The sequence below is a fragment of the Chiloscyllium plagiosum genome, unplaced genomic scaffold (genome assembly GCF_037043375.1).
Source record: "Chiloscyllium plagiosum isolate Xiang-an unplaced genomic scaffold, Cpla_swu_hap1 HiC_scaffold_38, whole genome shotgun sequence".
In the NCBI taxonomy this organism is placed as follows: Eukaryota; Metazoa; Chordata; class Chondrichthyes; order Orectolobiformes; family Hemiscylliidae; genus Chiloscyllium; species Chiloscyllium plagiosum.
Genome location: NW_028270176.1, coordinates 30,271,968 through 30,416,146, shown reverse-complemented (window position 1 = coordinate 30,416,146; position 144,179 = coordinate 30,271,968). Strand labels below are relative to the sequence as shown.

At 44.6% G+C, this 144,179-nt stretch overlaps 1 protein-coding gene and 5 pseudogenes across 2 annotated transcripts; 4 read left to right on the top strand and 2 right to left on the bottom strand.

The window, feature by feature from the left end:
• The first annotated feature begins 30,821 nt into the window (after positions 1-30,821).
• On the top strand, positions 30,822-49,248 carry LOC148139374 (dehydrogenase/reductase SDR family member 4-like). Of its 2 annotated transcripts, XM_087980901.1 has the most exons (2): positions 30,822-31,617; positions 49,182-49,248. In XM_087980901.1, the coding sequence occupies exons 1-2, from the start codon at positions 30,873-30,875 to the stop codon at positions 49,190-49,192; spliced, it is 756 nt and encodes a 251-aa protein (XP_087837027.1). In that variant the 5' UTR covers positions 30,822-30,872; the 3' UTR covers positions 49,193-49,248. The 2 variants fall into 2 exon arrangements, with proteins under 2 accessions (XP_087837027.1, XP_087837025.1); XM_087980899.1 differs by lacking the exon at positions 49,182-49,248 and having other exon boundaries at positions 30,822-32,555.
• A 1,947-nt stretch (positions 49,249-51,195) lies between these two features.
• On the top strand, positions 51,196-53,009 carry LOC122545310 (dehydrogenase/reductase SDR family member 4 pseudogene; annotated as a pseudogene).
• Positions 53,010-68,501: 15,492 nt separating this feature from the next.
• LOC148139373 (dehydrogenase/reductase SDR family member 4 pseudogene) lies at positions 68,502-70,320 on the top strand (annotated as a pseudogene).
• A 10,227-nt stretch (positions 70,321-80,547) lies between these two features.
• LOC148139372 (dehydrogenase/reductase SDR family member 4-like) lies at positions 80,548-91,549 on the top strand (annotated as a pseudogene).
• Positions 91,550-120,385: 28,836 nt separating this feature from the next.
• LOC122544221 (dehydrogenase/reductase SDR family member 4 pseudogene) lies at positions 120,386-122,187 on the bottom strand (annotated as a pseudogene).
• Positions 122,188-134,301: 12,114 nt separating this feature from the next.
• Positions 134,302-135,211, bottom strand: LOC122544265 (dehydrogenase/reductase SDR family member 4 pseudogene; annotated as a pseudogene).
• Positions 135,212-144,179: the final 8,968 nt, after the last annotated feature.

Genomic DNA, 144,179 nt, shown 5'->3' with positions numbered 1-144,179 from the left:
TTCAACTTCAACCTATAAGCATGTGTTCCATTTATAAAGGTTTTTAAAGGGAGCTTACTTATTGGGACTGTTGTTTTTATTTGGAACAGCATAATTAAGTCTAGTTTGAATAGACTGAGTTCTGTAGGGGTTCTTTATTCTGTTCCTTGTGTTTTGTTGTGTAATTCTGTGAATACATTTGGCACAGTGGTTAGCACTGCTGCCTCACAGCGCCTGAGACCCGGGTTCAATTCCCGCCTCAGGCGACTGACTGTGTGGAGTTTGCACGTTCTCCCCGTGTCTGCGTGGGTTTCCTCCGGGTGCTCCGGTTTCCTCCCACAGTCCAAAAGATGTGCAGGGTCAGGTGAATTGGCCATGCTAAATTGCCCATAGTGTTAGGTAAGGGGTAAATGTAGGGGTATGGGTGGGTTTCGCTTCGGCGGGTCGGTGTGAACTTGTTGGGCCGAAGGGCCTGTTTCTACACTGTAATGTAATCTAATCTAAAATCTGGTAGTCAACCTAGCTAACTTAATCTGGGTAATTTTCACTGTACACTTACCGAAACAAATTGCAAAGTAATGGTCTGAGCTGCCTGCTTAAGGATGTTTTGAGTGGTCTGGCTTAGTCCATAACATAGCACACAGAGGCTGGAGAATTTGCAATGTAACATTTGGTCCAGCAGCTGAGCCCTTCACTCACTCTCTTAAATGTGCAGTACACTTATACACCTTCATAACACCTTCCTCCTTAAGAAAAAAAAACATCATAATGAAAAGATTTTTTATGCTATTGTTGAAACATTACCACAACATACAGATAACTTTAATCTACATTCACCTTAACTTCTTCCTATGTATCTGAAAATATATAACATTAAATAAATACAAGTCTCACCTAAACTTTATTAGTTCAGTCCGCGATAATGCATCTCTGATTACATTCTTATGACCTGCTACATTTTACGATTTTAAATTAAAATCCTGTAACATAAGACTCCAACACAATAGTCTCATATTATTGTCTTTAAAGCATTCTAAGAACGTAGGAGGTTTGTGATCAGTGTACATAACCGTCTCTGACACATTATTCGTGACATACACGTTAAAAGGTTGTCAGGCCAGTGCTAAACTCAGTAATTCTTTTTCGATTGTGGAGTATTTCCTCTGATGGATTTTGAGCTTCAAAAACTAACCAACAGGCAGTGCAATCCCATCCTCATCTTCCGATAGCAGTGCAGCTCCAGCTCATATGTCACTATCTTCAATGGCAACTTTAAAACGTTTTGAAAACGTTGGTGTAGCTAAAACTGGTTTGGTGGTTAATATGGCTTTCAAATGGTTGAATGCCTCCTGGCGTTGTTCTGTCCACCGAAACTTTGGGTTCTTCTTCAGCAAATCGGTTAATGGTGCTACTACACTGCTGAAGTTTGGAACAAATTTCTAATAGAATCCGCTAAGTCCTAAGAATCAAAGCACCTCTTTCTTCGAGGTTAGTCATGGAAATTCTTAGATGGCCTTCGTCTTTGCGTTACCCAGGGTCAACCTTCCAAGGACGTCACCTCTGCTTTTGCGAATTCAGTTTTGTTTAAGTTTATTCACAGGTTTGCTTCTCATAGTCATTCAAAAGAGGTCTGCCAACTGCGCCAAGTCAACTTTCCAGGACTTAAAGATCACTACATCATCCAAATCGACTGCACAGTTTGGTAACCCAGCCACAACTCTGTTCAAGAGTCTTTGGAATGTGGCAGGTGTGTTCTTCATTCCAAAGGGCATCACTTTGAATTGATATAGCCCATTTGGGGTTACAAACACAGACATTTTTTTTGCCGTTTCTGATGAACGTACCTGCCAGTAACCATGCATTAAGTCCAACTTGTTGATGTAACTGGCTTGTCCGAATTTCTCAATACAGTCCTCCAATCTCGGAATTGGATATGAGTCTAATTTTGTAACGGTGTTGACCTTCTGGTAATCCATGCAGAATCGTTGAATCCTGTCCAGTTTGGGAACTAAGACGATTGGCTAACTCCATTCACAAGGCTTGGTTTGATGATGTCCTCATCAAGCATGGCCTCCATCTCCTTCTGGACCTGTCTGGCTTTGAAAGGAGTAAGACAACACCCCAAATGGCTTATCGGAGCAGTATTCCTTTACGCCTACTTCATGATTCTTACATATATCCTTATACTACACTAACAAATCTTTCAACTGCGTTCAGTGCTCCTAAGACAGATAGCTTGCTAACCTATCCCACTCCTCAAGCACTTCTTCATTTTATGTATTTTGAGGCACATCAAAATCCACATCATCTGGATTTGATTCTTCACTCTGCAGGGCAGTAACTAACACCTGTTTCTCCAGTTCTTTCTCTCCATTATAATACAGTTTCAACATGTTCACATGATATACCCAATACCTTTTTTTTCTATCTGGCATCTTTACTAGATAGTTCATCTGACTCAATGTTTTCTTCGTTCGATTGGGACCACGAAACCTGGCTTTGAAGGGATGTCCTTTCACTAATAACAGCACTAACATGTCATCCCCATGGGAAAACGTCTGAGTCTCAGAACTTTTATCTGCCACCTGTTTCGTTCTATACTGTACCCACTTTAGGTGCTGGTTAGCTAACTCACCCACTCAATTTAATCTCTCTCTCACCTCTGATACATAATTTAAGTGTGAGATCTCCGACTTTAGTCCAGTATTTTTCTTTAATTAATTTCAACGGTCCTCTCACTTCATGCCTGAATATTAACTCGAAGGGAGTGAACTGAGTAGATTTATTTGGGTCATCTCTAATGGAAAACAATGCGAATGGGATACCTTTATCTCAATAATTCGGGTAATCCTGAAAGTGTACTCTCAACATGGTCTTCAAGGTCTGATGCCATCTTTCTAAAGCTCCCTGGGATCAGGGTGAATCACACTGGATTTAAACTACTGTAAACTAAGGTGTCCATGACCTCCTGAAACATCCTAGCAGTAGAATTTGACCCTTGGTCTGACTAAATATCTCTGGGTCGTCCATACTGTGTGAAGAAAGCTACTAACTCCTCTACTACCCTTTTTGCCATGATACTCCGTAATGGAATTGCCTCTGGAAATCAGGTAGACACATCCATTATGGTTAACAAGTGCTGGTTCCCACTTTTAGTTCTCGGGAGGGGTCCTACACAATCAATTATAACCTGTGTGAAAGGTTCTTCAAATGCGGGAATTGGCAACAAAGGGGCTGGTTTTATTATCGCCCATTGCTTACCTACCGTTTGGTATGTATGACACATACGGCAAAAGTTAACCACACCCTTGTGCTTTCCAGGCCAATAAAAATGTTTTTGTATCTTAGCCTGAGTCTTTCGTACCCCTAGATGACCTCTACAGGTAGTTCATGCGCTAACCATATCACATCCTGTCTGTATGTTACTGGAAACAGTCTGGTGCACTTCGGCCCATTTCTCCTCTGCACTAACCTGCCGTGGTCTCCATTTCCATCTTAGGAATTTATCTTTCAGATAATAAACCTCAGGAATATTCCCCGTTTTCAGAATTTGCATCCACATATATATATATATATTATCATCCTGTCTTGCTGTTGCAAGTCCCTTAGTCTTTCAGGACTAAACACTTCTGCCTGTTCAAGTTTTGCCTGCACCATTATGTCAAACAGGGTGTCTGCTAACTGAACCTCAACTCCTTCATCTTTTTCTTTACTTTTTACTTCGTGCTGTGACTTATAACAATGGGATCTGGTTACTACACAGACTGAAAAAATGCCAAATCTTCCTTGGGCTCCTCCACAACAATGGTGTCACTCCCACCTTGGATCCTGCCAAATCATTCCCAAGAACAAACTGAATTCCTAGAACTGACATTCTGTCAATCACTCCCACTGTAACTTCCCCAGTCTTGAGGGGAACGCCAAATTTCTGTCCATCTATCCCACAAATTGCCACACTCTTGGGTAACAGATCAGAAAGAGTGCTTATTTGCTCATCCCTATTATTAGAGACTGGTTAGATCCTGCATCTCTGAAAATTATAACTGTGTGTCCTTGTCCCCCTGATGTTTAAGTAAACTTTACCCACAGAGGTGAATGCTTTGAAGATCTCAGGTTCTAACTCCACAGCCAGTCCCTGCCTAGACTGTGCATTCTCCTGCAGCTCCTCGGTTCCTTTTGGGGTCTCCTTTACTACCTTCACTAATGCCACTGTTTTTAAACCACATCTTTTCCCATACTGCCTTTCTTTAACAACCAGTACTGTGGCATTATGTGTCTCACTTTACCACACTGGAAATACCTGAGGCCTTTCACCTCCTGTCAACCCTCTTGGGCTTCTTCGACCTGTGGCAAAATCTTACCTCTGTGCTCGACTCTTGGTTTCGTAATGTAGGATCTTCCTCTCTCCCAACTTCTCTCCCTCATAAGACAATCATCTGGCCAGAATTTCATCCTATGCATCAACATGCATTCATCTGCTAATATTGCTGCTCGCTCACTTCCTGAACTTTCTGTTCCTCCATATGAATTCTTACCAACTCTGGAAATGAGTTTTTAAACTCCTCCAGCAGAATAATCTCTTGTAAAGCCTCAACGGTCTTATATATTTTTAAAGCGTGAACCCACCGATCATAATGACTGTTAATTCTTTCAAATTCAATACCAGTCTGACCTGGTACCTTCTTTATGTTTCTGAAAAGCTGTCTATATGCTTCCGGTACCAATTCACAAGCACTTAAAATAGCCTATTTAACCTCTTCATCATCTCTTGACCACTCATCTGACAGCATGGCAAATACTTCACTAGCTCTGCTTACCAGTTTAATCTGAACTAGCATTACCATAAATCCTCGGACCACTCCATATCCCTAGTCAATTTTTCAAATGAAATAAAGAAGGCTTCAACATCTTTCACATCAAAATGTGGCAAAGTTTTGACGTATTTGTATAAATCACTATCTTCATTTAACCTCCATCCTGTTAACTTCACTTTGCTGACTAATTCGCAACTTCTCAAGTTCAAATTTTCCCTCTGTCTCTCCCTTTCTTCTCTCTCTCTTTGCTCAGCTAAGAGCCTTCTTTCTCTCTTTCTCTCTCCCTTTGTTTATCTTCTCACTCCATTTTCCTCAATTGTAATTTATGTTTTTCTACCTCTACTGCACTTCACTGTTTCTCTGATAACCTAAGTGTTTGAATAACTCCCTTACAATTTCAGCTTTACTTTTGTTCTTGGTTAAACCTAAATCTAACTTATTTGCTAATTCAAAAAGTATGGCCTTTTTCTTGCCTTCTAAACTTCCTTGACAAATTTGAAAATCATCTTCAAATCCCAGAACATCTTTCGCAATTTTACGAGCCATTTCTCTAATTTTTAATTTAATCAAACCACAAGTTACCAAAATTAAACAAACACCTATGTTTTGTTTAAAGATCTAGGACACTAACCTGCAAGTGTTTAAAATCTGTTGTGATTTTTCATACCCCCAAATCTATTCAAATCAGTTCAAATCCTGACAATGAGCCCCCAAGTTGCTATGACATAGGGTAAACAGCTCTCCTAATTTAAACCCGACACACAGAAAAGATTCACACTGTGCTGTAATCTGTGAAAATTCAAGAGGCCAAGAAGTATTTAAAGTAAAAAGTAACAACATTATTTTTTCAAGTACAACAGACAATAATTAACTAACAACTATTTACAACTCATTTATCTAAACCTATCTTTTACCTCCCCCTCTACAATACTGGTCTGATAAAACCCCCGATTAAGATTTACAGAAAACTTCAAATTTCAAAACCAGCCAGCTTTCAAATCTTCTCTTTGTATTTTCCTCTGTCTTCTTTTCTTTTTCCTTGGGGATTTCTGTCTCACAATTCATTGATAGATAAAGGTACCTTTAAGAGAGCTATTCTTTGGGGAGTCTGCCTATGTTGGTGGCATGGCAGTTCTCCTCTCAACTGTTCAATCTTTCATAGTCTTATACCCCAAAGCATTGGATTGTTTCATTGGTTTTTAATAATGTCAATATACTAAATTCAGACTTGATTGGAGGTTGGTATTTGGGCTTTTAATTTAAACTGATTGGCCAAATTTGAATTTGTTTTTTTGTCTCATACTAACTCAGCCAGTACTAACTGCTGGACCAGATGTTACCCTGTAAATTCTTCAGCACTCTGTGTGCTTGGTAAGTCCTTCACTCCGTTAAAAGATACAGTACACTTCTACCCCTTCTTAACACAACCACCAAACCTAAACCAATCATTGTTTTCTTGGAGGCTGGGTAGTTTGCTATGAACAATCGACCACCACACCATACAACCCTGCCACAGCAACCTTTGCAAGACTTGTCAGATCTTTGAAATGGATACTACCATCACACGTGGGAACACCACCCACCATGTACATGGCAGATACCCATGTGACTCAGTCAATGTTGTCTACCTAATAAGTTGCAGGCAAGATGTCCCAAGGCATGGTATATTGACAAGGCCATGCAGATGCTATGACAATGGACAAATAGACACCACACAACAAGCACCAGACAGGAATGTTCTCTCCCAGATAGGGAACACTTCAGCAAACAAGGACATTCAGCCTCTGATCTTATGGAAAGCGACCTTCAAGATACACAACGGCACAGAATCACTGAGCAGAACCCGATAGCCAAGTTGGGTTCATGTCACATGACACCTGACCCCACCATACTGTTTTGTATCTGTAAGATTTTCCTTCCTGTTTTGTTTTGACATTATTACTTTTATAAATTCTCCCTGTGTCTGCGTGGGTTTCCTCCGGGTGCTCCGGTTTCCTCCCACAGTCCAAAAAGATGTGCAGGTCAGGTCAATTGGCCATGCTAAATTGCCCGTAGTGTTAGGTAAGGCGTAAATGTAGGGGAATGGGTCTGGGTGGGTTGCGCTTCGGCGGGGCGGTGTGGACTGGTTGGGCCGAAGGGCCTGTTTCCATACTGTAAACAATCTAATCTAATCTAAAAATTGTTATGATTTCTCTAATTAGTTTGTACAGTTTTGGATTACTTGTTACTTTGGTTAGACCCTTGGCATGTGACTCATATACTGAGGAGGTTGAACAGTTCATCCACTTCACCAACACCTTCCACCCCGACCTCAAATTCACCTGGACAGTCTCAGATTCCTCCCTCCCCTTCCTCGACCTTTCTATTTCTATCTCAGGCGACCGAATCAACACGGACATCTACTACAAACCGACCGACTCCCACAGCTACCTGGACTACACCTCCTCCCACCCTGCCCCCTGTAAAAACGCCATCCCATTCTCCCAATTCCTTCGACTCCGCCGCATCTGCTCCCAGGAGGACCAGTTCCAAAAACGTACAACCCAGATGGCCTCCTTCTTCAAGGACCGCAATTTCCCCCCCGATGTGGTCGACGATGCCCTCCACCGCATCTCTTCCACTTCCCGCTCCTCCGCCCTTGAGCCCCACCCCTCCAACTGCCACCAGGATAGAACCCCATTGGTCCTCACCTACCACCCCACCAATCTCCATGTACAGCGCATCATCCGCCGTCATTTCCGCCACCTCCAAACGGACCCCACCACCAAGGATATATTTCCCTCCCCTCCCCTATCAGCATTCCGTAAAGACCACTCCCTCCGTGACTCTCTCGTCAGATCCACACCCCCCCACCAACCCAACCTCCACTCCCGGCACCTTCCCCTGCAACCGCAGGAGGTGCAAGACTTGCGCCCACACCTCCCCCCTCACCTCCCTCCAAGGCCCCAAAGGAAACTTCCATATCCGCTACAGATTCACCTGCACCTCCACACACATCATCTATTGCATCCTCTGCACCCGATGTGGCCTCCTCTATATTGGGGAGATAGGCCGGCTACTTCCGGAGCGTTGCAGAGAACACCTCTGGGACACCCGGACCAACCAACCCAACCACCCTGTGGCTCAACACTTCAACTCCCCCTCCCACTCCACCAAGGATATGCAGGTCTTTGGACCTATCACCCTCACCTTGACCTCTTTCCACCTATCACATTTCCGACGCCCCTCCCCCAAATCCCTCCTCCCTACCTTTTATCTTAGCCTGCTGGACAAACTTTCCCCATTCCTGAAGAAGGGCTTATGCCCGAAACGTCGATTCTCCTGTTCCCTGGATGCTGCCTGACCTGCTGCGCTTTTCCAGCAACACATTTTCAGCTCTGATATCCAGCATCTGCAGACTTCACTTTCTCCTCATGTGACTCATATATATGAGCGAGTTTTGAGAAGATTTGTAGCTCAGGTTGATGTTTTGGATGTAGGTTTGCTCGAGGAGCTGAAAGGTTCATTTCCAGATGTTTCATTACCTTATGAGGTAACATCTTCAGTTGACTTTATGCAAAGCAATGCTGAAACTTACTGCTTTCTATTTATATGTTGGGTTTCTTTGGGTTGGTGATGTCATTTCCTTTGGCAATGTTATTTCCTGTGGTGAATTCACTTCCTGTTCCTTTTCTCACTGGGTGGTAGATGGGGTCTAACTCGATATGTTTGTTGATAGAGTTCTGGTTGGAATACCATGCTTCTAGGAATTCTCGTGCATGTCTTTGTTTGGCTTGTCCTAGGATTGTCCCAGTCGAAGTGGTGTCCTTCTTCATCCATATGTGAGGGTACTAGTGAGAGAGAGTCATGTCTTTTTGTGGCTAGTTGGTGTTCATGTATGGTGTGACGGGGCTAGGAAAGATGGTCCCAGTGCAGAAAACTCCATTGGTTGTGGTGTTGATGATATCTATGGCTTGTGTGTCAACATTTTGAACTGGGAGCTCCAAGGTGTCAGTACACTGAAATTTCCCTCTGTACAGTTCATGAAGCTCCCTTACTGATCTAACCCATTGCTGGGACTTCACATCATCTATTGCATCCTCTGCACCCGATGTGGCCTCTAGTGCTGGGTTTGTGACCTGGTACTGGTTCTCCTGCTCCTCCCAGTGCAAGTGTGTTCTGATGATAATCTTTCCGGTCCTTGTTGTGTTGCCTCTTCAGCTATCAAGAGCAGTTGTTGCAACTTCTTTGAAAAGTGATGAGTGATTCCTATCCTAAAGCAGTAAAGTGACTGAGACAAAGAGAGGATCCATAAGAATAGGTCAGCGCAATGGTATTCTGGTCCACAGTGGATGTCCTGCTACTGCATTAGTTAATGATGAGGGAAATGATTCCACAAAGTGCTTCGGGCTGTTTAATCTAACAGCTGGAAGTGGAAGTTGGGGAGACTCAAGAATTCAATACCCCATCAGTTATCTTTCCTGGAGGAAAGGTGGGCTCCCAAAACTCCTGTGGACCCTCAAATTGATTTGGATATCCAGATTCAGATACCTGAAAAATGGATAACGAGGAGTAGGAGGAAAATCAGGAAAAATGCAACACAACATGCATCTGCCCAGAATACAATACTGATAAAATATACAGAATAAATTCCCAACGTACTGATCTTTGGGAGATATAAAAACTGCCCTGTTTGGCCCTCCGTCCACTACTAATGGATCATTTTCACAATGCCCAGCCATAACATTTCTCATTGAAATACGCTTCTTCTAGGTACAGAAGATTTTCAAATGACTTCCTCAAAATGGCACATAAAACTACAGGATCTGAGTGATATAAGGGTAACAGTGATACAGGAGAACTTCAAGAGTGCAGGTGAGTAATATACAAAGAGAGGTGGGTGGGTTTGGATTTGCTATCTTGTATTCTGACCTTGGTGTCAGGGTTTGGAATGGGGTTGGGCACTTTGGTTTGTAACTGTCTGATATAATATACGATGTCTATGTTTTCGACACAGGTTGATGTCTTGATGGGTTGATGAATTTACCTGCTATAATCCTATGGGAGCCCCTGTTTTGGTGCCCATCCATACCACTCCCCTCACCTGACACAGACCTGTTCCCCAGTTCTGATCTAGTGATATACTCTATCCATATTTGCTGGGAAGTTAGAATTTGGTGTTTGTAAAATTGTAAAAATTGTAAAATGCTAGGGGTGTGGAGGAAGGGAAGCATTACATGGTCCTTTTGAAAGATGATGATTTTTCTGCGCGTGGAGATTTAAAATGTATGTACGTGAGCAACAGGCTGTGGGTTTGTAGATGTACAGAGAGCACTGAACTGAAACATGTGTATTGAAAAACCATACAGTCAGCAGGCTAAGCAGCAGTTCTTACCAAGACATCAGTCTTTTGAATTTAGCCAATTTGAACCAGGTACTTAGTTACCAAAAACATATTAAATTTAAATCTGATGGTTTTGACAACATAGGACCAATCCTATTGCAAGAAATATTGATATGTCATCACGATATAAAAGAAGGGAGCAGTTGGACAAACGGCCCAGAGCTGACAGCCCTCAGCACGAGAGATAGATGACTGTGCAAACCAGCAACTCTATATCTTAGAAGAAGCACCATCTGAATAACAATGGTACCAATGACAGAGAAGACATTCTTGACAAAAGGATTGACAGAGAAGGCACAGAACATGCTGGAAGATGCAAAACCTAGCTGCAGTTTCAACTAAATTCTATTGTTTTGTTTTGAGAGTGGTTCTTGTATTTGTTAGAATAGCATACTATTAGAATTCTGTTTTATTCAGGAATAATTAGTAGTTAGAACATATTTTTTTAACAGAGGTAGTGTTTTTTATTTGAATTCTGGTTATACTTTTTTTCTTTCAATAATCCCCACACTACCATCAAATAGCAGTTATGCTTATTTTCCCCAGCACCCACTTGTGTGCATGGACAGATGTAGGATACATAGAATAGATTTATTTGGTTTGTTAATAGTTTAATTGATTTGGTCATTCTTAGAATTATATAAATGAATTGTATTTGTTGATTTTAAAGTGAATGTCAGGGATTTATTTTATTCAATCACTAGAAGTTGCTGAAAAGCAGTTTACGTGACTTTTCAAACTCTTTTTACAGATTATAAGGCGAATTACCTCTCTTTGGATGTTTCGGTTTTATTTTTCAGTGGGGGGCGGTTCAACCTCTGCTTTATAACAGTGACCCAGTGAGAAGCCTCCCAAGTCTGGCTGTTTCTCTTTGCCAATCTTTGCAACTTCATTGGAGAGAGGTGGGTGGTTCCATTCTGGCTTCAGCTGTACCAAAGTGGTAAAGAGTCAAGAGAGCAACAGGAAAGGACAGGTTAAAATTATTCTGGTTCATGATCTACATCTCCTCAGGGTGTGGGTTACTGTCGGGGTAAATGTTTCCACACATTCATGGGGCAGATTTAATGTGACAGCTAAAGGTAAATATTTATGAACAGCACAGAACCGTACATCTGGTCAGCTACCATTCAGGAGAAAAGGAGAACCCTGGAAACTCCTTTAAGCTCTCAAAATGATTTTGGTTTTCTTTGTTCATTCATGCTGACACAGGATGTCAGCCTGTGTCACTCATCCTTAAGATAAAGGAGCAGAAATAGGCCATTCAGACCAAGTCTGCTCTGTCACTCAGTGAGATCATGGCTGATCTGATCATCCTCAACTCCACTTTCCTGCCTTTTCCCTATAACCCTAATTCCCATCATTGATTAAAATTTATCTCAGCCAAGTATATGCTTATTTACTTAGCCTTGATTTCCCTCTGCAGTAAAGAATTTACAGATTGACTACCATCTGAGAGAAGGAATGCATCCTCACCTGTATTAAATGTGCAACCCCTGATTCCAACATTATGCCTTCTAGTTCTGGACTCTCCCACGAGGAGAAACCACCCTATCCAATCTACCCTATCAAGTCCCTTAAGAATCTTGTATGTACCAATAAGGTCTCTTCTCATTCTTCCAAACACCAATGAGTACAGAGCCAATCTGTTCAATGTCTCCTCATAAGCTGAATCCTTTATTCCCGATGTCAGCCTTGTCTACAGTACCTCCAATGCCAGTATATCTTTCCTTCAATAATAGGCCAAAACTGTTCTCAGTATTCAAGCTATGGTCTGATTAGTTCTTTGTATATTTTTAGAAAGACATCCCCATTTTTAAACTCCATTCCCATTCCATTCCCTTTGCCTTTCCTATTACCCTCTGAACTTGGATGCTCATATTCAGTGATTCCAAATTCCTATTTGGTCCTCAATCCACTGGCTTGCTAGATGTTTACAGAAGGCACTTAGAGTCATTCACAATACTGTGTGCAGTCAGGAGTTGCATGTCATTCTGAACTGGTAAGGATGACACATTTTTTCCTAATGAATGTAAGTCAGGTTTTTATAATGGCATCAGTTGTCCCAGTCACCAATATTGAGATGTGCTTTTCATTTCAGCTGGCAATATCATAAGTATAAATCACCGGGAAAAATACAACAAAGCAAATGTTTTCTAAGAATCGAGGGCATCTTTAAAATACACAGGATAAGGTTCCCAATACACTGTCATTGGTGAGGCAGAAAAACTGTCCCATTCTCCACAACTGCCAGCTATTGCCACATGTCCCGGCAACAGCTTTCTAATTCGCATCTGGTTCTTCGCTGAAAATCTGACAAATCAGAGTTTGGGCGAAGACTCAACTGATTCAGAGGTCAGCTCAGAAGGCAAGGTGGAACATCTGGATGGACATAAGTGACAGCCTCATTTCTGTTTGATAAAGTTAACAGTAATATTCATATTACCAGTTCAGTTTCTGGTCAATGTTAAGACTCAGTATGACCTCATAATTTCTGTTAAATGATGACCAAATCACTGCTGTGGAGACAATAGCTAAAGTGTTTGCTCATTTGAGTTTTACAACCCAGACAGAAAAAGGCGGACCCTGGCACAGGTTCATCCAGAGAGAAATAGTCAACAACAGTACAGGTGTTTTTAATTTCGCACTCTCCAAAATAGTCAGGGCAGAAGGGAGAAGTCCTGAGTTACTTACAAGAAAACTTCATAAGCAGAAGCTCTGCATGGTGTCAGATTGGAAGAAATCCTATAAGGCTTTTGACGAGATGAGTTGAAGGAAACCTAGCCTGATATGAATAGTGAGCAAAGATGGCAGCTTGTTTAAAAGGAGAGCTTGTTTTAAAGGGACAGGCATTAATTGAAGAGAATTGCATTGAATAAAAACACAGAACCTTGCAAGAATGGAAACTGAACACAGTCATGCCCAATAAATAAGGAATGATTATCATGGAAATACAGATGACCCTTCACTGAGGCTTCAGTGTCTACAAGGTGTTGGTAGGGGGTTAACGTTTCTTTCTATTTTTAAAGAGATTGTTTCAAATACATGTTGGATAGCTTCACATTCTTTGCGTAATTCTTTTGTGTAATAATCTTTGAGGTTCTTTTTCATGGTCAAACTGCATGAAGTTATACAGTGTTGTGATCATTTATACATGGAGGGTTTTTTTTAAAATTACTATCATATATACACATGTATATGTCAACCTCTTACATATGGAAAATACAAGATCTTTTTGGCCAAATATCTTGTGTATAAGTAGACCCTGCTATATCGCATTATAAACCTCTTACAAAGGAAACTGAATTAACGCACTGCAATGAAATCACATTTATTCATTCCGGTAACTCTACCCTTCGCTCTTTGTTTAATATATTGCGTCTCTATTTATTCATTCATTCATTACTCTACTTACCGCACTTTACTCCAGCACGTTTTCATTCATTCATTCAGACCGGTACTTAGTCTATCGATACTTATCACACTTTGTTCACTATACGTCCAAAAGTTAATATCGTTAAAAAGTTAATCATTGTAATTGTGTCATTATATCTGAATAAAAGTGAGATGTATTAGCTACATACTGGTATATTTTAAATTCTTTGACAAATTTGTTAATGTTGTTGAGGATCATAACATGCGAGAGTAAATAGGCAGGGAACGGAAGAAATTGGTGGGAAAGTTCAAGACGCTTACACATTCAGAATTTAATAAATGTTTCATTTTAAGTGTGCCATTACACCAGGCCATGATGATGTTGAACAGCGATTTCGCAGGATTTGACGTTAAATTTTCTCTTGCTTTTATCCAGTAATTACTTTGACTGTAATTCATTGTGTTTTTCTTCTTTATCTGGAATTAGTTGTGCGATCAAATGGACTTTTGCAAATAATATGGTATTTCGAACTACAGCATGAATTTCAGCCCCTCAAAACTTGTGCCTGCGTATTAGTCAACACTCTAAATTGAACCTTTAAAAATAGTCTTTAAAATTTGACCTATACGCGAGTATATACGGTAATTAATTCATTTGCATCATGTTTTACTAGATTTAAAATGTCTTTTTCCCAGTTGATACTAGAACATGCTGTTCTGAGAAGCCGTCCTGAAAATTCATGTTGGAATTGTCCTCGAGACTACATTTGGAGATTAAAATAGCCCATGATTACTCTTGTTCCTTTCTTACAGATTTCCATTATTTCTTGAAATAAGCTTTAAGGCCCAATAAACTGCTCACACCAGGGACTACTTTTCCTTAGTATTTTCCAATTCCACCCAAACTAATTGTACATTGTCAACTTTTGAGTCATTAACATTTCTCACTTCTGTACCACCCTCTTTGTGAACAATGACATTTTTTCCCTTATTCTTCAAAAACATCAAATACTTTTGAATATTCAATTTCTAACTTTGGTCATTTTGCAACCATATCTCTATAATGGCTACCAAATAATAGTGGCCATTTATTTCTATTTGCACTGTCGATTTGATAATCTTGTGATGAATAAAATAATTGTAAAACAATTTACAATTGTTCTCAAACAAGGTCAATTTTCGTAAAATTTGCCAGTCAAAGCACTGGATACTAATTCTATGTGCATGAATAATTATGTCAATCAGTTACCAACACCTCTGAGAAAGCTGCCTGATCTGCACAGGTGCAGATTCTGCCTGTTGGAGGCTATGTGTCTGATAATGTCACCCTTACCACATATACAGGAACCTGTGAAATATGCCTAGACATAAATTGCAGTCCATCGTCATAGTCATTTCTAAAGGGAAAAGTAGTATGTTATGAGACGGGTCTGGAACAGGTAGAACTTCAGACCAGGCCTTCCAGCTCACAGGTAGGGACACGACCACTGCAGCACAAGGGACCAAAGGCAACACTGTAATGTGTGCTTGGCAATATTAGAATGTGATTTCAAAGTGCAAACACCCTCAGCTCTATCAGTTCAATTTTCAGGTTGTAGTCTCAAAAAGAAAGGATCTGAGCTCTCACAGCATGCAGCTTTTGTTTATGGAGGGGACATGGGCATTGTTAGCTCAGCTAATATTTATTGCCCGATCTTCGTTGACTCAAGAAAGGGGAGGCGAACTGCCTTCCGGAAATGCTGCAAGCCATTTTTTAGATTAGATTAGATTAGATTAGATTACAGTGTGGAAACAGGTCCTTCGGCCCAACAAGTCCACACCGACCCGCCGAAGCGAAACCCACCCATACCCCTACATTTACGCCTTATCTAACACTACAGGCAATTTAGCATGGCCAATTCACCTGACCCTGCACATCTTTGGATGGTGGGAGGAAACCGGAGCACCCGGAGGAAACCCACGCAGACACGGGGAGAACGTGCAAACTCCACACAGTCAGTCGCCTGAGACGGGAATTGAACCCGGGTCTCTGGCGCTGTGAGGCAGCAGTGCTAACCACTGTGCCACCGTGCCGCCCATTTTGTTAGGTTTTGGGGAGTTAGGAGGATGTTAATATCATTGAATGTCAAGAGGCAATGTTGTTGGAAATGGTCATTGCCTGGCATTTGCATGGTGTGAATGTTACCTGCCCCTTGTCAGCCCAAGCCTGGATATTGTCCAGATCTTGCTGTCCACTACACCTCCAATTTGGTGTCATCTGCAAACTTACTAACTGTACCTCTTATGCTCACATCCAAATCATTTATGTAAATGACAAAAAGTAGAGGACCCAGCACCGATCCTTGTGGCACTCCACTGGTCACAGGCCTCCAGTCTGAAAAACAACCCTCCACCACCACCCTTTGAGCCAGTTCTGTATCCAAATGGCTATTTCTCCCTGTATTACATGAGATACAGCCTTGCTAATCAGTCTCCCATGGGGAACCTTGTCGAACGCCTTACTGAAGTCTATATAGACCACATCTACTGCTCTGCCCTCATCAATCTTCTTTGTTACGTCTTCAAAAAACTCAATCAAGTTTGTGAGACATGATTTCCCACGCACAAAGCCATATTGACTATTCAAAGTTTGTGAGAAGATTTGTAGCTCGGGTGCTCGTTGTTGTGGTTCTGTTCGCCGAGCTGGGAATTTGTGTTGCAGATGTTTCGTCCCCTGTCTAGCTGACATCCTCAGTGCTTGGGAGCCTCCTGTGAAGTGCTTCTGTGATCTTTCCTCCGGCATTTGTAGTGGTTTGAATCTGCCGCTTCCGGTTGTCAGTTCCAGCTGTCCATTGCAGTGGTCGGTATATTCGGTCCAGGTCGATGTGTTTGTTGATTGAATCTGTGGATGAGTGCCTTGCCTCTAGGAATTCCCTGGCTGTTCTCTGTTTGGCTTGTCCTATAATAGTAGTGTTGTCCCAGTCTAACTCATGTTGCTTGTCATGGGCTTGTGTGGCTACTAAGGATAGCTGGTTGTGTCGTTTCGTGGCTAGTTGGTGTTCATGGATACGAATCATTAGCTGTCTTCCTGTTTGTCCTATGTAGTGTTTTGTGCAGTCCTTGCATGGGATTTTGTACACTACATTGGTTTTGCTCATGCTGGGTATCGGGTCCTTCGTTGTGGTGAGTTGTTGTCTGAGAGTGGCTGTTGGTTTGTGTGCTGTTATGAGTCCTAGTTGTCGCAGTTGTCTGCAACCCAAAGGACTAGCCACACTACCATATATCAAGAGCATTTCCGAACTGACAGCCAGACTACTGCGACCACTAGGATTCAAACAGCACACAAACCAACAGCCACTCTCAGACAACAACTCACCAGAACGAAGGACCCGATACCCAGCATGAGCAAAACCAATGTAGTGTACAAAATCCCATGCAAGGACTGCACAAAACACTACATAGGACAAACAGGAAGACAGCTAACGATCCGTATCCATGAAGACCAACTAGCCACGAAACGACATAACCAGCTATCCTTAGTAGCCACACACGCAGATGACAAGCAACATGAGTTCAACTGGGACAACACTACTATTATAGGACAAGCCAAACAGAGAACAGCCAGGGAATTCCTAGAAGCAGGGCACTCATCCACAGATTCAATCAATAAGCATATCGACCTGGACCCTATATACCGACCACTGCAACGGACAGCTGGAACTGGCAACCAGAAGCGGCAGATTCAAACCACTACAAATGCCGGAGGAAAGATCACAGAAGCGCTTCACAGGAGGCTCCCAAGCACTAAGGATGTCACCTAGACAGGGGACGAAACGTCTGCAACACAAATTCCCAGCTCGGCGAACAAAACCACAACCATGTTGACTATCCCTAATCAGTCCTTGCCTTTCCAAATACATGTACATCCTGACCCTCAGGATTCCCTCCAACAACTTGCCCACCACTGAGGTCAGGCTCACCGATCTATAGTTCCCTGGCTTGTCTTTACCGCCCTTCTTAAACAGTGGCACGACGTTTGCCAAACACCAGTCTTCGGGCACCTCACCTGTGACTATCGATGATACAAATATCTCAGCAAGAGGCCCAGCAATCACTTCTCTAGCTTCCCACAGAGTTCTCGGGTACACCTGATCAGGTCCTGGGGACAGTGAAGAGGGTTACCTCAGATTACAACAGGATCTGGACCAGATGGGCCAATGGGCTGAGAAGTGGCAGATGGAGTTTAATTCAGATAAATGCGAGGTGCTGCATTTTGGGAAAGCAAATCTTAGCAGGATTATACACGGAATGGTAAGGTCCTTGAGAGTGTTGCTGAACAAAGAGACCTTGGAGTGCAGGTTAATAGCTCCTTGAAAGTGGAGTCACAGGTAGATAGGATAGTGAAGAAGGTGTTTGGTATGCTTTCCTTTATTGGTCAGAGTATTGAGTACAGGAGTTGGGAGGTCATGTTGCGGCTGTACAGGACATTGGTTAGGCCACTGTTGGAATATTGTGTGCAATTCTGGTCTCCTTCCTATCGGAAAGATGTTGTGAAACTTGAAAGGGTTCAGAAAAGATTTACAAGGATGTTGCCAGGGTTGGAAGATTTGAGCTACAGGGAGAGACTGAACAGGTTGGAGCTGTTTTCCCTGGAGCGTCGGAGGCTGAGGGGTGACCCTATAGAGATTTACAAAATTATGAGGAGCATGGATAGGGTAAATAGACAAAGTCTTTTCCCTGGGGTGGGGGAGTCCAGAACTAGAGGGCGTAGGTTTAGGGTGAGAGGAGAAAGATGTAAAAGAGACATTAAGGACAACTTTTTCACTCAGAGGGTGGTACGTGTATGGAATAAGCTGCCAGAGGAAGTGGTGGAGGCTGGTACAATTGCAACATTTAAAAGAATGGGTTTATGAATAGTAAGGATTTGGAGGGATATGGGCCGGGTGCTGGCAGGTGGGGCTAGATTGGGTTGGGATATCTGGTTGGCATGGACAGGTTGGACCGAAGGGTCTGTTTACATGCTGTACATCTTATGACTCTATGACTCTATAAGTCGATTTGAAGTTTTTCAAAATCTGGACACAAGTCAATTAATCTTTTGCATGTTATGGATTTTGTAATTGTAACTGTGAACACTGACATGGGAGATTGTAAGCGTGTTAATTCTGCATCCCACTGATATTTTAAGAAGTAGAATTTAATGTAATAAATTTTAATTTCAGACTTTTCAAAGCAGAAACATCCACATACTTTGGATCCAAGGTATCATGTTGTTTGCTGTTTAACTAGTAACCATAGGTAAGTTGCCTTGATCAGAAACCAGATACAAGAAGAATAATGTTATTTTATTTGAAGAAATTTACTTCCTTTACTTCCTGTTCTTTGACAGTACCTTGGAAGCTCTGAGACATCATCTGTGTACATATAACCCTCCCACAAAATACAGACACTGTATAAATATCTTACTTTTGGCATGGTGGAACCTGGTAAATCAGCCACCATTAATACATTTCTCTCAGCTCTGGATCCAAGTAGAAGAACGATAAGTTGTGTCCCAACTGGAGTCCATCCTGATTCTTTCAATCAAGGTACCCTCTCCCACCTATTTTTGAAATTAAAACCTTAGAATGTGGGCATTGTAGGCAAGGCTGGTACTTAGTTCCCACCCTTTCTCACCCAGATACAACCAAATGACAACTAGGTCTCCATATTAAGAATCAACCCATTTCCTTGCACTTGGGCCATAATCTTCTAAACCTTTCCTATCCATGTCTAAATGCTTTATAAGTGTTGTCACATAGAGACCCGGCTTGGAAAGAATGACAGCTGCCCTTTCCTTCAGGCAGATTAATGACACAGATATTTAAAACAATCTAATAGCATCAGTAACTGAGACTGGCACTTAAAAGATTTTTAAAGCTGATGTTCCACTATTAAATTGGGTGTTTTTTACCCTTCGAAATTTCACATTCTTGTGATTAGTCCTGATCAGTACAAGGTGAAAAGTTTGAAATGACCAAGCAAATATTTTGTTCAATTTGTAAAGTGTGATTTGAACTCACAGATTCTGCATTATTAGACAGCCACAGAGTCCTACGACATGGAGGCACGCCCTTTAGCCCAAACTAGTCTATGCTAGTCCATCAACACTGATACCATTTCCCTGCACTTGGCCCACATTCTTCTCAACCTTTCCTATCCATGTATTTGTCTGAATACCTTTTTAAATGTTGTTCATGTACCCGCCTCAACAAGTTCCACTGGTTGTTGATTCCACATGCGTATCACTGTGTGTAAAAAGGTTGCCCATCAGGTTCCCTTTTATTCCTTCCCCTTGAATCTTAAACTCTAGTCCTTGATTCCCCGTCCCTGGGAAAAAGGACTGAGTGCATTCACCCTATCCATGCCTCAAATGTCCTAGTTTGTCCAACCTCTCCCTATAACTCAGACCCTTGAGTCCTAGCAACATCCTTGTAATTTTCTTCTGCATTCTTTCCAGTTTAATAACATCCTTCCTATAGCAATGTGACCAAAACTAAACACAATCCTCCAAGTGTGGCCTCACCAATATCCTGGACAACTGCAACATAACTTCCCAACTTCAGTGCCCTGACTGATGAAGGCCAGTGTGCCAACAGTCTTCTTCATTGCCCTACGTACCTGTGAGTCCACTTTCAGAGAATCATGCATCTGAACCCCAAGATCCCTCTGTTCCACTACACTCCTTAAGGTCATGTTATGTAGCTTGTACGTGATCTTATCCATAAATTTGACTTTTATGTGGACAATTAATTTTATTGCAGCAACACATTAAGCCAGATCGCAGAAAGTGAGGACTGCAGATGCTGGAGAACAGAGGCGTGAGTGTGGTGCTGGAAAAGCACAGCAGGTCAAACAGCACACAAGGAGCAGGAGAATCGATGTTTCAGGCATAAGCCCTTCATCAGGATTCTTGAGAGTTGAATTCTATTCTGGCAGTTTGTTGGGAGTGTCTGAATTAATATTCAAAGTTTCATTTTTAGGATGTTAAAGCAAACACTACATAAGCCTTCACTGATCCCACAGCCATTATCTTAAATAGCAGAGGAAGTCTTCCTAATGACTCGGAACAATATTTATCTTCTGACCATGTTGAAAACAAATGATTTGCTATTTAACTCATTGCTCTTTGTGGGTCCCTGCTGTTCAGAAATTGATTCCCATATTTTCTGAGTTACAGCAGTGAGCAGATTTCAGAATGTTGTTTCACTTACAGTAAAGCGCTTTTGTCAGAGAAACTGTATAATTGCATATCTTTTTAAAAGTTATTTGACAGCTCAAGTCCTACAAGTCAAACTCATTGCAGTTTTGGGATAGTGCTGGTTGGAATTCATTTAAACATGCGGACAAGAGAAAGAAGCCATTAACAATGGTCCTGGAAGGAAGGGTGCCACCAGGAACCAATGTGAGTTTAAATAACTACTTCATACTAAATTCAAACACTTCCAATGAGGAATGAGGAAGGGCAATGTTTACATAACAAAGCTTTGTATATGTCAGCAGCAGCTAAACTGGTAGCACTTCCATTTCACAGCAAGTTAGTTGTGTGCTCAGTTTAACTTCAGAGACCAAGGCACATTGTGCCAGAACTGAAAAAGTGCTAGATTTCTCAAAATATTAAAGTGATACTTCAGTCTGCCTTTTCCACTTTATGAATTTTGCACATTGTTAGCCTGTGGCATGTAGCACCATGCATAATTGCAGAGTTACATAGGATCTCTCACTTTGTCACTCAATGATTTCTGCCCATTAATCATTTTCACCAGCAGCTGTGTTCTATCCCACACTCTTGGATACAGTTTAGAGCAACAATGCGCAGATCTACATGTACTCTCTCCCTTTAGTAATTTTCATCCTGAAGGCATACCTTTCCAGAGTTTGTTCATAATCGACTAAGCAACATGCCTAAGTCACTGTTTTATCATCTGATCCAAGCATTCAGCTCTACAGCATGCCTACAGACTATTTGCAAGTCTGAACTAATCACGCCCCTTTTAAGGGGAAAGTGAGCACTGCTGATGAAGATCTGGACCCTGAGGTGGTGGTGGGGTCTCTCTGGTCCATGATCGGTCAATAAGCACTCACAGTCAGTCTGGTTCTTTAAGACTTCACTCTTTATTTCTTCATACGGCAGGTTACAGAGCGTCCAGGAACACAAAAGTTGAGCACTTCTGTATTCCTCGGAGGAGCTGCACACATGGCTTAAAACAAAGACATTTTTATGTTTTTCTTAAAGAAGGGTACAGGCTGTGATCGCACTGTATATTTCAAACAATTACCAATCAATACACGATATTGCATTATTTGACAATTGCTTGGTCCAATGATATTTCCTGGGAGCCAACCTTATTTTCCAATGCTTAGGCCACTCTTATCTCACGAACCGAGCGACTGCACTGCACCCAAAGGTCAGTCAGGATGGCTAGTAATGTCTTATCTAGTTGAGTTATTTCTATGCTTTAAAAGGGTGCATTGTCTACTAATCTCTATTGAAGCAGACTGTGGCTAGTCACTTATGCAGCTTTAGCAGAATTGTCAGTTTGCATCGAGAAGCCATCTTGTTGTCACCTAAGTCATTAAGAGCATCTTGTTAGGCAGTTGCCCCTGACTACGAGTCACCTCAGCCTGTATTCAGGTTTCAGATCCTCAGAGGCTGGATATCAGAGACGAAGAGTGTGGTGCTGTAATCTTCTGCTCCTCGGATGCTGCCTGACCGGCTGTACTTTTCCAGCAGCACACTCTTCGACAGCCCTTTTAGGACTCTGCCCTTTTTAATCCATGATGTGGAGATGCCGGTGTTGGACTGGCGTAGACAAGTTCAGAAGTCACATGACACTAGGTTATAATTTAACATGCTTTTTGAGCACTGCTTCTTCATCAGGTAAAATGTGATGAAGGGTATCACTTAGTAAGTGTCACCTGATGAAGGAGCAACACCTTTGAAAGTTTGTGATTTCAAATAAACCTTAGATGATAACTTGATGTCATGTGACTTCTGATCTTTTTCATCACTCATACCAAAGCCTTTGAGGAACATCTCTCAACACAAAGCATGTGCTCAGTACCCAAAACACAGGGGTTATCATAAAGTCAAGAGTTAATGCTGAATTGAAACGCAACATTAGGTTCTCAAGTTATTCTGTGTAATAATGTGGAAACACAGCAAATTCCCACAAACAGGAAAGTGATAAATCAATAAATTGTTGGCTCAAACCAACAATTTATCGATTTATCACTTTTCTGTTTGTGGGAATTTGTTGATGGGAGTCTTGATCTAATATTTCATGCAAATGATGAAACTAAGCCAAGCCTGAAAGTAAGAAAATTTTGCATAATTCTACTGTTCCAATAAACTGCTTCAATATACAATAATGAAATCAGTTAAAGGGGTTTGTAACTGGGTATATGCAGAAACATCTGAAGAAAATATGGAGAAGCAATGCAGTATATTAAAAATGTACTTGTTCTGAGACTACAGAAAATTCAAAATACCTTTTCAGACTCCATGTTAAAAATGAATCATTTGAATTAAGCAGCTTCATTCCAAGATAGATCCATATCTTTCACAGAGTGTGTTTGCTGAGTGGTAAAGTGGCTGTGGACATTGCTTTGACCCACAGGATCACGCTGGCAATCACCTTTTGCATGGCCTGGGACAGTGCACAGGTCGGCATCAGCGGCAGCAAGGAGACTAATGTGATTGGGCTTTGGAACAGTTGCAGGCTGAGGGTCTCAGTGTTTTGGGCACCATCTGCCACTGAGCAAAAAGGACTGTGAGGAGCATTACTTATAATGTGTTCAAACCGGCATCAACAATAACTTTTATAAAGGAAAGGAGACAAATAATTATTTGTACAACTATGGGTAAGAGCTGGGGCTTTGGAACTGATTGTAAGTTTACCAAAAAGCCAGCACAAGTACAATGGCATCCAGTAGTGGATAAATCTATGATTATATTTCAAAGGATCAGGAAGATGCCATGTAGCTGTTGCATCCTATTCTGTTATTTTATGACATTCATTTCAACTCCTTGCAAAGGTCACCTTACAACTATGTCACAGCAATTCTATAGTATTGTATCTATTTGTATTTGTCCTACTTATTCATCCATCTTGCTATGAACAACATCTGCATTCAAAGAGCATTTAACTCTGTATTTTCAACATTTTTCCTGTTTGTCTTGTTGGTTGATGCTTAGTTATGTTTGTATGCTCTGTTGCTTTCACATTCTAAAAGGTAAAAACAATGACTGCAGATGCTGGAAACCAGATTCTGGATCAATGGTGCTGGAAGAGCACAGCAATTCAGGCAGCATTGAGGAACTTCAGCAAAATCGACGTTTCGGACAAAAGCCCTTCATCAGGAATAAAGGCAGACAGCCTGAAGCGTGGAGAGATAAGCTAGGGGAGGGTGTGGGTGGGGAGAGAGTAGCATAGAGTTCAATGGGTGAGTGGGGGAGGAGATGAAGGTGATAGGTCATGGAGGAGAGGGTGGAGTGGATAGGTGGAAAAGGAGCTAGGCAGGTCGGACAAGTCCGGACAAGTCAAGGGGACTGGAAGTTCGAAACTAGGATGAGGTGGGGGAAGGGGAAATGAGGAAGCTGTTGAAGTCCACATTGATGCCCTGGGGTTGAAGTGTTCCGAGGCGGAAGATGAGGCATTCTTCCTCCAAGCGTCTGGTGGTGAGGGAGCGGCGGTGAAGGAGACCCAGGACCTCCATGTCCTCGGCAGAGTGGGAGGGGGAGTTGAAATGTTGGGCCACGGAGCGGTTTGGTTGATTGGTGCGGGTGTCTCGGAGATGTTCCCTAAAGCGCTCTGCTAGGAGGCGCCCAGTCTCCCCAATGTAGAGGAGACCGCATCGGGAGCAACGGACACAATAAATGATATTAGTGGATGTGCAGGTAAAATTTTGATGGATATGGAAGGCTCCTTTAGGGCCTTGGATAGAGGTGAGGGAGTGCTTTCACATTCTGTCATTATGCATATTGAAACACTGCACTAATGCCTTGGTCTTTCTTCAGAAAAGAAATCTTCTTTCACATGAACACCCTTGCCAACCTTCCAGTGAAAAATACTCTGTTATTCTAGTTACACGTTCTGTTAAGAGATTCTTCCCACTGTGATTCAAGTTAAGCCTGTCTCAGTGTAACAGCTCCTTCTTTCCTCAGTGCTAGCACCAATATCACACAGGAAACCATTTCTTCCACACCAATCTTTGAACTCTTATCTTATTTGCTCTATGCTCATTTGTTTGCAGCAATCTGCAGATTACAATAAAAACAGACCAGAAAAGTGGTAAATTAAAATTATTAGCCTTATCAAAGTTGTCGGTATCCACGTGGATCATTCCCCAACCACTTCCAATTGCTTTCCAACCCTGCAATGTTCTCAGCCTTGGCAATGGGCAAGTAATCTATCCTTCAGGACTGAAATTCCTAGCTGGAGAATTGAGAATAGAGAACTGGCTCTAATACATACACTAGTATTACAGTGGTGGAAAGGATGAGGACTTGCCATCTGAGGTAGTTTGGGCTGAGGTTAGGAATAGGAAAGGTGAGGTCACCCTGTTAGGAGTCTTTTACAGGCCTCCTAATAGTCCTAGAATCATTGAAGAAAGGATAGGAAAGGTGATTCAGGAGATGAGTGACAATAATAGGGTGGTTGTTATGGGGGACTTTAACTTTCCTGATATTGATTGGGAAAGCTATAGCTCAAGTTCGTTAGATGGGTCAGTGTTTGTTCAATGTGTGCAGGAGAGTTTCCTGACACAATATGTAGACAGGCCAACAAGAGGTGAGGCCATACTGGATTTGGTTCTGGGTAACGAACCAGGCCAGGTGTTAGAATTAGAGGTAGGTGAGCACTTTGGGGATAGTGACCATAATTCGGTGATTTTTACTCTCGTGATGGAGAGGGATAAGTGTGTACTACAGGGCAAGAGTTATAGCTGGGGTCAGGGAAATTATGATGCGGTGAGGCATGACTTAGGATGTGTGGCTTGGAAAAGTAGACTCCAAGGCAAGAGTGTAAATGATATGTGGAGCTTGTTCAAGGAGCAACTATTGAGTGTCCTTGATAATTATGTACCTGTCAGGCAGGGAGGAAAGGGTCGTGCGAGGGAGCTGTGGTTTAATAAGGAATTGGAATCCCTTGTTAAATGGAAGAGGGCGGCCTATCTCAAGATGAGACGTGAAGGTTCAATTGGGGCGATTGAGAGTTATAGGGTAGCCAGGAAGGACCTGAAGAGAGAGCTAAGAGCAGCAAGGAGAGGATATGAAAGGTCCTTAGTCGGTAGGATTAGGGAAAACCCTAAGGCTTTCTATAGGTATGTTAGGAATAAAAGAATGACTAGGGTAGGAATAGGTCCAGTCAAGGATAGTAGTGGGAAGTTGCGTGTGGAGGCGGAAGAGATTGGGGAGACACTGAATGAATACTTTTCTTCAGTATTTACTCAGGAACAGGGCATTGTCGTCGATGTGAATACTGAGTCACAAATAAGTAGAATGGATGGCTTTGAGGTATGTAGAGAAGAGGTGTTGGAAATCCTGGAAAAGGTGAAAATAGATAAGTCCCCTGGGCCCGATAGCATTTATCCTAGGATTCTCTGGGAAGCAAGGGAGGAGATTGCAGAGCCATTGGCCTTGATTTTTATGTCCTCTTTGTCTACAGGAGTAGTGCCAGAAGACTGGAGGATAGCAAATGTGGTTCCCTTGTTCAAAAAGGGGAGTAGGGATAACCCTAGTAACTATAGGCCGGTGAGTCTCACTTCTGTTGTGGGCAAAGTCTTAGAGAGAATTGTAAGGGATAGGATTTATGCACATCTGGATAGGAATAATGTGATCAAGGATAGTCAGCATGGTTTTGTGAAGGGCAGGTCGTGCCTCACAAACCTTATTGAATTCTTTGAAAAGGTGACGAAGGAGGTTGATGAGGGGAAAGCGGTAGATGTGGTATATATGGATTTTAGTAAGGCATTTGATAAGGTTCCCCATGGTAGGCTACTTCAAAAAATACGGAGGTATGGCATTGAGGGTGAGTTGGAGGTTTGGATTAGGAATTGGCTGGATGGAAGAAGACAGAGGGTAGTAGTTGATGGTAAAGGTTCATCTTGGAGTGCAGTTACTAGCGGTGTTCCGCAAGGATCTGTTTTGGGACCATTGCTGTTTGTCATTTTTATAAATGACCTGGAAGAGGGGTTAGAAGGTTGGGTGAGCAAGTTTGCGGATGATACCAAAGTCGGAGGAGTTGTTGACAGTGAGGAAGGATGTGGCAGGTTACAGCAGGATATAGAGAAGCTGCAGAGCTGGGCAGAAAGGTGGCAAATGGAATTCAATGTAGCTAAGTGTGAGGTGATTCACTTTGGGAAGAATAACAAAAAGATGGGGTACTGGGCTAATGGTCGGATACTTGGTAGTGTGGATGAGCAGAGGGATCTTGGTGTCCATGTACACAGATCTCTGAAAGTTGCCACCCAGGTAAATAGTGCGGTGAGGAAGGCATATGGCGTACTGGCTTTTATTGGTAGAGGAATTGAGTTCCGGAGTCCTGAGGTCATGATGCAGTTGTATAAGACTCTGGTGCGGCCGCATCTGGAATATTGTGTGCAGTTTTGGTCGCCATACTATAGGAAGGATGTGGAGGCACTGGAACGGGTGCAGAGGAGGTTTACCAGGATGTTGCCTGGTATGGAAGGAAGATCGTATGAGGAAAGACTGAGACACTTGGGGCTGTTTTCATTAGAGAAAAGAAGGTTTAGGGGTGACTTGATTGAGGTGTACAAGATGATTAGGGGGTTAGATAGGGTTGACAGTGTGAACCTTTTCCCGCGTATGGAGTCGGGTATTACAAGGGGGCATAGCTTTAAATTAAGGGGGGGTAGATATAGGACTGAAGTTAGGGGTAGGTTCTTCACTCAGCGAGTCGTAAGTTCATGGAATGCCCTGCCAGTAGCAGTGGTGGACTCTCCCTCTTTATGGGCATCTCAAATCAATTGGACAAATGCTACTTTCCAGATTCCCATTACTTGTTGTCAACCTGCCTGCCTTAATCACAGACTAAACTTGAAATGTTTAACCAAAGTGGTGTGACACTCTCAAAATGTGTTCAGGTAACTTGCTCCTTCCCCAATGTGACAGTGTTCTGAACCTCAGACTCTTGAGCAGACTACTTTGGTACTGCAGTGCGCATGATGTTGTTTTCTGCATGGTGATCAGTGGGTGGTTGACAGCAGTTAAAAACAAAACAAAACAAAATCCTCAAATTCCACATGACTGTAAGCATCCTGAATAGTGAAGAATCTTCTGATGACTTGTTAATCACAGATGGAGTGAAGCAAGGCTGTCTGTTTCGTCCTGTCCTATATAGGATGATATTCTTTGTTGTGTTTTCTGGAAGCTGCCTAAATCATTTCTTAGCACTTGTCAGGAGTAGGTTATTTAGCTCCACCATTCAATGTAATCAGCCTGATCACCTGTTTTGTGTCTTTTTCATCACCATCTACTAATTCCAGCACATTTACAGGTATTTAGAAATCGACAGCTAACTTCTACCTCATTATCAACATGAAAATTATTAAAACATTTACCACTGTATCACAAAAGTAATACATAAATTCAACTCGTACAGATATTAGTCCAAGACCAGGAGCTATTGACAAATTAACCAACCTCAGCAGTACTCTTCTTTCTCTCCAGAGTTGTTCACAATCATCTAGACATCAACATCAAAGTTCGTGTGTGGATGCCAGCATTGCTTCAGAGGCAACAAAACACTGAAGGATAATGAGGATTTTTTTTTTCCCAGAAAGACAGAAGATACACTAAATGGTTTTTCTTCCTATGCTCTTGTAGATATTTATAAATCACCTCTTTAGACATGTTATGACACATTCTGGCTTCTGGCACAAAAGATATGGACAGTAGGAAAAAGAAGAACTTTTTTCCTATGATCTTGCAGGCTTGTGAGGATGGCATGCAAGAAAAGTAACCTTTTGAGAATACAGAAGTGGAGGAGGCTAGTACAATACCAACATTTTAAAGGCAAATGGATGGGTATAGGAAGGGTTCAGAGAAATATGGGTCAATTGCTTGCAAATGGGATGACATTAATTTCAGATGGCTGGTTGGCATGGACGAATTGTACTGAAGGGTCAGTTTCCATGCTATACATGTCTATGACTACCCCAGATGAAATGGCAATACACCACCCCAAATCTCCCCAACCCCCACCTTATACTAGATTTAACCCTTGAACTCCACACCGTCGTCTTGACCCGACCTATCTGTCCAACGTCCTTCCCATCTATCCGCTCCACCCTCCCCATCAACCTACCACAATCAACTAATTGCATCCGCCTAATGCCATCACAGCTATCTTTACCCCAGCCCCACCCTACTATTTATCTCTTAGCTCCCCCCCACTTTACAGACTTGATGAAGGGCTCATGTCTGAAATGTTGATTCTCTTGCTCCTCAGATGCTGCCTGACCTGCAGTGCTATTTCCAATGCCATACTTTTGAATTCTGACTCTCCAGCAATCTGCAGTCCTCATTTTCCCCTAAAATTGAACCTCTGACCCTGCTGGACATCCCCAACCTCCACAAACTACTAAAGAGAAATCAAAGAATTGGGACAGGATGTTTTGTCAGATGAGGGCTTATCAGAAAAAGCTCTTCTGCAGCAATTAAATGAAGGATGTTGACACAGAGAGACCAAAGTTCATATTTCAAGGATATTTGAAGGCCTCAGGAAAGAAGGGTCACTGGAATGGAAACGTTAACTTATTTTTTTCTCTCCACTGTTGGTGCCAGATGTGCCAGGCTTCCTCCATCCCCGCCGGAATTAGTGTTTTTGTTTGTTGGCGCTCATTCTCGTTTGGTAAAAACCAGTGCCCACCCCCGACAACGGTAACACATCGCCTGGTGCACCATTCATTCCTGTCTTTCTGGTTTGAGTCACTCCAAGTGCAGAAACAGCATCTAAGAAGGAATTGTCATCTCATTAAGTGATCGAAACAGCTTATCCATGAACTGAAGGTGGTTCTTAAATCGCCGAGGTTCATGTTCAAGAGATTCTCCCAACTTAGAGCGAGAAAGAAATAAAACATGTATAAAGCCAAAAATGGAGATGTTAGTCCAGCTTGTCTTGCGTTTTTTCTCAATTCCTTTCGGTGCTTTCTCGCGTCAATAGAAACATCTCCCTCAGACTCAAACCTCACCTGGACCCGCGACCGCTATGCAAATCAGCGACTATTATGCTAATCGGGTGACCGTTATGTTAACGAGATGACGGTTATGCTAATTAGACCGATACGCTGCGAGCCTTTCGAATTGTAGTCATGTTTGGAGATGCCGGTGTTGGACTGGGGTGTACAAAGTTAAAAATCACACACCAGGTTATAGTCCAACAGGTTTAATTGGAAGCACACTAACTTTCGGAAATTTGCAGTGTGATGTCACTGAAATTATACATTGAAAAATTGATTGTCTGTTAAGCCTTTCATCTGTTAGAATACAGTGATAGTTTCACTTCTTTCATGTGTAAATCACAAAACCCTTTTTTTAAAGTTGCATTCTCGGGTTAGCAATTAACAATGGTGATAGCGAGACAATATGTTGAAGGTGTCAGCCCCCTGTGTTCTCTGTCTATGACCTGTTGTTTTGATTGATTCTAATCTAAAAAGTGAGATAACCGAGTTTTACATAAATTCATGTAGTTTTTGAGCTCAGAGTTCTACAATAATGTACTCGTCTACATCACACTGCAAATTTTTGCAATAAATTCTGTTACGATCGAGCCCTCCACAATCACCTGATGAAGGAGCGTCGCTCCGAAAGCTAGTGTGCTTCCAATTAAACCTGTTGGACTATAACCTGGTGTTGTGTGATTTTTAGCCTTTCCAATAAACTACCATTGGGTCAGAGTAACCTGTACCCCCACCATCCAGCTCTCCGCTTCCTTTTCCAACCGCCGCTGACTCCGTGATGTCTCTTGTTCTCTCCCCACCTGCTCTGTCCCTGGACCAATCGTTGAACCGAAATCCAGTCTTGTGACCGTGGACCAGCCCGACTCACGTGCTGATTGGCCGCGCGCTTTAATCAGGGCTCCGATTGGCTGGACTGTGGCCTCACACCCACTATCTCTTCTCACGTGGGCCCTATGCGCGGGATCCTACTTCCTGACCATTGTCGAGGGAGAGAAATTGGATTGGATAGTTTAATTCTCGCGTCTGTTTCTTCTCCCATAGGTCTGGCCAGACTTGCTGAACGTTTGGAGCACTTCCTACTTTCCTTCCCAAAGCCTCAAACCATGCAGCTCGGGGTGTTGAGTGGCAAGGTGGCAATGGTCACCGCCTCTACCCAAGGGATTGGACTAGCTATTGCCCGGCGCCTAGCCCGGGACGGAGCCCAGGTTGTGATTAGCAGTCGCAAGAAGGAAAGTGTTTGCAATGCGGTGGGACAGTTGCAGGCGGAGGGTCTTTCTGTTTCAGGCATTGTCTGCCATGTGGGCAAGAGGGAGGATCGCGAGGCCCTGGTCAGCGAGACGCTGAAGCGCCACGGAGCCATCGACATCCTGGTGTCCAACGCCGCAGTTAATCCCTTTGTCGGGAAGGCCCTTGACTGCTCTGAGGAAGCCTGGGACAAAATTTTCGAGATAAACGTGAAAGCAGCTTTCCTCCTGGCCAAGCTGGTTGTGCCACACATGGAGCAACGAGGCGGTGGCTCCATTGTGCTGGTGAGCTCTGCTGCTGGCTACCAGCCCTTCGCTAACATTGGGCCCTATAGTGTCAGTAAGACAGCTCTCCTGGGCCTAACTAAAATATTAGCCACTGAACTGGCCCCTGCCAACATCCGCGTTAACTGCCTTGCCCCAGGCATCATCAAGACCAAGTTCAGCTCTGTACTATGGTCGGACGACAGCTACATGCAGAAGTTTGACGGAACCATCGCTATGCGCCGGATCGGGGAGCCAGAGGAGTGTGCTGGCACCGTCTCCTTTCTCTGTTCACAGGACGCAGTGTATATCACTGGGGAGACAATCGTAGTAGCCGGAGGTGCATACTGCCGTCTTTAGCCTAATGTTTGGGCTATGAGAATGCTTTCCTCAACTTTCGTTCCAGTTGCCTTCCAGGAATATCTTCAGGCTTCTCTCATCTTTATAACCTTCTGCTTGTCTTATAACGGACCGACACAAATGCATTTGTGTTCTTTTACACCATTCCTTCAGTCTCAACCCCTGCAATCATGGCCCCGACAATCTTCTGAGATTCCCCATTCTTCTTGTTCTGAACATTTGAATTCCCTTCACCACCTCCATTGCTGCTTGTGTCCAATTGTCTAGTTTCTGCAACTCCCTCCCAAAAGCCCTTACCTCTTGCTCTTCCATTAAGGTGCTCATCAATGCCTACCTCTGAATGGCTTCTCCTGACATCAACTTGTAGTGGGGAGTGGTTCATTAATTTTGTCTGATATTTTTCTACTGTGAAATATTGCCTGTGGTTTTACTATGTTAATGATGATATAAATATGATATTGTCACTTCAGTCTTAAAAATGTATAGTTAGCACTTAATTGCTGTCTGAAATGGCCAGACAAATCATTTGTTTCAAATTTCTAATCCTTTAGGAATATTCTAAAATGTGGGGCATTTTGGAAAATCATAACAGTTGCATGTTTCTCACAGACGCTACTTTTTGAACCTGAGGATCTTTCAGCTCTAACATAAACATAAACCATAGTTGGCTGAAGGCTTTCTACTACTATGTATTAAAATTTTGCTGCCGTTCAGTAGGGATTTGAGAAGGAATTGAATGAGCTGTTTTATCTAATAAGGCAATTTCATTTTAAGTGTGTTGTACAAAGTACATTGCCTATAAAACTATATTGTTTATGACCATTCAAACAAATGTTTGATGTAAGAATTAACCAAGAGTTATTTTTAGATTTAAACAATTAATTTGTTACAAGTTGAAGGAACAATAAATCACTTACTTTAATAGCCTGATCATTCTCCCTTCAATTCTCATACATCAATTCTCTTACATCATCCTTATACAAGGTGTTGTTTATACAATCCCAAATATTAACCCACCAAACTCTGATGCTACATACACTAAACATAAGTTTAGTGTAAGACATTGCTTTATCCTTCTTACCTTCTAAACAAGAATGATTCTGTCCTACCAGCTGCTCTCTCTCTTATGGATGTTTCCCTGGGTTACTTAGTTGCTGTCCGAATCACAGTCAAATGTTTGATCACCCAGGAGTAACTTTCTGCACTGAGGCAGTAACAACACTTGGGAAAAGTAGTTTATTGTCTATAAAGCAGTTTAAGATGTCCTGAGACATACTATATTAACAGAAGCCTTTTAACACGAGAACATAATTTGTTTGCCATTACAATGGAGTATCTTTCGAAATACAAACATCTCTATGCTTCTCCATTTGGTAACACAATGGCTTCTGTTGGGTAATGAAGGAATTGCTTTTTTTTTGTTTCTTTTCTGAGAAATAGTATCCATAAAACCAACACTGGAAGAACTGTTTTTGATGAAGGATCATCAGTCAAAAATGTTTACTCAGTCTTTTCCTCTGTGCGGATGCAATCTACTTTCCAATTTATTTCCAGCTTTAATCCCCAGATTTTATTGAAGAACTTTGTTAATGTTGCATTCGTTTCTCTCCTTTTCAGGTGCTGACTTGAAATATCTTTTTTTTTGTTGCAGCCCTACCACATCCCCAGGCTTGTTGTCATTTCTGCTGAGTGACCATGTTGTGTCTGAGAGCTTTACTCACAGAGCCATTGGAATGAGCAGGGTCTTCAGTGCCCTGGTGCTGATTGACATTGCAGTCAGCCAGTTTAAAGACAGTGGTTGATATCAAGCCAAGGATGAGTTGCCGTTGCTTGATCCACTGGGGAGCAGTGCTGAGGTGATGGGAAGGAAAATACTGTGGCTGGGAAAATTGGGGGATTACGCTGGTTAGTTTTTTCTCAACTGACTTAAACACAATGGGATGAGAGGCTGCTTTCTGTGCCATAAATGTTCTAAGAAATCCAAGGACCAATTAATGAGTGCAAGCTTCTCGAAGATTTCATTTTGCTTTATGCTCTGTCCATTCAGTGGCTTGGCTTCTCTGGACCAAGTGGTTCACTGCAATCCACCTTTTATTTCTGCCTTCTGTAGACGGTGGTGATCCCAACATGGTCCACCCACTTTTAATCAATCACACAAGGTCACTAGTGGCACCATCGCTGACTTCTGATTGTCTAGTAGGTCACTAGAGAGGATTATTTCCCCTGTGTGCACAGTACTCAATTTGCGGAACAGTTATCCCATCCATTGCATCATCTTGTCTATGTCCTTTCAGCTGGCACCATTCAAGCACATGGTAGGGACACTACCTCTGTGCTCAGATGGCCCTATCCTCTGTCTTCTCCCATCAAAGTTGAAAATCCCATGACACTAGGTCATAGTCCAACAGGGTTGTTTGAAAGTACAAGCTTTTAGAGTGCTGCTCCTTTGTCAGATGGCTCGTGGGACAGGATAAATAGGACACAATTTATAGTAAAAGACCAAAGTGTGACACAAGTCTTGGAATGTATTAAACAAACCTAAGTTTTTAATCACTTAGAATGGGGATGCAGGTTTCAATTGGTTAACAGCTAAATCCCAGAATTTCGTTCATACCACTGCCCTGAGATAACTTAAGTATATTTGGAAAAAAAGTTTATAATTCAGATAATGCGTTAAAGATGTGAGGTTGGAGTCTGACTGTCCCACTGCACAGTCAGTTTTATTTCCAAAGTAGATATTTATAAAATGTTACATTGACTGACTGCCTCCAGATTATGTGCTATTTCAACAAAATACAATCAAGCCAATTTTGTATCCAATTGGCTATTCCTGGATTCCATGTGACAAATGTACTAACCAGATGTTGTTAAACCAGAAAGGATATAGAAAAAAATTACAATTACTGGGACTGGAGGGATTGAGCTATCAGGAGAGGTTGTCTGGGCTGTGGCAATGGAGCATCAGAGACTGAGAGGTGACCTTATTGAGGTTTATAAAATCATGAGATGTATAGATAAGGTGATTAGCCACGGTCATATTCCAATGGTTGGGGAGTTCAAAACCAGAAGGCACGGGTTTAAGGTGAGAGGAAAAATACTGAAAGAGACCCAAAGAGGAACATTTTCATGCAGAGGGTGTTGCATGTATGGAATGAGCTGATGGAGGAAGTAGTGGTGGTTGATACAGTTGCAACATTTAAAAGATATTTGGACGGGTACGTGGACAGGAAAGGTTTAGAGAGATATGGGCCAAATGGATGCAAATGGGACTCATCCAGTTTGGGAAATTGGTAGGCATGGATGAGTTCGACTGGAGTGTGTGTTCCCATGCTGTTTGACTCCATGAGTCTCACTTTGGCAGACTGAATGTCAGGTGTTATTGTTCCACCAAATCTTCTGCAGTGTCCTGCTTTCTCCAACACCATCAAGCTTTTAATCAAATCTATTTTTGGCTTTATATAAATATTCTAATCAATCTCCGGTTTTGACTTTGTTCATTCAAACTGACTGGAGAAGGAGATGTAGCACTCTGTTCACACACTTCCAAAACACTCTGCAGAAAATTCCATTTGGGCCTCTGAACTGTCAGTAATGTGCCATTTTAAAAACACAATGGACAATGTTTGGGTAATTGCAAGTTCAATAAAAAGTTTGCCACTTGCAGGATAATGCAAACCATTCTTTGTTCAGCATTTTCCATTCAATTTTCCATTTTCCTGGCAGGATTTTCCATCCTGAGATAAGAACCACAGAAATGATACAACAGAGGAGGAGATCATTTGGTCCAACTCGTCCATGCCGAACCTTATACACCCATAGAACATAGAATACAGTGCAGAAAACACCCTTCATCACTCGATGTTGTGCTGACCTGTGGTATAATCTAAACTCATTCCCCTACACGTCTGCAACACAAATTCCCAGGAGAAAGTGAGGTCTGCAGATGCTGGAGATCAGAGCTGGAAATGTGTTGCTGGAAAAGCGCAGCAGGTCAGGCAGCATCCAGGGAACAGGAGAATCGACGTTTCGGGCATAAGCCCTTCTTCAGGAATGGGGAAAGTTTGTCCAGCAGGCTAAGATAAAAGGTAGGGAGGAGGGACTTGGGAGAGGGGCGTCGGAAATGTGATAGGTGGAAAGAGGTCAAGGTGAGGGTGATAGGTCAGACTGGGGTGGGGGCGGAGAGGTCGGGAAGACTCCGCCCCCACCCCAGTCTGACCTATCACCCTCACCTTGACCTCTTTCCACCTATCACATTTCCGACGCCCCTCTCCCATGTCCCTCCTCCCTACCTTTTATCTTAGCCTGCTGGACAAACTTTCCCCAATCCTGAAAAGGGCTTATGCCCGAAACGTCGATTCTCCTGTTCCCTGGATGCTGCCTGACCTGCTGCGCTTTTCCAGCAACACATTTCCAACACAAATTCCCAGCTCGGCGAACAAAACCACAACCATGTTGACTATCCCTAATCAGTCCTTGCCTTTCCAAATACATCCTGACCCTCAGGATTCCCTCCAACAACTTGCCCACCACTGAGGTCAGGCTCACCGATCTATAGTTCCCTGGCTTGTCTTTACCGCCCTTCTTAAACAGTGGCACGACGTTTGCCAAACACCAGTCTTCGGGCACCTCACCTGTGACTATCGATGATACAAATATCTCAGCAAGAGGCCCAGCAATCACTTCTCTAGCTTCCCACAGAGTTCTCGGGTACACCTGATCAGGTCCTGGGGACAGTGAAGAGGGTTACCTCAGATTACAACAGGATCTGGACCAGATGGGCCAATGGGCTGAGAAGTGGCAGATGGAGTTTAATTCAGATAAATGCGAGGTGCTGCATTTTGGGAAAGCAAATCTTAGCAGGATTATACACAGAATGGTAAGGTCCTAGAGAGTGTTGCTGAACAAAGAGACCTTGGAGTGCAGGTTCATAGCTCCTTGAAAGTGGAGTCATAGGTAGATAGGATAGTGAAGAAGGTATTGGTATGCTTTCCTTTATTGGTCAGAGTATTGAGTACAGGAGTTGGGAGGTCATGTTGCGGCTGTACAGGACATTGGTTAGGCCACTGTTGGAATATTGTGTGCAATTCTGGTCTTCCTATCGGAAAGATGTTGTGAAACTTGAAAGGGTTCAGAAAAGATTTACAAGGATGTTGCCAGGGTTGGAAGATTTGAGCTACAGGGAGAGGCTGAACAAGTTGGGGCTGTTTTCCCTGGAGCGTCGAAGGCTGAGGGGTGACCCTATAGAGATTTACAAAATTATGAGGAGCATGGATAGGGTAAATAGACAAAGTCTTTTCCCTGGGGTGGGGGAACCCAGAACTAGAGGGCGTAGGTTTAGGGTGAGAGGAGAAAGATGTAAAAGAGACATTAAGGACAACTTTTTCACTCAGAGGGTGGTACGTGTATGGAATAAGCTGCCAGAGGAAGTGGTGGAGGCTAGTACAATTGCAACATTTAAAAGGATGGGTTTATGAATAGTAAGGGTTTGGAGGGATATGGGCCGGGTGCTGGCAGGTGGGGCTAGATTGGGTTGGGATATCTGGTTGGCATGGACAGGTTGGACCGAAGGGTCTGTTTACATGCTGTACATCTTATGACTCTATGACTGTATAAGTCGATTTGAATTTTTCAAAATCTGGACACAAGTCAATTAATCTTTTGCATGTTATGGATTTTGTAATTATAACTGTGAACACTGACATGGGAGATTGTAAGCGTGTTAATTCTGCATCCCACTGATATTTTAAGAAGTAGAATTTAATGTAATAAATTTTAATTTCAGACTTTTCAAAGCAGAAACATCCACATACTTTGGATCCAAGGTATCATGTTGTTTGCTGTTTAACTAGTAACCATAGGTAAGTTGCCTTGATCAGAAACCAGATACAAGAAGAATAATGTTATTTTATTTGAAGAAATTTACTTCCTTTACTTCCTGTTCTTTGACAGTACCTTGGAAGCTCTGAGACATCATCTGTGTACATATAACCCTCCCACAAAATACAGACACTATATAAATATCTTACTTTTGGCATGGTGGAACCTGGTAAATCAGCCACCATTAATACATTTCTCTCAGCTCTGGATCCAAGTAGAAGAACGATAAGTTGTGTCCCAACTGGAGTCCATCCTGATTCTTTCAATCAAGGTACCCTCTCCCACCTATTTTTGAAATTAAAACCTTAGAATGTGGGCATTGTAGGCAAGGCTGGTACTTAGTGCCCACCCTTTCTCACCCAGATACAACCAAATGACAACTAGGTCTCCATATTAAGAATCAACCCATTTCCTTGCACTTGGGCCATAATCTTCTAAACCTTTCCTATCCATGTCTAAATGCCTTATAAGTGTTGTCACATAGAGACCCGGCTTGGAAAGAATGACAGCTGCCCTTTCCTTCAGGCAGATTAATGACACAGATATTTAAAACAATCTAATAGCATCAGTAACTGAGACTGGCACTTAAAAGAGTTTTAAAGCTGATGTTCCACTATTAAATTGGGTGTTTTTTACCCTTTGAAATTTCACATTCTTGTGATTAGTCCAGATCAGTACAAGATGAAAAGTTTTAATGACATATTTGTTCTCTTTCAACAATATACAAGTTTGAAATGACCAAGCAAATATTTTGTTCAATTTGTAAAGTGTGATTTGAACTCACAGATTCTGCATTATTGGAGAGTCACAGAGTCCTACGCATGGAGGCACGCCCTTTAGCCCAAACTAGTCTATGCTGAACGAAATGTCCATCAACACTGATACCATTTCCCTGCACTTGGCCCACATTCTTCTCAACCTTTCCTATCCATGTATTTGTCTGAATACCTTTTTAAATGTTGTTCATGTACCCGCCTCAACCAGTTCCACTGGTTGTTGATGCCACATGCGTATCACTGTGTGTAAAAAGGTTGCCCATCAGGTTCCCTTTTATTCCTTCCCCTCGAATCTTAAACTCTAGTCCTTGATTCCCCGTCCCTGGGAAAAAGGACTGAGTGCATTCACCCTATCCATGCCTCAAATGTCCTAGTTTGTCCAACCTCTCTCTATAACTCACAGTCAGTCTGGTTCTTTAAGACTTCACTCTTTATTTCTTCATACGGCGGGTTACAGAGCATCCAGGAACACAAAAGTTGAGCACTTCTGTATTCCTCGGAGGAGCTGCACACATGGCTTAAAACAAAGACATTTTTATGTTTTTCTTAAAGAAGGGTACAGGCTGTGATCGCACTGTATATTTCAAACAATTACCAATCAATACACGATATTGCATTATTTGACAATTGCTTGGTCCAATGATATTTCCTGGGAGCCAACTTTATTTTCCAATGCTTAGGCCACTCTTATCTCACGAACCGAGCAACTGCACTGCACCCAAAGGTCAGTCAGGATGGCTAGTAATGTCTTATCTAGTCGAGTTATTTCTATGCTTTAAAAGGGTGCATTGTCTACTAATCTCTATTGAAGCAGACTGTGGCCAGTCACTTATGCAGCTTTAGCAGAATTGTCAGTTTGCATCGAGAAGCCATCTTGTTGTCACCCAAGTCATTAAGAGCATCTTGTTAGGCAGTTGCCCCTGACTACGAGTCACCTCAGCCTGTATTCAGGTTTCAGATCCTCAGAGGCTGGATATCAGAGACGAAGAGTGTGGTGCTGTAATCTTCTGCTCCTCGGATGCTGCCTGACCGGCTGTACTTTCCCAGCAGCACACTCTTCGACAGCCCTTTTAGGACTCTGCCCTTTTTAATCCATGATGTGGAGATGCCGGTGTTGGACTGGCGTAGACAAGTTCAGAAGTCACATGACACTAGGTTATAATTTAACATGCTTTTTGAGCACCGCTTCTTCATCAGGTGAAATGTGATGAAGGGTATCACTTAGTAAGTGTCACCTGATGAAGGAGCAACACCTTTGAAAGTTTGTGATTTCAAATAAACCTTAGATGATAACTTGATGTCATGTGACTTCTGATCTTTTTCACCCACTCATACCAAAGCCTTTGAGGAACATCTCTCAACACAAAGCATGTGCTCAGTACCCAAAACACAGGGGTTATCATAAAGTCAAGAGTTAATGCTAAATTGATACGCAACGTTAGGTTCTCAAGTTATTCTGTGTCATAATGTGGAAACACAGCAAATTCCCACAAACAGGAAAGTGATAAATCAATAAATTGTTGGCTCAAACCAACAATTTATCGATTTATCACTTTTCTGTTTGTGGGAATTTGTTGATGGGAGTCTTGATCTAATATTTCATGCAAAAGATGAAACTAAGCCAAGCCTGAAAGTAAGAAAATTTTGCATAATTCTACTGTTCCAATAAACTGCTTCAATATACAGTAATGAAATCAGTTAAAGGGGTTTGTAACTGGGTATATGCAGAAACATCTGAAGAAAATATGGAGAAGCAATGCAATATATTAAAAATGTACTTGTTCTGAGACTACAGAAAATTCAAAATACCTTTTCAGACTCCATGTTAAAAATGAATCATTTGAATTAAGCAGCTTCATTCCAAGATAGATCCGTATGTCAAAATATATTGTAGAAAATGTGTAATTAATGGAAAGATATAAAATCAAGAGTAACACACAACATCTCAGATGCTGGAGATCAGAGTTGAGAGCATGGTGCTGGAAAAGCACAGCAGGCCAGGCAGCATCTAAGGAGCAGGAGAATCAATGTTTTGGGCAGCCTCATTCCTGATGAAGGGCTCTTGCCCGAAAGATCGATTCCTCTGCTCCTCAGATGCTGCCTGGCCTGTTGTGCTTTTCTAGCACCACACTGTCGCTATCCCAATACAAAGACGAGTACATAGAAATCTATAGATAACTTCTATTTCGTTTTCAGCACAAACATTACTGAAAAATATTTACCACTGTGTCTTGTAAAAGAAACACATAAAGTCAACTACTACAGAAATCAGTTCGACCAGAAGCCATTGATACATTTACCAACCTCAGCAGCACACTCTTTCTCTCCAGAGTTATTCACAATGATCTGGAAATTAAAGTCAGAATTACTGTTTAAAGACAGCATTGTTTCAGAGGCAACAAAACACTGTCATTCATAACTAGGAATTGACCTCTCCAGAAAGGTAGAAGGTATACAGAATGGTTGTTCTTCCTCTGTTCTTGTACATATTTTTAAATTACCTTTTCAGACATGCTATGATGAATTCTGGCTTCTGACACAAAAGGTAGATGATTGAGGGAGGATCTCGTTGAGGTTTTTAAATTTCTAACAGGACTGCTCAGCCAATTTCAAACAGGTCAACCCTATACATGGCAGTTGATGTCATGATCATCGTGGACCTTGAAAAGCAAATGGCCAGACTTATGGTAGGCCAAACCAATAGTAATCCCCAGCATCTGCAGTCCTCACTTTCTTTTCGTCCTGATGAAGGACTTATGCCCGAAACGTCGATTCTCCTGCCCCTCGGATGCTGCCCGACCTGCTGTGCTTTTCCAGCACCACATTCTCAAAACTAATGGTAGGCCACTCTAGAGAGTTCTGGAGAAGGGTCATTGAAATGGAAATGTTCACTTTTTTCTCTGTCCACAGATGCTGCCAGAACTACTGTGCCTACCCACCCCGAATTTCTCTTTTTTGTTTGTTGCAGTTCATTCTAGTTTGGTTTAAGCTAGCACCCATCAGCTACAATGGTAACACATCACCTGATGCATCATTCATTCCTGTCGGATCTCGTTTCTTTACTTGAAATTCGTCAAACAACATTTAATAATTATTTGCATTGAATAATTATTTGTTGTCTCATTAAGTAGCCTAAATAGCTGAGCCATCAATTAATAGTACTTCTAACGCCCAAGTTCGGGTTAAAAAAATGTTGTAGCTTTGAATGAGAGCAAGATATTTTTAATGGAGAAGTTTATCCGGCTGGTCATGTTTTTCTCTCAATTCCTATCGGTGCTTTCGAGCGTCAATCAAGCGATCTCCCTCAGACTTAGACCTCACGTGGACACAGTGACCATTATGTTAATCAGCGGCCGTTATGTTAATGACACAACGGTTATGCTAATTAGACCATTGGGACACGAGTTGTTGGAATTGAGTTAAAAATCACACAACACCAGGTTATAGTCCAACAGGTTTAATTGGAAGCACTAGCTTTTGGAGCATTGCTCCTTTATCAGTTGGTAGTCACCAGAAGACACCCCGGTCCTTGTCCCCAGCTTCATTTACCAAGCACCTGTTCTTCCAGGGACTTCACTTATTGAGCGCCAGTTCACCCAGGCATTCTGAATCTACCGCCCACAACCCTATCTCCTCTCGGTTTTTGGACCAGTCAGTGGACCGAAATCCAGCCTCATGATCCATGTCACGTGGGGTTAGCCGCAACGTTCAGTCAGGGCCCCGATTAGCTGACCCGTGGACCCACGCATTAGAGTCACATAAAGCAAGCAGAAGACAGTGAAGTCTGCAGATGCTGGAGATGAGAGTTGAGACTGTGTTACAGAGTCATAGTCATAGAGATGTACAGCATGGAAACAGACCCCTCAGTCCAACCTGTCCATGCCGACCAGATATCCCAATCCAATCTAGTCCCAACTGCCAGCACCCGGCCCATATCCCTCTAAGCCCTTCCTATTCATATACCCAGGAGAAAGTGAGGTCTGCAGATGCTGGAGATCAGAGCTGGAAATGTGTTGCTGGAAAAGCGCAGCAGGTCAGGCAGCATCCAGGGAACAGGAGAATCGACGTTTCGGCATAAGCCCTTCTTCAGGAATGGGGAAAGTTTGTCCAGCAGGCTAAGATAAAAGGTAGGGAGGAGGGACTTGGGGGAGGGGCGTCAGAAATGTGATAGGTGGAAAGAGGTCAAGGTGAGGGTGATAGGTCAGACTGGGGTGGGGGCGGAGAGGTCGGAAAGAAGATCTCAGGTTAGGAAGGCGGTGCTGAATTTGATGGATTTGACTGAGACAGGGTGGGGGGAGGGGAAATGAGGAAACTGGTGAAATCCGAGTTCATCCCTTGTGGTTGGAGGGTTCCTAGCCGGAAGATGAGGCGTTCTTCCTCCAACCGTCGTTTTGTTGTGGTCTGACGATGGAGGAGTCCAAAGACCTGCATATCCTTGGTGGAGTGGAAGGGGGAATTGAAATGTTGAGCTACAGGGTGGTTGGGTTGGTTGGTCCGGGTGTCCCAGAGGTGTTCTCTGCAACGCTCCGCAAGTAGCCGGCCTGTCTCCCCAATATAGAGGAGGCCACATTGGGTGCAGAGGATGCAATAGATGATATGTGTGGAGGTGCAGGTGAATCTGTGGCGGATATGGAAGTTTCCTTTGGGGCCTTGGAGGGAGGTGAGGGGGGAGGTGTGGGCGCAAGCCTTGCACCTCCTGCGGTTGCAGGGGAAGGTGCCGGGAGTGGAGGTTGGGCTGGTGGGGGGTGTGGATCTGACGAGGGAGTCACGGAGGGAGTGGTCTTTACGGAATGCTGATAGGGGAGGGGAGGGAAATATATCCTTGGTGGTGGGGTCCGTTTGGAGGTAGCGGAAATGACGGCGGATGATGCGCTGTACATGGAGATTGGTGGGGTGGTAGGTGAGGACCAGTGGGGTTCTGTCCTGGTGGCGGTCCCCACTCACCCACTCCAACCTCTCACCCTCGGAACGCGCAGCCCTCCACTCACTCCGTTGCAACCCCAACCTCACTATCAAACCAGCAGACAAGGGAGGTGCGGTAGTAGTTTGGCGCACCGACCTCTACACCGCTAAGGCCAAACGCCAGCTTGCAGATACCTCCTCCTACTGCCCCCTTGACCATGACCCCACCCCCCACCACCAAACCATCATCTCCCAGACCGTCCATAACCTCATCACCTCGGGTGATCTCCCATCCACATCCTCCAACCTCATAGTCCCACAACCCCGCACCTCCCGTTTCTACCTCCTGCCCAAAATCCACAAACCTGACTGCCCCGGCCGACCCATTGTCTCCGCCTGCTCCTGCCCCACCGAACTCATCTCTGCGTACCTTGACACCGTCCTGTCCCCCTTAGTCCAAGAACTCCCCACCTACGTTCGGGACACCACCCATGCCCTCCACCTGCTCCATGATTTTCGCTTCCCTGGTCCCCAACGCCTTATTTTCACCATGGACATCCAGTCCCTGTACACATCCATCCCCCATCACGAAGGACTCAAAGCCCTCCGCTTCTTTCTTTCCCGCCGTACCGACCAGTACCCTTCCACTGACACCCTCCTTCGACTGACTGAACTGGTCCTCACCCTGAACAACTTCTCTTTCCAATCCTCCCACTTCCTCCAAACGAAAGGAGTAGCCATGGGCACCCGCATGGGCCCCAGCTATGCCTGCCTCTTCGTAGGATATGTGGAACAATCCATCTTCCGCAACGACACTGGCCCCACCCCCCACCTTTTCCTCCGCTACATCGATGACTGTATCGGCGCCGCCTCGTGCTCCCACGAGGAAGTTGAACAGTTCATCCACTTCACCAACACCTTCCACCCCGACCTCAAATTCACCTGGACAGTCTCAGATTCCTCCCTCCCCTTCCTCGACCTTTCTATTTCTATCTCAGGCGACCGAATCAACACGGACATCTACTACAAACCGATCGACTCCCACAGCTACCTGGACTACACCTCCTCCCATCCTGACCCCTGTAAAAACGCCATCCCATTCTCCCAATTTATTCGACTCCGCCGCATCTGCTCCCAGGAGGACCAGTTCCAAAAACGCACAACCCAGATGGCCTCCTTCTTCAAGGACCGCAATTTCCCCCCCGACGTGGTCGACGATGCCCTCCACCGCATCTCTTCCACTTCCCGCTCCTCCGCCCTTGAACCCAGCCCCTCCAACCGCCACCAGGACAGAACCCCACTGGTCCTCACCTACCACCCCACCAATCTCCATGTACAGCGCATCATCCGCCGTCATTTCCGCTACCTCCAAACGGACCCCACCACCAAGGATATATTTCCCTCCCCTCCCCTATCAGCATTCCGTAAAGACCACTCCCTCCGTGACTCCCTCGTCAGATCCACACCCCCCACCAACCCAACCTCCACTCCCGGCACCTTCCCCTGCAACCGCAGGAGGTGCAAGACTTGCGCCCACACCTCCCCCCTCACCTCCCTCCAAGGCCCCAAAGGAAACTTCCATATCCGCCACAAAAATTCACCTGCACCTCCACACATATCATCTATTGCATCCTCTGCACCCGATGTGGCCTCCTCTATATTGGGGAGACAGGCCGGCAACTTGCGGAGCGTTTCAGAGAACACCTCTGGGACACCCGGACCAACCAACCCAACCACCCTGTAGCTCCACATTTCAATTCCCCCTCCCACTTCACCAAGGATATGCAGGTCTTTGGACTCCTCCATCGTCAGACCACAACAAAACGACGGTTGGAGGAAGAACACCTCATCTTCCGGCTAGGAACCCTCCAACCACAAGGGGTGAACTCGGATTTCACCAGTTTCCTCATTTCCCCTCCCCCCACCCTGTCTCAGTCAAATCCATCAAATTCAGAACTGCCTTCCTAACCTGAGATCTTCTTCCTGACCTCTCCGCCCCCACCGCCGGCTGACCTATTACCCTCACCTTGACCTCTTTCCACCTATCACATTTCCGACGCCCCTCCCCCAAGTCCCTCCTCCCTACCTTTTATCTTAGCCTGCTGGACAAACTTTCCCCATTCCTGAAGAAGGGCTTATGCCCGAAACGTCGATTCTCCTTTCCCTGGATGCTGCCTGACCTGCTGCGCTTTTCCAGCAACACATTTCCAGCTATTCAAATACCCATCCAAATGCCTCTTAAATGTTGCAATTGTACCAGCCTCCACCGCAGAAAAACACAGCAGGAAAGAAGGGCTCCGGCCCGAAACGTCGATTTTCCTGCTCCGTGGATGCTGCTTGACCTGCTGTGCTTTTCCAGCAACACACTCTCAACTCACGTAAAGCAAACACCGAAGCCTCCTTCCTGGTCAGGGCAGGGGCAGGCAAAATCGATTGGAAACTTTGTCTCCGTGTCTGTTTCTCCCTCAGTAGATCTTGCTAGACCTCCTGAAATGTTGCAGCATTTTCTGTATTCCTCCCCATTGCCTCACATGACAGAGTGTGTTTGCTGAGTGGTAAAGTGGCTGTGAACATTGCTTTGACCCACAGGATCACGCTGGCAATCACCTTTTGCATGGCCTGGGACAGTGCACAGGTAGGCATCAGCAGCAGCAAGGAGACTAATGTGATTGGGCTTTGGAACAGTTGCAGGCTGAGGGTCTCAGTGTTTTGGGCACCATCTGCCACTGAGCAAAAAGGAGGACTGTGAGGAGCATTACTTACAATGTGTTCAAGCCGGCATCAACAATAACTTTTATAAAGGAAAGGAGACAAATAATTATTTGTACAACTATGGGTAAGAGCTGGGGCTTTGGAACTGATTGTAAGTTTACCAAAAAGCCAGCACAAGTACAATGGCATCCAGTAGTGGATAAATCTATGATTATATTTCAAAGGATCAGGAAGATGCCATGTAGCTGTTGCATCCTATTCTGTTATTTTATGACATTCATTTCAACTCCTTGCAAAGGTCACCTTACAACTATGTCACAGCAATTCTATAGTATTGTATCTATTTGTATTTGTCCTACTTATTCATCCATCTTGCTATGAACAACATCTGCATTCAAAGAGCATTTAACTCTGTATTTTCAACATTTTTCCTGTTTGTCTTGTTGGTTGATGCTTAGTTATGTTTGTATGCTCTGTTGCTTTCACATTCTAAAAGGTAAAAACAATGACTGCAGATGCTGGAAACCAGATTCTGGATCAATGCGCCTGGATGAGCACAGCAATTCAGGCAGCATCGAGGAGCTTCAGCAAAATCGACGTTTCGGGCAAAAGCCCTTCATCAGGAATAAAGGCAGAGAGCCTGAAGCGTGGAGAGATAAGCTAGGGGAGGGTGGGGAGAGAGTAGCATAGAGTACAATGGGTGAGTGGGGGAGGAGATGAAGGTGATAGGTCAGGGAGGAGAGGGTGGAGTGGATAGGTGGAAAAGGAGCTAGGCAGGTCGGACAAGTCCGGACAAGTCAAGGGGACTGGAAGTTCGAAACTAGGATGAGGTGGGGGAAGGGGAAATGCGGAAGCTGTTGAAGTCCACATTGATGCCCTGGGGTTGAAGTGTTCCGAGGCGGAAGATGAGGCATTCTTCCTCCAGGCGTCTGGTGGTGAGGGAGCGGCAGTGAAGGAGACCCAGGACCTCCATGTCCTCAGCAGAGTAGGAGGGGGAGTTGAAATGTTGGGCCACGGGGTGGTTTGGTTGATTGGTGAGGGTGTCTCGGAGATGTTCCCTAAAGCGCTCTGCTAGGAGGCGCCCAGTCTCCCCAATGTAGAGGAGACCGCATCGGGAGCAACGGATACAATGAATGATATTAGTGGATGTGCAGGTAAAATTTTGATGGATATGGAAGGCTCCTTTAGGGCCTTGGATAGAGGTGAGGGAGTGCTTTCACATTCTGTCATTATGCATATTGAAACTCTGCACTAATGCCTTGGTTTTCTTCAGAAATCTTCTTTCACATGAACACCCTTGCCAACCTTCCAGTGAAAAAAACTCTGTTATTCTAGTTACATGTTCTGTTAAGAGATTCTTCCCACTGTGATTCAAGTTAAGCCTGTCTCAGTGTAACAGCTCCTTCTTTCCTCAGTGCTAGCACCAATATCACACAGGAAACCATTTCTTCCACACCAATCTTTGAACTCTTATCTTATTTGCTCTATGCTCATTTGTTTGCAGTAATCTGCAGATTACAATAAAAACAGACCAGAAAAGTGGTAAATTAAAATTATTAGCCTTATCAAAGTTGTTGGTATCCACGTGGATCATTCCCCAACCACTTCCAATTGCTTTCCAACCCTGCAATGTTCTCAGCCTTGGCAATGGGCAAGTAATCTATCCTTCAGGACTGAAATTCCTAGCTGGAGAATTGAGAATAGAGAACTGGCTCTAATACATACACTAGTTAGTTTGCCCATTCTTCCCAAGGCTCCAGATTCCATCTGCACAGGCAACAAAAAACTCAAATCAATTGGACAAATGCTACTTTCCAGATTCCCATTACTTGTTGTCAACCTGCCTGCCTTAATCATAGACTAAACTTGAAATGTTTAACCAAAGTGGTGTGACACTCTCAAAATGTGTTCAGGTAACTTGCTCCTTCCCCAATGTGACAGTGTTCTGAACCTCAGACTCTTGAGCAGACTACTTTGGTACTGCAGTGCGCATGATGTTGTTTTCTGCATGGTGATCAGTGGGTGGTTGGCAGCAGTTAAAAACAAAACAAAACAAAATCCTCAAATTCCACATGACTGTAAGCATCCTGAATAGTGAAGAATCTTCTGATGACTTGTTAATCACAGATGGAGTGAAGCAAGGCTGTCTGTTTCGTCCTGTCCTATATAGGATGATATTCTTTGTTGTGTTTTCTGGAAGCTGCCTAAATCATTTCTTAGCACTTGTCAGGAGTAGGTTATTTAGCTCCACCATTCAATGTAATCAGCCTGATCACCTGTTTTGTGTCTTTTTCATCACCATCTACTAATTCCAGCACATTTACAGGTATTTAGAAATCGACAGCTAACTTCTACCTCATTATCAACATGAAAATTATTAAAACATTTACCACTGTATCACAAAAGTAATACATAAATTCAACTCGTACAGATATTAGTCCAAGACCAGGAGCTATTGACAAATTAACCAACCTCAGCAGTACTCTTCTTTCTCTCCAGAGTTGTTCACAATCATCTAGACATCAACATCAAAGTTAGTGTATGGATGCCAGCATTGCTTCAGAGGCAACAAAACACTGAAAGATAATGAGAATTTTTTTTTTCCCAGAAAGACAGAAGATATACTAAATGGTTTTTCTTCCTATGCTCTTGTAGATATTTATAAATCACCTCTTAAGACATGTTATGACACATTCTGGCTTCTGGCACAAAAGATATGGACAGTAGCATTCTGGAAGAACTTTTTTCCTATGATCTTGCAGGCTTGTGAGGATGGCATACAAGAAAAGTAACCTTTTGAGAATACAGAAGTGGAGGAGGCTAGTACAATACCAACATTTTAAAGGCAAATGGATGGGTATATGAATAGGAAGGGTTCAGAGAAATATGGGTCAATTGCTTGCAAATGGGACGACATTAATTTCAGATGGCTGGTTGGCATGGACGGAGGGTCTGTTTCCATGTTATACATGTTTATGACTACCCCAGATGAAATGGCAATACACCACCCCAAATCTCCCCAACCCCCACCTTATACTAGATTTAACCCTTGAACTCCACACCGTCGTCTTGACCCGACCTATCTGTCCAACGTCCTTCCCATCTATCCGCTCCACCCTCCCCATCAACCTACCACAATCAACTAATTGCATCCGCCTAATGCCATCACAGCTATCTTTACCCCAGCCCCACCCTACTATTTATCTCTTAGCTCCCCCCCACTTTACAGACTTGATGAAGGGCTCATGTCTGAAATGTTGATTCTCTTGCTCCTCAGATGCTGCCTGACCTGCAGTGCTATTTCCAATACCATACTTTTGAATTCTGACTCTCCAGCATCTGCAGTCCTCATTTTCCCCTAAAATTGAACCTCTGACCCTGCTGGACATCCCCAACCTCCACAAACTACGAAAGAGAAATCAAAGAATTGGGACAGGATGTTTTGTCAGATGAGGGCTTATCAGAAAAAGCTCTTCTGCAGCAATTAATTGAAAGATGTTGACACAGAGAGACCAAAGTTCATATTTCAAGGATATTTGAAGGCCTCAGGAAAGAATTTCACCTTTATATCTGAGACATGGGCAAACCTGGCACAAGATAAATCATTTTCTATGCCTCAGAGTTCTGAGTCAATAAACAGCAGTTACACTGGCCTGGAGGAAAGGTGAGCTACACAACGCAACAGGCATCTCTTTCGCACCAACACGCAATAGACGCTCTTGTCCTCAACAAAATGAACAACCATATTCAAATATATTGTACAGGAAGATCAACTCTGTGCATTGTAGTTTATGTCGTGATCGTCGTAGAAGTTGAAAGGCAAATGACCAAACTGGTGGAAGGTCATTCTAGTGACTTCTGCAGAAGGGTCACTGGAATGGAAACGTTAACTTATTTTTTTCTCTCCACTGTTGGTGCCAGATGTGCCAGGCTTCCTCCATCCCCGCCGGAATTAGTGTTTTTGTTTGTTGGCGCTCATTCTCGTTTGGTAAAAACCAGTGCCCACCCCCGACAACGGTAACACATCGCCTGGTGCACCATTCATTCCTGTCTTTCTGGTTTGAGTCACTCAAAGTGCAGAAACAGCATCTAAGAAGGAATTGTCGTCTCATTAAGTGATCGAAACAGCTTATCCATGAACTGAAGGTGGTTCTTAAATCGCCGAGGTTCATGTTCAAGAGATTCTCCCAACTTAGAGCGAGAAAGAAATAAAACATGTATAAAGCCAAAAATGGAGATGTTAGTCCAGCTTGTCTTGCGTTTTTTCTCAATTCCTTTCGGTGCTTTCTCGCATCAATAGAAACATCTCCCTCAGACTCAAACCTCACCTGGACCCGCGACCGCTATGCAAATCAGCGACTATTATGCTAATCGGGTGACCGTTATGTTAACAAGATGACGGTTATGCTAATTAGACCGATACGCTGCGAGCCATTCGAATTGTAGTCATGTTTGGAGGGTTGGACTGGGGTGTACAAAGTTAAAAATCACACACCAGGTTATAGTCCAACAGGTTTAATTGGAAGCACACTAACTTTCGGAAATTTGCAGTGTGATGTCACTGAAATTATACATTGAAAAATTGATTGTCTGTTAAGCCTTTCATCTGTTAGAATACAGTGATAGTTTCACTTCTTTCATGTGTAAATCACAAAACCCTTTTTTTAAAGTTGCATTCTCGGGTTAGCAATTAACAATGGTGATAGCGAGACAATATGTTGAAGGTGTTAGCCCCCTGTGTTCTCTGTCTATGACCTGTTGTTTTGATTGATTCTAATCTAAAAAGTGAGATAACCGAGTTTTACATAAATTCATGCAGTTTTTGAGCTCAGAGTTCTACAATAATGTACTCGTCTACATCACACTGCAAATTTTTGCAATAAATTCTGTTACGATCGAGCCCTCCACAATCACCTGATGAAGGAGCGTCGCTCCGAAAGCTAGTGTGCTTCCAATTAAACCTGTTGGACTATAACCTGGTGTTGTGTGATTTTTAGCCTTTCCAATAAACTACCATTGGGTCAGAGTAACCTGTACCCCCACCATCCAGCTCTCCGCTTCCTTTTCCAACTGCCGCTGACTCCGTGATGTCTCTTGTTCTCTCCCCACCTGCTCTGTCCCTGGACCAATCGTTGAACCGAAATCCAGTCTTGTGACCGTGGACCAGCCCGACTCACGTGCTGATTGGCCGCGCGCTTTAATCAGGGCTCCGATTGGCTGGACTGTGGCCTCACACCCACTATCTCTTCTCACGTGGGTCCTATGCGCGGGATCCTACTTCCTGACCATTGTCGAGGGAGAGAAATTGGATTGGATAGTTTAATTCTCGCGACTGTTTCTTCTTCCATAGGTCTGGCCAGACTTGCTGAACGTTTGGAGCACTTCCTACTTTCCTTCCCAAAGCCTCAAACCATGCAGCTCGGGGTGTTGAGTGGCAAGGTGGCAATGGTCACCGCCTCTACCCAAGGGATTGGACTGGCTATTGCCCGGCGCCTAGCCCGGGACGGAGCCCAGGTTGTGATTAGCAGTCGCAAGAAGGAAAGTGTTTGCAATGCGGTGGGACAGTTGCAGGCGGAGGGTCTTTCTGTTTCAGGCATTGTCTGCCATGTGGGCAAGAGGGAGGATCGCGAGGCCCTGGTCAGCGAGACGCTGAAGCGCCACGGAGCCATCGACATCCTGGTGTCCAACGCCGCAGTTAATCCCTTTGTCGGGAAGGCCCTTGACTGCTCTGAGGAAGCCTGGGACAAAATTTTCGAGATAAACGTGAAAGCAGCTTTCCTCCTGGCTAAGCTGGTTGTGCCACACATGGAGCAACGAGGCGGTGGTTCCATTGTGCTGGTGAGCTCTGCTGCTGGCTACCAGCCCTTCGCTAACATTGGGCCCTATAGTGTCAGTAAGACAGCTCTCCTGGGCCTAACTAAAATATTAGCCACTGAACTGGCCCCTGCCAACATCCGCGTTAACTGCCTTGCCCCAGGCATCATCAAGACCAAGTTCAGCTCTGTACTATGGTCGGACGACAGCTACATGCAGAAGTTTGACGGAACCATCGCGATGCGCCGGATCGGGGAGCCAGAGGAGTGTGCTGGCACCGTCTCCTTTCTCTGTTCACAGGACGCAGTGTATATCACTGGGGAGACAATCGTAGTAGCCGGAGGTATATACTGCGGTCTTTAACCTAATGTTTGGGCTATGGGAATGCTTTCCTCAACTTTCGTTCCAGTTGCCTTCCAGGAATATCTTCAGGCTTCTCTCATCTTTATAACCTTCTGCTTGTTTTATAACGGACCGACACAAATGCATTTGTGTTCTTTTACACTATTCCTTCAGTCTCAACCCCTGCAATCATGGCCCCGACAATCTTCTGAGATTCCCCATTCTTCTTGTTCTGAACGTTTGAATTCCCTTCACCACCTCCATTGCTGCTTGTGTCCAATTGTTTAGTTTCTGCAACTCCCTCCCAAAAGCCCTTACCTCTTGCTCTTCCATTAAGGTGCTCATCAATGCCTACCTCTGAATGGCTTCTCCTGACATCAACTTGTAGTGGGGAGTGGTTCATTAATTTTGTCTGATATTTTTCTACTGTGAAATATTGCCTGTGGTTTTACTATGTTATTGATGATATAAATATGATATTGTCACTTCAGTCTTAAAAATGTATAGTTAGCACTTAATTGCTGTCTGAAATGGCCAGACAAATCATTTGTTTCAAATTTCTAATCCTTTAGGAATATTCTAAAATGTGGGGCATTTTGGAAAATCATAACAGTTGCATGTTTCTCACAGACGCTACTTTTTGAACCTGAGGATCTTTCAGCTCTAACATAAACATAAACCATAGTTGACTGAAGGCTTTCTACTACTATGCATTAAAATTTTGCTGCCGTTCAGTAGGGATTTGAGAAGGAATTGAATGAGCTGTTTTATCTAATAAGGCAATTTCATTTTAAGTGTGTTGTACAAAGTACATTGCCTATAAAACTATATTGTTTATGCACCATTCAAACAAATGTTTGATGTAAGAATTAACCAAGAGTTATTTTTAGATTTAAACAATTAATTTGTTATAAATTGAAGGAACAATAAATCACTTGCTTTAATAGCCTGATCATTCTCCCTTCAATTCTCATACATCAATTCTCTTCCATCATCCTTATACAAGGTGTTGTTTATACAATCCCAAATATTAACCCAATCAAACTCTGATGCTACATACACTAAACATAAGTTTAGTGTAAGACATTGCTTTATCCTTCTTACCTTCTGTTTTAAAAAATTCTCAAGGTCAGGTTCGTAGGAGAGTAGTCTGACACAGAACAAACGACCAAGAGGCGAGTCTGCTAGAATATGGGCATTTTATTCCCCGCAGCGTCGCCACAACCAGGTCTCATACAACGGGTCTGGCTTATACTCACTCTACATGTTACCGGAACTGGGAGCCGTCAGTTCTCGTAGAGCGGTTGCCAACAACCCACGCTCGGCGGTTAAAAGTAACCCCGGAGCAGACTCACCGAACTGGTGACTTTTCCAGCTGATATACTCTTTTCCAGATATAAACATTCATGTGAACAGCAGAGCAAGGCTAAAAAACACATTCCATTCTGGTTACATACAGATAAGAAGATTCACACGGGGAGGTGTGTAATAAGATTCACACGGGACTAAGCAACACCTCCATTCCGGTTAGATTCACACATGTATTGGGACATAATTTTTAACCGTTTCACCACATTCCACTGCTTGGCCCAATACATGTGTTACATTATGATTCACACATGTATTGGGACATAATTTTACACCACACCTTCTAAACAAGAATGATTCTGTCCTACCAGCTGCTCTCTCTCTTATGGATGTTTCCCTGGGTTACTTAGTTGCCGTCCGAATCACAGTCAAATGTTTGATCACCCAGGAGTAACTTTCTGCACTGAGGCAGTAACAACACTTGGGAAAAGTAGTTTATTGTCTATAAAGCAGTTTAAGATGTCCTGAGACATACTATATTAACAGAAGCCTTTTAACACGAGAACATAATTTGTTTGCTATTACAATGGAGTATCTTTCGAAATACAAACATCTCTATGCTTCTCCATTTGGTAACACAATGGCTTCTGTTGGGTAATGAAGGAATTGCTTTTTTTTTGTTTCTTTTCTGAGAAATAGTATCCATAAAACCAACACTGGAAGAACTGTTTTTGATGAAGGATCATCAGTCAAAAATGTTTACTCAGTCTTTTCCTCTGTGCGGATGCAATCTACTTTCCAATTTATTTCCAGCTTTATTCCCCTGATTTTATTGAAGAACTTTGTTAATATTGCATTCGTTTCTCTCCTTTTCAGGTGCTGACTTTAAATATCTTTTTTTTTGTTGCAGCCCCTACCACATCCCCAGGCTTGTTGTCATTTCTGCTGAGTGACCATGTTGTGTCTGAGAGCTTTACTCACAGAGCCATTGGAATGAGCAGGGTCTTCAGTGCCCTGGTGCTGATTGACATTGCAGTCAGCCAGTTTAAAGACAGTGGTTGATATCAAGCCAAGGATGAGTTGCCGTTGCTTGATCCACTGGGGAGCAGTGCTGAGGTGATGGGAAGGAAAATACTGTGGCTGGGAAAATTGGGGGATTAGGCTGGTTAGTTTTTTCTCAGCTGACTTAGACACAATGGGATGAGAGGCTGCTTTCTGTGCCATAAATGTTCGAAGGAATCCAAGGACCAATTAATGAGTGCAAGCTTCTCGAAGATTTCATTTTGCTTTATGCTCTGTCCATTCAGTGGCTTGGCTTCTCTGGACCAAGTGGTTCACTGCAATCCACCTTTTATTTCTGCCTTCTGTAGACGGTGGTGATCCCAACATGGTCCACCCACTTTTAATCAATCACACAAGGTCACTAGTGGCACCATCGCTGACGTCTGATTGTCTAGTAGGTCACGAGAGAGGATTATTTCCCCTGTGTGCACAGTACTCAATTTGCGGAACAGTTATCCCATCCATTGCATCATTTTGTCTATGTCCTTTCAGCTGGCACCATTCAAGCACATGGTAGGGAGACTACCTCTGTGCTCAGAGGGCCCTATCCTCTGTCTTCTCCCATCAAAGTTGAAAATCCCATGACACTAGGTCATAGTCCAACAGGGTTATTTGAAAGTACAAGCTTTCAGAGTACTGCTCCTTTGTCAGATGGCTCGTGGGACAGGATAAATAGGACAGAATTTATAGTAAAAGACCAAAGTGTGACACAAGTCTTGGAATGTATTAGACAAACCTAAGTTTTTAATCACTTAGAATGGGGATGCAGGTTTCAATTGGTTAACAGCTAAATCCCAGAATTTCGTTCATACCACTGCCCTGAGATAACTTAAGTATATTTGGAAAAAAAGTTTATAATTCAGATAATGCGTTAAAGACGTGAGGTTAGAGTCTGACTGTCCCACTGCACAGTCAGTTTTATTTCCAAAGTAGATATTTATAAAATGTTACATTGACTGACTGCCTCCAGATTATGTGCTATTTCAACAAAATACAATCAAGCCAATTTTGTATCCAATTGGCTATTCCTGGATTCCATGTGACAAATGTACTAACCAGATGTTGTTAAACCAGAAAGGATATAGAAAAAAATTACAATTACTGGGACTGGAGGGATTGAGCTATCAGGAGAGGTTGTCTGGGCTGTGGCAATGGAGCATCAGAGGGTGAGAGGTGACCTTATTGAGGTTTATAAAATCATGAGAGGTATAGATAAGGTGATTAGCCAAGGTCATATTCCAATGGTTGGGGAGTTCAAAACCAGAAGGCATGGATTTAAGGTGAGAGGAAAAATACTGAAAGAGACCCAAAGAGGAACATTTTCATGCAGAGGGTGTTGCATGTATGGAATGAGCTGATGGAGGAAGTAGTGGTGGTTGATACAGTTGCAACATTTAAAAGATATTTGGACGGGTACGTGGACAGGAAAGGTTTAGAGAGATATGGGCCAAATGGATGCAAATGGGACTCATCCAGTTTGGGAAATTGGTAGGCATGGATGAGTTCGACTGGAGTGTGTGTTCCCATGCTGTTTGACTCCATGAGTCTCACTTTGGCAGACTGAATGTCAGGTGTTATTGTTCCACCAAATCTTCCTGCAGTGTCCTGCTTTCTCCAACACCATCAAGCTTTTAATCAAATCTATTTTTGGCTTTATATAAATATTCTAATCAATCTCCGGTTTTGACTTTGTTCATTCAAACTGACTGGAGAAGGAGATGTAGCACTCTGTTCACACACTTCCAAACACTCTGCAGAAAATTCCATTTGGGCCTCTGAACTGTCAGTAATGTGCCATTTTAAAAACACAATGGACAATGTTTGGGTAATTGCAAGTTCAATAAAAAGTTTGCCACATGCAGGATAATGCAAACCATTCTTTGTTCAGCATTTTCCATTCAATTTTCCATTTTCCTGGCAGGATTTTCCATCCTGAGATAAGAACCACAGAAATGATACAACAGAGGAGGAGATCATTTGGTCCAACTCGTCCATGCCGACCCTTAGACACCTATAGAACATAGAATACAGTGCAGAAAACACCCTTCATCCCTCGATGTTGTGCTGACCTGTGGTATAATCTAAACTCATCCCCCTACACGTCTGCAACACAAATTCCCAGCTCGGCGAACAAAACCACAACCATGTTAACTATCCCTACTCAGTCCTTGCCTTTCCAAATACATGTACATCCTGACCCTCAGGATTCCCTCCAACAACTTGCCCACCACTGAGGTCAGGCTCACCGATCTATAGTTCCCTGGCTTGTCTTTACCGCCCTTCTTAAACAGTGGCACGACGTTTGCCAAACACCAGTCTTCGGGCACCTCACCTGTGACTATCGATGATACAAATATCTCAGCAAGAGGCCCAGCAATCACTTCTCTAGCTTCCCACAGAGTTCTCGGGTACACCTGATCAGGTCCTGGAGACAGTGAAGAGGGTTACCTCAGATTACAACAGGATCTGGACTTGATGGGCCAATGGGCTGAGAAGTGGCAGATGGAGTTTAATTCAGATAAATGCGAGGTGCTGCATTTTGGGAAAGCAAATCTTAGCAGGATTATACACAGAATGGTAAGGTCCTAGAGAGTGTTGCTGAACAAAGAGACCTTGGAGTGCAGGTTCATAGCTCCTTGAAAGTGGAGTCATAGGTAGATAGGATAGTGAAGAAGGTGTTTGGTATGCTTTCCTTTATTGGTCAGAGTATTGAGTACAGGAGTTGGGAGGTCATGTTGCGGCTGTACAGGACATTGGTTAGGCCACTGTTGGAATATTGTGTGCAATTCTGGTCTTCCTGTCGGAAAGATGTTGTGAAACTTGAAAGGGTTCAGAAAAGATTTACAAGGATGTTGCCAGGGTTGGAAGATTTGAGCTACAGGGAGAGGCTGAACAGGTTGGGGCTGTTTTCCCTGGAGCGTCGAAGGCTGAGGAGTGACCCTATAGAGATTTACAAAATTATGAGGAGCATGGATAGGGTAAATAGACAAAGTCTTTTCCTTGGGGTGGGGGAGTCCAGAACTAGAGGGCGTAGGTTTAGGGTGAGAGGAGAAAGATGTAAAAGAGACATTAAGGACAACTTTTTCACTCAGAGGGTGGTACGTGTATGGAATAAGCTGCCAGAGGAAGTGGTGGAGGCTGGTACAATTGCAACATTTAAAAGGATGGGTTTATGAATAGTAAGAGTTTGGAGGGATATGGGCCGGGTGCTGGCAGGTGGGGCTAGCTTGGGTTGGGATATCTGGTTGGCATGGACAGGTTGGACCGAAGGGTCTGTTTACATGCTGTACATCTTATGACTCTATGACTCTATAAGTCGATTTGAATTTTTTCAAAATCTGGACACAAGTCAATTAATCTTTCGCATGTTATGGATTTTGTAATTATAACTGTGAACACTGACATGGGAGATTGTAAGTGTGTTATTTCTGCATCCCACTGATATTTTAAGAAGTAGAATTTAATGTAATAAATTTTAATTTCAGACTTTTCAAAGCAGAAACATCCACATACTTTGGATCCAAGGTATCATGTTGTTTGCTGTTTAACTAGTAACCATAGGTAAGTTGCCTTGATCAGAAACTGTTTCCAAACCAGATACAAGAAGAAGAATGTTACTTTATTTGAAGAAATTTACTTCCTGTTCTTTGACAGTACCTTGGAAGCTCTGAGACATCATCTGTGTACATATAACCCTCCCACAAAATACAGACACTGTATAAATATCTTACTTTTGGCATGGTGGAACCTGGTAAATCAGCCACCATTAATACATTTCTCTCAGCTCTGGATCCAAGTAGAAGAACGATAAGTTGTGTCCCAACTGGAGTCCATCCTGATTCTTTCAATCAAGGTACTCTCTCCCACCTATTTTTGAAATTAAAACCTTAGAATGTGGGCATTGTAGGCAAGGCTGGTACTTAGTGCCCACCCTTTCTCACCCAGATACAACCAAGTGACAACTAGGTCTCCATATTAAGAATCAACCCATTTCCTTGCACTTGGGCCATAATCTTCTAAACCTTTCCTATCCATGTCTAAATGCCTTATAAGTGTTGTCACATAGAGACCCGGCTTGGAAAGAATGACAGCTGCCCTTTCCTTCAGGCAGATTAATGACACAGATATTTAAAACAATCTAATAGCATCAGTAACTGAGACTGGCACTTAAAAGATTTTTAAAGCTGATGTTCCACTATTAAATTGGGTGTTTTTTACCCTTCGAAATTTCACATTCTTGTGATTAGTCCTGATCAGTACAAGATGAAAAGTTTTAATGACATATTTGTTCTCTTTCAACAATATACAAGTTTGAAATGACCAAGCAAAAATTTTGTTCAATTTGTAAAGTGTGATTTGAACTCACAGATTCTGCATTATTAGACAGTCAGAGGCACGCCAAATAGCCCAAACTAGTCTCTGCTGAACGAAATGTCCATCAACACTGATACCATTTCCCTGCACTTGGCCCACATTCTTCTCAACCTTTCCTATCCATATATTTGTCTGAATACCTTTTTAAATGTTGTTCATGTACCCGCCTCAACCAGTTCCACTGGTTGTTGATGCCACATGCGTATCACTGTGTGTAAAAAGGTTGCCCATCAGGTTCCCTTTTATTCCTTCCCCTCGAATCTTAAACTCTAGTCCTTGATTCCCCGTCCCTGGGAAAAAGGACTGAGTGCATTCACCCTATCCATGCCTCAAATGTCCTAGTTTGTCCAACCTCTCCCTATAACTCACAGTCAGTCTGGTTCTTTAAGACTTCACTCTTTATTTCTTCATACGGGTTACAGAGCGTCCAGGAACACAAAAGTTGAGCACTTCTGTATTCCTCGGAGGAGCTGCACACATGGCTTAAAACAAAGACATTTTTATGTTTTTCTTAAAGAAGGGTACAGGCTGTGATCGCACTGTATATTTCAAACAATTACCAATCAATACACGATATTGCATTATTTGACAATTGCTTGGTCCAATGATATTTCCTGGGAGCCAACTTTATTTTCCAATGCTTAGGCCACTCTTATCTCACGAACCGAGCAACTGCACTGCACCCAAAGGTCAGTCAGGATGGCTAGTAATGTCTTATCTAGTCGAGTTATTTCTATGCTTTAAAAGGGTGCATTGTCTACTAATCTCTATTGAAGCAGACTGTGGCCAGTCACTTATGCAGCTTTAGCAGAATTGTCAGTTTGCATCGAGAAGCCATCTTGTTGTCACCTAAGTCATTAAGAGCATCTTGTTAGGCAGTTGCCCCTGACTACGAGTCACCTCAGCCTGTATTCAGGTTTCAGATCCTCAGAGGCTGGATATCAGAGACGAAGAGTGTGGTGCTGTAATCTTCTGCTCCTCGAATGCTGCCTGACCGGCTGTACTTTTCCAGCAGCACACTCTTCGACAGCCCTTTTAGGACTCTGCCCTTTTTAATCCATGATGTGGAGATGCCGGTGTTGGACTGGCGTAGACAAGTTCAGAAGTCACATGACACTAGGTTATAATTTAACATGCTTTTTGAGCACCGCTTCTTCATCAGGTGAAATGTGATGAAGGGTATCACTTAGTAAGTGTCACCTGATGAAGGAGCAACACCTTTGAAAGTTTGTGATTTCAAATAAACCTTAGATGATAACTTGATGTCATGTGACTTCTGATCTTTTTCATCCACTCATACCAAAGCCTTTGAGGAACATCTCTCAACACAAAGCATGTGCTCAGTACCCAAAACACAGGGGTTATCATAAAGTCAAGAGTTAATGCTGAATTGATATGCAACGTTAGGTTCTCAAGTTATTCTGTGCAATAATGTGGAAACACAGCAAATTCCCACAAACAGGAAAGTGATAAATCAATAAATTGTTGGCTCAAACCAACAATTTATCGATTTATCACTTTTCTGTTTGTGGGAATTTGTTGATGGGAGTCTTGATCTAATATTTCATGCAAAAGATGAAACTAAGCCAAGCCTGAAAGTAAGAAAATTTTGCATAATTCTACTGTTCCAATAAACTGCTTCAATATACAGTAATGAAATCAGTTAAAGGGGTTTGTAACTGGGTATATGCAGAAACATCTGAAGAAAATATGGAGAAGCAATGCAATATATTAAAAATGTACTTGTTCTGAGACTACAGAAAATTCAAAATACCTTTTCAGACTCCATGTTAAAAATGAATCATTTGAATTAAGCAGCTTCATTCCAAGATAGATCCGTATGTCAAAATATATTGTAGAAAATGTGTAATTAATGGAAAGATATAAAATCAAGAGTAACACACAACATCTCAGATGCTGGAGATCAGAGTTGAGAGCATGGTGCTGGAAAAGCACAGCAGGCCAGGCAGCATCTAAGGAGCAGAAGAATCAATGTTTTGGGCAGCCTCATTCCTGATGAAGGGCTCTTGCCCGAAAGATCGATTCCTCTGCTCCTCAGATGCTGCCTGGCCTGTTGTGCTTTTCTAGCACCACACTGTCGCTATCCCAATACAAAGACGAGTACATAGAAATCTATAGATAACTTCTATTTCGTTTTCAGCACAAACATTACTGAAAAATATTTACCACTGTGTCTTGTAAAAGAAACACATAAAGTCAACTACTACAGAAATCAGTTCGACCAGAAGCCATTGATACATTTACCAACCTCAGCAGCACACTCTTTCTCTCCAGAGTTATTCACAATGATCTGGAAATTAAAGTCAGAATTACTGTTTAAAGACAGCATTGTTTCAGAGGCAACAAAACACTGTCATTCATAACTAGGAATTGATCTCTCCAGAAAGGTAGAAGGTATACAGAATGGTTGTTCTTCCTCTGTTCTTGTACATATTTTTAAATTACCTTTTCAGACATGCTATGATGAATTCTGGCTTCTGACACAAAAGGTAGATGATTGAGGGAGGATCTCGTTGAGGTTTTTAAATTTCTAACAGGACTGCTCAGCCAATTTCAAACAGGTCAACCCTATACATGGCAGTTGATGTCATGATCATCGTGGACCTTGAAAAGCAAATGGCCAGACTTATGGTAGGCCAAACCAATAGTAATCCCCAGCATCTGCAGTCCTCACTTTCTTTTCGTCCTGATGAAGGACTTATGCCCGAAACGTCGATTCTCCTGCCCCTCGGATGCTGCCCGACCTGCTGTGCTTTTCCAGCACCACATTCTCAAAACTAATGGTAGGCCACTCTAGAGAGTTCTGGAGAAGGGTCATTGAAATGGAAATGTTCACTTTTTTCTCTGTCCACAGATGCTGCCAGAACTACTGTGCCTACCCACCCCGAATTTCTCTTTTTTGTTTGTTGCAGTTCATTCTAGTTTGGTTTAAGCTAGCACCCATCAGCTACAATGGTAACACATCACCTGATGCATCATTCATTCCTGTCGTATCTCGTTTCTTTACTTGAAATTCGTCAAACAACATTTAATAATTATTTGCATTGAATAATTATTTGTTGTCTCATTAAGTAGCCTAAATAGCTGAGCCATCAATTAATAGTACTTCTAACGCCCAAGTTCGGGTTAAAAAAATGTTGTAGCTTTGAATGAGAGCAAGATATTTTTAATGGAGAAGTTTATCCGGCTGGTCATGTTTTTCTCTCAATTCCTATCGGTGCTTTCGAGCGTCAATCAAGCGATCTCCCTCAGACTTAGACCTCACGTGGACACAGTGACCATTATGTTAATCAGCAGCCGTTATGTTAATGACACAACGGTTATGCTAATTAGACCATTGGGACACGAGTTGTTGGAATTGAGTTAAAAATCACACAACACCAGGTTATAGTCCAACAGGTTTAATTGGAAGCACTAGCTTTTGGAGCATTGCTCCTTTATCAGGTGGTAGTCACCAGAAGACACCCCGGTCCTTGTCCCCAGCTTCATTTACCAAGCACCTGTTCTTCCAGGGACTTCACTTATTGAGCGCCAGTTCACCCAGGCATTCTGAATCTACCGCCCACAACCCTATCTCCTCTCGGTTTTTGGACCAGTCAGTGGACCGAAATCCAGCCTCATGATCCATGTCACGTGGGGTTAGCCGCAACGTTCAGTCAGGGCCCCGATTAGCTGACGTGGACCCACGCATTAGAGTCACATAAAGCAAGCAGAAGATAGTGAAGTCTGCAGATGCTGGAGATGAGAGTTGAGACTGTGTTACAGAGTCATAGTCATATAGATGTACAACATGGAAACAGACCCCTCAGTCCAACCTGTCCATGCCGACCAGATATCCCAATCCAATCTAGTCCCACCTGCCAGCACCAGGCCCATATCCCTCCAAGCCCTTCCTATTCATATACCCATCCAAATGCCTCTTAAATGTTGCAATTGTACCAGCCTCCACCACAGAAAAACACAGCAGTAAAGAAGGGCTCCGGCCCGAAACGTCGATTTTCCTGCTCCGTGGATGCTGCTTGACCTGCTGTGCTTTTCCAGCAACACACTCTCAACTCACGTAAAGCAAACACAGAATCCTCCTTCCTGGTCAGGGCAGGGGCAGGCAAAATTGATTGGAAACTTTGTCTCCGTGTCTGTTTCTCCCTCAGTAGATCTTGCTAGACCTCCTGAAATGTTGCAGCATTTTCTGTATTCCTCCCCATTGCCTCACATGACAGAGTGTGTTTGCTGAGTGGTAAAGTGGCTGTGGACATTGCTTTGACCCACAGGATCACGCTGGCAATCACCTTTAGAATGGCCTGGGACAGTGCACAGGTAGGCATCAGCAGCAGCAAGGAGACTAATGTGATTGGGCTTTGGAACAGTTGCAGGCTGAGGGTCTCAGTGTTTTGGGCACCATCTGCCACTGAGCAAAAAGGAGGACTGTGAGGAGCATTACTTACAATGTGTTCAAGCCGGCATCAACAATAACTTTTATAAAGGAAAGGAGACAAATAATTATTTGTACAACTATGGGTAAGAGCTGGGGCTTTGGAACTGATTGTAAGTTTACCAAAAAGCCAGCACAAGTACAATGGCATCCAGTAGTGGATAAATCTATGATTATATTTCAAAGGATCAGGAAGATGCCATGTAGCTGTTGCATCCTATTCTGTTATTTTATGACATTCATTTCAACTCCTTGCAAAGGTCACCTTACAACTATGTCACAGCAATTCTATAGTATTGTATCTATTTGTATTTGTCCTACTTATTCATCCATCTTGCTATGAACAACATCTGCATTCAAAGAGCATTTAACTCTGTATTTTCAACATTTTTCCTGTTTGTCTTGTTGGTTGATGCTTAGTTATGTTTGTATGCTCTGTTGCTTTCACATTCTAAAAGGTAAAAACAATGACTGCAGATGCTGGAAACCAGATTCTGGATCAATGCGCCTGGATGAGCACAGCAATTCAGGCAGCATCGAGGAGCTTCAGCAAAATCGCCGTTTCGGGCAAAAGCCCTTCATCAGGAATAAAGGCAGACAGCCTGAAGCGTGGAGAGATAAGCTAGGGGAGGGTGTGGGTTGGGAGAGAGTAGCATAGAGTACAATGGGTGAGTGGGGGAGGAGATGAAGGTGATAGGTCATGGAGGAGAGGGTGGAGTGGATAGGTGGAAAAGGAGCTAGGCAGGTCGGACAAGTCCGGACAAGTCAAGGGGACAGGAAGTTCGAAACTAGGATGAGGTGGGGGAAGGGGAAATGAGGAAGCTGTTGAAGTCCACATTGATGCCCTGGGGTTGAAGTGTTCCGAGGCGGAAGATGAGGCGTTCTTCCTCCAAGCGTCTGGTGGTGAGGGAGCGGCGGTGAAGGAGACCCAGGACCTCCATGTCCTCGGCAGAGTGGGAGGGGGAGTTGAAATGTTGGGCCACGGGGCGGTTTGGTTGATTGGTGCGGGTGTCTCGGAGATGTTCCCTAAAGCGCTCTGCTAGGAGGCGCCCAGTCTCCCCAATGTAGAGGAGACCGCATCGGGAGCAACGGACACAATAAATGATATTAGTGGATGTGCAGGTAAAATTTTGATGGAAATGGAAGGCTCCTTTAGGGCCTTGGATAGAGGTGAGGGAGTGCTTTCACATTCTGTCATTATGCATATTGAAACTCTGCACTAATGCCTTGGATTTCTTCAGAAAAGAAATTTTCTTTCACATGAACATCCTTGCCAACCTTCCAGTGAAAAAAACTCTCTGTTATTCTAGTTACATGTTCTGTTAAGAGTATCTTACCACTGTGATTCAAGTTAAGCCTGTCTCAGTGTAACAGCTCCTTCTTTCCTCAGTGCTAGCACCAATATCACACAGGAAACCATTTCTTCCACACCAATCTTTGAACTCTTATCTTATTTGCTCTATGCTCATTTGTTTGCAGTAATCTGCAGATTACAATAAAAACAGACCAGAAAAGTGGTAAATTAAAATTATTAGCCTTATCAAAGTTGTTGGTATCCACGTGGATCATTCCCCAACCACTTCCAATTGCTTTCCAACCCTGCAATGTTCTCAGCCTTGGTAATGGGCAAGTAATCTATCCTTCAGGACTGAAATTCCTAGCTGGAGAATTGAGAATAGAGAACTGGCTCTAATACATACACTAGTTAGTTTGCCCATTCTTCCCAAGGCTCCAGTTTCCATCTGCACAGGCAACAAAAATCTCAAATCAATTGGACAAATGCTACTTTCCAGATTCCCATTACTTGTTGTCAACCTGCCTGCCTTAATCACAGACTAAACTTGAAATGTTTAACCAAAGTGGTGTGACACTCTTAAAATGTGTTCAGGTAACTTGCTCCTTCCCCAATGTGACAGTGTTCTGAACCTCAGACTCTTGAGCAGACTACTTTGATACTGCAGTGCGCATGATGTTGTTTTCTGCATGGTGATCAGTGGGTGGTTGGCAGCAGTTAAAAACAAAACAAAACAAAATTCTCAAATTCCACATGACTGTAAGCATCCTGAATAGTGAAGAATCTTCTGATGACTTGTTAATCACAGATGGAGTGAAGCAAGGCTGTCTGTTTCGTCCTGTCCTATATAGGATGATATTCTTTGTTGTGTTTTCTGGAAGCTGCCTAAATCATTTCTTAGCACTTGTCAGGAGTAGGTTATTTAGCTCCACCATTCAATGTAATCAGCCGGACCACCTGTTTTGTGTCTTTTTCACCACCATCTACTAATTCCAGCACATTTACAGGTATTTAGAAATTGACAGATAACTTCTACCTCATTATCAACATGAAAATTATTAAAACATTTACCACTGTATCACAAAAGTAATACATAAATTCAACTCGTACAGATATTAGTCCAAGACCAGGAGCTATTGACAAATTAACCAACCTCAGCAGTACTCTTCTTTCTCTCCAGAGTTGTTCACAATCATCTAGACATCAACATCAAAGTTAGTGTATGGATGCCAGCATTGCTTCAGAGGCAACAAAACACTGAAGGATAATGAGATTTTTTTTTCCCAGAAAGACAGAAGATATACTAAATGGTTTTTCTTCCTATGCTCTTGTAGATATTTATAAATCACCTCTTAAGACATGTTATGACACATTCTGGCTTCTGGCACAAAAGATATGGACAGTAGCATTCTGGAAGAACTTTTTTCCTATGATCTTGCAGGCTTGTGAGGATGGCATGCAAGAAAAGTAACCTTTTGAGAATACAGAAGTGGAGGAGGCTAGTACAATACCAACATTTTAAAGGCAAATGGATGGGTATATGAATAGGAAGGGTTCAGAGAAATATGGGTCAATTGCTTGCAAATGGGACGACATTAATTTCAGATGGCTGGTTGGCATGGACGGAGGGTCTGTTTCCATGTTATACATGTCTATGACTACCCCAGATGAAATGGCAATACACCACCCCAAATCTCCCCAACCCCCACCTTATACTAGATTTAACCCTTGAACTCCACACCGTCGTCTTGACCCGACCTATCTGTCCAACGTCCTTCCCATCTATCCGCTCCACCCTCCCCATCAACCTACCACAATCAACTAATTGCATCCGCCTAATGCCATCACAGCTATCTTTACCCCAGCCCCACCCTACTATTTATCTCTTAGCTCCCCCCCACTTTACAGACTTGATGAAGGGCTCATGTCTGAAATGTTGATTCTCTTGCTCCTCAGATGCTGCCTGACCTGCAGTGCTATTTCCAATGCCATACTTTTGAATTCTGACTCTCCAGCATCTGCAGTCCTCATTTTCCCCTAAAATTGAACCTCTGACCCTGCTGGACATCCCCAACCTCCACAAACTACTAAAGAGAAATCAAAGAATTGGGACAGGATGTTTTGTCAGATGAGGGCTTATCAGAAAAAGCTCTTCTGCAGCAATTAATTGAAGGATGATGACACAGAGAGACCAAAGTTCATATTTCAAGGATATTTGAAGGCCTCAGGAAAGAATTTCACCTTTATATCTGAGACATGGGCAAACCTGGCACAAGATAAATCATTTTCTATGCCTCAGAGTTCTGAGTCAATAAACAGCAGTTACACTGGCCTGGAGGAAAGGTGAGCTACACAACGCAACAGGCATCTCTTTCGCACCAACACGCAATAGACGCTCTTGTATTCAAATATATTGTACAGGAAGATCAACTCTGTGCATTGTAGTTTATGTCGTGATCGTCGTAGAAGTTGAAAGGCAAATGACCAAACTGGTGGAAGGTCATTCTAGTGACTTCTGCAGAAGGGTCACTGGAATGGAAACGTTAACTTATTTTTTTCTCTCCACTGTTGGTGCCAGATGTGCCAGGCTTCCTCCATCCCCGCCGGAATTAGTGTTTTTGTTTGTTGGCGCTCATTCTCATTTGGTAAAAACCAGTGCCCACCCCCGACAACGGTAACACATCGCCTGGTGCACCATTCATTCCTGTCTTTCTGGTTTGAGTCACTCCAAGTGCAGAAACAGCATCTAAGAAGGAATTGTCGTCTCATTAAGTGATCGAAACAGCTTATCCATGAACTGAAGGTGGTTCTTAAATCGCCGAGGTTCATGTTCAAGAGATTCTCCCAACTTAGAGCGAGAAAGAAATAAAACATGTATAAAGCCAAAAATGGAGATGTTAGTCCGGCTTGTCTTGCGTTTTTTCTCAATTCCTTTCGGTGCTTTCTCGCGTCAATAGAAACATCTCCCTCAGACTCAAACCTCACCTGGACCCGCGACCGCTATGCAAATCAGCTACTATTATGCTAATCGGGTGACCATTATGTTAACGAGATGACGGTTATGCTAATTAGACCGATACGCTGCGAGCCTTTCGAATTGTAGTCATGTTTGGAGATGCCGGTGTTGGACTGGGGTGTACAAAGTTAAAAATCACACACCAGGTTATAGTCCAACAGGTTTAATTGGAAGCACACTAACTTTTGGAAATTTGCAGTGTGATGTCACTGAAATTATACATTGAAAAATTGATTGTCTGTTAAGCCTTTCATCTGTTAGAATACAGTGATAGTTTCACTTCTTTCATGTGTAAATCACAAAACCCTTTTTTAAAGTTGCATTCTCGGGTTAGCTATTAACAATGGTAATAGCGAGACAATATGTTGAAGGTGTTAGCCCCCTGTGTTCTCTGTCTATGACCTGATGTTTAGATTGACTCTAATCTAAAAAGTGAGATAACCGAGTTTTACATAAATTCATGTAGTTTTTGAGCTCAGAGTTCTACAATAATGTACTCGTCTACATCACACTGCAAATTTTTGCAATAAATTCTGTTACGATCGAGCCCTCCACAATCACCTGATGAAGGAGCGTCGCTCCGAAAGCTAGTGTGCTTCCAATTAAACCTGTTGGACTATAACCTGGTGTTGTGTGATTTTTAGCCTTTCCAATAAACTACCATTGGGTCAGAGTAACCTTTACCCCCACCATCCAGCTCTCCGCTTCATTTACCAACTACCGCTGACTCCGTGATGTCTCTTGTTCTCTCCCCACCTTCTCTGTCCCTGGACCAATCGTTGAACCGAAATCCAGTCTTGTGACCGTGGACCAGCCCGACTCACGTGCTGATTGGCCGCGCGCTTTAATCAGGGCTCCGATTGGCTGGACTGTGGCCTCACACACCACTATCTCTTCTCACGTGGGCCCTATGCGCGGGATCCTACTTCCTGACCATTGTCGAGGGAGAGAAATTGGATTGGATAGTTTAATTCTCGCGTCTGTTTCTTCTTCCATAGGTCTGGCCAGACTTGCTGAACGTTTGGAGCACTTCCTACTTTCCTTCCCAAAGCCTCAAACCATGCAGCTCGGGGTGTTGAGTGGCAAGGTGGCAATGGTCACCGCCTCTACCCAAGGGATTGGACTGGCTATTGCCCGGCGCCTAGCCCGGGACAGAGCCCAGGTTGTGATTAGCAGTCGCAAGAAGGAAAGTGTTTGCAATGCGGTGGGACAGTTGCAGGCGGAGGGTCTTTCTGTTTCAGGCATTGTCTGTCATGTGGGCAAGAGGGAGGATCGCGAGGCCCTGGTCAGCGAGACGCTGAAGCGCCACGGAGCCATCGACATCCTGGTGTCCAACGCCGCAGTTAATCCCTTTGTCGGGAAGGCCCTTGACTGCTCTGAGGAAGCCTGGGACAAAATTTTCGAGATAAACGTGAAAGCAGCTTTCCTCCTGGCCAAGCTGGTTGTGCCACACATGGAGCAACGAGGCGGTGGTTCCATTGTGCTGGTGAGCTCTGCTGCTGGCTACCAGCCCTTCGCTAACATTGGGCCCTATAGTGTCAGTAAGACAGCTCTCCTGGGCCTAACTAAAATATTAGCCACTGAACTGGCCCCTGCCAACATCCGCGTTAACTGCCTTGCCCCAGGCATCATCAAGACCAAGTTCAGCTCTGTACTATGGTCGGACGACAGCTACATGCAGGAGTTTGACGGAACCATCGCTATGCGCCGGATCGGGGAGCCAGAGGAGTGTGCTGGCACCGTCTCCTTTCTCTGTTCACAGGACGCAGTGTATATCACTGGGGAGACAATCATAGTAGCCGGAGGTGTATACTGCGGTCTTTAACCTAATGTTTGGGCTATGGGAATGCTTTCCTCAACTTTCGTTCCAGTTGCCTTCCAGGAATATCTTCAGGCTTCTCTCATCTTTATAACCTTCTGCTTGTCTTATAACGGACCGACACAAATGCATTTGTGTTCTTTTACACCATTCCTTCAGTCTCAACCCCTGCAATCATGGCCCCGACAATCTTCTGAGATTCCCCATTCTTCTTGTTCTGAACGTTTGAATTCCCTTCACCACCTCCATTGCTGCTTGTGTCCAATTGTCTAGTTTCTGCAACTCCCTCCCAAAAGCCCTTACCTCTTTCTCTTCCATTAAGGTGCTCATCAATGCCTACCTCTGAATGGCTTCTCCTGACATCAACTTGTAGTGGGGAGTGGTTCATTAATTTTGTCTGATGTTTTTCTACTGTGAAATATTGCCTGTGGTTTTACCATGTTAATGATGATATAAATATGATATTGTCATTCCAGTCTTAAAAATGTATAGTTAGCACTTAATTGCTGTCTGAAATGGCCAGACAAATCATTTGTTTCAAATTTCTAATCCTTTAGGAATATTCTAAAATGTGGGGCATTTTGGAAAATCATAACAGTTGCATGTTTCTCACAGCCGCTACTTTTTGAACCTAAGGATCTTTCAGCTCTAACATAAACATAAACCATAGTTGGCTGAAGGCTTTCTACTACTATGTATTAAAATTTTGCTGCCGTTCAGTAGGGATTTGAGAAGGAATTGAATGAGCTGTTTTATCTAATAAGGCAATTTCATTTTAAGTGTGTTGTACAAAGTACATTGCCTATAAAACTATATTGTTTATGCACCATTCAAACAAATGTTTGATGTAAGAATTAACCAAGAGTTATTTTTAGATTTAAACAATGAATTTGTTATAAGTTGAAGGAACAATAAATCACTTGCTTTAATAGCCTGATCATTCTCCCTTCAATTCTCATACATCAATTCTCTTCCATCATCCTTATACAAGGTGTTGTTTATACAATCCCAAATATTAACCCAATCAAACTCTGATGCTACATACACTAAACATAAGTTTAGTGTAAGACATTGCTTTATCCTTCTTACCTTCTAAACAAGAATGATTCTGTCCTACCAGCTGCTCTCTCTCTTATGGATGTTTCCCTGGGTTACTTAGTTGCCGTCCGAATCACAGTCAAATGTTTGATCACCCAGGAGTAACTTTCTGCACTGAGGCAGTAACAACACTTGGGAAAAGTAGTTTATTGTCTATAAAGCAGTTTAAGATGTCCTGAGACATACTATATTAACAGAAGCCTTTTAACACGAGAACATAATTTGTTTGCCATTACAATGGAGTATCTTTCGAAATACAAACATCTCTATGCTTCTCCATTTGGTAACACAATGGCTTCTGTTGGGTAATGAAGGATTTGCTTTTTTTTTGTTTCTTTTCTGAGAAATAGTATCCATAAAACCAACACTGGAAGAACTGTTTTTGATGAAAGATCATCAGTCAAAAATGTTTACTCAGTCTTTTCCTCTGTGCGGATGCAATCTACTTTCCAATTTATTTCCAGCTTTATTCCCCTGATTTTATTGAAGAACTTTGTTAATATTGCATTCGTTTCTCTCCTTTTCAGGTGCTGACTTTAAATATCTTTTTTTTTGTTGCAGCCCCTACCACATCCCCAGGCTTGTTGTCATTTCTGCTGAGTGACCATGTTGTGTCTGAGAGCTTTACTCACAGAGCCATTGGAATGAGCAGGGTCTTCAGTGCCCTGGTGCTGATTGACATTGCAGTCAGCCAGTTTAAAGACAGTGGTTGATATCAAGCCAAGGATGAGTTGCCGTTGCTTGATCCACTGGGGAGCAGTGCTGAGGTGATGGGAAGGAAAATACTGTGGCTGGGAAAATTGGGGGATTAGGCTGGTTAGTTTTTTCTCAGCTGACTTAGACACAATGGGATGAGAGGCTGCTTTCTGTGCCATAAATGTTCTAAGAAATCCAAGGACCAATCTCGAAGATTTCATTTTGCTTTATGCTCTGTCCATTCAGTGGCTTGGCTTCTCTGGACCAAGTGGTTCACTGCAATCCACCTTTTATTTCTGCCTTCTGTAGACGGTGGTGATCCCAACATGGTCCACCCACTTTTAATCAATCACACAAGGTCACTAGTGGCACCATCGCTGACTTCTGATTGTCTAGTAGGTCACGAGAGAGGATTATTTCCCCTGTGTGCACAGTACTCAATTTGCGGAACAGTTATCCCATCCATTGCATCATCTTGTCTATGTCCTTTCAGCTGGCACCATTCAAGCACATGGTAGGGACACTACCTCTGTGCTCAGAGGGCCCTATCCTGTCTTCTCCCATCAAAGTTGAAAATCCCATGACACTAGGTCATAGTCCAACAGGGTTATTTGAAAGTACAAGCTTTCAGAGTACTGCTCCTTTGTCAGATGGCTCGTGGGACAGGAGAAATAGGACACAATTTATAGTAAAAGTGTGACACAAGTCTTGGAATGTATTAGACAAACCTAAGTTTTTAATCACTTAGAATGGGGATGCAGGTTTCAATTGGTTAACAGCTAAATCCCAGAATTTCATTCATACCACTGCCCTGAGATAACTTAAGTATATTTGGAAAAAAAGTTTATAATTCAGATAATGCGTTAAAGACGTGAGGTTAGAGTCTGACTGTCCCACTGCACAGTCAGTTTTATTTCCAAAGTAGATATTTATAAAATGTTACATTGACTGACTGCCTCCAGATTATGTGCTATTTCAACAAAATACAATCAAGCCAATTTTGTATCCAATTGGCTATTCCTGGATTCCATGTGACAAATGTACTAACCAGATGTTGTTAAACCAGAAAGGATATAGAAAAAAATTACAATTACTGGGACTGGAGGGATTGAGCTATCAGGAGAGGTTGTCTGGGCTGTGGCAATGGAGCATCAGAGGGTGAGAGGTGACCTTATTGAGGTTTATAAAATCATGAGAGGTATAGATAAGGTGATTAGCCAAGGTCATATTCCAATGGTTGGGGAGTTCAAAACCAGAAGGCATGGATTTAAGGTGAGAGGAAAAATACTGAAAGAGACCCAAAGAGGAACATTTTCATGCAGAGGGTGTTGCATGTATGGAATGAGCTGATGGAGGAAGTAGTGGTGGTTGATACAGTTGCAACATTTAAAAGATATTTGGACGGGTACGTGGACAGGAAAGGTTTAGAGAGATATGGGCCAAATGGATGCAAATGGGACTCATCCAGTTTGGGAAATTGGTAGGCATGGATGAGTTCGACTGGAGTGTGTGTTCCCATGCTGTTTGACTCCATGAGTCTCACTTTGGCAGACTGAATGTCAGGTGTTAGTGTTCCACCAAATCTTCCTGCAGTGTCCTGCTTTCTCCAACACCATCAAGCTTTTAATCAAATCTATTTTTGGCTTTATATAAATATTCTAATCAATCTCCGGTTTTGACTTTGTTCATTCAAACTGACTGGAGAAGGAGATGTAGCACTCTGTTCACACACTTCCAAAACACTCTGCAGAAAATTCCATTTGGGCCTCTGAACTGTCAGTAATGTGCCATTTTAAAAACACAATGGACAATGTTTGGGTAATTGCAAGTTCAATAAAAAGTTTGCCACATGCAGGATAATGCAAACCATTCTTTGTTCAGCATTTTCCATTCAATTTTCCATTTTCCTGGCAGGATTTTCCATCCTGAGATAAGAACCACAGAAATGATACAACAGAGGAGGAGATCATTTGGTCCAACTCGTCCATGCCGACCCTTAGACACCTATAGAACATAGAATACAGTGCAGAAAACACCCTTCATCCCTCGATGTTGTGCTGACCTGTGGTATAATCTAAACTCACCCCCCTACACTATCCCATCATCATCCATGTGCTTATCCAAGGATTGTTTAAATTTCCTTAATGTGGCTGAGTTAACTACATTGGCAGGCAGGACATTTCATGCCCTTACCGCTCTCTGAGTAAAGAACCTGCCTCTGATGTCTGTTTTAAATCTATTACCCCTCAAATTTGTAGTTCTGCCCCCTCATACAAGCTGACATCTTCATCCTAGGAAAAAGACTTTCATTATCTGCCTATCTAATCCTCTGCTGGAAATGTGTTGCTGGAAAAGCGCAGCAGGTCAGGCAGCATCCAGGGAACAGGAGAATCGACGTTTCGGGCATAAGCCATTCTTCAGGAAGCCCTTCCTTCCTGAAGAAGGGCTTATGCCCGAAACGTCGATTCTCCTGTTCCCTGGATGCTGCCTGACCTGCTGCGCTTTTCCAGCAACACATTTCCAGCTCTGATCTCCAGCATCTGCAGACCTCACTTTCTCCTATCTAATCCTCTGATCATGTATCTCTCTATAAAATCCCCTCTTAGCCTTCTTCTATCCAATGAGAACAGACCCAAGTCTCTCAGCCTTTCCTCAAGACCTTCCCTCTAGACCAGGCAACATCCTGGAAAATCTTCTCTACATCTTTTCCATTGATCCATATCCTTCCTCTATTGGGGCGACCAGAACTGTACATAATATTCCAAATGCAGCTGCACTAACATTTTGTATAGTCGCAGCATGACATCATGTTCCGGAATTCAATCCCTCTACCAATAAAACCAGGGGACTTATCTACATTCACTCCTTCAAGAATAGATAACACCTCTTCCTTACTAACATCGATCCTTTCTGGTCACTATCTTGTATCTCATTCTTCTCCTCTCCAATATTCTACTTTTCTTGAGTGAAAACTGATGAGAAATACTCGTTTAGCACCTCTCTGATCTCCACAGGGTCCATATACAACATCCCACTTCTGTCTTTGACTTGCCCTATTCCTAGGGGAGAAAGTGAGGTCTGCAGATGTTGGAGATCAAAGTTGAAACTTTATTGCTGGAACAGCACAGCAGGTCAGGCAGCATCCAGGGAACAGGAGATTCGACGTTTCGGGCACAGGCCCTTCTTCTTGCCCTATTCCTACCCTAATCATCCTTTTATTCCTCACATTCCTACAGAAAGCTACAGGGTTCTCCTTTATTCTACTGCTAGACACTGTGTATATCCTCTTTGCTCTTCTTACCTCTGTTTAAATCCTTCCTAGCTAATCTGTAACCATCACCATATCTGAACCATCTCGTCTCATTGTCACCGTATGCCTTCTTAATAGCACTATCAACCTGGGCAGCAACTTTCAGGGATCTGTGTCTGTGGACTCAAAGATCTCTCTCCACATCCACACTGCCAAGAATCTTTCCATTGATGCAGTATTCTGCCTCCCTGTTATTCTTCCCAAAGTCAAATCACCTCACAATTAGTACATGGAACTCCATTTGCCACCTCAGCCCAATGCTCCCGTTTATCCAAGTCCCCCTGCAACATTCTTCCACACTGTCCACCGACTTTTGTGTCATCTGTAAACTTACTAACCCATCCACCTATGCCTGTGTATAATTCATTTATAAAAACGACAAACAGCAGTGGTCCCAAAACAGATCCTTGTGGCACACCACTAGTAACCGTACTATTTTCCATCAACCACCACTTGCTGCCTTCTTACAGAAAGGTTTCTAATCCAAACTGCAAAATCACCCTTAATCCCAAGCCCCTGCATTTTCTCCAACTGCCTACCATGTGGAACGTTATCAAAGGCTTTACTGAAGTCCATGTACACGACGTCAACTGCTCTACTCTCATCCACATGCTTGGTCACCTTCTCAAAAAACTCAATGAGGCGTGAGAGAACGACTTGCCCTTAACGAATCCATGTTGACTATTTCCAATCAGATTGTTGCTTGCTAGATGATTCTCAATCCTATCTCTTATAATCCTTTCCAAAACTTTTCCTACAACAGACATAAAGCTCACTGGTCTAAAATTACCTAGGTCAACTCTACTACCCTTCTTGAACAAGAGCACATTTGCTATCCTCCAGTCCTCTGGTACTAAACCCGTAGACAATATCAATTCAAATTTGAGAGTGTGTTGCTGGAAAAGCTCATTCCTGATGAAGAGCTCCTGCCTGAAACATTGATTTTCCTGCTCCTCAGATGCTGCCTGACCTGCTGTGCTTTTTCAGCAACACACTTCCAGCATCTTCAGAGCTCACTGTCTCCAATGACAACTCAAATATCGAGGCCAAAGACTCAGCCATCTCCTCCCTAGCTTCCCAGAGAATCCTCAGAAAAATCCCATCCTGGCCAGGGGATTTACCTACTTTCACACCTTCTAGAATTTTGATAACATCTCCTCCTTACTAACCTCAATTCTTTCAAGTCTAATAGCCATTATCTCACCACATCTCATCAAAAAGGATTCTGGGTAATCCAAGATGGTAAATGGGAAAAATTTCTGGCTGTAACAGACTGCTCCTTTTTTGAGGTATTTTAGATCTTGGAGGGGATTTCCTTGAATTCCAGGAGCAGCAATTACTATTTTATATGCTGTTGCATTGTTTTGGAACTTTGGAGAAAAAAGTCAAAACAACAGCACTTTTAAAAGGGTCAAGGACAGACAAAGGCAGCACATGGTGAGTTCAGTTCAGGAGGGAGAAAGAAAGAAAGAAGTGCGCACTGCTAATTGACACAGTAGTGAACCTGCACAATTACTGCCTTTGCTGTTTGAATTCATGTATCACTTGACATCGGAGTACGATTGGGAAAATTAACAAATAGTGAAATTCACAACTAATCTTGGAAGAGCCTGTTTGGGAGAGGTCACAGTGCAGAATCAGATAAGTGAATACTTCAAGTGTGACCTTAAAGTAAGTCTGCAGTCGTGAGTAGAGTGGGTTCTTTCTTGGTTATATGTTTTATTGAGATAGGTCTCTTGATTAAACGTAAAAATATAAGCCATAAACATAAAGTTATCCAGGAGCAGTGTTCTGCAGAGGAATAAGACAGTGCTATTTTCTGAGCCTGTAGACTGAAAGAAGCAAAAATGGCCTTTAGTAAAGTGATATGCTCGTCTTGTCGGATGTGGGAGTTTAAGGAGAGTTTCCGTGTCACTGAGGATTTATCTGCAATAAATGCCGTTGGTTGCAAATCCTATCAGATCAAATGGATCGGTTGGAGAGACAGTTAGAGGCAATGAGGAATTTACAAGAGCAAGGGGGTGTGATGGACGGCAGTCATAGGAAAGGAGAAAGGTTACATCAACAGTCACATAAATGGGTTAACTCAAGGAAAGGTAAGAGAGGTAAGGAGGTAGTGCAGGAGTCTTCTGTGGCTATCCCCGTACTCGTCTTAGATTGGTCTCTTTCCTCACTATCTCTCTGGGTCCCACCCCTTTACCTTACTAGTTTAAATCCTCCTGAGCAGCTCTAGCAAATATCCCTGCCAGAATATTAGTCCCCTTCTAATTCAGGTGCAATCTATCCTTCTCGTACAGGTCACTTCTACCCCAGAAGAGATTCCAGTGAACCAAAAATGTGAACTCTTCTCCCATACACCAGTTCCTCAGCCATGCATTCATCTGCTAACATGGTGCCACTGTTTAGGAAAGTTGGTAAGGACAAGCCAGGGAACTATAAATCAGTGAGCCTGACGTCAGTGGTGGGCAAGTTGTTGGAGGGAATCCTGAGGGACAGGATGTACATGTATCTGGGAACGCAAGGACTGATTAAGGATAGTCAACATGGGCTTTGTACATGGGAAATCATGCCTCACAAACTTGATTGAGTTTTTTGAAGAAGTAACAAAGAGGATTGATGAGGGCAGAGCGGTGGACATGCTCTCTATGGACTTGAGTAAGGCATTCAACAAGGTTCCCTATGGGAGACTGGTTAGTAAGGTTAGATCTCAAGGAATACAGGGAGAACTAGCCATTTGGATACAGAACTGGCTCGAAGGCAGAATACAGGTGGTGCTGGTGGAAGGTTGTTTATCAGACTGGAGGCCTGTCATCAGTGGAGTGTCACAAGATTCAGTGCTGGGTCCACTGCTTTTTGTCATTTATATAAATGATTTGGATGTGAACATAGGAGGTATAGTTAGTAAGTTTGCAGATGACACCAAAATTAGAGGTGTAGTGGACAGCGAAGAAGGTTACCTCAGATTACAATGGGATCTTGATCAAATGGGCCAGCGGGCTAAGGAGTGGCAAAATGGAGTTTAATTTAGATAAATGCAAGGTGCTGCATTTTGGAAAAGCAAATCTTAGCAGGACTTATACACTTAGTGGTAAGGTTTGAGGGATTGTTGCTGAACAAAGAGACCTTGGAGTGTAGGTTCATAGATCCTTGAAAGTAGAGTCGCAGATAGATAGGATAGTAGAGAAGGCATTTAGTATGCTTTCCTTTATCAGAGTATTGAGTACAGGAGTTAGGAGGTCATGTTGTGGCTGTACAAGACATTGGTGAGGCCACCTTTGGAAAATTGCATGCAGTTCTGGTCTCCTTCCTATCGGAAAGATGTTGTGAAACTTGAAAGGGTTCAGAAAAGATTTACAAGAATATTGCCAGGGTTGGAGGGTTTGAGCTGCAGCGAGAGGTTGAATAGGCTGGGGCTATTTCTTGTGGAGCAATGGAGGCTGAGGGGTGACCTTATAGAGGTTTATAAAGTCATGAGGGGCATGGATAGGGTAAATAGACAAGGTCTTTTCCCCGGGATGGGGGAGTCCAGAACTACATTTGGAGAGAAAGGATATATAAGGGACAACTTTTTCGCACAGAGCGTGGTACGTGTATGGAAAGAGCTGTCAGAGGAATTGGTGGAGACTGATACAATTACCACATTTAAAAGGCATCTGGAAGGGTACATGAATAGCAAGGATTTAGTGGGATATGGGCCAAGTGTTGGCAAATGGGACTGGATTACAGAAGCAATCATCCCAATGCCCACAATCAAAGCTGTATCAGACAGTATTTAAATGGGCCACAAGACACTGCAGCACCCAGGAACTATGAGTAGCAGAAGAAAAATACCATTCAAGCGTATTCAAGAGGAATGGGTACCCAATTAAACACACTCTGCCGCTTCTTAAACAACAAACAAGTAGACACAACATGCCCATAAACTCGAGTCACGCTACCATACATCAAAAACATCTTGGAGACGACTACCAGACCACACCGACACCTTGGCATCATGGCAGCCACAAACCTACCAACACACTGAAACAACTACTGATAAATCTGAAGGATCCTATACCAAGAACCAGCAAAATGAATGTCATTTACAAAATACCATGGACTGTAACAAACACTACATTGGACAGACAGCAAACTAGCCACCAGGATACACGAACACCAACTAGTCACCAAAAGACATGACCAACTATCACTAGTAACCTCACATACAGACGAAGAAGAACACCATTTTGACTAGGACAACAGCTCCATCCTAGAAGTGGCTAAACAGAGACATGCGCGGGAATTCCTAGAGGCCAGGCATTCAAACCAGAACTCCATCAATAATCAGGTTGATTTGGACCCCATTTACCAACCCCTGAGAAAAAAAACTGGAAATGATATCACTCACCTTAAGAGATCAAAACACATAAATAGAAAGCTGGACATAACACTAGCATTTTATCTGAGGCTCACTGCTGTTATCTAGATTCGGAGATGCCGGTGTTGGACTGGGGTGTACAAAGTTAAAAATCACACAACACCAGGTTATAGTCCAACAGGTTTAATTGGAAGCACACTAGCTTTCGGAGCGACGCTCCTTCATCAGGTGACAATCACCTGATGAAGGAGCGTCGCTCCGAAAGCTAGTGTGCTTCCAATTAAACCTGTTGGACTATAACCTGGTGTTGTGTGATTTTTAACTTTGCTGTTATCTAGCACGGTGACAAAACGTATGAAAATAAACCTGCTAGCTCAGCGAGCAAACTTACAACCTGAACCTCGACCTGAGCTACAAATCTTCTCAAAAATTGCAAAGGAGAAAATGTTTCCAGCAGCACATGGTTTGTACTGAGACAGTTGTAGATGTAACAACCTTCGGGGAAAATGAGAGTATTTGTTTTCTTTACATAATGAGCTATTGTGATCTGGAATGCAGTGCATGAAGCAGGTTCATGAGGAACGTTCAACATGTGAATTTGATAGATATTTGGAAAACAAACATATGCAAGGTTATGGGGAAGAGGCATTGGGAGTGGAGTTGATTGAATGGATCTTTGAAGATGGGTTGAACAGTCTTTTTCAATGTTCACTCACTCTGTTACTGGAGCCACTGTTGATCTTTATCAAACAAGAATAAACAGAGTACTTATACATCAGGACTTCACATACCAACCATCTTTAAGTTAAATAATACTGGGAAATTCTGACGATTCACAACAGTTCGATAGCATCTGTCAAAGGGAGAAACAGAATGAACATTTTGTCTCAAGGAGGGGAACTACTGGTTCTGAAGAATAGTTCTCCTGGACCTGAAATATGTCTTTACAGATGCTGCCTGACCTAGTCAGTGTTCCCAGCATTTTCTGTTTACATTTCAGATTTCCAGCCTCTGCAGTATTTTGCCTTTTAAATTTCATCGATGGGTCGATGTTTTTGACTATATTTTTCAGAGCGTACAAAGCAAGAATACATTTTGTCTTCTCAATCTTATCATCTTTCCACTCATTCAAAACAGCAAACATGGTGCGTTTTTTCATCCCAGTATAATCCGACAACATTGCAAACTAGGAAAAAAGGAGATAGGTAAATTGTACCTGTAAGTGAGTGGAGGTAATTATATTCTACATCACCAACAACACTTACTGAGATTAGCCGATCATTGGTTTATTGCTGCTTGAGGGAGCTTGCTGTGTACAAACTGGCTACTGTATTTCCTGTATTGCAACAGAGTCTCAATTTGCTGTGAAATGTTTGGGAAATGCAGAGATTATGAAAAAATTCTCATTTAAGTGTTGTTGTTAAATTGGTGAGGGTACAGAAGACTTGCAAGGATGTTACCAGAACTGGGAGGTTTGAGATCTTTGGAGATGCTGGATAAGCTGGGGCTTTTTTCCCTGGAAGATCGGAGGCTGAAAGGTTTACCTGATAGAGATTTTTAAAATTAAAGATAGGAAGTACCAAAAACTTTCATATACTTACCCCCACACTCCGGATTCCTCAACCGTTCCAGAATCTTCCATCGGCCTCCGGAACCGTTCGGCCACCATTAACCATGCGGCCGTTGCAGCAATCGCCGGCATGAACCATAACGCCACTTCCGCACCCACCGACCATGCAGCCTCCGCAATTGCCGCCCTGACAACCGCCTCCACAATCGCCAGGAAGACCATCGCCTCTGCAGGGTCCACAGCCACCGGGAACAACACCGTTTCTGCCGTCGCCGCAGCCACTTCTGCCCCCGGAATTGCCGTCGCCGCATCTACTTCCGCCCCCAGTGACGTCACTCACCTGCACAATGACCACACCACATGCGTCTCCACCCCCCACACCGATCTTCGCCCCCACGCCAAACTCTGCCCCCACGCCAGGTCCTAGCCCCCAGCCCTGTATTTTCACCATCCCTCCACAACTCCCCCTCTCTGAGGATGAAAGGTCAGTCCTCAGCAGAGGCCTCACCTTCAACCCCCTATGCTCCTGGATTAACGAGTTCAACACGCAGCGAGACATCGAACAATTCTTCCGCCGCCTTCGCCTCCGCGCCTACTTCTTCAACCAGGATTCTCGCCCACCCTCTGTTGACCCCTTCTCCCACCTCCAACACACCCCATCCATCTGGACACCCTGTGCTGGCCTCTTACCCACCCTCATAGCCAACTGCCGCCGCGACATTAACCACCTCAACCTATCCACCCCTCTCACCCACTCCAACCTCTCACCCTTGCATCGTGCAGCCCTCCACTCCCTCCGTTCCAACCCCAACCTCACTATCAAACCGGCAGACAAGTGGGGGGGGGGGGGGGGGGGGGGGAGGGGGCACGGTGGTAGTTTGACGCACCGATCTTTACACCGCTTAGGCTAAACGCCAGCTCGCGGACACCTCCTCCTACTGCCCCCTTGACCATGACCCCATCTCCCACCACCAAACCATCATCTCCCAGACCATCCATAACCTCATCACCTCAGGGGATCTCCCATCCACCGCCTCCAACCTCATAGTCCCACAACCCCACACCGCCCGTTTCTACCTCCTGCCCAAAATCCACAAACCTGACTGCCCCGGCCGACCTATTGTCTCAGCCTGCTCCTGCCCCACCGAACTCATCTCTGCATACCTCGACACAGTCCTGTCCCCCTTAGTCCAAGAACTCCCCACCTATGTTTCGGACACCACCCACGCCCTCCACCTCCTCCATGATTTTCGCTTCCCCGGCCCCCAACGCCTTATCTTCACCGTGGACATCCAGTCCCTGTACACCTCCATCCCCCATCACGAAGGCCTCAAAGCCCTCTTGCTTCTTCCTTTCCCACCAAACCAACCAGTACCCTTCCACTGACACCCTCCTTCAACTGACTGAACTGGTCCTCACTCTAAACAACTTCTCTTTCCAATCCTCCCACTTCCTCCAAACCAAAGGAGTAGCCATGGGCACCCGCATGGGCCCCAGCTATGCCTGCCTCTTTGTCAGATTTGTGGAACAGTCCATCTTCCGCAGCTATACTGGCACCACCCCCCCACCTTTTCCTCCGCTACATCGATGACTGTATCGGCGCTACCTCGTGCTCCCACGAGGGGGTTGAACAGTTCATCCACTTTACTAACACCTTCCACCCTGACCTCAAATTTACCTGGACCATCTCAGACTCCTCCCTCCCCTTCCTATACCTCTCCATTTCTATCTCGGGCGACCGACTCAACACGGACATTTACAATAAACCGACCGACCGACTCCCACAGCTACCTAGATTACGCCTCCTCCCACCCTGCCCCCTGTAAAAACACCATCCCATATTTCCAATTCCTTCGCCTCCGCCGCATCTGCTCCCAGGAAGACCAATTCCAATACCAAACAACCCAGATAGCCTCCTTCTTCAAAGACCGCAATTTCCCCTCAGACGTGGTTGACAATGCTCTCCACCATCTCCTCCACTTCCCGCTCCTCCGCCCTTGAACGCCGCTCCTCCAATTGCCACCAGGACAGAACCCCCTGGTCCTCACCTACCACCCCACCAACCTTCAGATACATCGTATCATCCTTCATCATTTCCGCCACCTCCAAACGGACCCCACCACCAAGGATATATTTCCCTCCCCTATCAGCGTTCCGGAAAGGCGACGCCCTCGTCAGGTCCACACCCCCCACCAATCAAACCTCCACTCCCGGCACCTTCCCCTGCAACTGCAAGAAATGCAAAACTTGCGCCCACACCTCCAAGGCTCCAAGGGATCCTTCCATATCTGTCAAAAATTCACCTGCACCTCCACACACACCATTTACTGCACCCGCTGCGGCCTCCTCTACATTGGAACGTTTCAGAGAACACCTCTGGGACACCCGCACCAACAACCCAACCGCCACGTGGCTGAACACTTTAACTCCCCCTCCCACTCCGCCAACGACATGCAGGTCCTTGGCCTCCTCCATCGCCAGATCATGGCAACACAACGCCTGGAGGAAGAGCACCTCATCTTCTGCCTAGCAACCCTCCAACCACAAGGGATGAATGCAGATTTCTCCAGCTTCCTCATTTCCCCTCACCCCACCTTATCTCAGTCTCAACCGTCGGACTCAGCACCGCCTTTTGACCTGCAATCTTCTTCCCGACCTATCCGCCCCCACCCCCTCTCCGGCCTATCACCCTCATCTTAACCTCCTTCCACCTATCGCATTCCCAAAGCCCCTCCCCAAAGTCCCTCCTCCTTACCTTTTATCTTAGCCTGCTTGGCACACCTTCCTCATTCCTGAAGAAGGGCTGATGCCCGAAACGTCAATTATCCTGCTCCTTGGACGCTGCCTGACCTGCTGCACTTTTCCTGCAACACATTTTTCAGCTCAGAGATTTTTAAAATCATGATAGCCATGGATAGTCAGGTAAATAGGCAAGGTCTTCTTTTTTCCTCAAGTGGAGGTCTCCAAAATTAGAGGGCGTAGGTTTAAGGTGAGATGGAAAAGATTTAAGAAGAATCTGAGGGGCAATTTTTCATGTAAAATGTGGTGCCATGTATGGAACAAGCTGCCAGTGAAAGTGGTGGAGGTTGGTACAATTACAGCATTTAAAAGGCATCTTGATGGATATACGAATAGGAAGGGTTTAGAAGGACATGGGCCAAATGTTGGCAAATAGGACTAGATCATACTGGGATGTCTGGTTAGCTTGGAAGAGTTGGACCAATGGGCCTGTTTCCGTGCTGTATAGCTTCATGACTCTCGAAGTCATTTTGAATCATGAGGAAAGCTCACCACTGGGTCAAAATCCTGAAACTTCCTTCCAAGCAGTACTTCAGATGTAATCACACAGAGTGTAGGCCTTGTTCAAGGTCGTGACTCATCACCGCCTTCTCAAAAGTAGTTAGGGCCAGGCCACAAATGTTGGCCATGCCTTGTTGTTCACATCCCATGAAAGAATAAAAATGATGAGAGGACCCTAAAAGTTGTTGATACAACTTCCCTTCAGTAATATCATTTTGATTATGTCACTCTCTTTGTGTGCCTACCCCTCTGCCATCCCATCTATTTTTGTCTCATCTGCAAACATGGCGATTGGATATTCACTTTGCTAATCCAAGTCACTGATATATATTGTCAACAATTGTGACTGCAATGCTGACTCCTGTGACATGCCACTAGTTCCAGATTTACCTTCCTGGAAATGCCCCCATATGTCCAATTCTCTGTCTTCTATACTCCAATCCCTAAAGCCTGATGAGGAAATGTATAAGTATTCCTTTATTGTCATCACACCTGTTTCTTAAGTTGTCTCAGTGCGCCTGATTTTTGAAATGAAAACCCTTCAATTACCTTCCATTTTAATTTTCTGTTTTCATAAATGCAATTATAGCTTTTCTATGGTATCCTCAATTGATCAAAGTTGATCCCAATCACAATATTGTAAATATCTGAAAAGAGACGATAGTTGAAAATATGAATGTTAAATGTAAAACAGAATGGTGACAAAGGTTGATCAGCAGACAGCAAAATAATTACCTTTCTGTGATACAATGGTTCGTAGATCCTGAAACTGCTTCATCAAACAGCAAGCTGGCTTGAAATGTGTCTACTTCAATGCCAGAAGTATCTGGAATAAAGTAGGTGAGCTTACAGAATGGATAGGTACCTGGGACTTCGATGTTGTGGCCATTTCTGAGATGTGGATAGAGGTCAGGAATGGATGTTGCAGGTTCCAGGGTTTAGATCTTTCATTAAGACCAGGGAAGGTGGTAAAAGAGGGGGAGGTGTGGCTTTGTTAGTCAACGACAGTATAACGGTAGCAGGAAGAACTTTTGCTGAGGACTTGTCTACTGTGGTGGTATGGGCTGATGTGAGAAACAGGAGAGAAGTCACTGGCCTCTACAAACTTCCAGGGAGGTGGAGGAGAGGATCGGCAATTCGATTCTGGACAGGAGTGAAAGGAACAGGGTGTTCATTATAGGAGACTTTAACTTCCCAACATTGTACTAGAGTTATAGCATTTCCAGTCATTGGATCGATCAGGTTTTATCCAATGTATGCAGGAGAGTTTCCTGACACAGTATGTCAAAGGGCTTACAAGAGGGGAGGCCACACTGGATCTGGTAGTTGGTAATGAACAAGGCCATGTGTTTGATTTACTGATAGGTGAGCACTTTGGAGAGAGTGACCATAGTTTGGTTAGGTTTAGTTTAGCGATGGAAAGGGATAGCTACATGCCACAGGGCAAGAATTATAGATGGGGGAAGGGCAAAGTGGGCAGCACAGTGGCACAATGGTTAGCATTGCTGCCTCACAGCACCAGAGACCCGAGTTCAATTCCCGCCCCAGGCAACTGACTGTGTGGAGTTTGCACATTCTCCCCGTGTCTGCGTGGGTTTCCTCCGGGTACTCCGGTTTCCTCCCACAGTCCAATGATGTGCAGGTCAGGTGAATTGACCATGCTAAATTGCCCGTAGTGCTAGGTGCAGGGATAAATGTAGGGGAATGGGTCTGGTTGGGTGCGCTTCTGCGGGTTGGTGTGGACTTGTTGGGCCGAAGGATCTGTTTCCACTGTAAGTAATCTAATCTAAAAATTATAATGCAATTAGGCAAGATTTAGGAGGCATAGAATGGGACAGCAAAATGCAGGGAATGGGGACAATCAAAATGTGGAGCTAGTTTAAGGAACAGATATTGCATGTCTTTGATAGATATGTCCCTGCAGGCAGGGAGGAAGGGATAAGGGGCATGAACCGTGGTTTATTAAAGAAATTGTAACTCTTGTTAAGTGAAAGAGGGAAGCTGATGTGACATTGAGGCAATGGATAGTTACAGAGTAGCTTGGAAGGATTTAAAGAGAAAGTTAAAAAGAGCAAGGAGGGGACATGAGCAGTCTTCAGCAGGTAGAATAAAGGAGAACCTGAAAGCTTTCTATAGGTATGTGAGGAATAAAAGGATGATGAGGGTAGGAATAGGGCCTATCAAAGGCAGAAGGGGGAAGTTGTGTGTGGACCCTGTAGTGATTGGAGAAGTGCTAAACAAATACTTCTCATTGATTTTCACTCAGGAAAAGGAGAATATTGTGGAGGAGAAGAGTCATGCAGCATGGGAACAGACCCTTCGGTCCAACTCGTCCATCCCGACCAGATATCCCAACCCAATCTAGTTCCACCTGCCAGCACCCGGCACATATTCCTCCAAAACATTCTTATTCATATACCCATTCAAATGCCTTTTAAATGTTGCAATTGCACCAGCCTCCACCACTTCCTCTGGCAGCTCATTCCATACACGTACTACCCTTTGTGTGAAAAAGTTGCCCCTTAGGTCCCTTTTATATCTTTTCGATCTCACCCTAAATCTATGCCTTCTAGTTCTGGACACCCCCCACCCCAGGGAAAAGACTTTGTCTATTTATTGTTGTGGTTCTGTTCGCCGAGCTGGAAGTTTTTGTTGCAAACGTTTCGTCCCCTGGCTAGGCGACATCATCAGTGCTTGGGAGCCTCCTGCGAAGCGCTTCTTTGATGTTTCCTCCGGTGTTTATAGTGGTCTGTCCCTGCCGCTTCCGGTTGTCAGTTTCAGCTGTCCGCTGTAGTGGTTGGTATATTGGGTCCAGATCGATGTGTTTGTTGATGGAGTTTGTGGATGAATGCCATGCCTCTAGGAATTCCCTGGCTGTTCTCTGTCTGGCTTGCCCTATGATAGTAGTGTAATCCCAATCGAATTCATGTTGCTTGTTGTCTGTGTGTGTGGCTACTAAGGATAGCTGGTCGTGTCGTTTCGTGGCCAGTTGATGTTCATGTATGCGGATTGTTAGCTGTCTTCCTGTTTATCCTATATAGTGTTTAGTGCAGTCCTTGCATGGTATTTTGTACACTACATTCGTCTTGATCATGTTGGGTATCAGGTCCTTCGTTCTGGTGAGTTGTTGTCTGAACGTGGCTGTTGGTTTGTGTGCCGTTATGAGTCCTAGGGGTCGCAGTAGTCTGGCAGTCAGTTCCGAGATGCTCCTGATGTATGGTAGTGTGGCTAGTCCTTTTGGTTGTGGTATGTCCTCGTTCCGTGGTCTTTCTCTTAGGCATCTGCTGATGAAGTTGCTTGGGTATCCGTTTTTGGCGAATATCTTGTATAGGTGTTCCTCTTCTTCTTTTTGCAGTCCTGGTGTACTGCAGTGTGTTGTGGCCCTTTTGAATAGTGTCCTGATGCAGCTTCGTTTGTGTGTGTTGGGGTGGTTACTTTCATAGTTTAGGACTTGGTCTGTGTGTGTGGCTTTCCTGTATACTCTTGTTGTGAATTCTCCATCTGGTGTTCTCTGTACCATCACGTCTAGGAATGGGAGTTGGCTATCCTTTTCTTCTTCTCTCGTGAATCGGATTCCTGTGAGTGTGGCGTTGATGATCCGGTGTGTTTTTTCTATTTCCGTGTTTTTAATGATTACAAACGTGTCATCAACATATCTGACCCAGAGTTTGGGTTGAATTTGTGGTAGGACTGTTTGTTCTAATCTTTGCATAACTGCCTCTGCTATGAGTCCCGAGATTGGTGATCCCATGGGTGTTCCGTTGATTTGTTCGTAAATCTGGTTGTTGAATGTGAAGTGTGTTGTGAGGCACAAGTCCAGTAGTTTAAGTATGCCGTCTTTGTTGATAGGACACTGAACCTATCAACAAAGACGGCATACTTAAACTACTGGACTTGTGCCTCACAACACACTTCACATTCAACAACCAGATTTACGAACAAATCAACGGAACACCCATGGGATCACCAATCTCGGGACTCATAGCAGAGGCAGTTATGCAAAGGTTAGAACAAACAGTCCTACCACAAATTCAACCCAAACTCTGGGTCAGATATGTTGATGACACGTTTGTAATCATTAAAAACACGGAAATAGAAAAAAAACACACCGGATCATCAACGCCACACTCACAGGAATCCGATTCACGAGAGAAGAAGAAAAGGATAGCCAACTCCCATTCCTATACGTGATGGTACAGAGAACACCAGACGGAGAATTCATTACAAGAGTATACAGGAAAGCCACACACACAGACCAAGTCCTAAACCACCCCAACACACACAAACGAAGCTGCATCAGGACACTATTCAAAAGGGCCACAACACACTGCAGTACACCAGGACTGCAAAAAGAAGAAGAGGAACACCTATACAAGGTATTCGCCAAAAACGGATACCCAAGCAACTTCATCAGCAGATGCCTAAGAGAAAGACCACGGAACGAGGACATACCACAACCAAAAGGACTAGCCACACTACCATACATCAGGAGCATCTCGGAACTGACTGCCAGACTACTGCGACCCCTAGGACTCATAATGGCACACAAACCAACAGCCACGCTCAGACAACAACTCACCAGAACGAAGGACCCGATACCCAACATGATCAAGACGAATGTAGTGTACAAAATACCATACAAGGACTGCACTAAACACTATATAGGATAAACAGGAAGACAGCTAACAATCCGCATCCATGAACATCAACTGGCCACGAAACGACACGACTAGCTATCCTTAGTAGCCACACACGCAGACAACAAGCAACATTAATTCGATTGGGACAACACTACTATCATAGGGCAAGCCAGACAGAGAACAGCCAGGGAATTCCTAGAGGCATGGCATTCATCCACAAACTCCATCAACAAACACATCGATCTGGACCCAATATACCAACCACTACAGCGGACAGCTGAAACTGACAACCGGAAGCGGCAGGGACAGACCACTATAAACACTGGAGGAAACATCAAAGAAGCGCTTCGCAGGAGGCTCCCAAGCACTGATGATGTCGCCTAGCCAGGGGACGAAACGTTTGCAACAAAAACTTCCAGCTCGGCGAACAGAACCACAACAACGAGCACCCGAGCTACAAATCTTCACACAAACTTTGTCTATTTATCCTATCCATGCCCCTCATGATTTTATAAACCTCTATAAGGTCACCCCTCAGCCTCCGAAGCTCCAGTGAAAACAGCTCCAGCCTCTTCAACCTCTCCCTATGGTTCAAAGCCACCAACCCTGGCAACATCCTTGTAAGTCTTTTCTGAACCCTTTCAAGTTTCACAACATCATAATTACGTGTAATATTCCAAAAGTGTCCTAACCAATGTTCTATACAGACGCAACATGACCTCCCAACTCCTCAATACCCTGACCAATAAAGGAAAGCATACCAAACGCCTTCTTCACTATCCTATCTACCTGCGACTCCACTTTCAAGAAGCTATGAACCTCCATCTACCAGGCCCGCTGTCAAGGAAAGTCTGCCAGCATTCTCAAAGATCCATCCCACCCTGGCAATGTTTTTCTACAACCTCTATCATCGGGGAGAAGGTACAGAAGCCTGAACACACGCACCAGCTAGTTTCGCAACAGTGTCTACCCTACTGTTGTGAGAATACTGAATGGACTCACAAACTCTTAACATTCGCCTGACCTGTGCTTTTGTTTTTGCCACTATTTACTATCTATGCTACTTAACTCTGACCTGCTTGTGTTGTTCTCAAGACAAACCTTTTCACTGTGCCTTGGTACACATGACAATAAATTCAATTAAATTTATTCAACTCCCTGACCGTTCCTCATTACTATTTCCTCAGCCTCATTCTCAAAGTGGCCTCGTTTCACTATGGCCTTGCCATTCCTTTTGTAGACCTTAAGGTACTTTTACTGTCCATTTTTATAGCCAGGTTTACACCCAAAGTTTATTTCTAAACAAACCATGGCTCCAGAAAGCATTACAAATTGATCATCAAAAGCCATGACACACACAGATCCCAAACCCACCTCCACTAAATCAAATTTCAAACTCTAAAATAAATACATATAAATCTCACCTTACCCGATAGCCTCCAGCTCTCCAGTTACAGATTTTGCTCCCTAGGCTGCTTGCATCTTCAAGTTGTTACTGATAAACTATGTTTGAAGATAGTTCCTTTCCAACTTATTAAATAAAACAAATAAACATGACTTCCTTACCATGTGGCTAGTCGTTTCAATTCTTCTTCCAAATATGCCTCTCCCTGCAACCCCCATCCTGGATCATTGTTTGATTACATTCACCTTGAGGCAATCATCATTTTTGTTGGAGAATGACTCATTCGTGTCAGAAATATCATTTGGACTGTAACAAGGAATGGGAACAGCGGTAGCCACCATCTACAATTTTTTTTTGTTTTCTTCAAATAGGGCTATAGTTTTGAAAACGCAGATGAAGTCACATATCCCTGGGACGGCCACCTTTGCAACAGTCGATTGTCCAATTTGAAAGTCCAATACATTCGATTGTCATTCCATTTCATGTTTCACAAGTTGCACGGAAAGTGTGCCTTTTGTAGGTGGTAGACATGACACACATATATCTTATTTGGATCAGTTATTGAGTTGGTAACAGGATGGCTGCATTCCACACTGATCAGTTGGTGACAGTGGAACTGCTCTTGTACATGTCTGATGAAACGTTAAAACTGTTTTTCTTCCACCACTGATTTTATTTTTTGACTTCCTGAGTATTATCAAGCTCAAACATTGAACCGTTTTTACCTCAATTTCTGACCGTGATCGTTCTTCTAATGAGGCGACTGTTATGATAATGAGATGACCGTTATTCTAATGAGGCCAACAACAGCAGGTGTGAAGAAGGTCCTCGCGCAGTAATGGGCGGGGCCTCCACCCCCTCGACCAATTGCAGGTCCGTGCGGGTGATTGACAGCGAGAAAATGGGGCGGATACTTTGATGGAGCGGGAAAGAGACGGCTCTGTCCGGTTCGAGGGTCGTTTTGCCTGGAGACCCTCAAATATCCTGAGAGAAGTGGGTCACACTTGACCAGAAGGAGTCAGTTCAAGACCCATTTCTTGACACAATGGAACTGGACTCGCTGAGGGGCAAAGTGCGTGTAGTCGCTGTTTGTAACCAGGGGATCAGGCTGGCTATGGCACGGTGCCCATATCGAGATGAGTAGACATAAGAAGGCCAATGTGGACAGTGCCCTGGAACAGCTGTAGGCTGAACTTCTGTGTGTTTCAAGCACCATCTGCCATGTGGGCAAGAGGGTGAACTGTAAGGGGCTTGTGCTGGAAATGGCATGAAGCCATCAACATCCTGGTGACCAGCACTGATGTCAACCCCTGCGTTGGAGGCTGTTGGATTGCTCAGAGGAAGCCGAGGACAAAATCTTTGAGAGCAACATGAAAACAACCGTCCTCCTTGGCAAGCTGGTTGTGCTACACATAGATCAATGAGGCTGTGGATCTATGGAGCTGGTTGACTCAGGCACTGCTTCCCACCTCTTGCCCACCAGCGGGCCCTAACAATGTCAGTAAAATGGTTCTGCTGGGCCTAATCGAGGTACTAGCAGGTAAACTGCCCTCTGCCAACATCTTTGTCAACTGTCTGGGCGTCAGGACTCATCAGGCCCCACTTCAGTGCCATTGTGTTGTCTGAACAATACCTTGTACCATTGGCTTGATAAAACCATCCCTGTGCAAAGGATTAGTGAATCAGAGGAATATGCAGGTACTGTTTCCTTCCACTGTTGACAAGACACAGCCTACATTATAGGGAATACCATCTTGATGGCTGGAGATTTTTACTGCTGTTTCTGATTTGCTATTTGGTCTGGGGATGCTCTCCATGATTTCTGTTCCACTTACTTTCCAGAGTTACTCATGCTTCCCCACCTTCTGCAATCTTTTGCTGTCCTGTTACATCTGTTAACCATTGCTTCTGCACAGCCATTGGAGAAAATTGGTGATATACAGATGTATATTGTTGTCTGAATTATACTGCTTAGATGGAATGAAATGAAGAGAGTCATTGAGATGTACAGCATGGAAACAGACCCTTCTGTCCAACCCGTCCATGCCGATCAGATATCCCAACCCAATCTAGTCCCACCTGCCAACACCTGGCCTATATCCCTCCAAACCCTTCCTACTCATATACCCATCCAAATGCCTCTTAAATGTTGCAATTGTACCAGCCTCCACCACTTTCTTTGGCAGCTCATTCCATACACGTACCCCCACTGTGTGAAAAAGTTGCCCCTTAGGTCTCTTTTATATTTTTTCCCTCTCACCCTAAACCTACTCCCACTAGTTCTGGACTCCCCGACCTCGGGGAAAAGAATTTGTCTATTTACCCTATCCATGCCCCTCATAATTTTGTAAACCTCTAAAGGTCACCCCTCAGCCTCCGACACACCAGGGAAAACAGCCCCAGCCTGCTCACCTTCTCCATGTAGCTCAGATCCTCCAACCCTGGCAACATCCTTGTAAATCTTTTCTGAACCCTTTCAAGTTTCACAACATCTTTCCGATAGGAAGGAGCCCAGAATTGCACGCAATATTCCAACAGTGGCCTAACCAAGGTCCTTTACAGTGCAACATGACCTCCTAACCCCTGTACTCAATACTCTGACCAATAAAAGAAAGCATACCAAACGCCTTCTTCACTATCCTATCTACCTGTGACTCCACTTTCAAGGAGCTATGAACCTGCAAGGTCTCTTTGTTCAGCAACACACCCTTACCATTCAGTGCATAAGTCCTGCTGAGATTTGCTTTCCCAAAATGCAGCACCTCACATTTATCTGAATTAAACTCCATCTGCCACTTCTCTGCCCATTGGCCCATCTGGTCAAGGTCCTGTTGTAATCTGAGGTAACCCTCTGATCCACATAGCTAAAGCCCTCCCTCCTACACCAGTTCTGCAGCCACGTGTTCAGCTGTGCTCGCATTTTGTTCCTAGCCTCACTATCCCTTGGTACCAGTAGCAATCCTGAGATTACTACTCTGTTCGTCCTGCCTTTTAGCTTGCAACCTAACTTCCTCTATTCACTTTTCAAGACCTCATCCCTTTTCCTAGCTATGTCATTGGTACCGATGTGTACCACAACTTCTGGCTGCTTACTTTCCCCCTTAAGAATCCTGTAGACTCGATCTGCGAAATGCCTGACCCTACCATCCTGGAGTCTCATTCATGAGCACAGAATCTCCTATCTGTTCCTCCAACTATTGAATCTCCTGTCATTATCGCTCTCCTATTCTCCCCCCTTCTCTTCTAAGCCACAGAGCCAGACTCAATGTCAGAGACCTGGCTGCTGTGGCTTTTCCGTGGTGGGTCGTTTCCCCCCCGCCCCCAGCAGTATCCAAAGCAGTACACTAATTATTGACAGTAACGACCACAGGGGATTCCTGCACTGTCTGCCTATTCCCTTTCCGTCTCCTGACGGTCACCCAGCTACCTTTATTCTGTAACTTAGGTGTGACTACCTCCCTATAATCTCTTTTCATCACCCCTTCAGCCTTCCTAATGATCCAAAGTTCATCTAGCTCCAGTTCCCTAACACAGCCTGAGAGGAGCTGGAGTTGGGTGAACTTCTCGCAGGTGAAGTCAGCAGGGATACTAGTGGTGACCCTTACCTCCCACATCCTGCAGGAGGAGCATGCAGCTGCCCTAACTTCCATCCTCTCGGCTCTAAATTGCCAAAAGTGATAATAAAACATCCTTATTTTACCAATCTTCCGTATACAGTCTTATTTTTGTTTCGAAGAGGAGGACAGGTGGGACACATTCCATGTTAGTGTTTCGGGTTTAGCCACTGTCTGACTATATTAGTTCCCTTACCTAGCAGTCCCCATATCTGTTTCTGGTCCTGTTCAGCCTTTGCTCCGGTGATTCACGAGTTAAGTATTGTGTATTCACATTTACCTTCCTGGCTGCCCCAGGCTTATGCTCTCATGATTTCACTGCTGAAATGGAGGCTGCTGATTCACAAGGTAAGTATTTTATATTCAAACTTACCTTCCCAGTTGCCCTCTGGCTCACGCTTTTTGAACGTTTAAACAAGATAATTTCTAAAACTCCAGTGTCTGAGCCTTCTCAAACATTACAAATAATGAAACCAAACACTTATTTATGTTTAAAAAAATGTAATCTCAAGCAATATAAACAGAGATCAAAGATGGCACTGGAGAGAGCGGTGACTCTTTGCAAATAACACGCAAAACAATATTTATCTCTGTATTTCAGTACGTGACAATAAATAAATCCAGTCTAATTGCACCATCTGTCATTCTTTACCTCCAGGCTACCCTTTGACCTTCTCAAGTCATGGGGAGTGGGGAAGAAACCAAAGACTGCTCACTAGAATTCCAGTACAGTGACGGGATGAATTGAGATTGGAGTTTTTTTTCAGGAATGCAGAACAAAAGAGATTCCATTCAACTCACCCCTCATGAAAAGAGGGAAGTTTGGGGTGCATCTGGGCTTTCTCAAACTGCCTTTCCATACAGTGGTCTGAGATAAAAAGACTTGCTTTTAAAAATAAAAGGAACCAATGAAGAGATTCTCACTCAGATACCTGATGAGCAGCCACATCAGAAAGATGAGGGAGCTGACTCCAAGAGGTACTTTTTTTTGTTTAAGTAAAGCATCTAAAAAAGGATAAGAAAAAATGGATTACAAAGGTCCATTAAGAGGCCTGAGATGGAGGAGGTTATGGGGCTGTTTTTAAATTCATCCATTGGATGAGTCAGCCACATTGCTGTGGGAGTCTGTAGTCACATGTAGGCCAAGAATAGGTAAGGATGACAGATTTCTTTCTCTAAAGGTGGTGGTGGTGGTGGTGGTTGTTGCATCACCGTAGTTTACCAGACCACAGGGGCTGCTCTTTCATTAGAGAGAAGCGACAGGTGGTTATTTAACCTGAGGGCCACCAGACCTCAGGCGAGGCAAGAGGTTGAGAAGGAGAGTCCTTCATGGTAACCTCCAACCAGTGATGGGCATGCTGTTGGCATCACACTGCTCTGGAAACCAATAATCCAGCCAACTTAGTTAAGCTGTTTCCCAAGGTGGTGGTAGTGAACTGCCTTTTTGAACCTCTGCAGTCTAAGCACTGTGGGTGGACACACAATGCCCACAGGGAGGGAATTCAGGATTTGGACCCAGTGACACTGAAGGAACAGGATGGTGCGTGGCTTGGAAGGGTGCATGCAGGGAATGGTTTTCCCATGTACCTACTGCCCTTCATTGCACCTACTGCATTGTTTGGTAGGATTTCCGCAGTTTGTTTTGTGGTGTATTATGCCCTTCAGATGAAAATGGTTGTGAGTTTGGAAGGTGCTGTCTGAGGATGTTTGGTAAATTTTTGAAGTGCATCTTGTTGATGGAGCTGCACCCATGCAAGCAAGTGGAGAGTATTCCATCACACTCCTGACTTGAGCCTTGTCGCTGATAAACAGGCTTTGCGGATTCAGGAGGTGAGTTACTTGCCAGAGTATTCCCAGCCTCTGACCTGTTCTTGTAGTAATTGTGTTTATGTGGTGAATCCAGTTGAGTTTCTGGTCAGTGATAATCCCCAGGATGCTGAGGCCGAGATTCAAAGAGGAGCAGGGAAGACAGATATGGCCTTCAGCTCCAGTGTGGGCTCACCTTGTCCAGTAGGTCAAAGCTATTGCACCATAGGGAAAAACAGGAGCGTCCAAGGGAAAGGGAGGCATTCTCTCTACCGAAGATGGTCAAGTAGGTGGTAGCATCCTGGTTTCCATCAAGTAGGTGGCAAACCCGCAGCTGTAAATCCCATCATCCGTCATATCCAAACGATCGATGACCAGCGTGGCATCCGTGTTGGTGACCGGCGGAAGTGGATGCGGCCGCCAATGTTGATTGATGCCAAAGTCAGGTTTGTACACGGCCAAAGGAATATTGGCCAAATGCTGGCAAATGGGACTAGATTAATTTAGGGTATCTGGTCAGCCTGGACTAGTTGGATTGAAGAGTCAGTTTCTGTGCTTTATATTACTATGACTCTATTATATGCTGGAGACTGGACAGTGTCAGAGTTAGAAGCTACAATTTCTTTGCAAGGAAAGAATACTTAAAAGGTGAAACCTTGCCTCAGAGCACGGTTAGCTGGCTCAGGGGAGTTGGGGTCATCAGATCAATGACTGTCCTACTCCAGTCCTCAGTCAAGTCCACATAAACCAGTTCACTTGAGAGTGTAAGCATTGTGTGGTAGGATTTCCGCAGTTTGTTTTGTGATGTATTATGCTTCACAAAAAGAACATTGGTTATATCCCGTGAGAACTGCTTCAGATTATTGATATCCAGATCAATCCGGATGGATCAGGGAAAGTGGGAATAAGAGCCAACAGAACAATCTTTGAATATTCTATACTTGAAGGAACAAACACACTTCACAATTAGAAGAACTGGCACTGGCTCAAAGTGGGAATCAGAGAATCATAGAATCCCTGCAATGCGAAGTGGCCATTTGGCCCATTGACTGTGCACTGATCCTCCACAGAGTTTGGCTTGAAAAAACTGCGTGAACTTTAGAGGATTACAAGGAGATTAGTGAGGATGGGGATTAAGGAGCTCCTTTCCTGAATTTAAGCTTTCTTGCCCGTGGGAATGTTTTCTCAATCTTACACTTAAGCATCAAATTGGTCAGTGCAGGGTAAGGATAGATCATTTTAGTTTTTATTCTGTTATCTCCAGTGTTCAGTAAGTAGTCCAGATGCTGTTTTCCCTGGAGCCTCTGAGGGTGGGGGTGACCTCATAAGGGTTATAAAATCATGAAGGGTATGGATAACGTGAATAGATAAGGTTTTTTTTTAACCAGGGTAGGGGAGTCCAAACTAGAGGGCATAAGTTTTAGGTGAGAGAGAAAAGATTTGAAAGGACCAGACGGTGGTGCATGTTTGGAATGTCAGAGGAAGTGGTGTAGGTTGGTACAATTACAACAATTAAAAGGCATCTGGATAGGTATGTGAACAGGAAGGTTTGAAGATGGTTATGGGCCACATGCTTGCAAATGGAACTAAATTATTTTAGGATGTCTGGTTGAGAAGATGAGTTGAACCAAAGGGTCTGGTTCCTAGCTCTGTGACCTAGCCAGCAGATCCCTGGACACTGCAGGCAATTTAACATGGCTGATCCACCTAACCTGCACATAGAGTAATAGAGATGTACAGCACGGAAACAGACCCTTCAGTCCAACTCATCCATGCCAACCAAATATCCTAAACTAATCTAGTCCCATTTGCCAGTACTTGTCCATATCCTTCTAAACCCATTCTATTCATAAACCCATCCAGATGCCTTTTAAATGTTGTCATTGTACAGGCGTGCACCACTTCCTCTGGCAGCATAGTCCATACACGCACCATTTTCTGTGTGAAGAAGTTGCCCCTCTGGTCCCTTTTAAATTTTTCCACTCTCACCCTAAACCCATGCCCTCCAGTTCTGGACTCGCCCACCCCAGGGAAAAGACCTTGTTTATTTACCCTATCCATGCCCCTCAAGATTTCATAAAATACTAATAAAATCACCCCTCAGCCTCCGACGCTCCAGGGAAGACAGCCCCAGCCTATTCCACTTCTCCCTATAGCTCAAACCCTCCAAACCTGGCAACATGCTTGTAAATCTTATCTGAACCCTTTCAAGTTTCACAACATCCTTCCAATATGACAGAGACTAGAGTTGCACACAGTTCAATATTCCAATATTGGCCTAACCAATACAGCCGCAACATGGCCTCCCAACCCTTATACTCGATGCTGCGACCAATAGATCTTTGGACTGTGAGAGCAAACTGGAGCACCCAGAGGAAACGCACACAGACATGGAAGAATGTGTAAACTCCACACAGACAAAGTCGCTAGAGGATGGAATCGGTCACTGGTGCTATGAGACAACGGTGCAAACCACTGAACTGCCAAGATACCATTTTGTGTACTCGAAGACCCAAAACAGGAAGGTGACAATGACCCAGTTAATCTGTTTCGGTGATGATATTGATGAGGATTTCACCAAATTATGAGGGAAATGGCTCTTTACTTTTCAAAAGATAACCAATGGGATGGTTTTCAAACCACCACTGAGGCCTCAATTTCAGGCCTCATCTGAAAGATGGCCACTCCCTTGGTAGGGACCGTCCAGTATGGTGGCTGGGAGGGAGGGTGAGGGAATATAGCTGAATAAGGCAATGAGAGGGAATGTGAAGGAGAGAGCGAGACTGCAGTTAAAGTGACAGAAAGTTGTCTAAATGGGACAACACGCCTTTGTCCACTCTCAAGTGACTGTCTTATTACAAAACGCTGTTTGTAGCACAGCCAGACAAAAATGCTGCAAGTTCACCGCCAGGTTCCCAAAGCAACAGGCTCTGCTGGCACCAACTAAAACTCGTAATTCGTGCAGAAACCGGATAAGACTTGGTCTTCACCAAAAGGTGTCGAGATTGGGTGGAGTCAGAGAGAGACGGACACAGACAGGCAGAGAGAGTGAGCGAGAGAGACAGATAGACAGAAAAGAGGGATAGTGATAAAGGGCATATTGACATGGTGGATTGGTCATAAAACAGGTCCAAGTTATAACTTTCAGCTCTCAAGGGGAAATGATATTGAATCAATTGAAAAAGACAAAGCACAGAGTCAGGGACACTTTTGTGGGTCCTAGCTGTTTTAAATTCCCAAATCTATTTGCAATTTGAGTTCATGATCACAATGGTGAAGTCTGTGTCAGTGGGAGATTCCAAGTCCCTTTTTGGGGGCAGTCTGGCACCGATCCTGTATGGGAGTAAGTACTTCAATTCACATAGACCAACATTTTTTTTTTGAATTTCAAAATATACATTATTCATAAAATATTTTGATGATCCGTACAATTGGTCATGCCATACATCCGTAAACATTCCATTTCTTGGTATAGAGAGACAGAGTAATCATTCATGTATAGAGGTCTGTACGATTATATATTTAGCTGAGGCGTCAGCAGAGCCCAAATGACAGCGTGGGCCCCCTGTTCTTCTTAGGCAGGCAGATGTTACACGGTAGTCTTTCCCCATCGCGCCTTGGCAGCTGCTGCCCCAAGCTTCAGCGCGTCCCTCAATACATAGTCCTGGACCTTGGAATGTGCCAGTCTGCAACATTCAGTCGGGGTCATCTTCTTCAGCTGGAGGATCAACAGGTTTCGGACCAACCAGAGAGCGTGTTCACCGAGTTGATGATCCTCCAGACACAGTTGATGCTCGTCTCGGTGTGCGTCCCGGGGAACAGACCGTAGAGCACGGAGTCCCGTGTCACGCCGCTGCTCAGGACAAACCTCTGCAAACACCACAGCATTCCTCTCCAGACTTTTTCTGCGTAGGCACATTCCAGAAGGAGGTCTGTGACACGTCTGGCCCCCCCCACCCGCCCGCAGCCACTTCGAGGGCAGCGTGTGGTGCAGCTGAGAGTCCGGGCATGCATAAAGGATCTCACAGGCAGAGCCCTTCTCACCACCAGCCAAGCCATGTTTTGGTGCTTGTTGGAAAGTTCTGGCGATGAGGCATTCTGCCAAATGGCTTTGACAGTCCGCTCGATAGGATCTGCCCTCTCCTTTTCCCGAAGGGTCTCAAGGACACTACATGTTGACCACTTCCTGATGGACTTGTGGTCAAAGGTGTTTTTCTTCATAAACTTCTCCACGAAGGACAAGTGATACGGAACGGTCCAACTACTCGGAGCGTTCCGTGGCAGCAAGGCCAGGCCCATCCTTCGCAACACCGGGGACAGGTAGAACCTCAGTATGCAGTGACACTTGGTGTTTGAGGATCCACGCACAGCTTGATGCAGCCACACACAAAGGTGGCCATCAGGGTGAGGGTGGCATTGGGTGTATTTTTTCCCCCGTTGCCCAGATCTTTGTACATTGAGTCCCTTCGGACCCGGTCCATCTTTGATCTCCATATAAATTGGAAAATGACCCGGGTGACTGCAGCAGCACAGGTTCTGGGAATAAGCCAGACCTGTGCCACATAGAACAGCAATGACAGTGCCTCACACCTGATGACCAGGTTTTTTCCCGCGATGGAGAGCGACCGTAGCTTCCATCTGCCCAGTTTCTGCCTCACTTTGCTGATATGTTCCTCCCAAGACTTGGCGCACACCCCAGCACCCCCCAAACCAAATCCCCAGCACCTTCAGGTGGTCAGTCCTGACGGTGAAGGGGATCAAGGATTGGTCGGCCCAGTTCCCGAAGAGCATGGCCTCGCTCTTGCCTCAGTTTACCTTGGCCCCAGAGGCCTATTCAGACTGGTCACATATGCACATGAGTCTGCTCACGGACAGCAGATCCGAGCAGAAAACGGCGACGTCATCCATGTACAGGGAGGCCTTAACCTGCAGGCCCCCGCTGCCAGGAATAGTCACCCCTCTCAGGCTCGCATCCTTCCTGATGGACTCGGCAAATGGGTCTATGCAGCACACAAACAAAACAGGATAGAGAGGGCAGCCCTGCCTGACTCCAGATCTGACTGGGAAGCTATCTGATTCCCACCCATTGATTGAGACTGCACTGACAATGTTGGTGTCGAGCAGTCTGATCCAATTGCAGATTCCCTCCCCAAAGCCCATCTCTCATATACATGTGTGATATCCTGTCAAAGGCTTTCTCCTGGTCCAGGCTGATCAGGCAGGTGTCCAACCCTCTGTCCTGCAGTAGGCGATCGTATCCCTGAGGAGTGTGAAACTCTCAGCGATCTTCCTACCTGATACAGCACAGGTTTGGTCAGGGTGAATCACCGACCCCAGAGCAGACCTGACCCGGTTGGCGAGAACCTTTGACAGAATTTTGTAATCTGCATTCAACAGTGAGATTGGTCTTCAATTTTTAAGTTCCTCCCTCTCCCCCTTCCACTTGTAAATGAGGCTGATGATGCCTTTCCTCATGGATTCACTCATGGTACCTGCCCGAAGCATACTGACATACACCTCCAGCAGGTCCTGGCCAATCAAGTCCCACAGAGCAGAATAGATCTCGACCAGTAAGCCGTCGCTTTCGGGAGTTTTATTCTTTTCGAAGGACTCTAGGGCCTTGGTCAGCTCATCCAGAGATAGCAGCTGGTCCAGCCTCTCCCATGTTCTGTCGTCTGAGACCTCCGTGATAGAGGACAGGAATGACCTGGGAGGCCGCGCTGTCGGTTGGCTTTGCGTCATACAGACTGGCATAGAAGGATTTGCTGATCCTCATGACGTCAGCCTGAGATGACGATATCGAGCCATCTTCTTCCTTCAGGCTGCTGAGCACGGAGCTCTCTTTGTGCATCTTCTGGAAGAAGAAACGTGAGCACGACTCATCCTGCTCCACCGAGCAGACCCTGGACCAGAAGATTATCTTGGAGGCCTCTGAGGCAAAGAGTGAGGCTTGCTGGCCCTTCACCTCCTTGAGGTCCTCTGTGACATCCACCCCCATCGTCTGCAGCAGGAGCAGGTTCTGCATACTTTCCTGGAGTTGGGACAGTTTTCCCCACCTCTCTCTCGCCTCCTGAACACCTTTTGAGGATGAAGAACCTCTTGATGTTCCCTTTTACTGTTTCCCACCAGTCCGCTGAGGACTCAAAGAGGGGCTCGCGGTTCTCCAACCTGCGTAGTCCCTCTTGAGCTCCTCAATGTTTCCCGGGGTCAACAGCTTTGTGTTCAGTTTCTACATTCCCTTACCAGCCCGCTGCTCGTCCTGTAGGTGACAGTCAGCCAGCAGGAGGTAGTGGTCAAAGAAGAACACTGGCTTGACGTCGGTGGATCTGACCGAGAGCGTTCAGGACACAAACAGGTAATCTATCCTTGAGCGGATAGACTCGTCTGCCCGTGACCAGGTGTATCTATGCTGTGCTCTGTCTGCAGGTGTGCTGAAGACCTCGTGCAGCTTGGCATCTTTTACCGTGTCCATCAGGGCTCTGGACGTGGCGTCCAGTTTACTGTCCCCCCCGCCGGATCGTCCATCTGCATCAATGCTACAGTTGAAGTCTCCGGCCAGAATGACCGGCCTGGACGTAGCCAGCAACAGTGGAAGCTGCTGCAGGACGGCCAACCGTTCACTCTTACCCACTGGGGCGCACATATTAATCAGTCTCGGGGGAGCATTCCTGTACATGACATCGGTGACGAGGAGGCGCCCGCCCACCACCTCCTTAACCTCTGAGATGGTGAAGTTGCCTCCTTGCAACAGGATCCCCAGGCCGGAGGCGCGGCTATCGTTGCCCCCCCCGACCAAACTGATGGCCCATGGGCCCACAAGCTCAACTATCTCCTGTAGCTGCTGAGGTGCGGTATCCCACACTCCTGCAGAAACAGGACGTCGGCTTTAACATTGGCCAGGAAGGCCATCATAGAAGCACATCGCGTAGCCGATTTGATGCTACGCACATTGATGCTGGCAATTCTTATCCCCATTTTAACAGTTTATGCGGTTACCAGTGTCCATTTGCTGCTGGTCTTGCCTCTCTGGGGTAGCTGTGTGCATCCCTGTGGTGACGGCAAACTGCTGGACCCTCCCAGGGCTGAGGTAGATGTCCGGCTCCACGCTGGGGCCATTTCCCCACTCTGGTGTCTTCAGGTCGGGCCCAGAGTCTGCACAGTCCAGTTCTCTGTTCAACAGCGGGGCTGTCATAGGACCGCTGCTCCCAGTTACCTGGAGCTGTGGGGAGGTAGTTACCTCGTGGTTCTCACGGGGTGGGGGGAGATCTTTACCTGTCCCCTCAGAAAGATCGTCTTTTCCTGTTTGGGCGGTGCTGCCCTCGTTTTTCCCCCGCGGCGCTCTGTCTCTTCCTTTGGTGACGACCGTCCTTGCGCCCGTCCTCACCGTTGGAAGAGTTGCCTGTATCCTCGTCGTGTAGGTGTCGTTTCCCCGTTTGCTGGGTGGCTTTGGGGGCCTGGTGAGGTTTCCTCTTCCTGCTTTTGACAGTAATCCAATCCTCTGCCTCCTTTGTTCCCTCCACTTCCATTTCTTCCGTCTGTCTTGAAGGAGCTTGGATTGGCGGTTGCACCTCCCCGCTGTCTGCAGTCTGCTCCGCTACAGCCGGCCCTTCCTTCTGGGTGCCCCCAGACACCGTTCCCATGCTGTTTTGTGGTACCTTGCTGGTGTTAGGCGGTCCACGGCTCGTATTGCCACCTCCGGCCATCTGTGCATAGGCGGCGGCCCCTCATCTTGGGCAGGCCTTGTACATGTGGCCCGCCTCTCCGCACAGATTACAGTTCTTGGCCTCTTTACATTCCTTGGTCGGGTGGCCTTCCTGCTTGCAGTTTCGACAGACCGTCACCTTACAATCCGCCGCCATGTGGCCTGACCTCCCGCAGGTTCGGCACAATTCATTTTTTTATTTCAAAAATATACTATATTCATAAAATATTTTGCTGGTCTGTACAATTGCTCATGTCATACATACATAAACATTCCATTCTGGCCGGAGACTTCAACTGTATCATTGATGCCGATGGACGATCCGGCAGGGGGGACAGTAAACTGGATGCCACGTCCAGAGCCCTGATGGACACAGTAAAAGATGCCAAGCTGCACAATGTCTTCAGCACCCCTGCAAACGGAGCGCTGCGTAGATACACCTGGTCACGGGCAGATGGTTCCATCCGCTCAAGGATAGATTGCCTATTTGTGTCCCGAACACTCTCGGTCAGATCCACCGACGTCAAGCCAGTGTTCTTCTCTGACCACTGCCTCCTGCTGGCTGACTGTCACCTACAGAACGAGCAGCTGGCTGGTAAGGGAACGTGAAAGCTGAACACAAAGCTGTTGACCCCGGGAAACATTGCGGTGGGGGAAACTGTCCCAGCTCCAGGAAAGTATGCAGAACCTGCTCCTGCTGCAGACGATTGGGGTGGATGTCACGGAGGACCTCAAGGAGGTGAAGGGCCAGCAAGCCTCGCTCTTTGCTTCGGAGGCCTCCAAGATAATCTTCCAGTCCAGTGTCTGCTCGGTGGAGCAGGACGAGACGTGCTCACGTTTCTTCTTCCAGAAGGTGCACAAAGAGAACTCTGTGCTCAGCAGCCTGAAGGAAGAAGATGGCTCGATAACGTCATCTCAGGCTGACGCCATGAGGATCAGTAAATCCTTCTATGCCAGTCTGTCTGACGCAAAGCCAACCGACAGCACGGCCTCCCAGTCGTTCCTGTCCTCTATCACGGAGGTCTTAGACGACAGAACACGAGAGAGTCTGGACCAGCCGCTATCTCTGGATGAGCAGACCAAGGCCCTCGGGTCCTTTGAAAAAAATAGAACTCCCGGAAGCGACGGCTTACCGGTCGAGTTCTATTCTGCTCTGTGGGACTTGATTGGCCAGGACCTGCTGGAAGTGTATGTCAGTATGCTTCAGGCAGGTACCATGAGTGAATCCATGAGGAAAGGCATCATCAGCCTCATCTACAAGAGGGAGGAACTCAAAAATTGGAGACCAATCTCACTGTTGAATGCAGATTACAAAATTCTGTCAAAGGTAATCGCCAACCGGGTCAGGACTGCTCTGGGGTCGGTGATTCACCCTGACCAAACCTGTGCTGTACCAGGTAGGAAGATCACTGAGAGTCTCGCACTCCTCAGGGATACAATCGCCTACGTGCAGGACAGAGGATTGGACACCTGCCTGATGAACCTGGACCAGGAGAAAGCCTTTGACAGGATATCACACAGGTATATGAGAGATGTTCTCTCCAAAATGGGCTTTGGGGAGGGAATCCGCAATTGGATCAGACTGCTCGACACCAACATTGTCAGTGCAGTCTCAATCAATGCGTGGGAATCAGATAGCTTTCCAGTCAGATCTGGAGTCAGGCAGGGCTGTCCCCTCTCTCCTGCTTTGTTTGTGTGCTGCATAGAGCCATTTGCCAAGTCCATCAGGAAGGATGCGAGCCTGAGAGGGGTGACTATTCCTGGCAGCGGGGGCCTGCAGGTTAAGGCCTCCCTGTACATGGATGACGTCGCCGTTTTCTGCTCGGATCTGCTGTCCGTGCGCAGACTCATGTGCATATGTGACCAGTTCGAATGGGCCTCTGGGGCCAAGGTCAACTGACGCAAGAGCGAGGCCATGCTCTTCGGGAACTGGGCCGACCAATCCTTGATCCCCTTCACCGTCAGGACTGACCACCTGAAGGTGCTGGGGATTTGGTTCAGAGGGGGCTGGGGCTTGCGCCAAGTCTTGGGAGGAGCATATCAGCAAAGTGAGGCAGAAACTGGGCAGATGGAAGCTACGGTTGCTCTCCATCGCGGGAAAAAACCTGGTCATCAGGTGTGAGGCACTGTCATTGCTATTATACGTGGCACAGGTCTGGCCTGTTCCCAGAACCTGTGCTGCTGCAGTCATCCGTGCCATCTTCCAGTTTATATGGAGGTCAAAGCTGGACCAGGTCCGAAGGGACTCGCTGTACAAAGATCTGGGCAACGGGGAAAAAAATACACCCAATGCCACCCTCACCCTGATGGCCACTTTTGTGTGTGGCTGCATCAAGATGTGCGTGGTTCCCTGGTATGCAAACACCAAGTGTCACCACGTACTGAGGTTCTACCTGTCCCCGTTGTTGCGAAGGATGGGCTTGGCCTCGCTGCCGTGGAACGCTCCGAGTAGTTGGACCGTTCCGTATCACCTGTCCTTCGTGGAGAAGTTTATGAAGAAAAACACCTTTGACCACAAGTCCATCAGGAAGTGGTCAACATGTAGTGTCCTTGAGACCCTTCGGGAAAAGGAGAGGGCGGATCCTATCGACCGATTCCCTGAGCAGACTGTCAAAGCCATTTGGCAGAATGCCTCATCGCCAGAACTTTCCAACAAGCACCAAGACATGGCTTGGCTGGTGGTGAGAAGGGCTCTGCCTGTGAGATCCTTTATGCATGCCCGGACTCTCAGCTGCACCACACACTGCTCTCGAAGCGGCTGCGGGGGGGGGGCGAGATGGTCACACACCTCCTTCTGGAATGTGCCTATGCAGAGGAAGTCTGGAGAGGAATACAGTGGTGTTTGTCGAGGTTCGTCCCGAGCAGCTCCGTGCCGCGAGACTTCGTGCTCTACGGCCTGTTCCCCGGGACGCACACCGAGACGAACATCAACTGTGCCTGGAGGATCATCAACTCGGTGAAGGACGCTCCCTGGGCAGTCCGAAACCTGTTGATCTTCCAGCTCCCGACTGAGTGCTGCAGACTGGCACATTCCAAGGTCCAGGACTACGTGTTGAGGGACGCGCTGAAGCTTGGGGCAGCTATCGCCAAGGCACGGTGGGGGAAGACCACCGTGTAACATCTGCCTGCCTAAAGAAGAACAGGGGGCCCGCGCAGTCATTTGGGCTCTGCTGACGCCTCAGCTAAAAATGTAATCGTACCGACCTGTAAATAGGAATGATTACTCTGTTTCGGTATGCAAACAAATGGAATGTTTACATATGTATGGCATGTCCAACTGTACAGACCATTGATGTATTTTATGAATAAAGTATATTTTTGAAATAAAATAAATAATTTGCATTATCTCTGAGAATGATCTCATCCCACTATTATACTTGGCGTAACGTGATTTTTGGTGATGGGGCAGGTAGTGGCCAGAGCATCTGTAAGCATTGCCAACTGACCTGTATAAAGGGGATGTGTTTTCTTTGTTCAGGGCCTCACTTTTACTCGACTTCACATGCCTTCGGACAGGGTCAAAGGGGGATCACTTGGATTGTACAAGCTTGATTAAACTTTCACCGTTTGCAGACTTTGGTGTGCACAAATTGCATCTCGTGTGAAACTTGGGGAAAGAATCTAACAACATGACCTTCAGAGATGTGCTCTACTGCTGTTTGAATGGTCTAACATGTCTAACTGAGTTTGAGAACAATTAATGAAACAAAAAAAGGGAAACAACAAACTGGGTGGAGAGAGAGGAGAAATTGTTCCCTCCCTTAGAACTCCAGATGTTTGGAATGAAGGCCTATTCCAGGCCAATCAACCTGGATTGAAGTTGCTGGGACTGTCAGTGATCTGTTGAGGAGCCTCAGACTGGTTGCTATTTCCACAGCAGGTTGGTCAGGATTAGGGCACTGGCCCATTATTACACAGAATTAGAGCTGTAATGCGAGAGGTGTCATGGCTACTGACGTCTGACCTGCTCCAGTTAAACTTGCTCCCGTCAGTCATCAATTAAAAGTTGGTCAAAAGGACCAATAGTGTCTTGTTGGCAACAAGAGGGGAGGGGAGAGGATTTGAGGGATGTGGCAGAGGGACACAGAGAGTAATAGAGACAGAGAGAGAGGGAAACAGAGACACAGAGAGAGACACAGACATAGAGTGAGCACAGAGACATAGAGTGAGCACAGAGACAGAGAACAATTTGTGGATGTAATGAAGAGTTTCTGAGTAATCAGTCCCTGTTTAAATGGCAGAAGCACAACAGTGAGAGTAATCAGATCATCTAGTTTTGTGACAGTGAGAGGCACCATCAAGCAGGCGGTGGGGGTGGAGAGTATGGGGAGAGATGTATCCTTCCTTCAATTAAGAGATGAAAACTGTACTCAGTATTCCTGATACAATCTCAAGACTCTCCACTCATTTAATCGCATCCTGGGGGAGATGTAGTCACATTGTCACTGGATTAGCAATTCAGAACCCCAGATTAAAGTTCCTAGGGGCTGGTTAGATTCCCACCAGTGGGTGGATAATTCTGTATCCAATTTAAAAACCTAGAATAAAATGTCAGACTAATGATGAACAAACCATCTCAACTGGGTCATTTAGGGAAGGAAGCTGTCATCCTGGGCAATAAGCACTGGCCCCAAGAAAGCAATGGTCCACATCCCATGAACAAATATAAGTGAAGCAACAACCTGACTTGATATAGTGCTTGGCTTAGTTTCTCACAAAGACATTGACGATTTGACACAGACCCTAAGACGTTAGAGCTTAGTCAAAGAGGGTTATTTCAAAATGTGTCTTAACCAGGTCAGGGGATTTGGTAGTTTAGGGAGGCAAGTTCAAAGACAGTACCCCAAGTGAGCTAAAACCATGTCTTCCAATGCTGAATGAATGCAGAAGCAGAGAAGGTTCTGGAGTGAAGAAGGTTACAAAGACAGGGACGGATGAAGCAAAGAAAGCATTTGAAAACAAGGATGAGCATTTTTTTCAAAAAAAATGAGGAGCCAACGTAGCTCGGCAAACATAGGTGGGCGTGGTGATGTGGGAAGCAGAGGTGAAAAATGAGCAGTGTGAAACTCCAATTTGAGAGCGAGGGGCAAGACAAGACCATAGCAGAATGATTGGGGTGCCGGGGAGGAGCAGGGTACTAAGTGTACATGTGTTTCTTTGATAATGATGCCTCTGTTACTCACCAATCACTGTAAAAAGCTCTACCCTAAGTGCATTAAAATCTGGTTCCCTACTATTGCTTACTAAAACCTGTTCTAAAACAGGGAGTCAGGACTCTCGATTTCTCACAAACACATCTCCATCAAATTCCGTGTGGGCGGCACGGTGGCACAGTGGCTAGCACTGCTGCCTCACAGCGCCAGAGACCCGCCTCAGGCGACTGACTGTGTGGAGTTTGCACGTTCTCCCCGTGTCTGCGTGGGTTTCCTCCGGGTGCTCCACAATCCAAAAAAAATGTGCAGGTCAGGTGAATTGGCCATGCTAAATTGCCCGTAGTGTTAGGTAAGGGGTAAATGTAGGGGTATGGGTGTGTTGCGCTTCCGTGGTGCGGTGTGGATTTATTGGGCCGAAGGGCATGTTTCCACACTGTAAATAATCTAATCTAAAAAAAATCTAATCTAATCTAATCCTCCAATTCTCTCCTGTATACTCTCTCTCTCAAAAAACTGAAAAAGGCAACCTTCCAAACATCAGCAGCCAATTCAAAGGCTTGCGTATTAAAACAAAAAAAATTAAAGGATATAAAAACTGCCTTGAATTGTGTAAGCCTAAAGTGAAAACTAGTGAGGAGGAGAAAGTGAGGTATGCAGATGCGAGAGAGTCAGAGTCGAAAAGTGTGGTCATTTCAAATTTAATTTCTTCTCCCAATTTTAAATCATTCACCATCAAGGATGTGAGCATACACACACCTCCCACCTGTAACAAGGGGCACTTAAATGATCGCGATCCTAAACAGGGGCCTTTTTTTGCTAGAAGAGTAAGTGTTACTTTTCATAGGAGGCCAAGTCTGAGTTTACTACAGTTAATATTAAGAGTCCTGCCAATCCAGATTTGAAGTAATAAGACAAAGGGAATCAGATATAACATTGCTGAAGGAAATGTGCAGGTTGGTAGATTTCACAAGATAACTGAGTTGCAGTTCCCAGTGAAATTGACTCAGTCCTTCAGAAGATCTTCTGATCTGTCAATTGCTGTGCCCCTTCGATCTCTGTCGCAGCTGTCTCCAAACGTTGCGAGTTCTGTTTCTCGTTCTGGGTACACCTTTGATGCTTCCCAAAATAAATAAAACATCTTCCATTTCTCAGTATCGATTTTAAAAACTCCATCTCCTTTAAGGAGTCTCTTTCTCTCTCTCCCTCTCTCTTTCTCTCTCTCTCACATTCACTCACTCAGACACGATTTTGCCTCTCCACACCCTGAGGAACCGAAAGCATGTTCCACCGAAAGAAGGAAGATTTTCAATGTGTTGCAAAGAGAAGGGGGAGGGAGGATTGAAGCTGATTGCGGGCCGTGCTGTTAAGTAGGGGTCAGACAGGAGGCTGGAAGAACACAGCAAATCAGAAGATGTAAAAGTCAACATTTCGGGTGTAACTCTCCTTCAGGACTGGGGGTGAGTGTGGGGGAAGCTGCAGATAAAGGGGGAGGCGGGGGCAGGGTGATGAAGTGGGGATAGGTGAAGACAAGGTAGAGGGTACGACCTGGTTAGTCAATGGGAGGAATGAATCCGGTTGGTGGCAGGGAGCAGTGGAAGGGAGAGGCTGGGAGGGTATTTGCTGTGTAACTCCCTAGACATGTGGGGAATTAATTTTATACAGGGTCAGGCGAGAGGGATGGACTCTAAGCAACTATTTGGATGGGAAGAAGGTGTCATGGGTTGGAGAGGAATAAAATCTTTCGATAGGACAAGGTGAATGGACCAAATGGCCCGAACGAAGTTCACAGAATTTCACTCTGATTTGGAATGGCTATTGGAAGCAACAAGAGTGCTGAGGGACCACCACACTATCAGAGGGTCAATGCTGAGGGAGTGCCGCAGTGCCAGAGGATCACTAATTAGGAAGTGCCGCACAGTCAGAGGGTCAGCGCTGAGGGAATGCTGCACTGTTGGAGGGTCAGCGCTGAGGGAGTGCTGCACTGTCGGAGGATCAGTGCTGAGGGAGTGCCGCACTGCCGGAGGGTCAATACTGAGGGAGTGCTGCACTGTCGGAGGGTCAGTGCTGAGGGAGTGCTGCACTGTCGGAGGGTCAGTGCTGAGGGAGTGCCGCACTGTCGGAGGGTCAGTACTGAGGGAGCGCCGCACTGTCGGAGGGTCAGTGCTGAGGGAGTGCTGCACTATCAAAGGGTCAGTGCTGAGGGAGCGCTGCACTGTCGGAGGGTCAGTGCTGAGGGAGTGCCGCACTGTCAGAGGGTCAGTACTGAGGGAGTGCCGCACTGTCAGAGGGTCAGTGCTGAGGGAGAGCCGCACTATCGGTGGTCAGTACTGAGGGTGTGCCGCACTTTTTCTGTGTAGTGTGAAACTGTTGCCTGTCTGTCCCTTCTGAGAGAAATGAAAGATGCACTGATTTGAAGGAGAAAAGAGTTGTTCTCCCCATTGTTGTGTGGTTAATATTAGACAGCCAGTACCTGCAAGTGCTTTATGGAGTTTGCCATTTCACAGCAACCTTTCCTACTTTACAACGACAAGCATGTTTCAGAACAGCTCTTTACAAGCTGTAAAGCACACAGATATCTGCTGGTAGTGGAAGGTGCTATAGAAATGGTTCTTCCTTTTAAATCTGGAGGCAGTGAACTGAAGACCCCTGTTTAGGCATTGATTTTTTTCATATTCAATGCAATCTGATTCATAAATATCCTATAGACATATGCTCAGTTTCATAAGAAGGGTCAAGGAAACATTAAAGAGCATTTTAAATATAAGAGCATGGTGTGGTTTTGTAGAATTATGATGAGCAAAAACATTTAAAAGTGGAATTTTTGCTCCCAATTTTGAAGTCTTAGAGATTAATCTTCCTCACAGGAAACAAATTCAGTTGACATTCTGAAACTCATAAATGGTGGACAGGTGAAATATCTAATCAAGAACAAATCATCAAAAAAGGATTTCAGGAGGAAACACGCAGATACAGGGAGAATGTTCAAACTCCATACTGAAGTTGTCCGAAGTGGGATTCAAACCCAGGTCCCTGGAGCTTTGAGGCAGCAGTGCTTACCACTGAGCCACCACACAGTGGCATTAAGATGAGTGGGACAGCAAAGTGTGCAGAGGACACTGAAAGTCTGCAGAAGAATATCGGTGAAGTGAGTGGGCAAGGATCTGATGGATGGAGTACAATGTTGGTAAATGTGAGGTCATCCATTTTGGTAGGAACACAATAAAATGGACTACTATTTAAATGGTGAAAAATTGGGGGTGGCATGGTCCCTCATTGAACAAGGGACCTGGGTTTGATTCCCACCTTGGGTGACTGTGTGAAGTTTGCATATTCTTCCCGTGTCTGTGCAGGTTTGCTCCGGTTTCCTCCTGCAATCCAAGATTTTTTTAAATTTCAAAAATATACTTTATTCATAAAATAATTTGATGGTCTGTACAGTTGGTCATGCCATACATAGTAAACATTTGCATACAAAGATCAGAATTTATCATTTGTATATACAGGTCTGTACGTTTATCAATCATATATCTAGCTGAGGCGTCAGCAGAGCCTAAAAAGCTGCATGGGCCCCCTGTTCTTCTTAGGCAGGCAGATGTTACACGGTGGTCTTTCCCCACCGCGCCTTGGCAGCAGCTGCCCCAAGCTTGAGCACGTCCCTCAACATGTAGTCCTGGACCTTGGAATGTGCCAGTCTACAACACTCGGTCGGGGTCATCTCCTTCAGCTGGAAAATCAACAGGTTGCGAACTACCCGGAGAGCATCCTTCACCAAGTTGATGATCCTCCAGGCACAGTTGATGTTCGTCTCGGTGTGCATCCCGGGAACAGACCATACAGCACGGAGTCCCGCGCCACGGAGCTGCTCGGGACGAACCTCGACAAACACCACTGCATAATCAAAGATGTGTAGGTCAAGTGAAATAGCTATGCTAAATTACCTAAAGTGCTAGGTGCATTAGCCAGAGGGAAGTGGGTCTGGGTGGGCTACTTTCAGAGAGTCAGTGTGGATGTGTTGAGCCAAATAACCTGTTTCATACTGTAGGGAATCTAACCTACACCACAAGAACCCAGACTAGTAAAAGAATGATTTTTGTGCAAGAGAAAGCAATGAGTGCCACGATGGAAACACACTTAATGTTGAATAAATAAACCCATGAGCAGCAAAATGAAGCAATGGAATGAGCTGCTTTGGTGGTACAGCACTACCATCTGGTGGAAAGCTTCAATTGCATATTAATACAGATGATGTGGAGGTGCCGGTGTTGGACTGGGCTGGATAAACCTAAAAATCACACACAGCAGATATTAGTCCAATGAGTTTATTTGTAAGTACTAGCTTTGGGAGCACTGCTCCTTCATCAGGTAGTAACCTGATGAAGGTGCAGTGCTCTGAAAGACAATACTTCCAAATAAACCTGTTGGACTGTAACCTAGTGTTATAATTTTTAATATTAAAGTGCACTTTTCACATGGTGTCCCAACGGACCTCCACCACCGAGAATAGGAAACAGCCAGGGGATTGTTAGAAGAGTCAGGACCAGAGCTAACAGAGGCAGAGTTGAGCTTAAGCAAGGGAAAATTACAGTGATGTTAACAGATTTGGGGATTATTTTAGAGATGGTACAAAAAGGGGAAAGGAAATTGGTTTGGGATCAGATGAAGCAGCAAGGACATATTGTTAACTCCACAAGAAGGACTTAACCACTTTGGTGAAAGTGCAGACAAGATTTAATAAAATATTGCCAAACCTGGAAATTGAGGGCTTTTGCCCAAAACGTTGATTTTCCTGGTCCTCAGATGCTGCCTGACCTGCTGTGCTTTTCCAGCACCAATCTAATCTCGACTCTGGTTTCCAGCATCTGCAGTCCTCACTTTTGCCTGGATATTGTAGCTATGAGGACATGTTTCAACTGATTCAAGAACATCTTCTTCCATACTATTCTTGGACTTTCAAATAGATCTCACAAATATTAAAGTTAATCTTTCTCTGCACCTTCCCTGTAGCTGTAACACTATATTCTGCATTCTGTTCTGTTACCCTGATGTATTCATCTAAATCATGATTTGCCTGGATAGCATGCAAAACAATATATTTCACTGTATCCCGATACATATGACAGAAATAAATCAAATCAAAAATGACTGGTGAGGTTGGGTTTGTTCTCCTTGGAATAGAGAAAGCTGAAGGGTGACAAGATTGAGGTATACAAAATTGTGAAGAGGACAGATAGAGTGGGACAGGAGGAACCTATTTCTCTTGGCAGAGAGTTCAAAAACTAGGGGTCATAGATTCAAGCTAAATCACAGAAGGATTGGAGGGGACATGAAGGAAAACCTTTCCGTGCATGCAGACGATGGTGAGTGTCTGGAATTTGGTGCCTGAGTTGGTTGTACAGGCAGGACCCTAATTTTTTTTTTAAAAGTAATACATGGATCTACACCATAAGCACAGGGCTTTGGGCCATGTGCAGGAAGATGCGGTTCAAAAATTACATCTCGGTGTCTTTGGTTTTGCATGGACAAGTTGGGCTGAATGAGCTCCTCCTGTGTTGTATTGTTCCTGTGATTCTATGGTTGTAATCTCAGGGTTAGAGTGGTGCTGGAAAAGCACAGCAGTTCAGGCAGCATCCAAGGAGCAGTAAAATCGACGTTTCGGGCAAAAGCCCTTCATCAGGATACAGGCAAAGGGCCTGAAGGGTGGAGAGATAAATGAGAGGAAGGTGGGGGTGGGGAGAAAGTATCACTCTCAAACATTCCAGTAGATTCCCCCGGCCTCTGGAACTGCTTGGACTACATTAGCCATGCAGCCCTTTGCAGCCACCATCCCCACGCTGATTGATGATGTCACTTCCGCCCCCACCATGCCGCTTCCACAGCCACTTCCGCCCCTCACAATTCCTTATACACCACACGTGGCATCACTGCCACCTCTCACATCATCGCTAATATCACATGCTCAGTGACTTCCGCCCCCCCCGCCACTGCCATGTTTGCCACTACTTCCACCACCAACGCCACTCACCTGCATTCTGCTGACACACCCCCCCCCCCACAGATCCTGTCACCATCCCTGCTCCCCAGAACCCTGAAGGGAACACCACCCCTGCTCATGACTCCACCCCCATCCTCCCCACTACCACACCCACTCCAGTTACCACCTCCGCCCCACTCCCAGCTCCACACCCACACCAGATCCCAGCTCACAGCCCTGCCGAGTTTTCACCATCCCTCCAGACCTCTCCCTGACTGAGGACGAACGATCAGTCCTCAGCAAAGGACTCACCTTCATCCCCCTCCGTCTACACATCAATGAATTTAATAAACGCCGTGATGTCGAACACTTCTTCCGTCACCTCCGCCTCCGAGCTGAATGCCCTGGGAAATAGTCTCTGGCTATCGACTCTATCTATGCCTCATTATCTTGTATACCTCAATTAGGATCCCTCTCCTCCTCCTTTTCTCTAATGAAAAAAGTCCGAGCTCAGTCAACCTCTCTTCATAAGATAAGCCCTCTAGTCCAGGCAGCATCCTGGTAAATCTTCTCTGAACCCTCTCCAAAGCATCCAATCTTTCCTATAATAAGGCGACCAGAACTGGAGGAGAAAGTGAGGTCTGCAGACGCTGGAGATCAAAGCTGAAACTTTATTGCTGGAACAGCACAGCAGGTCAGGCAGCATCTAGGGAACAGAAGATTCGACGTTTCGGGCACATGCCCTTCTTCAGGAATGAGCAGAGAGTGTTCAGCAGGAGAAGATAAAAGGTAGGGAGGAGGGACTTGGAGGAGGGGCGTTGGAAATGTGATAGGTGGAAAGAGGTCAAGGTGAAGGTGATAGGTCGGAGTAGGGTGGAGGCGGAGAGGTCAAGAAGAAGACTGCAGGTCAGGAAGGCGGTGCCGGGCTGGAGGGATTCGGCTGAGACAAGGTGGGGGGAGGGGGGATGAAGAAACTGGTGAAGTCCAAGTTCATCCCCTGTGGTTGGAGGGTTCCCAGTCGGAAGATAAGACGCTCCTCCTCCGACCGTCGCGTTGTTGTGGTTTGGCGGTGGATGAGTCCAATGACCTGCATATCCTCGGTGGAGTGGGAGGGGGAGTTGAAATGCTGTGCTACAGGGTGATTGGGTTGGTTCGTCCGGGTGGCCCAGAGGTGCTCTCTGAATCGCTCCGCAAGTAGGCGGCCTGTCTCCCCAATATAGAGGAGGCCACACCGGCTGCAGCGGATGCAGTAGATAATGTGGGTGGAGGTGCAGGTGAATCTGTGGCGGATATGGAAGTTTCCTTTGGGGCCTTGGAGAGAAGTGAGGGGGGAGGTGTGGGCGCAAGTGTTGCACCTCCTGCGGTTGCAAGGGAAGGTGCCGGGAGTGGAGGTTGGGTTGATGGGGGGTATGGATCTGACAAGGGAGTCGCGGAGGGAGTGGTCTTTACGGAATGCTGATAGGGGAGGGGAGGGAAATATATCCTTGGTGGTGGGGTCCATTTGGAGGTGGCGGAAGTGACGGCGGATGATGCGCTGTACATGGAGATTGGTGGGGTGGTAGGTGAGGACCAGTGGGGTTCTGTCCTGGTGGCGGTTGGAGGGGCGGGGCTCAAGGGCGGAGGAGCGGGAAGTGGAGGAGATGCGGTGGAGGGCATCGTCGATCACGTCGGGGGGGAAATTGCGGTCCTTGAACAAGGAGGCCGTCTGTGTTGTGCGTATTTTGAACTGGTCCTCCTGGGAGCAGATGCGGCGGAGACGAAGGAATTGGGAGAATGGGATGGCGTTTTTACAGGGGACGGGGTGGGAGGAGGTGTAGTCCAGGTAGCTGTGGGGCACAGTATTCCAAGTGCGGTCTAACCAAAGTTTTATAGAGCTGCAACAAGATCTCACAACTCTTAAACTCAATGCCCCGTTAATGAAAGCCAAAACACCATATGCTTTCTTAACAACCCTGTGCACTTGGGTGGCCATTTTAAGGGATCTATATACTTGCACACCAAGATCCCTCTGTTCCTCCACACTGCCAACAATCCTATCCTTAATCCTGTACTCAGCTTTCAAATTCGACCTTCCAAAATGCATCACCTCGCATTTATCCAGGTTGCACTCCATCTGCTACCTCTCAGCCCATCTCAACATCCTGTCAATGTCCCACTGCAGCCTACAACAGCCCTCTATACTGTCAACGACACTTCCAACCTTCGTGTCGTCTGCAAACTTGCTGATCCATCCTTCAATCCCCTCATCCAAGTCATTAATAAAAATTACAAACAGTAGACGCCCAAGGACAGAGCCCTGTGGAACACCACTCACCACTGACTTCCAGGCAAAATATTTTCCTTCTACTACCACTCGCTGTCTTCTGTTGGCCAGCCAATTCTGCATCCAGACAGCTAAGTTTCCCTGCATCCCATTCCTCCTGACCTTCTGACTGAACCTACCATGGGGAACCTTATCAAATGCCTTGCTGAAGTCCACATACACCACATCCACAGCTCGACCCTTCTCAAAGAACTCGATAAGATTTGTGAGGCATGACCTGCCCCTCACAAAGCTGTATTGACTGCATTTAATCAAGCCTGCTCTTCCAGATGGTCATAAATCCCATCCCTCAGAATCCTTTCTAACACTTTGCAGACGACAGACATGAGACTTACTGGTCTGTATTTGCCAGGGATTTCCCTACTTCCTTTCTTGAAGAGAGGAATTACATTTGCCTTTCTCCAGTCATCCGCCGACATTTCCGCCACCTCCAAACGGACCCCACCACCAGGGATATATTTCCCTCCCCACCCCTTTCCGCCTTCCGCAAAGACCATTCTCTCCATGACTACCTGGTCAGGTCCACGCCCCCCTACAACCCACCCTCCCGTCCTGGCACCTTCCCCTGCCGCCGCAGGAATTGCAAAACCTGTGCCCACACCTCCTCCCTCACCTCCATCCAAGGCCCTAAAAGAGCCTTCCACATCCATCAAAGTTTTACCTGCACATCCACCAATATCATTTATTGTATCCGTTGCTCCAGATGCGGTCTCCTCTACATTGGGGAGACTGGACGCCTACTAGCAGAGCGCTTTAGGGAACATCTCTGTGACACCCGCACCAATCAACCACACCTCCCTGTGGCCCAACATTTCAACTCCCCCTCCCATTCTGCCGAGGACATGGAGGTCCTGGGCCTCCTTCACCGCCACTCTCTCACCACCCGACGCCTAGAGGAAGAATGTATCATCTTCCACCTCAGAACACTTCTATGCTACTTTCTCACCACCTCCACCCTCCTCTCATTTATCTCTCCACCCTTCAGGCAATCTGCCTGTATTCCTAATGAAGGGCTTTTGCCCGAAACATTGATTTTCCTGCTCCTCGGATGCTGCCTGAACTGCTGTGCTTTTCCAGCACCACTCTAACCCAGAATCTGGTTTCCAGCATCTGCAGTCATTGTTTTTACCTGGTTATAATCTCAGATGGCTGCCAGGAACAAGTCTTCAATGAGGGTCAAGAGAATGCTGAACAAAAGAATGGGTTACATTATCCTGCGAGTGACAAACTCTTTATTGTTCTTGCACTTACCCAGACATTGTCCATTGTGTTTTTGAAATGGCACATTACTGACAGTTCAGAGGCCCAAATGGCACTGCATTTTCTGCAGGGTGTTTTGGAAGTGTGTGAACAGAGTGCTCCGCCTCTTTCTGCAATCAGTTTGAATGAACAAAATCAAAACCAGAGATTGATTATAATATTTCTCTAAAGCCAAAAATAGATTTGATTAAAAGCTCAATGGTGTTGGAGAAAGCAGGACACTGCAGGAAGATTTGGTGGAACAATAATACCTGACATTCAGTCTGCAAAAGTGAGACTCATGGAAACAAACATTTTGGTCGAACTCATCCAAACCAATCAGATTTCCCAAACTGAATGAGCCCTATTTGCCTCCATTTGGTCCATATCTCTCTGAACCTTTCCAATCCATGCACTTGTCCCAAAAATCTTTTAAATGTTGTAACTGTATCAGCCACTACCACTTTCTCTGGCAGCTTATTCCACACACGCACCACACTCTGCATGAAAATGTTGCTTTTCCGGTCCCTTTTAAGTCTTTCCCCTCTCACCTTTAAACCTGTGCCTTCTAGTTTTGAACTACCCTACAATTGGAATATGACCTTGGCCGATCACTTTATCTATACCTCTCATGATTTTATAAACCTCAATAAAGTCACCTCTCAGCCTCTGAAGCTCCATTGCCACAGCCTAGACTCCAGCCTCTCCTTATAGCTCAACCCCCCCCCCAGTCCTAGTAATTGGAATGTTTTTCCATACCCTTTCTGGTTTAACAACATGTGGTTAGTATGTTTGTCACATGAGATCCAGGAATAGCCAACTGAATACAAAATTGGCTTGAATGCATTTTGTTGAAATTGCACATAATCTGGAGGCAGTCAGTCAATGTAACATAAATACCTACTTTGGAAATAAAACCAATCTGACTCCAGGATGGGACAGACTCTAACCTCACATCTTTAATGCATTGTCTGAGTTGAGATTATCAACTTTTTATGAAATAACTTAAAGTCGTATCAGTATATCTCGGGGCAGTGGTATGAAAGAAATTCTGGGATTTACATATTAATCAATCGAAACCTTCATCCCCATTCTAAGTGATTAAAGACTTAACAGCCACCTAGGTTTGTCTAATACATTGCAAGATTTGTATGTCACTTTGGGTTTTTACTATAAATCGTGTCCTGTTTATCCTGTCCCACTAGCTACCTGACAAAGGAGCAGCACTTCTTTTTTGAAAACTTGTACTTTTAAATAAACCTGTTGGACTATGACCTAGTGTCATGTGATTTTTGACTTTGATGGTAGAAGAGAGGGAGGATAGGGCCCTCTCTGAGCACAGAGGTAGTGTCCCTACCATGTGCTCAAACGGTGCCGACCAAAAGGACATTGGCAAGATGATGCACTGGATGGGATCACTGTTCTGCAAATTCAGTACTGTCCGCCAAGGGAATAACTTTCTCTGGTGACCTACCAGCCAATCTGAAGTCAGCGATGGTGCTTCTGGTGACTTGATGTGATCGATCACAAGTGGGTGGATCATGTTGGGATCCACACTGTCAGTTGAAGGCAGAAATAAAAGGTGGATTGCAGTGAACCATTTGGTCCAGAGAAGCCAAGCCACTACGTGGAAACAGAGCATAAAGCAGAGTGAAAACTTCTGGTAGCTCATACTCATTAATTCGTGCTTGGATTTCTTGGAATGCATATGGCACAGAAATCAGTCTCTCGTCCCATTGTCTAAGCCAGCTGAGAAAAAAAACCAACCAGCCTAATCCCCCATTTTCCCCAGCCACGGTATTTTCCTTCCCGTCACCGCAGCACTGCTCCCCAGTGGATCAAGCAACGGCAACCCACCCTTGGCTTGATATCAATTACTGTCTTTAAACTGGCTGATCGCAATATCAATCAGCACCAGGGCACTGGAGACCCTGCTCATTCCAACAGCTCAGCTAGTAAAGCTCTTATACACAACATGGTCATTTGGCAGAAATGACAACAAGCCCGGGGATGTGGTCGGGCTGCAACAAAATAAGACGCTTAAAGTCAGCACCTGAAAGGAGATTAACGAAGGCAACATTAAATTCTTCAATAAAATCAGAAAAATAAAGTTGGAAATAATCAAGAAAGTAGATTGCATCTGCACAGAGGAAAAGCTGAGTCAACATTTTGGACTGATGACCCTTCATCAGAAACAGTTCCTCCAGTGTTGGTTTTAGGGATACTATTTCTCAGAAAAGGAACCAAAAAAAAAATGCAATTCCTTCATTAACCAACACGAACAACAGAAGCCATTGTGTTACCAAATGGAGAAGCATAGAGATGTTTGTACTTAGAAAGATACTCCATTGTAATGGCAAATAAATGAAGTTGGAATGTACATGGCACAGAAAGCGGCCTCTCGTCCCATTGTGTTAAAAGAAAGACTTCTGTTAATATAGTACTCTTCACAACCTCAGGACATTTCAAACTGCTTTATACACAATAAAGTACTTTTCCCAAGTGTTGTTATTGCCTTAATGCAGAATGTTACTCCTGGGCAATCAAACATTTGACTGTCTCTGACTCAGACGGCAACTAAGTAACCCAGGGAAACATCCATAATAGAGAGCAGCTGGTATGACAGAATCATTCTTTTTAGAAGGTAAGAGGGATAAAGCAATGTCTACCACTAAACTTATATTTATATTATGTAGCATCGGTTTGTTCGGGTTAATATTTGGGATTGTATAGACAACACCTTTCATAAGGGGGATAAAAGAGAATTGATATTGGAGAATTGAAGGGAGAATGATCAGGCTACAACATTGTAAAATCCAGTAAAGTGAATGATTTATTGTTCCTTCAATTTAGAACAAATTAGTTGTTTAAATATAAAAATATAACTCATGGTTAATTCCTGTATTAAACATTTCTTTGAATGGTGTGTAAATAATATTGTTTTGTAGCCAATCTACTTTGTACAACACACTTGAAAATGAAAATGCTTTTTTGGATTAAATAGCTCATTCAATTCCTTCTCCAATCCCTACTGAATGGAAGCAAGATTTTAATACATTGTCGTAGCAAACCTTCAGCCAACTATGGTTTATGTTTATGTTTATGCTGAAAGATCCTCAAGATCTGATGAGCTGCACTCTCAGGTTCAAAGAGGTAGCTGTAGAGATACATGCACTTGTTATGATTTTCCAAAATGCTCTATATTATAGAATACTCTGAAGGAATTGGAAATTTGAAACAATTGATTTGTCCAGCCATTTCAGACAGCAATTAAATGCTATACAGCTTTAAGACTGGAATCACATATCACAACAAGTCATATTTTGATAATCTTTAACATTGTAAAATCTCAGGCAATATTTCACAGGACAAAATATCAGATAAAATTAATTAACCTACCCCTGCCACTCCCAAGATGATATCAGGAGAAGCCATTCAAAAGTAGGTATTGATGAGCATCTTAATGAAAGAGTAAGAAGAAAAGAGTTTTGGGGATGGAATTGCAGAAGTTAGACAATTGGAGGCACAGCCAACAATGGAAGAGGTGAGGAAATTCAAATGCTCAGAACAAGCGGATTGAGGAATCTCAGGATTGTAGAGGCATTGATTTGAAGGGGTTGAGTGTGAAGGATTGGTGTAGGAGTACAAAAATGCATGTGTGGTTTTTTTAAGACAAGCAGAATGTTATAAAGATGAAAGAAGCATGAATATGCCTGGAAGGCAACTGAAATGAAAGTTGGGGAAAATATTCCTATAGCCCAAACATTAGTTTAAAGACGACAGTGTAAACCTCCAGCTACTACTATTGTCTCCCCAGTGATGTATGCTGCATCCTGTGAACAGAGAAAGGAGACTGTGCCAGCACACTCCTCTGGCTCCCCAATCCGGCGCATGGCGATAGTTCCCTCAGACTCTTGGCGCAAGCTGTCATCCGACCATAAGGCAGAGCTGAACTTTGTCTTGATGATGCCTGGGGCCAAGCAGTTAACGCGGATGTTGGCAGGGGCCAGTTCAGTGGCTAATACTTTGGTTAGGCCCAGGAGAGCCGTCTTACTGACACTATAGGGCCCAATTGTAGCGAAGGGCTGGTAGCCAGCAGCAGAGCTCACCAGCACAATGGAGCCACCGCCTCGTTGTTTCATGTATGGCACAACCATCTTGGCCAGGAGGAAAGCTGCTTTCACGTTTATCTCGAAAATTTTGTCCCAGGCTTCCTCAGAGCAGTCAAGGGCCTTTCCTGCAAAGGGATTGGCTGCAGCGTTGGACACCAGGATGTCGATGGCTCCGTGGCGCTTCAGCGTCTCGCTGACCAGGGCCTCGCGATCCTCCCTCTTGCCCACATGGCAGACAGTGCCTGAAACAGAAAGACCCTCCGCCTGCAACAGTCCCACCGCATTGCAAACACTTTCCTTCTTGCGACTGCTAATCACAACCTGGGCTCCGTCCCGGGCTAGGCGCCGGGCAATAGCCAGTCCAATCCCTTGGGTGGAGGCGGTGACCATTGCCACCTTGCCACTCAACACCCCGAGCTGCATGGTTTGAGCCTTTGGGAAGGAAAGTAGGAAGTGCTCCAAATGTCCAAACTATCCAATCCAATTTCTCTCCCTCTGCAATGGTCAGGAAGTCGGATCCCGTGCAAGGCGGCACACGTGACACGAGGAGGCGAGTGGGGCCACAGTCCAGCCAATCGGAGCCCTGATTAAAGCGCGCGGCCAATCAGCACGTGAGTCGGGCTGGTCCACGGTCACAAGACTGGATTTCAGTTCAACGATTGGTCCAGGGACAGAGAAGGTGGGGAGAGAACAAGAGACATCACGGAGTCAGCGGCAGTTGGTAAATGAAGCGGAGAGCTGGATGGTGGGGGTAAAGGTTACTCTGACCCAATGGTAGTTTATTCGAAAGGCTCGCGGCGTATCGGTCTAATTAGCATAACCGTCATCTCGTTAACATAACGGTCACCCGATTAGCATAACAGTCGCTGATTTGCATAGCAGTCGCGGGTCCAGGTGAGGTTTGAGTCTGAGGGAGATGTTTCTATTGACGCGAGAAAGCACCGAAAGGAATTGAGAAAAAACGCAAGACAAGCCGGACTAACATCTCCATTTTTGGCTTTATACATGTTTTATTTCTTTCTCGCTCTAAGTTGGGAGAATCTCTTGAACATGAACCTCGGCGATTTAAGAACCACCTTCAGTTCATGGATAAGCTGTTTCGATCACTTAATGAGACGACAATTCCTTCTTAGATGCTGTTTCTGCACTTTGAGTGACTCAAACCAGAAAGACAGGAATGAATGGTGCACCAGGCGATGTGTTACCGTTGTCGGGGGTGGGCACTGGTTTTTACCAAACGAGAATGAGCGCCAACAAACAAAAACACTAATTCCGGCGGGGATGGAGGAAGCCTGGCACATCTGGCACCAACAGTGGAGAGAAAAAAATAAGTTAACGTTTCCATTCCAGTGACCCTTCTGCAGAAGTCACTAAAATGACCTTCCACCAGTTTGGTCATTTGCCTTTCAACTTCTACGACGATCACGACATCAACTAGAATGCACAGAGTTGATTTTCCTCTGCAATGAGTTTGAAAATGGCTGTTCAATTTTTTTGCACCAGAGCGTCTAATGCGTGTTGGACCTACGTATCTTGTTGGTGTGAAAGAGATGCTTGTTGCTGTAGCGTTGTGTAGCTCACCTTTCCTCCAGGCCAGTGTAACTATGCTGTTTATTGAAGATACTACCTTGACTCAGAACTGAGGCATAGAAAATGATTTATCTTGTGCCAGGTTTGCCCATGTCTCAGTGTTAAAAAGACATCCTCCCCTAGACCTACGAGTATCCTTGAAATATGAACTTTGGTCTGTCTGTGTCAACATCCTTCAATTAATTGCTGCAGAAGAGCTTTTTCTGACGAGCCCTCATCTGACAAAACATCCTGTCCCAATTCTTTGATTTCTCTTTAGTAGCTTGTGGAGGTTGGGGATGTCAAGCAGGGTCAGAGGCTGAATTGTAGGAGAAAATGAGGACTACAGATGCTGAAGAGTCAGAATTGAAAAGTATGGCATTGCAAAAAAGCACAGCAGGTTAAGCAGCATCTGAGGGGCAAGATAGTCAACATTTCAGGCTTGAGCCCTTCATCAAGACTGTAAAGGGGGAGGGGGGGGCTGAGAGATAAATAGTAAGGTGGGGCTGGGGGAAAACTTGGTGTGATGGCAATAGTTGGATGCAGGTAGGAGTTGATTGTGGTGGGAAGGTGGAGTGGATAGATGGGAAGGACTTGGACAGATAGGTCAGGTCAAGAGGACAGTGTGGAGTTGGAGGGTTGAATCTGGTATGAGGTTGGGGAGATTTGAGGTGGTGTATTGCCATTTAATCTTGGATAATCACAGTGATGTATAGCACAGAAACTGAACCTTCAGTACAACTCATCCATTCCGACCAGACATCCTAAATTTAATGTAGTCCCATTTGCAAGCATTGGCTCATATGCCTCTGAAGCAATATAGTAATTCTGACGTTGTCCAGATCATTGTGAACAACTCTGGAGAGAAAGAAGAGTACTGCTGAGGTTGGTTAATTTGTCAACAGCTTCTGGTCTTGGACTAATTTCTGTACTAGTTGACTTTATGTATTACTTCTATGTGATACCATGGTCAGTATTTTTCAATAATTGTGAGGTAAAAGTTATGTATAGATTTCCAAATACCTGTAAATGTGCTGGGATTTGCAGATGGTGGCAAAAAAGACACACAACAGATAATCAGGCTGATTACATTGAATGGTGGAGCTAAATAACCTGCTCCTGACAAATGCTGAGAAATGATTTAGGCAGCTTCCAGAAAACACAAAGAATATAATGCTGTATAGGACAGGATGAAACAGACAGCCTTGCTTCACTCCATTTGTGATTAACAAGCCATCAGAAGATTCTTCACTATTTAAGGTGCTTACAATCATATGGAATTTGATGGGGTTTTTTAACTGCTGCCAACCACCCATTATCACAATGCAGGAAACAACAACATCATGCACACAGCACTACCAAAAAAGTCTGCTCAAGATTCTGAGGTTCAGAACACTGGCACATTGGGGAAGGAGAAAGTTACCTGAACACTTATTTTTTGTTTCAGGACAGAGAGTCACACCGCTATGGTTAAGCACTTCAAATTTAGTCCGTGACTAAGGCAGGCAGGTTGACAACAAGTACGGAAATCCAGAAAATGGCATTTGTCCAATAGACTTGAGATTTTTGTTGCCTGTCCAGATGAAATCTGGAGCCTTGGAAAGAATGGGCAAACTAACAACTGTATGTATTAGAGCCAGTTCAACTATTATGACCATTCTAAAATTGTCTGCATTCGTAGGAGACCGTCAAATTAGAGGAAGAGATAATCTTCTCTCCACCTGGGAATTTCAGTCCTGAAGTATGGATGACTTGCCCACTGCCAAGGCTGAGTACATTGCAAGGTTCGAAAGGAATTGAGAGCAGTTGGGGAATGATTCACATGGACACCAACGACTTTGATAAGGCTAATAATTTTAATTTACAATAAAATAGACTAGAACAGTGGTAATCTGCAGATTGCTGCAAATAAATTGGCATAGAGCAAAAAAGGTAAGAGTTCCAAGATTGGTATGGGAGAAATGGTTTCCAGTGTGATATTGATGCTAGCACTGAGGAAAGAAGGTGCTGATCCACTGAGACAGGCTTAACTTGAATCATAGTAGGTTAAGGAGAAAGTGAGGTCTGCAGATGCTGGAGATCAGAGCTGGAAATGTGTTGCTGGAAAAGCGCAGCAGGTCAGGCAGCATCCAGGGAACAGGAGAATCGACGTTTCGGGCATAAGCCCTTCTTCAGGAATGAGGAAAGTTTGTCCAGCAGGCTAAGATAAAAGGTAGGGAGGAGGGACTTGGGGGAGGGGCGTCGGAAATGTGATAGGTGGAAAGAGGTCAAGATGAGGGTGATAGGTCAGACTGGGGTGGGGGCGGAGAGGTCGGAAAGAAGATCTCAGGTTAGGAAGGCGGTGCTGAATTTGATGGATTTGACTGAGACAGGGTGGGGGGAGGGGAAATGAGGAAACTGGTGAAATCCGAGTTCATCCCTTGTGGTTGGAGGGTTCCTAGCCGGAAGATGAGGCGTTCTTCCTCCAACCGTCGTTTTAGAACATAGAACATAGAACATAGAAGAATACAGCGCAGTACAGGCCCTTGGGCCCTCGATGTTGCGCCGATCCAAGCCCACCTAAACTACACTAACCCACTATCCTCCATATACCTATCCAATGCCCTCTTAAATGCCCATAAAGAGGGAGAGTCCACCACTGTTACTGGCAGGGCATTCCATGAACTAACGACTCGCTGAGTGAAGAACCTACCCCTAACATCAGTCCGATATCTAGCCCCCCTTAATTTAAAGCTATGCCCCCTTGTAATACCCGACTCAATACGCGGGAAAAGGTTCATACTGTCGACCCTATCTAACCCCCTAATCATCTTGTACACCTCAATCAAGTCACCCCTAAACCTTCTTTTCTCTAGTGAAAACAGCCCCAAGTGCCTCAGTCTTTCCTCATACGATTTTCCTTCCATACCAGGCAACATCCTGGTAAACCTCCTCTGCACCCGTTCCAATGCCTCCACATCCTTCCTATAGTATGGCGACCAAAACTGCACACAATATTCCAGATGCGGCCGTACCAGAGTCTTATACAACTGCATCATGACCTCAGGACTCCGGAACTCAATTCCTCTACCAATAAAAGCCAGTACGCCATATGCCTTCCTCACCGCACTATTTACCTGGGTGGCAACTTTCAGAGATCTGTGTACATGGACACCAAGATCCCTCTGCTCATCCACACTACCAAGTATCCGACCATTAGCCCAGTACCCCATCTTTTTGTTATTCTTCCCAAAGTGAATCACCTCGCACTTAGCTACATTGAATTCCATCTGCCACCTTTCTGCCCAGCTCTGCAGCTTCTCTATATCCTGCTGTAACCTGCCACGTGCTTCCTCACTGTCAACAACTCCTCCGACTTTCGTATCATCCGCAAACTTGCTCACCCAACCTTCTAACCCCTCTTCCAGGTCATTTATAAAAATGACAAACAGCAATGGTCCCAAAACAGATCCTTGCGGAACACCGCTAGTGACGGCACTCCATGAAGAAACTTTGCCATCAACTACTACCCTCTGTCTTCTTCCATCCAGCCAATTCCTAATCCAAACCTCCAACTCACCCTCAATGCCATATCTCCGTATTTTCTGCAGTAGCCTACCATGGGGAACCTTATCAAACGCCTTACTAAAATCCATATATACCACATCTACCGCTTTCCCCTCATCAACCTCCTTCGTCACCTTTTCAAAGAATTCAATAAGGTTTGTGAGGCACGACTTGCCCTTCACAAAACCATGCTGACTATCCTTGATCACATTATTCCTATCCAGATGTGCATAAATCCTATCCCTTACAATTCTCTCTAAGACTTTGCCCACAACAGAAGTGAGACTCACCGGCCTATAGTTACTAGGGCTATCCCTACTCCCCTTTTTGAACAAGGGAACCACATTTGCTATCCTCCAGTCTTCTGGGACTACTCCTGTAGACAAAGAGGACATAAAAATCAAGGCCAATGGCTCTGCAATCTCCTCCCTTGCTTCCCAGAGAATCCTAGGATAAATGCCATCAGGCCCAGGGGACTTATCTATTTTCACCTTTTCCAGGATTTCCAACACCTCTTCTCTACATACCTCAAAGCCATCCATTCTACTTATTTGTGCCTCAGTATTCTCATCGACAACAATGCCCTGTTCCTGAGTGAATACTGAAGAAAAGTATTCATTCAGTGTCTCCCCAATCTCTTCCGCCTCCACACGCAACTTCCCCCTACTATCCTTGACTGGACCTATTCCTACCCTAGTCATTCTTTTATTCCTAACATACCTATAGAAAGCCTTAGGGTTTTCCCTAATCCTATCTACTAAGGACCTTTCATGTCCCCTCCTTGCTGCTTTTAGCTCTCTCTTCAGGTCCTTCCTGGCTACCCTATAACTCTCAATCGCCCCAATTGAACCTTCACGTCTCATCTTGAGATAGGCCGCCCTCTTCCATTTAACAAGGGATTCCAATTCCTTATTAAACCACGGCTCCCTCGCACGACCCTTTCCTTCCTGCCTGACAGGTACATAATTATCAAGGACACTCAATAGTTGCCCCTTGTTTTGTTGTGGTCTGACGATGGAGGAGTCCAAAGACCTGCATATCCTTGGTGGAGTGGGAGGGGGAATTGAAATGTTGAGCTACACGTCGGGGGGGAAAATGCGGTTCAAGGGCGGAGGAGCGGGAAGTGGAAGAGATGCGGTGGAGGGTTCAAGGGCGGAGGAGCGGGAAGTGGAAGTTCAAGGGCGAAGGAGCCCTTGGCGCACATCTGGGCGCACAGCCCAGATGGCCTCCTTCTTCAAGGACCGCAATTTCCCCCCCCCCCCCGACGTGGTCGACGATGCCCTCCACCGCATCTCTTCCACTTCCCGCTCCTCCGCCCTTGAACCCCGCCCCTCCAACCGCCACCAGGACAGATGAACTCGGATTTCACCAGTTTCCTCATTTCCCCTCCCCCCACCCTGTCTCAGTCAAATCCATCAAATTCAGCACCGCCTTCCTAACCTGCAATCTTCTTCCCGACCTCTCCGCTCCCACCCCAGTCTGACCTATCACCCTCACCTTGACCTCTTTCCACCTATCACATTCCCGACGCCCCTCCCCCAAGTCCCTCCTCCCTACCTTTTATCTTAGCCTGCTGGACAAACTTTCCCCATTCCTGAAGAAGGGCTTATGCCGAAACGTCGATTCTCCTGTTCCCTGGATGCTGCCTGACCTGCTGCGCTTTTCCAGCAACACATTTCCAGCTCACAGTAGGTTAAGTCTCTTAACAGAATGTGTAACTAGAATAACAGGGTTTTTTAATTGGAAGGATGGCATGTGAGAGAAGATTATTAACTTTCTGAAGAATGTTCAAGGCATTAGTGCAGAGTTTCAATATGCATAATGACAGAATGTGAAAGCAACAGAGCATACAAATATAACCAAGCATCAACCAACAAGACAAACAGGAAAAATGTTGAAAATACAAGAGTTAAATGCTCTTTGAATGCAGATGTTGTTCAAAGCAAGATGGATGAATAAGTAGGACAACTACAATTAGATAGATATAACATTATACAATTGCTGTGACAAAGTTGTAAGGTTGTGGTGAAACGGTTAAAAATTATGTCCCAATACATGTGTGAATCTAACCGGAATGGAGGTGTTGCTTAGTCCCGTGTGAATCTTATTACACACCTCCCCGTGTGAATCTTCTTATCTGTATGTAACCAGAATGGAATGTGTTTTTTAGCCTTGCTCTGCTGTTCACATGAATGTTTATATCTGGAAAAGAGTATATCAGCTGGAAAAGTCTCCAGTTCGGAGAGTCTGCTCCGGGGTTACGTTTAACTGCCGAGCGTGGGTTGTTGGCAACCGCTCTACGAGAACTGACGGCTCCCAGTTCCGGTAACATGTAGAGTGAGTATAAGCCAGACCCGTTGGCATGATGAGACCTGGTTGTGGCGACGCTGCGGGGAATAAAATGCTCATATTCTAGCAGACTCGCCTCTTGGTCGTTTGTTCTGTGTCAGACTACTCTCCTACGAACCTGACCTTGAGAATTTTTTAAAACAAAGGTGACCTCTGCAAGGAGTTGAAATGAATGTCATGACATAACAGAATAGGATCCAACAGCTACATGGCATCTTCCTGATCCTTTGGATTACTGATTGTAGATCTATCCACTACTGGATGCCATTGTACTTGTGCTGGCTTTTTGGTAAACTTACAATCAGTTCCATAGCCCAGCTCTTACCCATACAAGTTGTACAAATAACTTTTATAAAGGAAAGGAGACAAATAATTATCAATGATGCCGGTTTGAATACATTGTAAGCAATGCATGTCAGATCATACTCTCGAATCAGACGTAAGACTTCTTGAGTTAGAGATATGTGGGGCCGTCATAAGATCTCTTTCCAAAAAACTTCTCATTCCTGCCTCTGATACATTTCCAGTTATTACAGGAATCTATTAATCTGTAACTTCATTGCATATTTTGAAGTGCTATCTTTGTGACATTGTGGAGAGCATAATGGACTGACCACCTTCTTGCTCCACATGTAGCAAGACCATCTAGGACACAACAAAGGCTACCTTGATGTTAATGTTGCCCCAGGCCTGTTCTGGACAGTTCAATGTTTCTCCTGCAAAGGAAATGATTGCAGCTTTGTACACTAAAATGTTGATGATTCAACAGAACTCAGCAATTTGTTATTCTATACCTCCTGGCCCTCCCTCTTACCCTCATGGAAGGCAGTGCCCAGATGCTCATGCTACCCATCTCTGGCCCTGTCTACATAACCCTACTTGCAGATGTTGATCACTATTTGGGTCTTGAACTTGGCCAGATACAGTCAGTTCTGCTATCCCATGTTTATTCAACACGAATGGGCTTCAACATGATTGAAAACTTTAGACCATTATTTGGAGAATGCAAGCTTTCAAATTTGAATTGAATTGAATTTATTGTCACGTGTACTGAGTCAGTGAAAAACTTTGTCTTGTGAGCAATACAGGCAGATCTCATCGTTAAATAGCATAGTTAAGTAAATAATAGGTAAACAGCAGCAAAACAAAAACACAGTACAGATGAATGCTAAGAGTTTGTGAGTCCATCCAGTATTCTAACAACAGTAGGGTCGAAACTGTTTTGAAACCAGCTGGTGCATATGTTCAGGTTTCTGTACATTCTCCCTGATGGTAGAGGTTATAGAAAAGCATTGCCAGGGTGGGATTGATCTTTTGAGAATACTGACGGCCTTTCCTTGACAGTGGGCCTGCTAGATGGATTCTGTAGATGGGACATTGGCCTATGTGATTGTCTGGGCCGAGTTCACCACTCTCTGTAACCGTTTCTGATCTTGAATGGTACAGTTGCCATACCAGGTAGTGATACACCCAGACAGAATGCTCTCGATGGTGCTCCTATAAAAGTTGGTATTTGCTGTCATGCCAAATTTTCTCAGCTGCCTGAGGAAAAAATGTTTTTGGGCCTTTGTAACCAGTGCCTCCACATGGGTCCAAGAAAACTTGTTATTGATGACCACTCCCAGGAGCTTGACAATCGCCACTCTTTTAACCTCAGTGCTGTTAATGTGTGTGGGGGCATGACTAAGATCCTGCCGAAAGTCAATAATGAGTTCTTTGACTTTGCTGGCATTGAGAGCTAGGTTGTTCTCAATGCGCCGCTATTCCAGGTCCTTCACCTCCTGTCTATAGTCTGTTTCGTTGCCATCTGAGATTCGAACGACTATGGTGGTGTCATCAGCGACCTTGTAAATGAGTGCTGAGTGTGCACCCCTGGGGGTCCAGTGTTGAGTGTTAGTGAGAATGAAATATTGTCCCCAACCTTCACTGATTGTGGCCTGTGGGTCAGGAAGCTGAGGATCCAGTTGCAGAGAGATTAGATTAGATTACTTACAGTGTGGAAATAGGCTCTTCGGCCCAACAAGTCCACACCGACCCGCCAAAGCGCAACCCGCTCAGACCCATTCCCCTACATTTACCCCTTCGCCTAACGCTACGGGCAATTTAGCATAGCCAGTTCACCGAACCTGCACGTTTTTGGACTGTGGGAGGAAACTGGAGTGCCAGGAAGAAACCCATGCAGACACTGGGAGAATGTGCAAACTCCACACAGACAGTCGCCTGAGGTGGGAATTGAACCTGGCTCTCTGGTGCTGTGAGGCAGCAGTGCTAACCACTTTGCCACCATGCTGCCCAAGAGAGTAGGGCTTAGTCCAAGATCACTAAGTTTAGTAATCAGTCTTCAGGGGATAACAGTGTTGAAGGCTGAACTGTAGTCAATGAATAGGATTCTTACATAGCTGTACTTGGTGTTAAGATGTTCTTGGGAGGAGTGAAGGGCAAGTAATATGGCATCTGACATGGATCTCTTGGTCCAAAAGGCAAATTGGAGTAGTGGGGAGGCTGGAGTTGATTAATGCCTTTGAAAGCACTTCACGTGACCACCGAAGTTAGAACCACTAGGTGGGAATCATTGAGACATGCTGCATGTGCCTCCTTAGGCACAGGGATGATGTTGGCCCTCTTGAAACAGGCAGGGATAGTGGCCTGCTGCAGGGAGAGGTTGAAGATGTCTGACAAGACCTCTGCCAGTTGATCTGTGCATGCTCTGAGTGCATGGGTCTGGTACTCCGTCTGGTCCCATTGCTTTCCTTGGATTCACATAAACTGATCTGACTTCTGATGCAGTGACTATTAAGCTAGGTTCGTCAGGACTTGTCAGAATTGGGGTTACCTCTCTGCGAAAAACCTGCTCAAAGTGAGCAGAGAAGTCATTGTGACGATCTGCGAGGGATGTGTCGTTTGCTATCTTGCACTGTCTCTTTTTAGAACCTGTGATGTAGTTTAGTCCTTGCCATAGTCACTGGGTGTCTGTCTGTATTGGCTATAATGTGATTCCAATTCCATTAGTTTAAATGGCACTGTTATTGTGTGGTTTTCTTATAGTTCCATTCTCGTGTGATCTCGCACTATCATTATCATAAGAATCGACTGGGTGATGACCAGTATAGTATACTGGATAATAGTAGTGATATATTTCATTCTGCCACTAAACATACCAGCACAAACGGTGACACCAAAAAAAGACACAGACATGATGATGCCTGGAAGAATGCTGCAATAGATGGGATAATTCTTCTGCAAATAGTGTTATGTCCATGCAGGGGGAAAATTCTCTCTCATGACTTACCAGCCAATAAGGAGTCAATGATGGCACTACTAGTGACCTTATGTGATTGATCACAAGTGGGTGGACAATGAGTGTCACCACCATAGTCTACTGAAGGCACAAATAAGAGGTGGATTGCAGTGAACCATTTAGTCCAGAGAAGCCAAGCCACTGAGTGGAGACAGAGCATAAAGCAGAAGGAAAACCTCTGGAAGCTCATACTCACTACATGCTGCTTCATTTTCTGAGAATGTTTATGATACAGAAAGCAGCCACTTGTCCCATTGTTTAAGGTAGCCAAGAAACAAACCACCCAGCCTAATCTCATTTTCACGAGCCACATTTTAATTTTCTTCCCATTGCCACAGCACTGCCCTTCCCCACCCCAATGGTTGGGGCACCCTGCCCATTCTAACTTCTCAGGGAGCCAGTATGGTCACTTGGCAAATAATTGATATTTTAGTATTAAAAGAGAGAAAGTAATTTAATAATACTGTGCTTTTCACCACCTCAGGGCATCTCAAAGTGCTTTATAGCTAATAAAATTCTTTTCCAAATGTCATCACTGCCTTTGTGCAGAAAGCAAGTCCTGTGTGATTAAATATTTGACTGTTTCTTATTCCAAGGCAATATAACAACCTAAAGAAACATCCATAATAAGGAGCAGCTTATAGGAAAGATAATGTTTAAAAAGGACAAGGGATAAAGCAATGTCTAAGATGAAAGGAATCACATGATAACCAATAGTTTAGGGAGCATCAGAGTTTGTTTGGGTTAATATTTGAGATTGTGTAGACAACACCTTCCATAAGGAGATGGAAGAATGCTGATCTATGAGAATTGGAGGAGAATTGTCAGTCTACAACACTGTAAAACATATTGAAGTGAGCTGTTTATTGTTCCTTCAAATTTATAATAAATTTAGTTGTTTGATCATTTTAAAAAATGTTTAGTTTGTTCCTTATTAGAGCATTTGTTTAAAGTAGGTTCAATCAATAAACTTGTAGCCAATGTACTTTGTAGAACAACACATTTAATATTTTATTAGACAAGAGTCCACAGCCAATGCCTTCTCCAATCTCTACTGAATGGAAGCAAGATTTTAGCTGAATCTTTTCTGTCAATGTTAGAGGTGAAAGATGCTCAGGGTCTGATGATTTGCATCCTAAGGTTCAAAACGAGGTAGCTGTGAGACTTCTGCACTTAAGATTTTCTAATCTTCTCTGTACTTTAGAATACTGCCATGAGATTGAACAAATCAATTGTTTAAAATTTCCAATCATTTCAGAGAGCAATTAACTGTCAGCTATCCTGTTTTAAGGCTGGAATCGCACATCACAACACAGAATCATAGAATCCCTAATGTGTGGAATCAGGCCCTTTGGCCCAACAGGACCACACCGACCCTCTGAGCAGTAACCCACCCAGACCATTCCCCTACCCTAATATTTACCCCTGACTAATGCATCTAACCCACTGTCCCTGAACACTGTGGGAAATTTAGCACAGCCAATTCACCTAATCTGGACGTCTTTGGATTGTGGGAGGAAACCGGAGAAAACCCACACAGACACAGGGACAACATGCAAACTTCACACAGACAGTCATCTGAGGTTGGAATCAAACCCAGATCCATTGTGCCGTGAGGCAGCAGTACTAACTGCCGTGCCACTCATATCTCGTCTTAAACATTGTAAAATCTCAGGCAACATTTCACAGGAGAAATTATCAAGAGAAAATGAATTACCACCACACATTTATATCAGGAGAAGTAAGAGCTTTTGGGAGGGAATTGCAGAAATTAGATAATTGAAAGCTCAGGCAGCAATGGAGGATGTGAAGGAAATTCAAATTCTCAGAACCAGAGGAATGGGAATCTCAGAGGATTGTAGGGGTCATGGAGATAGTGGAGAGTGAAGGAGTGGTATTTACGTACAATTAATGCATATATGTCAGTTATAAAAAGCAGCAGAAGCCTACAAAGGTGAGGTAAGAATCAATATTTCTGGAAGACAACTGTATTGAAATACGAGGAAAGCATTCCCATAGACCGAACATCAGCTCAAAGCCAGTAACAAAAACCTCCAGCCACCATGACTGTCTCCCGAGTGATGTACGGTGCGTCCTGTGAACAAAGAAAGGAGACAGTGCCAGCACACTCCTCTGGCTCACTGATCCAATCGTCCCCTCAGTCTGTTGGCACATGATCTTGTCTGACAACACAGAGCTGAACTGAATCCTGATGATAGCTGGAACCAGGCAATTGACATGCATGTTTGCAGAGGCCGGTTCATTGGCCAGTACCTTGATTAGGACCAGCATAGTCGTCTTACTGATGCTGTAGAGCCTAATGACAGAGGAGAGCTGGTAGACAATAGTGCCACTGTTTTGTCGCTCCATTTGTGGCAAAGCCTGCTTAGCCAGGAGGAAAACTACTTTCATGTTAACCTCAAATATTTTGTCCCAAGGCTTCCTCTGAACAATCCAATGCCCTCGCCAGAAAGGGCTTGATTGTGGTGTTTGAAACCAGGATGTCAGTGGCTCCATAGTACTTCAGCTTCTCACTGACCAGCTCCTCACGGTCCTCCCTCTTGTCCACGTGGCAGATGGTACCCAAAACACAGAACCTCAGCCTGCAACTGTTCCACAGCCCTACCATATTAGTCTCCTTGCTGCTGCTGATGACGACTATCTGTGCACTGTCCCAGGCCATGCAAAAGGTGATCGCCAGCGTGATCCTCTGGGTCGAAGCAATGACCACAGCCACTTTACCACTCAACAAACCCACCTCTGCCATTTGAGGCAATGGGGAAGAATACAGAAAATGCTGCAACTATTCAGTAGATCTAGCAAGATCTACGGAGGGAGAAATCGACACAAGAGAGAAAGTTTCCAATCGATTTTGCCTGCCCCTGCCCTGACCAGGAAGGAGAATTCAGTGCTTGCTTTACATGACTCTAATATGTTGGATTTTGGACCTATGTGTATTGTTGGTGAAAAAGAGATGTGTGTGGCTGTAAAATTGTGTAGCTCACCTTTCATCCAGGCCGTTGTAACTGCGCTGTTTATTGAGGGTAGAATCTTGACTCAGAACTTTGGGTGAGTTATCTAGTGCTAAGTTTGCCCAAGACCCAGTTATAAAGGTGAAATTCTTCCCTGAAGCCTTCATATATTCTTGAAGTACTTAACTCTTGTCTCTCCATCTTAATATCCTCCAATTAACTTGCCATAGAAGAGGTTTTATGGCAAGCCCTTGTCTGGTAATATATTCTGACCCTATTCTTAGAAATCTCTTTAGTAGAGTGTGGATGTTGGGTATGTCAAGCAGGGCAAGAGACTCAATTTTGGGAACCTAATAGTGCCATATTATCTGGGGCATTCTCAAAAGGTTGCTTTTTTGCATGCCTGTCCCTCAAAAGCCTACAAGATAATAAGGAAGGTCCTTCCAGAACAATACTGTCCCTACATAGCAGCAGGAGGAGGCCATTCAGCCCTTCAAGCCTGCTCTGCTATTCATCACAATCATGACTGATCATCCAACTCAATAACCTAATCCTGCTTTCTCCCCTTAATCTTTGATCCCATTTGCCCCAAGTGCTATATTTAGCCGCCTCTTGAATACATTCAATGTTCTGGCATTAACTACTTCCTGTGGTAATTAATTCCACAGGTTCCACTCTTTGAAGACGGAAAATGAAAGGTTAACATAAAATTTGTACTGAGCCTTGTTTACAAACTGTAACGTGAGATTTGCTGCAAACAGACTGTTGCAGGAGGACCTAAGACAGCAATAACTTCTGCTTTTTGTTACTAAGCAATACCGCAAGGCCTTCTGAGCTCAAACTGCATGATCTGTGTCATGCGATTATCTTGTGGTTCTGTATAAACCTTGACACTTGCCTGTAATCTGCAAAAATCGAGGTCTGACTGCAATGTGGTCAGATGCTTATGCTCTCCCAAAGGACTTTGTTTACTAAATAATTTCTGATTGACATCTAAATTTGTAATGTGGCATTATTGTACTTACAACAGTGTGAAGAACTGTCTCTGCATCTCCATCCTAAATGATCCAACCCGTACCCTTAGACTTGGTCGCTTGCTTCTGGGTGCACCCACAATAGGGCACATCCTCCCTGCATTAACCGTCCAGTCCTGTTAGAAATTTATAAGCCTCAATGAGATCCTCCCTTAATCATCTACCTTTTGTGTCCGAAGCCAGAATTCATCATAGCATGTCTGAACAGGTGATGTAAAAATACGTACAAGAACATAGGAAGAACAACCATTCTATATACCTTCTACCATCTCTGGAGAGGCCAATTCCTAGTTACAAATGACAGCGTTTCATTGTCTCTGAAACAATGCTGGCATTAATACAGTAATTCTGATATTGATTTCCAGATCATTGTGAGAAATAGAATGCTGTTGAGGTTCGTAAATGTGTCAATGGCTTCTGGTCTTGGACTGACTTCTGTACTTTTTGACTTTACATGTTTCTTTTATGTGACACAGTGGTAAATATTTTTCAGTAATTTTGTACTGAAAACAAAATAGAAGTTATCTATAGATTTCTATATACTCATCTTGTAGTGGGATATTGAGAGTGTGGTGCTGGAAAAGCACATCAGGCCAGCAGCATCCAAAAAACCGAAGAATCGATATTTCGGGCAAGAGCTCTTCATCAGGAATGCGACTGCCTCATTCCCGATGAAGGACTCTTCCTAAAACATCGACTCTGCTGCTCCTCGGATGCAGCCTGGCCTGCTGTGCTTTTTCAGCACCATGCTCTCGACTCTGATCTCCAGCATGTGCAGTCCTCACTTTCTCCTATGCATTGGAATATGTAGAAAATTACATTGGACAGGTGGGCAGGAAACTAGCCACCAGGACACATGAGCACCAACTAGCCACCAAAAGACATGACCAACTATCACTAACATGACCAACAGGGGCACCTGTTTGACTGGGACAATACATCCATCTTGGGACAGGCTGAACAAAGATACACAGGAATTCCTCGAGGCCTGGCATTCAAACCTGAACTCCATTAACAAACATATCAATTTGGTTCCCACTTACCAACCTCTCAGAAAAAGAACCAGAAGTGATATCACCGGCCACAACAGATCAAGATACACAAATAGCAAGCTTCATCAGAGGCTTCATCGGAGGCTCATTGATGTTACCCAGCATGGTGACAAAACGTCTGAGAACAAACTACTAGCTCAGCAAACAAACTGACTATCTGATCCACAACCTGAGCTACAAATCTTCTCTAAAATTGCAAATGTCGATGGTGTTGGGGAAAAAGACATGAAAGCAAATGATCAGACTTGTTTATATTGAATGACAGAACAGGATTGACAAGCTGAATTGCCTGCTTCTATGCTCCGAACACATGCTGAGACATGGTCTATGCATCTTCCCGAAAACACAGCAGAGACCATCATGCTGAACAGGATAGGACAGAACAGATGGCCCTTCTTCACTCCACTTGTGTATGACAAGTGATCAGAAGATTTTCGAATGCTATCCAGAATGCTTGCAATCAATCCATATGGCATTTGATATATTTTTCAGTTCTTATATTTTGCCATGAGTTGAAGTTTTTTGTTTGCAATAAAAACATTGTGTTAATAGCTGGGGGGAGTTATGATATGCAGGATCTGTGTTTTAATATTGAAATAAATTATTCTTTGTTTAGTAGGCAGCTGCCTTCACATGAGATCAGTTGCTATGTTCAAAGTGCTGGGAGAAGTCAGTTCATGGCAGATGAAGAGCACAAGAAGTGAGCAGCAGGGAATGATCAGGGCTACCACCAGGGAGCTGGATTTGGAGTGAGCAACTGAGAGGGTATACTGACATTAACCCCTTTTGTGAGGGCAGGTGGCTCGCAGAAGAAGCAAGATAGCAATCCAGGTTGAGGAAAGGTGGGAAATATTGAAACATCCATCATGAAATTGCTATAAAAATAAAATTTGTAAAAAGGAAAGCTAAAATCTAGATTTGCCGGCTCCACTGTGAAAGTTGTGAAGCCAGAAATAAATTGCTGCTGCTGTTTTATTGCTTTGAACTAAGTGAATGACCACAATTAGACTTGCAGAGAACTGGGTAATTATTGGTGGTTCAAGAGAAGGAAAGTTCTACCAATTTATATTTAAACTAAGTAAATGATGAGAAACAACCAAACCTTGTGATCAAAGGTGGTTGAGGTAGAATATTTCAATTGAATTTGAGAACTAATTTACAGTGAAAAGATATATGAACTGAATAGAAGAGCAGGTTTGCCCCTAAGTCAGGAGGCTTGGTGATATTATCACGCAACTATTAATCCAGAGACCCAGGTAATATTCTGGGGTTCCAGGTTCAAATCCTGCCACAGAAGATTGTGGAATTTGAATTCAATTTTTAAAAATTCTGGAATGAAGAATCTACTGATAACAATGAAATCATGGTCGATTGTTGGAAAAATCCATCTGGTTCATGGATGTCCTTCAGGAATGAAAATCTACTATCCTCACTTCACCTGGTATGGCCTATATGTGACTACAGATGCACAGCAATGTGCTTGACTCTCAATTGCCCTCTGAAATGGCCGAGCAAGCAATTCAGTGATACCAATTGCTACAAAGTCTCAAGAAATGAAAGTGGACGGATTACCTTCCATCAAACTAGGCACTGAAAAAGACAACAGCAGAAAAAGCCCCAGTGACCCTGCAAAGTCCACATCACTAACATTCAGAAGCTAGTGCCAAAATTGGGAGAGTTGTCTCACAGACTTGTCAAGCAATAGTCTGACATAGTCATGCTCACAGAATCATACCTTACAGTCAATGGCCCAGACAATACTATCACCATCCCTGGATATGTCCTGTCTCACTGACAGGACACACCCAGCAGAGGTGGTGGCACAGTGGTATACAGTTGGAAGAGAATTGGTCTGGGAGTCCTCAACTTTGATTCTGGACCCCATGAAGTCTCATAGCTTCAGGTTAAACATGGGAAAGGAAACCTACTGATTACCATGTACCATCCTCCCTCAGCTGATGAATCAGTATTGCTCTATGTGATCAACACTTAGAGGAAGCACTGAGGATGGCAAGTACATAAAATGTACTCTAGATGGGAGTTTCCGATGTCCATCACCAAGAGTGGCTCAGCAGTAATACTACTGATCGAGCTGGTAGAGTCCAAAAGGACAAAGCTGCAAGACTGAGTCTGTGGCAGATGATGAAGAAACATGCTTGACCTCATCCTTATCAATCTGTCAGCTGCAGATACTTCTTTCCATGACAGTATTGATAAGAATGACCACCGCACATTCTTTGAGGAAATATATTTATAAAAACCCTTTGGATTCTCCTTAACCCCAACAGACATTTGGATGGATATATGACTAGGAAGGCTTTAGAGGGATATGGGCTAAATGTTGGCAACAACGGGAATGTTGTCAGTAGCCTTTACAGTATCCAGTGCCTCCATTTCTTGGTATCACATTGACTGAATGGAATTGGCTGAAGACTGGCATCTGCCATGCTGGGGACCACAGGAGGAGGCTGAGATGGATTATCCATTAGGTACTTCTAGCTGAAGATTACTGCGAAAGCAATTCACATTGAAAATAACTTCCATCGTATTGTGTTATATCTGATCATGCTAAATGAGACAGACTTCAAACAGATTTAAGGAGAAGGTGAGGTCTGCAGATGCTGGAGATCAGAGCTGAAAATGTGTTGCTGGAAAAGCGCAGCAGGTCAGGCAGCATTCAGGGAACAGGAGAATCGACGTTTCGGGCATAAGCCCTTCTTCAGGAATGAGTAGGGTGTGCCAAAACTTCTGCCAAACCTCCCCCCTCACTTCCCTCCAAGCCCCAAGGGATCCTTCAATATCCATCAGAAATTCACCTGCACCTCCACACACATCATTTACTGCAACGGCTGCACCCGATGTGGTCTCCTATACATTGGGGAGACAGGCCACCTACTTGTGGAACGTTTCAGAGAACACTTCTAGGACACAGGCACCAACCAATCCAACCGCCCCGTGGCTGAACACTTTAACTTCCCCCTCCCACTCCACCAAGGACATGCAGATCCTTGGCCTCCTCCATCGCCAGACCATGGCAAGGCGACGTCTGGAGGAAGAGCGACTCATCTTCCGCCTAGGAACCCTCCAGCCACAGGGGATGAATGCGGATTTCTCCAGCTTCCTCATTTCCCCTCCCCCACCTTTTCTCAGTCCCAACCCTCAGACTCAGCACCGCCTTCTTGAGCTGCAATCTTCTTCCAGACCTCTCCGCCCCCACCCCCTCTCCGGCCTATCACCCTCACCTTAACCTCCTTCCACCTGTCGCATTCCCAACGCCCCTCCCCCAAATCCCTCCTCCCTACCTTTTACCTTAGCCTGCTTGGCACACCCTCCTCATTCCTGAAGAAGGGCTTATGCCTGAAACGTCGATTCTCCTTCTCCTTGGATGCTGCCTGACTTGCTGCGCTTTTCCAGCAACACATTCTTAAGCTCTTGTACAATGAGGTTAATTAGAAATGAGGAAAGATACAATGTATTTGGAAATAGAATAATCCAGTTACAATGATGCTTATTAAAAAATATTATTGGAAGAATGTCCTGATTGTCGATACAATGTAGCATCCTGACAGTATCAATATGTTTGATGGGATCAGGAGATTCCAGTTCTCTTTGCAGGTAGGTGAGAATGTCTCTTTTGAAACAGTAAGGTGTTCTCATTTTTCCTGTCCTGGGTGCAAGGTCCTTGGTGATGCCTCTCCGTCCGACCTGTTCTTTGTGTAGCTTTGGTATTGCTGTGTTATGAGACTGCCCTCGAGGCATTGGGACAACTGTGTAGACCTGGTATGGTTAGTGTGTTGTGGGAAGTGTATTCCCTTGTCTGCGAATGCTGTCTGGTTTCATTTGTCAGCCTGTTTGGTCACTGCTGAGGCATTCTGGGTGTATCTGGTATAGTTTGGCCAAGTTTGTTTTCTTATGTCTGTGTGAGCCAGGGTGGCAGATCTTTTCCCACACCTCGAGTGTTGGAGGCTGAGGGGTGACTTTATAGAGGTTGATAAAATTATAAGGGGCATGGATGGGATAAACAGACAAGGTCTTTTCCCTGGGGTAGGGGAGTCCAGAACTAGAGGACATAGGTTTAGGGTGAGAGGGGAAAGATATAAAAAGGACCTAAGCAGCACAGAGTGGTGCATCTATGGAATGAGTTTCCAGATGAAGTGGTGGAGATGCGTACAATTACAACAGTTAAAGGTATCGGGATGGGTATATGAATAGGAAGAGTTCAGAGAGACATGGGCCAAGTGCTTGGAAATGAGAATGGATTCGATAAGGATATCTGGTCAGCATGGATGAATTGGACCAAAGGATCTGTTTCCGTGCTGTATATCTCTATGACTCTATAACTCTAAAAGAAAGAAGAATTGGTCTAACATTAACTTTATGAGAAAACTTAACAGAATAATAGATTACTTAACCGGCTTCTGTTCCAATATAGTAATGTACCATAAACACACCCTTGGCAAAGGCAAATTCAGTAAAATAGATTGTCTCACCTGCAGGATTTCTCTAATCCAGGAGAGAAGAGCATCAGGAGAAAAATCTGGCAGAGGGGGAACTCAAGCGTTTTGCTGTGGAAGGGAGAGATGTATGGCAGCTTCAAAACCCCAACAATAACTGAAGGCTAAACTAAAACCCTGATTTTGTGGGAGACTGACTCTACCCATTCATGCTGCTTCTATTACATCAAACAGTACAGCACAGTACAGGCACTTCAGCCCTCTATCTTGTGCTGGCCTTTTATCCTACTCTGAGATCAGACTAACCTTCACACCCTTCATTGTATTATCTTCCATGTACCTATCCAAGAGTCGCTTAAATGTCCCTAATGTATCTGACTCTACTACCACCTCTGGCAGTAAATTCCATGCTCTCACCACTCTCTGTGTAAAGAAACTACCACTGACATCTCCCCAAACCTTCCTCCAATCACCTTAAAATTATGCCCTCTCGTGATAGCCTTTCTGCCATGGGAAAAAGTCTCCAGCTATCCACTCTATCTCTGCCTCTCAACATCTTGTATACTTCTGTCAAGTCACCTCTCATCCTTCTTCATTCTAATGAGAAAAGCCCTAGCTCCCACCACCTTTCTTGATAAGTCATGTCTTCTAGTCCAGGCAGCATCCTCATAAATCTTCTCTGCACCCTCTCTAAAGCTTCCACATCTTTCCACATAATGAGGCATCCAGAACTGAACACAATATTTCAAGTGTGATCTAACCAGGATTGTATAGGACTGCAGTATAACCTCATCGCTCTTAAACTCAATTCCCTTGGTAAATGACAGCCAATACACCATTCACCTTCTTAACAACTATATCAACTGGGTGGCAACTTTGCGGGATCTATGGACTCCAAGATCCCTCTGTTCCTGCACACTGCCAAGAATTCTGCCTTTCACCCTGTATTCTGCATTCAAATTCAACCTTCCAAAGTGAACGACTTCACACTTTTCCAGGTTGAACTCCATCTGCCACTTCTCAGCTCAGTTTTGCATTCTGTCAATGTCTCGTTGCAACATATAACAGCCCTCCACACCATCCACAACTCCACCAACCTTCGTGTCATCGGCAAACTTACTAACTCACCCTTCCACTTCCTCATTCATTTATAAAAATCACAAAGAGTAGAGGTCCCAGAACAGATCCCCGTGGAACACCACTGGTCACTGAGCATCAGGCTGAATACTTTCCATCTACCACCACACTCTGTCTTCTGTGGGCCAGCTCATTCTGACTCCAGACAGACAGGTTTCCCTCTATCCTATGCTCTTTACTTTCTGAATGAACCTACCATGTGAACCTTATCAAATGCCTTGCTAAAATCCATGTACACCACAACTACTGCTATATCTTCATCAAATGTTTTGTCACATCCTCAATGAATTCAATAAGACTCATGAGGCATGACCTGCCCCTCACAATGCCACGCTGACTATCTCTAATCAAATTATGGTTTTCCAAGTAATCACAAATCCTGTCTCTCAGAATCCTCTCCAATACTCTGCCCACCACTGAACTAAGACTGACTGGTTTGTAATTCACAGGATTATTCCCTTTCTTGAACAAAGAAATAACATTTCCCACCCTCCAATCACGTGCACTACTCCAGTGGACAGTGAGGACATAAAGACCATTGCCAAAGGCACAGCAATCTCTTCCCTCGCTTCCTGTAGAAATCAAGGGTATATCCCGTCTGGCCGACGGTATTTATCTATCCGTACATTTTTCAAAATATTCAGCACATCCTCCTTCCTTACATCAACCTGTTCTAGCATATCAGTCTGTTTCCCGCTGTCCTCAGAAACGTCAAGGTGCTTCTCAGTAGTGAATACTGAAGCAAAGTATTCATTACTTCCTCTGACTCCAGGCGCTAGGTCCCTCAACTATCCCTGATTGGCCCTAACCTCACTTTGGCCATCCTCTTGTTCCTCGCATAGGTTTATAATTCCTTAGGGTTTTCCTTAATCCTACAGTGTGGCACAGTGGCTCAGTGGTTAGCACTGTAGCCTCACAGCACCAGGGACCCAGGTTTGAATCCAGCTTCAGGTGACTGTCTGTGTGGAGTTTGCACCTTCTCCCTGTGTCTGTTTTGGATGCTCTGGTTTCCTCCCACAGTCCAAAAATGTGCAGATCAGGTGAATTTGCCATGCTAAATTGCCCGTAGTGTTAGATGCATTAATC

Coding starts and splice junctions, on each gene's coding strand:
- LOC148139374 (XM_087980899.1), top strand. CDS start 30,873: ATGCAGCTCGGGGTGTTGAGTGGCAAGGTGGCAATGGTCACCGCCTCT.